Source organism: Ceratotherium simum, chromosome 1 (genome assembly GCF_057802395.1).
Source record: "Ceratotherium simum simum isolate JZ-2026a chromosome 1, ASM5780239v1, whole genome shotgun sequence".
NCBI classification, from domain to species: Eukaryota; Metazoa; Chordata; class Mammalia; order Perissodactyla; family Rhinocerotidae; genus Ceratotherium; species Ceratotherium simum.
Window position 1 is genome coordinate 110597955 of NC_141900.1, and position 144179 is coordinate 110742133.

General features: G+C 46.6%; 1 protein-coding gene across 5 annotated transcripts; it reads left to right on the forward strand.

The window, feature by feature from the left end:
• The first annotated feature begins 3112 nt into the window (after positions 1–3112).
• DYNC2I1 (dynein 2 intermediate chain 1) lies at positions 3113–69725 on the forward strand. Of its 5 annotated transcripts, XM_087433858.1 has the most exons (26): positions 3123–3443; positions 9234–9338; positions 11751–11804; positions 12363–12792; positions 15198–15289; positions 17652–17960; positions 21743–21798; positions 23175–23229; positions 25500–25565; positions 28505–28582; positions 29209–29428; positions 32209–32311; positions 40546–40675; positions 42147–42258; positions 43199–43287; positions 45479–45608; positions 48111–48283; positions 49218–49380; positions 53324–53437; positions 53534–53595; positions 54070–54121; positions 56925–56985; positions 60018–60117; positions 60311–60442; positions 62645–62868; positions 69336–69725. In XM_087433858.1, exons 2-26 carry the CDS (start codon positions 9336–9338, stop codon positions 69508–69510), a joined length of 3183 nt encoding a protein of 1060 aa, XP_087289984.1. In that variant the 5' UTR covers positions 3123–3443; positions 9234–9335; the 3' UTR covers positions 69511–69725. The 5 variants fall into 5 exon arrangements, with proteins under 5 accessions (XP_087289995.1, XP_087289975.1, XP_014643075.1 ...); XM_087433849.1 differs by lacking the exon at positions 9234–9338 and having other exon boundaries at positions 3121–3443; XM_087433863.1 differs by lacking the exons at positions 3123–3443; positions 9234–9338 and adding an exon at positions 11355–11455.
• Positions 69726–144179: the final 74454 nt, after the last annotated feature.

Genomic DNA, 144179 nt, shown 5'->3' on the forward strand with positions numbered 1-144179 from the left:
AATTAGATGAATTACCGAACAGAAAGTTAGTTTGGTGCCTCTTCTGGAGCAGTCCCTGAATAAATTGTAGCTATCACTGAAATTACCTTTCCTATCTTCTTTTTGTCTTATGTTCCTCCTAAGTGCTGATGAGTGGAAATGAAAAAGGTAGTAGTGATATGTCCCAAACCAGAGTATAATCAATTGTAAAAGGCTTATTGGATCTGTTAATAATTTCTCTAAGGCACAGAGCTGAGTAAATGGCCTTTGTATCTGGAGCAAAGTAGACAGATCCTTAAAATTGTAAACTGGTTCATAATAGTATGTGAATCAAAACTATGTCTGCAAAATAAATTTTGTATCTACAGAAAAACCATGATATCAAAAGCATAGACTAGGGCCGGCCCCATGGCTTAGCGGTTAAGTGCTTGTGCTCTGCTGCTGGCGGCCCGGGTTCGGATCCCGGGCGCGCACTGACGCACCGCTTCTCAGGCCATGCTAAGGCCGCGTCCCACATACAGCAACTAGAAGGATGTGCAACTACGACATACAACTATCTACTGGGGCTTTGGGGAAAAAGAAAGAAATAAATAAAATTATAAAAAAAAAAGCATAGACTATTAATAAGATGCTCACTGATGTACTCCTTAACATATGATTTGAGAGTCTATTCTTTTTTATTGTGAAAACATTAAGTGGACTCTTTTCTAAGTAACATTTGCATACTGAAACAAATGCAAAACAGTTGTGGAAACATAGCTAAATGTCTGTTATAATGTGCATCATTAGAATAGGACCTACACCTCTCCAGTCTTGTGTATTTAAGATTGGCTTTTATTTTAATCTCCAAATAAAATAATTTTGATAAAATAAATCTGAGATGCACAATATTTGTCTCTTGTCTTTTGTTTGGTATAAAAACAGTCATTCTTTCAACAACTACTTTTTCAAATACTTCTTGATTCCTACTAATCTTACAGGGTGGTGGTACTGCACAAAGATGGGGTTCTTTTGCCTGATACACATAAAGGGCCAATTATTATGGCATCAGCTTTTGAGAAAAAAGAAAAACTTTATTTTAAGGTTGACCTGCAAGGAGACCGGAGGCAAAAGCTCTCGAATCTATCTCCCCAGTCCAGGATTTGGGGTGGAATTTCAGAGGTTAGGGAGAAAAGGCTGGTACTCAGATATGCTGGCAGGGCAGGTTTTGATTGGAGGGCTTTAAACATTTATGGTAAGGTGTGGAAGGGGCTTTAACACCGGATCTTCCTAGACAGCGGGCCCCTTTGCCTCTGATGACAGTCCGACTTTCAAGTTCCAGGCATGTCCTGGTCCTCTGGTTCCTTGGTGGGGAGAATCTTTGGTTCTGGGGTCATTTCAGATTAAGATTTTCTCCTTTACGCATGCTCTGGCTACATGACTTGCAAATTTTTGGCTTGCCCCTGAGAAACCTTCTGTTGATAAGATAGGGTCAGTTTGAACTGGTCCTAGAGGGCCCGTGGTACAGACTGTTTTATCAAATGACAACATATGGGAAAATAATTTGTCAAGTGCAAAGCCTTATACAGATGAAAAGCTCTTTTCATTATTGACTGTGAACTTGCTAAGTTAAATTTTGGGGGCCTTAATTTTCTTGCTTTTAAAAGGTGGGATGTGAGGTTGCTTTCAGATGCTGTTTCAGCACCTGAACACGCTCCTTTTCCTGGACTTGTCAGCGGGTCTCTGAGGTTATGCTGTAGCTGGGTAAGGAGCAGTAGACTCAGTGCCTCAGTTTCCTCATTGTAGCTCTGGATATCTGGTGATGATGTCAGCTCGGTCCTGCTGCCTGCCCTGCAAGGTCAGCCCAGCCTTCTCTGCGCCTGGAGATCTGGGCCACTAGTGTCCCCCATGCCCCCAACCCAAACCTAACGCCAACAGGGCAGGGGACCCAGCGCCCCTGGAAATTAATAATCAGAAACCTCATTAAAATGAGGTCAGGAGGCCGAAGAGCCCAACAAGAAGAAGACAGACTTCCTCTGCCTGAGGCCAAGGGCTCAGCCGAGGAGACACGGTCACTACTCAGACGAGGAAAAGCCACTACATGTCCAACTCTCCAATCCTCCAATAAACTCTTTGTTTACAGTAGTCCCCCAACTTCCTCCTCCCTTCTCTAAGTTTTCTCCTCCCCTTCTCACTCACACTATTACGGCACAAAGGGCACCATCTGCTCTCTGGGAGACAAAAGCCAATCATCAAGAGGCAAGATGGTGGAAAAGAAAGGGCAGTTTATTACAGCTTGCTAGCGAGGGAGAAGATGGCCAACTAATGTCTCAGAGAATCATCTTAAGTGGGCACAAAATCTTACAGCAGTTATATAGGGTTACAGGGGAGGGGGTTAGGAATGTGGACCCTCTGGTGTTACAGACTGGGAGTGCCACACCAGATCTTTCAGTTTTCATTGATGATGGCTATCAGCATGACTCTCTGTTTGGGGGGGTCATCACATTCCGCAGGAACTCAAAAGAACCAAGTTATCATCTTATCACAGCTGGGAGGTACATGCACAAGCAGGAGTGGTGAATTCTACAGAGCAGTTAGATCTCCCAGAGGGTGCATATCCAGCTGGGTTAGTTTGTCAGAGGTCACTCAAAGTTACAATATGACTTCTTTTCCACGATATGGCTTCCCTCACATCAACCTTGTCTTGAACGGGTATCAACACTTGTGTTGGCTGCCATGGTTGCAGACCCCAAATTATAATTCTTTTTTGATCCCAAATAAATCCATTTTGCTGGAGAAATAACTGGCTATTTGTTTAAGGTCAACACCCCCAGGGTAGCCCCAACCCAAACCTAACAACACAGCTGGTGCGCAACCCCCTGCCCCCAACAGTGCTCCCAACCCAAACGAAAAGTCGCTGGTGGCGGCACAGCCAGGCTGCCAAGCCGCCTTCCACGTCCCCCTGCCTTTGGGCGAGAGCGCCCTAGGCCAGCGAGGGCTCGGCCCTCCGCTGCTCCCCCTGCCGGTTGCTAGGAGTTGGGAAGGCGCAGGCGCACTGGGCTTGGCTCGGGCACGCCGGCCCTGCGGTCGCTCAGTCCTCCGCTGCTCCCAGCGGCCGGTTGCTAGGAGTCGGCCGTAGGGCATGCCGGTCCAGCGATTGCTTGGCCCTCCACTGTTCCCCCTCCCGGTTGCTAGGAGTCAGGGGAGCGCAGGCGCGGGCTGCGGTCGGCCACGGGGCATGCCGGGCCTGCAGTCGCTCGGCCCTCCGCTGCTCCCTCCTGCCGGTTGCTAGGAGTCGGCCGCGGGGCATGCTGGTCCAGCGATCGCTCGGCCCTCTGCTGCTCCCCCCTGCCGGTTGCTAGGAGTCGGGTACGCCGGCCTGGCCGAGGGTGCGGGTGTCGCGGGCCGCCTCCTCCGGCCGCGCCTGGCCAGGCCGAGGCAAGCGGGGCCGCCCGGGCCTGCGAGCCGCGATGGAGCCCGGGAAGGTGGGTGCGGGGGTTCGGCGCTGGCCCAGTGTGCGGCGGCGTGGACGGCCATGTTGTGTGGACGGCGCGTCCTGCCCTCGGGGCCTGTGTCCGGCGGCGTCCTGAAGCCCCATCCCGGCTCCTGGGCCGGCAGCGGCGTGGGTGCGGGGCGGACACCGCGGGAAGCTGCTGAACTGAGTTAATTGGTCCCACTCGCCCAGTTCCGCTCACTGGGCGGCCGTGCGCCCCGCTGGATTCGCTGCCCACTCAGCGGAGGCTGCATGGCTGGCCAGGGAGACGGTGCCCCCGGAGCCGCGTTAGGGCGAGAGTAGGAAGTATTTGTATGATTTTAAAAGCCCAAATAATGTTGAATGGTACAGAATTTTAAAGTCTTCTTTTACATTGTAGGAGGTTAACGATTTTTATCTTTTATTTTTAGTTTTACTCGCGGTTACCACTGATATCCTAAATATTATGCTTATGCCTTTATTTCTGGACTTAGCAATTTTAGACGCATACATATACTGGAGAGAACGGAGTGCAGAGCGGAGTGTGGTCGTGCTGTGTGTTGATGGAGAGCTTCCACACCTGTGCTGCCAGAGCACTAGAGATGTGTCTGCTGTGACGAGAGCCAGACTTGAAGTTATATTCAATTTTAACTAATTTAAATAGTCACTTGTCACAGCTTCAGAGGTGGAGGTTGCACTCAGGTTGCTTGAGTTTGAATTCTGGCTTCTGTATTTACTTGTATGACCTTGGGGAAGTTACTTAACATATCTTATTTCCTGGTTCAAACAGTCCGGAGGATAATAGTAGGGTGTTTATGAGGATTAAATGATATTTTATATGTAAAAGTGCTTAAAAAAGTGCTTAGAACAGTGTTATTAACACTCAATAAATGTTAACTATTGTTATTCTTGTGGTCTATTGATTCCTCACTAAAAGATGAGGAATTTAGTTTGTATACATTTCTTCCTGCCTTCCCTTCTCTCTATTATTTTTGTTTTTTTTCTATCATTTACTTTTATAATGTTGAATAATATTCTTTATTTGTATTTTGTGTTATATCAACTTTGATAGTATCTTTTAACTTCCTGCTGGCTACAATTAGAAAGTTGGTGTCCTACACTACCTTCCATTTATCTTTAAGCCCACCAACTTCCTGACCTCTGTCATCTTCTATAACATTCCCTTACATTTTTTGTTATTCTGTAACTTAAGCTTTCTTTGATTTGATTTTTAAAATAGGTTGATTTTTAAAATTGAAAACCAGTAAACACTATAGTATCATGATTATATAAGCAGTATTCACTGCAGAACTAGGTGGTATGATTAGACCAAAGAGAAAAAGCAGTCCTGTGTCTCTCCACTAGCGCTGCTCAGAAAAGTGTTCCTGGCGTCAGGGTCAGAGATCATCTTTTCTTATAGTCAGTTAGTTGTACCACAATGTACTTTACTTCATATTTGGACCGTGTCTTTCTTAAATGGCCCTTTGATTTTCCTATATTTCTATTTGTCTTCTTTTTGGCAAAAAAGAACATATGATTTTTTTTAACCTTATCACTTGTATCTTTTAGCTTATTAATCAGTCCTGTTGTCTGTTTGATGAAATCTGCTTTAAAAACCTTCTACCCAGAGCTCACTGACTTTCTGTTCTAATCAGGGCTAATTGTTTTGTAGACGTTTGCAGAGGTGTCATTTGGGAATTTCTTTCTACTGCTGGCTTAGGTCTACTGTTTCTTGCATCCAGTGCCATCATCTTTTTTGAAATCCCCTCTTTTTTTCCCCCTGGAGTAAATCCTCAAATACCTTTTTCAACAAGGGTGTGTAGGAAGGAAATTTTACACTCTAGGAAAGTCTTTGTTATACTGACATACTTGTCTGAGAGTTGGTTCAGCATGGAATTCTAGGGTCAGGATAATTTCCCCAGGACTCTGAAGGCATTCTGCTTTTGTTGTCTAGCGGTCAGTTTGGCTGATGAGATATTCTGTAAGCAACATTTTCTTTCTCTCCAGATTTAGGCTCTTTTGGACATATATAGCAGTGTGTCTTTCGTGGGTCTTTTTCCATTCATTATTTTTGACATTTGATCATCCTTTTTGAAATGAAGACTCAAGTCTACTTACACTTCTAGGATACTTTCTTCTGTTCTGTATTTCTCTCTATTATTTTCTTCGTTCTTTCTTTTTGGAACTCTTGTTCAGTCTCCTGTTAGATGTTGACCTCATGGCTCATATTTTCCATCTCTGTCTTTTTTCCCTATATTCTGAGCGATTTCTCCAACTTCATTGTTAGCTTCATTTACTTAGTGTTTTGCTTTGTTCGTTTTAATTTTAACATCAAGAATTCTTTCTTGTTCTCATATTGCTCTTTTTTGTAGTGTATGTTTTAACTTGTGCGTATAATATTTTAAAAATCTTTTTGAGGGTATTATTTATGTGCCTTTTTTTTTAAAATAAAGATTTCTCTTTATTTTCTTGGATCATTTTTCTTTTAGGGTCATTTTCTCTATTTGTTTATCTTGATTTTTTTCTTCTTATGTTGGCTTTTTCTCAAATGCCTTATTGACCTTTCATATTTATGAATGAAGTACCAGATTAGTTACAGTAAGTGTTTTGAACAGCAAGAGTTTGCTCTGCTGTTGGGTAGCTCAGGTTCTCTCTCAGGTCTCTCCCTGAATTGTTTGCAAAGCCCTTGTTCTTAACTGCTAAGGGAGATTCCAGAGCAGGCACTGAAATTCCTCAGGGCTCTTCAGCCACCCCATCTTTTATCAATAATCAAATATCGCCATCAGATGTGTGTTTGTCTCTTAGATCCCACAGAGATCTTTTCTCTCTTGTGTTTTTCATACATTTTGCCTTAATTTGATTATCTTTGGGTTTTTTTCTCATACATTTTTTTTTTTTAAAGATTTTATTTATTTTATTTTTTCCCCCCAAAGCCACAGTAGTTAGTTGTATGTCATAGCTGCACATTCTTCTAGTTGCTGTATGTGGGATGCGGCCTCAGCATGGCCGGAGAAGTGGTGTGTCGGTGCGTGCCCGGGATCCGAACCCGGGCCGCCAGCAGCAGAGCGCAAGCACTTAACCATCAAGCCACGAGGCCGGCCCCCTCTCATACATTTTTATTACGTAAATATTTCAGAGTAGCAAAAGCAACGACCTCAGGGCTGGATATTTCCTGGCAGCTAATGAATACCTACCTATGTTAGGTGCTCAGTTGCAAATTGGTCATTAACTTTTTAGGAGTTTAACCTACTGGTCATTAGAACCTAATTATGTAATGATTATAGTGTTATAGAATTAATTAGTGTAGTTTGTTTCATAGAGTAAAGGGAAGGATAAAGGCTCCATGAGGGGATTGGAATAAAACTGTGCTGGACTTCCTGGTATTGTTTAATATAACGTTTGTGACGTACCAAGCTTTACCTTGGCTTGTGTCAGTATACTTCTTTGCTCATGTAACTGCCATCACTAATATAAGCAGTTTTGTGCTCTTTATTTGTAGTAAGATCATACCAAGATTCAGTATTACATAGCTATTCTTAGGCAACTAAAACTTAATGGTGTGTTTGCAGGCGTTACACCTGCTTGAGAAGAGTAGTGGCAGTGTTTCAATGGTAGTTCTTTAAAAACACTTTAGTTACCTTGCTTACGGTGTTTGACTTTTATTAATTTTTATGCTCCACAAAAATTTTAGAAATTTCTAAGTTTTCCTGTTACATACCAAATGATTGGTAATGTGTGAGTTTATTGTTATCATGAAATTTATTACTTATAGCTTGAAAGATGTAATACATATGTATATATGTTTGTATTTAGGTTATCTCTAGAAGAAAATACATTCCTACCCTTCTTTTTAAACGTTGCTGTGAAATACAAACTGTGCTGTAGCAGTTCACTGTGAACTAGTGTCGACTGTTTAGGTCGGTGCAGTGCTGTTCATTCTGTTTTTAGAAAGGCTGAATGTTCTCAGGTAAATCCAAGGGTTGGTTTTCACTAACCCACTTGTGGGGTTCTCTTGCACGAACCTTGACCAAGGTTTAGCTGGCTTCTGGCAGGCCAAGGTCACATCCTTGGGACGACCCAGCCATCTTTGAGTTCCCCTCTGGGAAAGCTTGGGGCTGTCAGAAGAATAACAGTTTGTTGGGCCAAAGCCTGGGTAGGCCTGCTCCCTTTTCTTAGGGCATTTGCAATTGCACATCCTTCCTCTGTCCCTTTGAGATATCTGTGTGTCTCTACAGCCCAAGAGTGTCTTTTTCAAGGACCCAAGAGCTGTCCTGGAAATGGAGTCTTCAGGAAGGATGGGGCCTCTGCCTCCCAGTCTTTGTGGGAGGGTGGGATCCTGACTGGACAGCTGCCAGCCGCAGACACGGCTGGCCTGGGTGCATTTACACTGACAACCCCTCTGTGATTTTCTCTTCCCTGGCTGCTCCCTTTGACCTGCCCAGTTGCCCCTGCACAGAGGAGGATGGGGCTCAGCTCTCCCCTGCTGTTGATAGTCAGCTAGTGTTGGGCTGTTGGTCTCTGACCCCTCCCCACACTGCTCATCTGCAGCCACGTCTAGAAGGGACTCAGTCCGAGGTCAGCCTCTCATCTGCACAGGAGACTCAGTGCTGTCAGAGCTGACGCAGCGTCCCCATAGTAGGACTCCTTTCTGCAGATACAGCACACCAAAACCCAGTGTTCGTTATCTGGAATATTAGAAACGAGCTACCTATTCTCAGCCAAATGGTGAGCAAACTGTGGTGTGTTAACGAGCAGTGATTGCAGGGAATAAGCAGTGGAGAAATCGGTAATCTCACTTAGTTTCCCTTTTCTTCCCCGGCAACCTCACTGCCAGGGAGCCATCAGTTACACAGTAACTGAATGAAGAGAATGAATAATAACGAGAATGAAGAGCAACCAAGAACCAGAATAGGCCAAATTTAATAATTTTTTCCTATTTTGAATTTGAATTGAATTTGATAATTAAAAAAATTCTAATATAATGGATAATTAAAAAAAATTAAGACAGGCAAAGGTAAAGTATGTCTCAGTCTTAAAGCTGTGTGTGAACCAGCCTCACCCTCTTTGGGTCTTTTAGCAAGTGTGCTCGTCTGTCACCCTCTAGGGTGGTGGGTCACACCCTCCTGTGGCCTGCAGTGGCCCTGTGCGCTCCCACCTGTGACTCTGGGAGTTGTTGCTGGTGTCTTGCCGGACACCATGTTTCAGATGTTAGGAGACACAGTTGGGAGACATGACTGCCAGTGCATGAACGTCTGGGCTGGGCTTGTGGCAGGGCCTGGACGGGAAGAATGGGTTTAGGAAAATGTGTTAAGAGAAGAAATAGTGGGACTTGGTGATGGATTGTATCTGATCCGAGAGTGGAGTGTGGATGCCCCTTCCACCAGGCCAGTCTTGGCAGCAGCCCAGCCGCGGATTCCAGCGTGCTGAGATGCAGGGAGACAAATCTTGAGGGAGAGGGTGCTTAGCCCGAGGTTTAAAACCCATGATAGCTGTTCTCAAACAGTTTATGGAAAACAAAACAACTTGACTCTTATGAGCGTTTGTTAACATGCAACTACCTGGTTACACTGAGATTTAGCTTTAGCTTTTGGCGAGTGAGCGGTTGCTCAGCTGTTGAAGGCAAGAGGGAATCACAGTGCTGCCAAGCCAGGACACCCAGAAGTGTCTTGCTTGAGTCCGTGCAGCTGGTGGGAGTTACGTCCACCCAGGGGTTTGGCGGCAGGTCCAGGTGGTTGAGCTGTTTGGTGGGACGTGATATTCCAGGGATCCGCATGCTTTGGGGAAACTGCTTTTCTCAAAATAGGGAAGCAGGACCAGAGGGGCTGCCTGGACACCCCCACCGCCAGCATGACCCCGAGAGTGAGGCTGTGCCTTTACTGCCTCTGAGTCTGGCTCAAGAATAAACATGGTGAGTAGTGTAAAGAGAGACTGACAAGATCGTCTCAAGTCTTCCACATAGTGATGTAGACGCCAAGATGAAAGAGCCGTGGCCTAGGAAGAGCGGGGCGCAAGGCGCATGCGGCCTGAGGGGCTCACTGGAGGCTGGGGCTGTGCCTGTGGTAACACCTCCTCTGTTAAGTCAGTTTAACCCACTTTATTCTGGAGGCAGAGGAAAGGGATTTAAAATTGTTTAGGGTTCTTTCTGTACAGTTCTCTGGAGAGTTTTGTCATGATAGGTATTAGTTCAGCTGATTTATGAGATCAGACGTGTGAGATGCTGGTTGGTACACCAGGTGCTCTCTCTGGGAGTTGCTGTCTCTCTTTTTCTGTCCATCTTACGCACAGTGGACACTTTGTCTGGGGTCTCTTAGTGTGGATGGTGAACTCCATGGAGTTTAATTCCCACATTTCCTTGAGTGTGAATTGAGTGATCCTACAGGTTGAAGGTTTGCTGTTTAGGCAGCTCTCTGGAGTTTTTGTCTGTTTTCAGGATGTGGTTTATTCCTCTCTGAAAATGAGGGAAAATGCTACCTTTCTACTTTGTGCTTGGAGAGTCCATTTTTTTTTTTTTTTGTGAGCCTGAGCTAACATCGGCCAATCCTCCTCTTTTTTTTTTTGCTGAGGAAGACTGACCCTGGGCTAACATCCATGCCCATCTTCCTCTACTTTATATGGGATGCCGCCACAGCATGGCTTGACAAGCAGTGCGTCGGTGCGCGCCTGGGATCCGAACCGGTGAACCCTGGGTCGCCTCAGCGGAGCGTGCGCACTTAACTGCTTGCGCCAGCGGGCCGGCCCTGGAGAGTCCATTTTAATTTAACTTGCCCACCTCCCCAGGGAAGGGGCTGAAATGTCGGTCGATTGGGTCTTTAAAAGACCTTGGCAGAGCAGAGGGTAAACAAGTTAGGCCCCTTATCTGAAGCGCTGTGTCCATGCACATGCCAGGTGTGCATAGTTTCTGGGAATACGTGTGATACTGGGGGCTGTGAGGGGGCAGGAAGGAGCTCTGTGTCATTTTATAACCTGAGAAATGTAAAAGAGAGAAAAAGGAAAGAAAGGAAAGCTTCAGGACTAAGCAGTGTTGGTGCCTGAATTTTAAGTGTCTGAAGCTCGGTTTCTGTTGGTGAAAACTAGAGAGGCAGAAGAGGGATCCCTGTGGTCTCTGTTGGAGGTTTGTTGCCTTCAGGGTTTTTACTTCATGAGTAATGTAATTACAACCATTAAGAAGCCCAGTCGGGTGGGTTTTCTGACATATTTACTCTTCGCATTCCTGGCTGCAGCCTTTGCAACCCTGCAGAGGGTTTCCGCTCTGTCATCGTCTCTTCCAGCAGCACAGGCTCTCTTGGTTGAGTTGCACCGTTCCGTTGTTATCCACTGTATGTGTGAAGGGTCCTGGAAGAGGGCAGCTGCCAGGCAGGAATGCTGCGGAGGCATCTGCTCATCAGGCAGCCAGAGACACTGTTGGGAGGAGGGACTGATACCCCACTGGGTGGGACGGGCATCCCTTGTGAGACCCAGCCCTTGGTGTGCGTTCTTGACCTGCGCAGAAAGAATTCAAGAGCGGGTCAGGAGAGATTATGCAAGTTTATTTGAGAGACAAAAGCCAGGCTGATTAGAAAGAAACTGAGGAAGGAAAGCAGGCCAGGCTGACCAGCCCCGAGTAGGGATCTGGGGTGCTGATTTATAGTAGTTGAAGTGGGCAGCTGGGACTGGTCAGTTTGAAGTCGAGAGTTGGGTTGGCAGGGGACTGGTGTCAGTCTCCGGGCCAGGTGGCCATTTCCTGTAGGCCAGGCACCAAGCTGGTGACCAGACCGCTGATTAGCTAGGCACGGGGAGGGTGGTGTTAGTCAAGGAGAGGGTGGTGTTAGGCAAGGGGAGGGGATGTTAGACAAGCGGGAGTATGTTCGTGGAGCATGGAGTTTCTGGAACTTGTGAGTCTCTGGCCGATGGTTAATCCCAGATGCTGGATGACAGCTGCATCCTGCCACTGCGCTGCCTGCTGCTCAAGAGACAGTTTTTTTTTTCCTGCCTTTTCCTGTCTCAGGAGCAGGTGCTGGCAGGCCGGCTGTGGGTGATGTGGGGAAGGTGAGGAGTGCGTTTTACCTAGGCTTAGCTGAGCCTTGAAGCAGCATGAAGGTTTACATGATGAAGTAGCCAAAGGCACACATTCCATAATCATTTATAGGAAATTTTAGACTAGTGGGTAATTTTTTAAAGTCTGCATTTCTATTGCCTTTTGTTATCGTCGATAGACAGTCATTTCTTGCATATCAAGCACCAATTGCCATCGACTTAAATAGCCTAATGAAAAAGCTCAGTAGAATGTACAAAATTAGATACGTTACACTTTAAAATTCTAACTTTATACTTTTTTTTCTAGAGAAGATCCAAAGATGATACTTGGAAAGCAGACGACCTCAGAAAACACCTTTGGGTATTGTATTTTAAAGGTTTGGGTTGGGCTCCGTTTGGACCCTGGATGGTCTTGGGCAGTTTGACCTGGTTCTCAGCACTGTCCGGCTCTGTGTCTGTGGGCTCCCTCAGAGTAAAGCCGTGTGGGTGATAGCTCCCAACCGCTGTGGGGTAGGGTTTCCTAGCCCTGCATGGCACCCACCAGCTCAATTGGGTTCTGTTGTAGTTCAGGGCTTGTGCAGGCTGTGTGTGTCTGTGGCGGTGTGTGTACATGCGTGTGGTGTGTGCAGTGTGTGTGTGGTCCGTGTGCCTGTGTGGAGGGGCTGGGAGTTGAGCTGGAGGCCTCCTGGGAGTTTCATAGTGAGGGTCCTTGTTCTTTGGGACCCAGGTGGTTAGTGTCTGAGAAGACAGGCATTTCTCAGCAGAAATGCTAAGTCTGACTCCACTTTCTGTGGGTTTGGAGACTCTTCGTCCAGGCCCATCTTGCTGGGATAGAAAGCAGTTGAAGCCAGTGTATTTTAAGATCCTTCAGTGAGTATGACCCTCACGTTCAGAAGCCTGCTTTCTTTTTCTTGTTTAGGCTGCACAATCAGCTAGTCCCAAGGAAGATAAGAAACACAGCGAGAAGCTGCCACCTAAGGAGTCAGAAATGGACGTCCTGGAATACAAGGAGCACAAACACAGGGAGCCCGACGGAGACACCAGACACAGAGAGAGGATGGCCGAGAGAGATGGCCACGCCTTCAGGGAGACGGCTCCAGGGGAGAGAGACAGAGAAAAGCCCCGGGAAAGGAAAAAGGACGCCAAAGACCGGGACAGAGGAAAGCTTAAGAAGTACCGAGAGCAGGATGCAGAGAAGTCCCACAGGAGAGGAAAAGACAGAGAAAAGGACCAAGACCGCAGAGCCAGGAGGGAGGAGCTGAGGCAGGCGGCTGCCTACCACAACCTGCTGGGCTGGGACATGCGAGGCCGGCAGCCCCTGCAGAGAGCTGAGCACAAGATGCCAGCAGGTGCGCGTGTGCCCGCCAGGCTGTCTTTGGTGTTGAGTCCCTTTGAGCTGGTGTGATTCCCACTCCCTCCTGAGTGTTGCTGAGCTGTTTGTTACATCTTGATGTCTCTGTTTCTCTTTAAAAGGGCTTACTGTTTGGGGGCATTCTCCTCTCTTGAAGTGTTCACTCATCCTTTTGTTTTCTCTCATGGCTTTTGTAAATGTCTTAGCTTTGGATTTGAAGTAAGAGGCCCGTGTTGTACTTGCATGTGTGCGTGTGTGTGTGTGTACTTTTCGTTGTTGTTTCCTTTTTGATATTTTAAAAACTCAGTGAATGAAAGGAGTAACAATTTTCTCATTGTTTGCTAGAATTTTGCTATTGAAACGTATTTTGGATTTATTATCTGAGTAAATCTCAATCCACATCATAAATAAAATAATGCTCTGTGATAAAAATAATTCCTCAAAAGTATCAGTTTTATTTTAAGCAATATTTAAATATTATTTATCCAAATTCCTAGGAATTCTAAGGTAATGGTAGATGCTTTTTACCTCCCAAAATGGAAGTATCATCACTATTTTTTATTATTCAAATACTATATGCCTCTTATAAAAAATTCAAACTAGCCAACATAAACAAAAAAGGAATATATTAGAAGAATATGTAATGACTCTTAGGATCATCAGAAGGCTTGAGGGCCTGGCTTGGAAACAACGGAAGCCACAGCCTTTTTCCGTGGTCCCTGTTACCCACCACTCCCGTCTGCTGCTGAGGGCCATTGCAGTGCCTGCAGACTTAGCGTACTGAATAAGGCTCTAGGAACAGGAGGTGCGTTTCTGTTGGACATGGTGTACTTAGGGGTAGGATTGTGGGTTAACCGGGATACCACTAATTAAGTTTAACAGTATCTTATTATCCATTGCCCCTTTTTAGGTTTGTTTTGCTGTTCATGGTATTTATTTCTTTTTTTCTTTTTTTGTGAGGAAGATCAGGCCTGAGCTAACATCCGTGTCAATCCTCCTCTTTTTTTTTTTTGCCGAGGAAGACCGGCCCTGAGCTAACATCTATTGCCAATCCTCCTCCTTTTTTTCCCCTTTTTCTCCCCAAAGCCCCAGTAGATAGTTGTATGTCATAGTTGCACATCCTTCTAGTTGCTGTAGGTGGGATGCTGCCTCAGCATGGCCGGACAAGCGGTGCGTCAGTGTGTGACCGGGATCCGAACCTGGGCCGCCAGTAGTGGAGTGCATGCACTTAACCGCTAAGCCACGGGGCTGGCCCCTCCGAGTTCCAAGTTTTTGCTCCCAAATTGGGCCGCATCCCTGAATTCTGGGCTGTATATCCTCCTGTACTTTGATAGTGCAGACTTAATGTGCCCACACAGAACTTCTGAGAGCCCCACAGAACCTCCTCTGTGCAGCTTTCCCCGTTTCACTGGACGGCAGCTGCGTCCTCCTGCCCTCAGTCGGGGAACCTGGGATCACCCTGACCCATTCTTTCTCATCCCGTCTGTTGGAACCTGGCCCTCCTCACCCCTCCACGCCTGTCTCCCCTGCTGAGGGTGAGCTCCGGGGGAACCCTCTACCCCATTGTTTTGATCTCTTACCTCAGGGTCCTAGAAAAGTGGTCAGTGCTCGGCGAATACTTTTTGAATGAATGAAGTTTGTTCTAGTGATATCTGAGTGTTTAATTTTGTCCTCATCTTTTAAAATATTGATTTTCTTAACAGTAAGCCTAATGACTTCTTTGACTGTACAGAAGTGAAAGTCTGGTGTTTCACTCTTGGCCGGTGCTGTAGGCGTCATCAGTGGTGGTGTGTGGCTCTGTTGGGCTCCCCTGGCAGGGAGAGATTGCAGGTTGGGGGTGGGGTAGGTGCCAGCTTCGTCCTCATTCCAGTGGTGTGGGCTGCAGGCGGTCTTCTTATTGCAGGGGCCTCCTGCGTCTGCTGTGCCCTCAGCAGCTGGGCTCCAGGAGGCAGTGGGGGCAGGCGCAGTTCCCCAGCTCATCCCTCTCGGGTACTGCCTTGCAGCTGAGCACTTGGTGGAAACATCTGCCTGCCTGGGCCGGTTTTTCTCAGTGGACCGGGTGTGTTTCCCTGAGCACGTCTCTCAGCAACACAGGCACTCTGAAGGCATGCAGGTGGGCTGATGCCCCTGTTGAGTTTCCAGGGTTAGTCTGACATTTTCCCGGTTGCCTCAGTAGCACTTGCCATTGTGCTCTCCTTCTTTATTGTGTTTTATGTTTAGATTCTAGAACTTTCCATTCTTGAGATTGGAGAATGTGTTTTAATTGAAGACTGTGTTTTCATGTGTGTTAATATGTAATTTGTAATAATGCAGTATATACAATAAAGACTGCAGCAAGATGTGAGGAGATCTTCTTGATGTGCTAAAGTTTGGGAATGTTAAACATATGTTTTATTTTTGTAGTAAGTAAAGTAAGAATTGAAGAAATGGAAAGGAGAGATGAAGACTCTGAACGAGGAGACGAAGAGAGAGAAAGAAGATACCGAGAAAGAAAGGTATTCAGAGCAGGCTGAGGAAGGGTTTTCCAAAGAGTGCAAAGAGAGGACACTTGAAGCATTATTTCAGGAGTGTTTCTGGAGAATTTTGTAACACATAATTCAAGGCCTGAGAAAGTTCTGGAGCACTAAGCACAGTTAGTTACTTTTCCACGCGTAGGCAAGTGTGTTTCTCCGATTCCAAGAGTAATACTTGGTTACTTTGGAAAATTCAGAAAATACAAATAAATAATAAGAAGAAAAATAAAAACGATTCCCCACTCAGAGATAATTATTGATAATGTTTAGGTATATATCCTACCAGGTTTATATGTATATATGTATGTATAGACTTTTTTTCCCTTAAATTGCATTTTTACTGTTTTATAAACTGTTGAAACCGAATACATTTTGGGCATTTTTCTAAGTTATCGTATTTCTCTATAATATTTTAATGGTTGCATAATATAATATTCAGTGATATGGATGTTTCATAATTTTCTTGACTTGTCTGCTTTTTTTGGACGCTTAGGTTGCTTCTAAATTTTTTTTATTATAAAGACACCCGGGGGTAAACTTTTTGCATCTATTCATTATTATTTCCTTCTGATTAATTTCTGGAAATGAACTTAGTAGATCAAAGTAAATGTAAACGTATCCCATTTGCTTTACATAAAAGCTGTAATTATTTATTTCATCAGAGTGTAATTCCCCATGACCTGAGCAGCAGTGGGCATTATCATGATTTGTAATCTTTGCTGATTTACTTCAGAAGAGAAGGGCACTTCTGAGTGTTTTATAGGCGAGTTTGCTTCTTGTGTGTGTTTGTGTCCTTTTCTGGTGAAGTGTAGTATTAATTTTAAGAGTACTTTCAAGATGAACTCTCTGCTACTCATTTATGTTGCTGCTTTCTGTTTGTTTTGAATTTTACTTGTGGAATCTTTATTTTTACAAGTGAGTTTAAAATTATGAAGTGGTCAAGTCTGTCTGTTCATTATTTCTGTTGTTGATGTTATGCTTAGAGAGCCCTCTCCCCACACCAGTGTTATGTAAGTAGTCCCCCTGTATTTTGTTCTGAGTTCTTATAACTTCTTAAAAGATTTTATTTATTTATTTTTTCCCCCAAAGCCCCAGTAGATAGTTGCATGTCATAGCTGCACATCCTTCTAGTTGCTGTATGTGGGACGCGGTCTCAGCATGGCCGGAGAAGCAGCACGTCGGTGCGAGCCCGGGATCCGAACCCGGGTCGCCAGCACTGGAGCGCGCTCACTTAACCACCAAGCCACGGGGCCGGCCCCTTATAACTTCTTTTAACACTTAAATCTCTAATCCCCATGGAATTTATTCTGATGAGTGTGGTGGTAATCTAACTTTACATTGAGGAGTTTGGTCAAATGGCTTGTCAGCGTGTATTTCATTAGGAAGCTCATCCTGGCAGTGATGAGTGGAGTGAGTGGGAGTTGGGTAGACTGGAGGAAGGGAGATGAGTTGGGGGACTGTTGCGTGGTCCACAGGAGGGATGAAGAGAGTGGGACCACAGGGACCTGAGACGAGGGGCTGTGAGAAGCAGCACTCCAACTGTAGAGCAAGAATGCATTGGTCACCAAGTGGGTGTGAGCAGAGGAGACCTCAAGTGAAAGGAAATGGACAGTTCATTTTGGGGCTCCGTTGAGGCGTGTTGATGATGCTCCCAGAACTGGGAGTCTGAGCCAAAAATATTACATACTAACAACCTGTTCTACAAATTATCAGCACGCCACTTTGTGACAGACATCCCCAGTTATTACTGAGTGTCTACAGTGGTTTGGGGGCTGCAGAGATGACTGTCTAAACGATGGTGCCCAGTTTTAAGAATCTACCTGGGTCGGAGGGAGCAGATAGGAGGGATAGACTGATGGGGACACGCTGTTGAGAGAGGTACAGTGGTGTGCTGCTCACAGAAGCTAATGTCTTCCTGGAGAAGTCACATACGTGTCACAGGAAGGGCTTACGTGTTGATGGAGCTCAGGATGTGTAGGAATTGGGGAGAGGGTGACAAGAATGACAAAGTCGAGGCTGGAGAGGAGAGTAGAGGCTGGACTGTGCAGGGCCGTGTTTGCCATGCTGAGGAGTTTGGATGTTGTTTCCCACATCAGGGTGAGGACACTTGGCTGCAGTGTCGCTGTTGTCCTGTTGTAGGGTCGGGTGGCTGAAGCATCTGAAGTGGATCAGAGGGTTTTCCCTTTCCGGAAGCTCGTCACCAGACTAAGTTTTTAGGAGGGTGCCTGCAGCAGGATAGAAGAGTGAGGGGCAGCGGTAGTTCTGTGGCTTCCCCCCTTTATCGTAACAGGTACAAGACAGTGTTTCATGTGCTCATGCCTTTTTCCATATGTCACGTTCAAAGTTGCAGTACGGTGACAGCAAAGACAATCCTCTTAAGTACTGGCTTTATAAAGAAGAAGGTGAAAGAAGACGCAGGAGGCATAAAGAACCAGATCGAGAAAAGAAACATCGAGAAAAAAGCAGCACAAGGGAGAAAAAAGAGAAGTATTCAAAAGAACCAAGGACTCCATCCTCTGACAAGGAAGGCGAGGAGAGACATAAGGAGAAACGACACAGCGAAGGCTTTTGTCTGGATGGTGAGAGATACTGGGGTGGCGTGGATAAAAAAGAGAGGTCGTCGAAGGAAGAGCCTAAGAAAAGGGAATGCAAGGTACCGTTTTCTGATGCCCCGTTGCCTCTCTAGTCACCCTAAGATCAGCCCTCTAGAGGGAAGTCCTGTCGAACGCAGCCAGATGGTAAGACTTGTTGCCTGAGAGTAGAAACCTTGGTAAAAATGTGATTCAGGTCTATGTCATGTGATCAGTAGAGAGATGACTGATCTTCTAGGAAATATGAAGCTGAATCTTCTGATTATGTCGTGAATGTACTTTTAGTATATATTAAGAAATCTATCATAACATTTTGAAATTTTACAGAAAAGGAAGCTGATATTTTTTAAAGTGGAAATTAAGTAAATAATTTAGCAAAATGTTTCAACCAGAATTGGTAGTATAAATTTGCAAAAAAAAGAAAAAAAATGAGAACAGAAAAATGCAACTATTGATTGCAAAGGATCTAATTTTCCTCCCCTGTATATTGATGTAATTAGGGTAAATGCTTAGTATTTTCCTACACTTGTTTTAGTATCTTTTGTTCTCACGTATACACTTTTTGCTGTGCTGTTTTTCCAGAATCTGAAGCAAATGTGATTCCGTTCTCCTATTTCTTGGTAGTGCTCCCTTTCAGGTGGAAGCAGAATCTCCTCGTGAGGGTCAGGCCTTCAGGGCCAGAGACTGGGGTGGTCAGCCAAAGCTTGGACCTCTGATCGGCTGGTGCTTGTCCACAAAAGTGTGCGTGTGTTTGCTGAGGGACGTTTGTGTTAAGGACATCCTGCACAATCTTTGTGGTTGCTGCCTGGCCTGAGGAAGGTCTCCGTTGGCTCTCTGTGCTGCCGCCTGTGATGAGTTAGCCCCTCGCTTGCAACCTCCTGGCCTTTGCCAACCCCTGTCCGCAGGGCGGGGCTGAAGCCCACCCTGTCATGTGCAGCCCACCCTGTTGTGTGCAGCCCACTGCCTGCCTTTCGGACCAGAGCATGGGTCGTGTTTATTAGCAGTTACAGGACAGTCCCAGTTCTCTTATACGTACATACACTTGTGGTGTCGTGGGCCCCTGGGTGTCCCTGAGATCAGCCACGTGTTTACAGTCCTAACCACGTATTTGTTGTCAACAATTGAGGGGACAGTAACTGAGAATGAGACCCTCATGGACAGGAGAAATATTCATTCCTCTTGACTTTTGAATTTCTTTCCCTAGATAAAACATTTTCAGTATTTTTTCCCAACATTTTATTATGAACATTTTTAAACATACAGCAAAGCTGACAGAGTTTCCACCCCCTGGATCCTACCACTAACATTGAATTTGCCTGTTTTATATTCCCTAGATCAGATTTAGTTACTAGAAATGACATTGTTAGTTCCCCACAGAAATGCCTTTCTGAGACATGTCATAAAATGTACATTTGGCTTTTAATAAGGGTGGATATAAGAAATGATCCCACGAAGAACATTGTTCTGCCTCTTTACAAAACCACTGCCTTCAACAATGCTCCTTCCATGAGGATTCACGTAATAATTAGTCCCAGGAAAGAGCTGCTTCTGACAGCTGACAGACTTCCTTTTTACACGATTTGTTCGTATTTAGAGTGGCTGTTGTGTGCCAGCCTCTGTTCTGGGTGCTGAGGACACAGCTGTGAACAAAACAGAAGGTTTTATGTTCATGGTGCTTATGTTCTGTTGGAGAAGCCATGGGATAAAGAAATAAACAGATGAGTATATAATATAAATCAGGAGTGATTAGTGATCATTAGATAATTAACTTTTTCTTTGCGTTGACTTTCAGGTATTCAAAATACACTTTTCAACTTAGTTACTCTGTTAGCTTGGTGATGATGTAATTATTGCTGAGGTGACTGTAAAGTGCAAGGGCTGTTAGTCACTAGGCCAGGACAGCAGGTATAAACTGGGACTGTTCCCAGGAGTGTGTGTTCTCCTTACTTCTCTCTCACTCTCTCTACATGATTTTTTTTCTGTATGCTATTTTTTATTTATTTATTATTATTTATTTTTTTCCGTTTTTTTTTTTATTGCGGTAACATTGGTTGTTTATCTACGTGATTTTTGATCCATTATTTTAATTGTCTGTTTTCTATCGTGTGCCTTCTCCAGTTTTGGATTAGAGATGGGGGTATGATTAAGCATAATAAATATAACAAAGTGTCTTCTAAAGGTTACTGACCAATAGTGACTTTAGTGGAAGAGTCCAGTGACCTCATGCCTCTGTTGCCTGCTGCACGTTCATCCTCTGAGTGCTGGATCCTGCTCCTTTCTGCTCCTGGGTGTAGTGACTTCACGTATCTCTGTGAACATCGGTTTCTAGCCCAGAACCCTCCTAACCAGCCCACGTGGCTTGGAAACAAGGCGCTGAACTCATGCTCTCGCTGTGCCAGACCCAGGGTTTCTGCCTCCCCAAGTCCTAGGAATTGCGATAATGGCCTCAAAATGTGATAAAGCACCGTGTGATGGCTGGCTCCCAGTGCAGCCTGTCCAGCCGGCACTACCGTGGGTCAAGGCCCCTCCAGTGCACGGTCTCCTCTTCTCCCTCAGGTTTAATTCTTATAATTAACTGGATTACTTTTTCTTCTTTTTTATATCTAGATAGCCATTAAATCATCATTTTTTCCTAGCTAGCACTACTGATTTCGTTCTTTTTCCATTCCAATCTATTTTATAGACCAATGTTAGACTTTTCTTCCTGTTAAATATGTAATTATACTTTTTCCTAATTAATTTTGGAAAGATTTTTAAATAGAGGAAGAATAAAAACATAAAACAAAAATTATCCATGATCCCAGATGCAGAGGGAATCCATTCTGTAGTATGTGGTACTGCAACATCCTCGCAGTCCTTTTTCCTGTACGTAAATGAGCTTTCTAAAAACACAACATTGGAATCATGCTACTTGTTTCTTTTCATTCTGGGAAATACTTTTTAATGCTAGTATATGTAACAGCCATCTGGTATTCTATCATGTGGTCATAACCTCATTTATTTAATATTGAACATTCAGGTTACTAATATGTTTTGATATTATAAATTATTCTGTGATGAACAGATTGAAAATATTAGTACATATCGTTGATTGTTTTCTAGGAATAATTTCCTAGGAGTAGAATTCATAGGTCACGGAAAGTGTTTGAATATTTTTAACTCTTGTTGAGGCTTTTGATCCATGGTGTGTTGCCCTCCAGGCTGACCTTTCCTAGTGGGTGGCTCAGTCCTGCTGTTCTTCTGCTCTGTGCTTTTTATGGATCAGTTCCCAGGTCTGTCATCTTCCTCTGCCCCAGGGAGGCACACTCCCCCGCCTCCCGGGTCTTCATCATCCAGGATTGGCCTCACGGTCCTCTTCCTGCCAGTGCTTTCTCAACAAATGTCTCTCCTTTTAAATAAACTACCTACATGTGTTGATTTACAGTCTAATGGTTTTAATTTTATTTTTAAAAATTCACTTGATTCAAGAGAAGATTGTTTAAATTTTTTTTCTGTAGTGCATACATTTGTGAAAGAGCCATATTCTATATGTTTGAAAGCTTATAATTTTAAACAGTGTAAGGAACTAGTCTGATTTATCTGAAAATAATGTGAAATTGATAAGTATAAATTTCTTTACTTACTGAGGTAATATATAATCACCTTTTAGTATACCTTTATTCATCTCCCTGATATTAATTACCTAATTTACTAAAGACAGCTAGTAAAGACAGTTATTTTAAAAGATACCTGTAGTGTAGATGCTGTTGTTAAATTTTGAGTCCATGCTTGTTTTACAGAGTTTACTAATTGAGGTTAATTCACAGTGGTTGATTAATGGTTGTGGAATTTTTTTGTTTGATAGAATGGTGAACACAGAAGTCGAGGTACAAGTTCAAAGAGAAATGGGCCTAGCAGCCAGTAAGAAATATCTCTTCTTTGGTTGATTATTATGTATAACCCGGTTCTCACAGAATGCTTTAAAATGAGTTTTTCTTATTGGGCCTAATTCTAGCCAGTAAATGAGAATAAATTACAGATGTACTGCCTTTATTCTAGATATAACCCTCCAAATTATATTTTGGATTTACTAGAGGAGCTTGGAAATTTGTTATAAATTATCAGCCTGATTTTGCCTTTTTTATATTTGCTCATACAAAATTAGAAAATCAGTACTCACTTTGGGGAACTTATTTGTGTGGGAGTCTCTGAATGTGTGAGACTCCCCTCTGCTGCAGACTCCACGAGCCTCAGAGGGTAGAGCATCTGCAGGTGGGCCGTTGGCACCTTTACCTTGTGGTTCACATCCCGCAAATCCCCCACTGCCTCATGTTTATGTCGGGACTACAAATGAAAGATGCTTCCTTAGTCAGTGAGGCTCCTGCCGCCGTAGTGAGAGCAAGGGCTTGGCGCCAGCCTGCTGGAGGGCTTGTCTGCCTCTTTCTTGGGATGTTGGGTGGCCCTGCAAGAGCCTTTTCTTCACTGGTGAAACTGATAATACCTATTTTGTGTGGGTTTTGTGGAGGTTACAGATTAGAGTTTGTGCGTAAACTCTCATTTTGTATATAAGCTCCAGATTTTAATGTGTTCTTTATGAGAAACATATTTGGTAATTCTTTTTCACAGATTAGCAAAACTCATGTTAAATGAGTGCTCTTACGAGTTTGAGCAAAGCCAGCACTTAAACCTGGGGATGCCGGTTTCTAGATGGTGCTGCAGTCTGCTGGAACACACAGGGAAGCTTCTGCTCAGTCTGTGTGTCCTTTAAACCACATGCTGTTGAATTGGTGTGAATACAAGTTCTAAAAATTGACAATCAATTTGAACTTTTGAAAGCCTTAATTTTAGGTCCCAACTAATGTATAAAATATGGTTAAAAAATAGAACATATTTAAAAATAAATCTTTCTTTTGAAAATACAAATATTATATTAAATAATATTATATATATAAAATATATATATATAAAATAATATTTGGGATTGACTCTTAAAATTACAGGAATTTTCTAGAACTCTTATAAGGATATAGATTTACACACACACACGTTTGTTAAAACACAGTTTTTTCTCTCTCCTGAAGATATTTTCTATTTTTGATTACTGCTGAAATAGCAAAGATATTAGGAAGTCTTTAGTATTCATAGTTCTAATAAAGCATGCTTTGGAAATTTGCCAAACTGGAGCAGTTCTTAATCATATCAAATATTGATAGGAGCCGTCACTGAGATGTAAAATATTTTATTTTTTAAGTCTTCATTTAAAATTAATTTTCATTTTGATCATATTTGCTTTCTAGGCATGCAGAGAATTTAGTAAGGAACAATGGAAAAGATAAAGGCTCAAGAATGAAGGTAAGACACTTAGACTGATTTTAATATGCAGTAAGATCAGCCGTGAGTCTGTTTGCATTTCCCCTTGAAAGCAGAACCTGAGACAAACCTTCTTTGCAGGTGGTTTATTTGAGTGGTGATTCCAGGAGGCACATAAGAGACACACTTTAGATTAAAAGACTCAAGCAGATTGAAAGTAAAAAGATGGATGAGATAAACCATCAAACAGCAGCTGTAACAGAGCTTGAGTAGCTATACTAGCGTCAGACAAATTGACTCTGAGACGGAAGGTATCGCTAGAGCTGGAGGGATGTTTCATAATGATAAAGTAATGAGCTTGGCAGGAAGATGTAACACTTACAAATGAACACGTGCCTAGCAAAAGAGCCCCAAAATATAAGAGGCAAAAACCGATGGAATTTAAGGGAGAAATAGAAAATTCAACAGTAATTGAGACTTTAGCATCCCACTTTCACTAATGGATAGAATGACAGCATTTCGTGCTAACAAATTAGACACTTGGATGAAAGGGAAGAATTCCTGGAAGACGTAAACTACTGGAACTGCCTCAAGAAGACATGGGAAGTCTGAGTAGACCTGTGGTGAGTATGGATATGGCAGTGGTATTAAAAATCTTCCCACAAAGCAGCCCAGGCTCGGGTGCACTCACTGGCCAATTCTGTCAAACATTTGTTGTTAAGTGCTAACGCACGCTCATACTCCCTGTCCTTACATAATTGTTTTGTGTTCCAGATTATCTGTGTGTTTGTGATAGTGAGAATCATAATATCTGCTGCCTTTTTCACTTAGTATTTCAGCATTTTTCCAGTCTTCATTTTTATACCATCTTCATAATTATCATCAGAATAGTCTTCATAGTGATTAATTAATAACTATAAAATGGTACACTGTGACATTATAATTATTATCAAACTATTTTCCTAGTTTTTTGTTTTGTTATTATTGATAATGTGACAAGCAGATTTTGGCTTCTATTATTTCTGAAGAATAATTTTTTTCTTTCTTTGGTAGTTACCTCAAACTCATGACTCTGAGACAATCATCTTTAACATTTTGTGCCATATTTTTTGTACCTCTTTATTCCATATATGTACACACAGACACATAATTTTATGTAAATTAGGCTGTATGATGTGTGTTTTGATATGGGTACATTTTATTCATTCAGTTTTGCCTGGTGGTTGGATCCTTACTATCTAGCTAGAGCCATATCAAAGGAAAAAACGTTACCCTTACAAATATTTGTTCCCATATAACCTTCTTTTCTTATATCATCTTTTACAGTCCTTTATTGATATATATGAGGGTTTTAGATGCCTTTTTTCTGTTTTACACATGCACGCCCCATGCAGCATACTGTCTTTCCTAATTCATTGTGGGAATCCCTCCAGTTTTAACAGCAGAGATCACCCTCATACTTTTTGTGAATAAATTTCTTGGAATGGAGTTATTGGATGAAAATATGCAGTTTTTTAATGTTTTCCTTTTGTTTCCCACTTTTTTGTAAGCTCTAGGTTACCATTGTTCACTAGAATTATAATGTGAGCCACATTTGTAATTTTAAATTTTCTCGTAGTCACATTAAAAAAGTAACACGGAAACATAACATTAATTTTAATAACATATATTGTATAATACAATATTTCTGAAACATTATCCTTTCAACATGTAACCCGTATAAAAAATTATCAAGACATTTTCTATTCTTTTCTTGGCAAAGGAGCAAAATATGTGATATATTTTTCCCCTGAAAGATTCCAGAAGTGATCTTGAAGATATTTGACAGCTTGTTTTGGCTTGTGGTTAGGTCGTTTATTTTATAGCATCAACACTGAATTTATCTTGGTGTAATTCTTCAGCGTTTATGGAGAACCTACAGTATCCCATAATAATCTTCTGGGCACATGGGAACTCCGTATTTTCTTTGTGGTTGACACGGTACTGTCCCATTTTATGCACAGAGTGGTTTTGGGCAGTGACGTCTGAGTTGTGCCTTCCTGGTACCAGTGCCCACAGCTTTTCCTGGCTGAGGCGCAGGGCTGGTTTTATTTGCTCCTCTCACTGGCGCTGGGAAGTAGGTCCCCTTTTCTCCCCATCTCTCAGGAGAAGACCCAGGCACAGAGGTTACGATACTTGCCCCAAGTCACCCCATTCCTACACCTCAGAGCCAGGACCCAAGTCTCTGACTGCTGAGGGCAGCACCTCCGTGAGAGGTGTGGGTGGGGTCTGATCCCTCTGCTGGCTGACCCTGACTGTGCTCTGTCCTCCAGCATGGCCGCAAAGAGGGCTCTTCAGTGTGGACGCAGGCTCGAAGGCAAGGAAGTGAGGACACTGTGGTAAGGAGAGCCGGTCTTTTTGTGTCTTGTCAGTTCTGTCCACACACAGGCTTCCTCTTGCATTTCCTTGTCGAGTAGGACCACTTTATTAGGGTATTTACTGTTCCTCTTAGGCAACAGAACATTGGCATGAAGGGAGGGAAGAGATTTTAGTTTTTTTTTTTTTTTTAAAGATTTTATTTATTTTTTGCCCCCAAAGCCCCAGTAGATAGTTGTATGTCACAGCTGCACACCCTTCTAGTTGCTGTATGTGGGACTCGGCCTCAGGATGGACAGAGAAGTGGTGCCTCGATGCGCACCCGGGATCCGAACCCGGGCCGCCAGCATCGCAGTGCGCGCACTTAACCACCAAGCCACAGGGCCGGCCCAGATTTTAGTTTTAATGTGATGTTTCTATTCACTCTTGTTTGAGACCCCTCGGTTGTGTTGAAGGCAGTCTTGGTGATGGGGCTGGAAGGAGGTGACTGGCTTGTCGTGCACGCTGTCAGGTGCCGCAGCCATCCTCTGCGTGGAAGACAGGGGAAGCGTTTGCAAAGAGCTTGCAGGGAAGAGGCTCAGGTCGAGTCAATAGCCAGCCTTCTCATCGTTGCTCTGCGTTTAAATTCAAGATGTGTGTGGAGAAATAGAGACATTACAAAAGACATGATTCAAACCATTGTCAGTGAGAAATATTCAAGGTAACAGATGATTTTCAGAAATATCTGTTATTCTGAGAGAGTTCAAGGAGATGGCACTATTCTCTTTTAAGAAAGGATCATTGATTCTCTGAGGACTTCTTTCCAAAACTGATTGGTAAGTCAGAAGGCCCTCTGCTTAATGCCGCTGAGGGAGGGACGGTTGAGCTTCTGCCAATAACACCTTCTTGTCATCATCCCCAGCTGCATTCTAGCTGTGTAAAGAGGTGATGTGCTGACCCTGTCCTCCCCTGGCGGAGAGCTGGCACACTACAGGCGCTGTGTTTGCTGAATGGATGGATTGTGTGGGATGTGGGGCAGAGTCACTGGGGTCTAGTGAGGTTGAACGTGAGTCAGCAGTGCGATGCTGGGAGTTTTGTTTAAAACTCCTGTACAACATTTGTTTTTGTTTCTTTTATCAATCAGCAGGTCTCCTATTTGTTGGTGCAATATATGTAGTATGTGTCATTCACTATAATGTACAGTGACTTTATATGATAGTGTGCCAAAAGGACCTTTTTTATGGGGCACTTTTTCCTGTAAAGTATTTGCTCAAAATAACTCTTCCCCAACCTGCAGGTGATGAAGTATGCTAAATAATCCTCTCAGTCCTGTGGGCAGACAGGAATTCGTTTGTATCTGGAAAGTCAGAACTGAATATCCACTTGTGAGGAGCAGCTGGATGTCTTTCTGGCATAAATCGTTGATTTTATAGTGCTGTTGACTGCATGGCAGTTCACCAGCTTCTGGAGATAGAAGATGACTCTTCCAGTTGGCAGATGCATCGCTGAGTGCTTCCCGACCTCTTTTCTGAGCTCCAAGTCTGTCAGTCCACCTTCTCCAGAATGTTCCACCCTTCCTCCTCACACTCACCACATCCAGCTGTGCTGACGTTTCCGCTTCCCGTCCCCAAGTTCACTGTCCCTCCCCCATCCCTATACTGATCGATGGCACTGACATCTGCCCAGTTTTTAGTCTGAAAACCTGGGAGTCTTCTCCTCCTTGTCCCGGAGCCCGGGTCACCGTCCCTCGTCAGGGTTCTCACAGTGGCCGGTTCACCAGCATCTCGAGTCTAGCCTCTTCTTGTCTGCACCCAAGTCCATCCTGCCTGCGGGCACCAGAGGATCTTGGGGACAGGCGCGTTTTGTTTCCCCTCCTTCGGGGTAGAAATTGAAGCCCCTTTGACGAACGTGCGATGTGTGAGAGGAGCTGCTTAGGTTTGAACACGGGTGTGGTATAATCAGAACTCCGAGAGGACGGGAGCGGACCTGGCAGGGACGGGGGTGGAGAGGAGGTCAGGCCTGGAGAGATGCTGGAGTTCTGCTCTCAGGTGGGGGTGAGTGTGGGGCCTGGAGGGCTCCCAATACGTGGGCTTCTGTGATACGGAGGTGCTGTATTGCCAGTGAATAGGGCATGGGAGAGCAGATATGGATAAGAGGAGGAGCAGCTTTTGGAGGAAAATATGAGATTTCCAAACATATATTTCGTTTCTGCTACCCTCTTAGCCTGGAAACCTGGAATGTGTTTCTACTTGGTTTTCCGGTAACCTCTTACTCATCCTTAAGACCCAGACGAGGATGGCCTTAGGGTGGTCTATGCAGCCTCCCCAGACCTCCAGAGCACAACTGAGCATGCCTCCCACTGCAAGACTTAGAGAATCCCTCTGTTTATCCCCAGATTATGGGTGATAAAATTCAGGCTTGGAGTGGTCAAGTGATGACCAAGGCACTCCAATACTAAGGGGAAACCAGGACCGGAGCAGCCTGTCTCCCCTAAATGAAAGGGGCAGGGCTGTGCTGAGTGAGAACTTCATAGCCTGAGACCTTGCAGTTGATATTTCAGCCATTGGAGCATGTGGCGGTTCAGACAGGACCTGGCTGGCGTGTACTCGAGCACACTTGTCTGTGCATCTGTTCTTAGTGGTGCACACGTGGGGATATGTTCATGGGTAAGGAGTGAAGTAGGGAGAGGCATTGCTGGAAGTTTGGAAGTGATTTGTATAACGCTTTTTTTCGTAAGCCATCAGAATTATAGCGGTTTCTCAAAAAGAATATGTCTCTTAACTGTTTTCTCTTTTTGGTCATACTTAAAAGATAGCAGCGTGTTTCTTAAAGAATTTGAAATTAGGTTATGTTGGTTTTGTAAATACTTACATTTTTAAATTACGACATCAAATGAATCTCAGAAAACATGTATTTTCCCACTCTATTTGCAAGATTCAGATTTATGATTGAATTTTTTTATGTGTTTGATTTTTACCTCTAGGAAATCGAAAAGGAAGACATTGGTTTAGAAAATGCTGGAGCTGATGAATATATAGCGAGTTTTGAAGATGATTGTGAAGTATGTATAAAAGTTAAAATTTTTCTCGGCTCAAAAATAATTTGTTTTTAACATCAGCTTAAGTGTAGTAACTTAATAGCTTTTTTCTCTTTTTTTTTTTATTACTTTTAATACTCGTTATCTGTTTGATTTAGATCTGTTACCTTTAAAAGATTTGCTGTACTTCTACCAATATGATATAATTAAATGATTTTACAATTTAACCCATTTTTAAGTGTACTGCATTCAAATGTATGTATATGCATGTGTATATGTATACATGTATGCGTGTACACGTGTATATGTATATGCATGTGTGTGTATGTATTAGAGTATATTAGAGTCCGTATATGTCTATACACATACACTTTCACATTCTCAGCACAGAAATGTTTGCACATTATTGTTATTAAGAGCTCTTAGTCTACGTAGTTCTATAAGTGTGGTTCATTTTTAGAGAAACAAATGCAGCAGTTTATACAAATTTATAATTCAATGACATTAAAATCAGCAAACTATGAAAATCTTTCTTAGACATAATGAGGAATTTGTCTATTTTAAATTGTGAATTGTATGTTTTGTTCTGTATGAATGTTCTTAAAGTCAGTTTGTCTTGAAGGTTCCAAAAAACATTATTTTGTTTGTAGGACTACGAAGATGACTTTGAGGTTTGTGATGGAGATGATGATGATAGCACTAATGAGCCAGAATCAAGAGAAAAAATCGAAGAGCTTCCTCTAGCCAGAAAAAGGGAGATACAAGAAATTCAAGAGGCCATCAATGCAGAAAATGAAAGGATTGGCGAGTTGTCTTTGAAACTGTTTCAGAAGCAGGGAAGAGTAGAATGTGAAAGGGCCTCCGGGCTGGGTATGTGAGTAAGTGCTGATGTGTCAACGCTCTCAGGACACTGGGCACTGAAGCCCCACAGATGTGTTATGGGTGGAATGGTTCTAATCAGGGGGCAGACAGGGAAGCATTTCACGCTCCCGTGATGATGCTTAGGCACTCAGAGACACTGATGACGTGTTAAGGATTCCCTCATGGAAAGAAGCTGCAGTAGCTTCTCTGCACAGCGCCTGGGCCAGGGTGGCTGTGAGCACATGTCATTCTGGAGACCCTCGAGCAGGAGTCACCAGGCCTGGGTGCAGCCATGTGCATTTGTCTTGTTGTCTGTCTGCCCCGTCCAAGGCACGTGCTCTTGTGTTTCTGACGCCACTGTCCTTGAGTTTCCACAAAGGAAAGTGACGCTGTCAGCAGGAGGCTCAGAAGTGTCAGCAGATGAGAGCCATCGTGCGGCGGCAGGCCCCGGGCCAGGCGGTGCTAGTTTCAGGCTTGTGGCCCATGGAGAGTGTTCTCAAGAGCAGGCCTAAGTGAGCCTTTCTTTCCAGGGCTTTTCTTTATGAGATTAGAAATGCATTTTGCTTAGAAATTCTTGGCGTCTGGATATGATAAAGTTACTTGTAAGAGTAGGAGTAAATATTATAAAAACACTTAAACGGAAAACTGATATGCTGATAAAAAATTGGCGCTAAAAGCACAAAAGGTCAAATAAGACAATATTAAAAATATTATTGGACGATATCAGCTGGGGAGTGCTGATATATAGAATATTCTCTAAATTTATAGCTAAAAAATTGTCTTTGAAGCCAGGGGTGGCTGTCCTGTGGTGGTGGTATCTAGCAAGAGCCCGCACTTGTGATTTTTCACCGTGGAGCGGAGGTGCACATGAGGAGGTTTTTGTCAGAGCTTCCACAGCTTGCCTGTTGTGGAGTTGCTGGGGAGTGTGCAAGATTTTATTCTGAAGCCTGGTTTTCTTAGCAGATTTTTGAATAACACTTTTTTTTTTGTTATTCGTGTCCTACATTGTGCTGAGCATTATATCCTTTAGTAGCCTGATTTATAAGATTAGAATTTACAACCCCCAATATTAGGCATTATTTTTTGTTATATTTTTTATTTGAAGGAATTATTCACTCGGATATACATCGCTATGCAGATAGTGTTAGAGTGGCCCTCTGGCCCCATTTAATGTGGAGCAAGCAGAGGCAGGCAGAGTATTAATGTCATCACTCTGTGGCTCTGTCACTTACTGGCTGTGTGACCTTGGGCAGTTACTTACCCTCTCTGTGCCTCTGTTTCCTTATCTGTAAAATAAGGATAAGGCATTCTTTAGGGTTGTTGTGAGGATTAATTAAATAAGCTAATACATGTGAAGTGCTTAAAAGAGTTTCAGGCACATACTAAGCGTAATGAATGTGAGTTATTAGTTAATCGCCATCGTCTAGTAGCTGGTAGAGAGCATTGTTTTTTTTGTATCCTATGTGGCCTGCCCCAGCCGTCATGGTATTATTTTTATGCAACACCCTGCTGCACCTTCTGGTGACTGGCCTATTTGGTTATAAACTGCACACCTCTCCTTTTTCAGGGCAAGAGGAAACCATTTGATAATAACTTTTTCCAGCGCACTAAGTTACGCCATGGTATTTGAAAGAGTTCATGTGCCTCCAAAAGGTAAATCATTTACTTGGTCAGTAAATAAGTATTTCCTGGGTGCTGACACCTGGCACATGCGAGCCCTGCTCTAGGGGTGTCTTTATTCTAGTCTTAATCCTGTGACTTTAAACACTGGCCAGTTTCCTCATTTTAAAGCTGGAACAATATTCGAAAGTTATCTCTTAGTATTTATATGGGGCTTTACAGCTGGCAGAATACTTCTCATGAACACGACCTGCTTTAATCCTCATAACAGCCCTGTGTGGTAGACGTTCTGACAAGTGAGGAAGTGGAGGTGCACAGATGGACAGCCTGCTCACAGTCACAGAGCAAGTAATGGCAGAACTGGGCCTTGAACTCGGGTCTTCCAGCCCAGATCTGGGTGTTCCTTCTGTCCTGCTGGCCTTGTGGATTTGATAAAACTGTAGGAAGGCTGGATTGCTCATGCTCTTTTGATGAGTTCAAACACATATCCAAAGGGAATGAGAAGATAGATCAAGGTACAATTAAATAAATACATACACAAATATGTGGGTAAATGCGTACAGGAAGCCACAGGAAGCCCCGCCTCCGGGGGGGAGGCGAAGTGAGGACCGTCCTGTCTGCAGGAGGGTGGTGAGTGGAGCTGTTCGTTGTGATAGAAGCCTTTTAAGCCAGTGCTGTAAGTGCTCACCAGTCTGCCCACATCTCTGCACACTGTAAAGTCTCTGATGAAACGCACGCCTGCATTGCCATTGTTTTCTGTCTTTGACATAGTGAATGACTGCTCCAGTATTAACTTGTGTCTGTTTCTGTGTTTTAGCTATTTTGTATATTCATGTCCCAATTCCCTTACTAGAGGATAAATTTTTTTGGAGGGGGGATGGGGAAAGTGAGGTGGGAGCGTAAGACTGTATCTTATATGAATTATTAAATATTTCTGAAAATTTTAATAGTGTGATTGGCACATATACAGTAAATTTTGCTTTGTTGCCTGAAGGTTTTAGATGAAATAAGCAGAAGCAGATCGTGGAAGACTATCATTGTTATCATTAGCTGTGTGTAAAGACCTTATTGAGTATCATTGTTATATATGCTTCTAATTGTTCTACTTTTGAGTTTTTTGCTTGAAAGAAATATTTCAGTTTCAGAAAAATAGATTTTTTTTTGTACAGATGCAAACAATTCCCCTTCCAGAGCCCCTGTTTGTGGAATTTTTGTGGATTTTGCAAGAGCCTCACACCGTCAAAGGAGTCGGACTCAGGCCTTTAAGCAAAAGTAGGTGTATTGGGAAATTTGTGAAAGGTATTATGGAGTTTTAATATACTTACCTTCAACATACTTTAAAAAAATAGCTTTGCATTTTATTTTCACTGCTGACTGTTTAGGCGCATTCTTTAATTTGTACTACATTTCTTGGTGTTCACCTATTCTGTTAATAGTGCAGTTGTGTGCGCTGCTGTTCACTAGATTCTGGAGTTACCCTGGGAGTCACACCCTGTTTGAGCTGAGGCAGAATCACGATCCCACATTCACAAAGCTGGTGGCCGGAAGCCCGCGTCAGCAGAGAGTGGCCTGGCCCACGCTGCGTCTGTGTGTCGCTCCTGCTCGAGGTGCAGTTAGCGTCACTCAGCGCTGGGACAGCCCTGCAGGCTGAGTGTTGCTGTCTGTTTTCAGATGAGGACGTGCTGGAGGAATTCTTAATGGTCAAGAGTGCTACAGTCAGTAACACGCGTGAAGTGCTTATTTTTCTTACGAGCCCTGGGCACTGTGCTTCCCAAGTGGAATTACCTCCGTAGGTCCTCACAGCCCCATTTATAGATGAGGAAGGGAGGCTCGAGGGCGACGTCTGGGGAATGTGGAGCTGAGTTTTGAACTCAGGGCTACCAGACGTCAAAGTCCGCCTTCCAGTTACCGTAAGTTTAGGAATTTATGCGAGTCAAAGATAGAGTCTCCAGTTAAGGGTGTACCATGTGAAACCCAAATAAGATTTAGGAGTAAGTGTAAACGTTAAACTTGTTTTTAACAAGTGGGTTTAAAATCCATCATATCATCTAGCTCAGTCCATGGCCTAGTAAGAACTCAGTAAATTTTGCTAAATGAACAGATAAATCATTAATAATAAAAGTAACAATTTTCACAGCATTTTTGTTGTCCTTATATTTTGGGCCTCCTGTTGAGATGGTAAAACCAGTTTCTGCCACTATGGCTAGGGTTTTTTTTTTTTAACCTAATTCAAGTCTCAGAAACTACGTATGGTTTAACACAATTTTTGTAAACTCAGAAACAATCAAAACCACGTAGTATGTTGTTTAAGCATGTATAATATGAGATAAAATTATATTTTAAAAAGCAAGAAAATGGTAATTACCAAATTCCGGGTAGTGCTTGTCGTGAAAGGGCCCTGAGTGGGTACGGGTTGTCGGTCTTTTTCTGGTTCTGGTCTTGGGCCCTGGGTCCCAGGATGTTAACTGTATTATGATATGTAAAGTGTAAGTATATTACATGAATTATTTTGAATCAAAAATTATATTAAAGGTTTTAAAAGAAAAATTTAAAAATTTAAAAGCTGAAACATGAATGGATTGATGATAAATGAGAATCAAAAGTTTTTGAGGAAAATATAGGAGTACTTTATAGGATCATGGGTGGGTCCTGTCATTTATATCTCTGTGTGTTGTAAGGAAATAAAGGTACAAAGAAGAAAAATGTAAACTGTTGAGCACTTGTGCTAGATGTAAATTTAGTAAATTAATTAGAAATTTGGGGGAAAATAGATACCTGCTTCACAGTATACCGAAGATAAATTCAGATGGAGTGAAAAGATAAATGAATAAAAGAGTACAGGTAATATAAGTAACTATTTCAGTGATAGGAAAGGACTTTCTAAGAATAAAAGCAAATAAAAAATAAAATATTAAATTTCTATAAGGTACAGTAGTCCATGAATTTGACAAAATTTAAAGGTAATTAACCACTTGAGAAAACATATTTGCAAAAATGATAGAGGTTTACTATCCCTAATGCATAAAATGTTTTTATAATTTAGTAAGCAAAGCTAAATATCCCTAGTTAAAAATGGGCAGAGGTCATGTAAGCCTGGAGATCCAGGCAGTGACACAGAAACTGAATGAGTGTTTAAACACAAGGCTGTGATGCCGGGGGTTATCACACAGGTGTTGGGAAGGCTGAGGAGCTAAGCAGGGGCAGGAGGCAGCCTGCTCCTCAGCCAGACAGGGAGTGGGGACCAGCCGCCCAAGCCAGGGAGGGAGAGAAACAGTGTGTTACTCTGTCTTACCTGCTTCCCTGGACCTTCCCCCAGAGGGACCCCGGGTGGTAAGACACACAGCTAATTCCCAGTAGAAGAAATTAGGCTGTCAGTGAATATGTGAAAATACGTCCTACTAAAAGCAACTGTAAAAGCTGGATTAAAAAAAAAAGCTGATCGAAGCCACTGAGAGAAACCAAGACAGCCAGGACTTGAGACCAAGGTACTGGAGAGACAGGACACGTCCAGATGATCCCCACATTCCACCCCCGGGACTTGCTGCTGTCTTTCCCAAGGCAGACCTTAAACAGAAAGTGGTGGCCTAGAACTTGTGACATTCTCACAGGGCTGGGGAGACAAACATTCCAGTTTCCCTGATAACAATCCCAGGCTGTAGTTGAGACCTCTGCTCTAGGAAAAGGGCGAATCAGAAGTGGACCAGATCTCACAAACCCCGAAACCGAGCCCTGCTTAGCTCAGTGTGATCTGCCTGTGCTCTGCCTCCCAGGAGAAAAGTAAATATTTTTTGGAGAAAAATGACAGTATTCAGAGTTTCTACAATTTTTCCTATCCAGTGCTTGATATTCAATAAATTACTAGGCATACTAGGAATTAGAATCAAATAACCAAAAACTAAGAGAAAAAACAAAGAGTAGTAATAGACCTGTATGTGATCTTGATAGTGCAGTTATCAGTTATGGATTTTGTAATAGTGATGAGTAATATGTTGAAGAAAACAGATGTAAAAAGATGAATTTCAACACAACACTGAAATCTATGAGAGAATCAAGGAAATTCTGGAACCCTCCCCACAAAATAAACTGAAATGAAGATTTCAGTAGGTAAGTTTAACAGCAAGTTACTAGAGATGATAAGATTGATGAACCAGAAGAGAGGACGGTAGAAGGTGTTCAGACTGAAGCACAGAGATAAAGAAGGGTGGAAGTATACAGAGAATACTGTAAGAGCTGTGTGAGAGTGAGAACAAAAATAACCTAACATACGTATAAGTAGCGTTGCAGAAAGAGAAGAGAAGGATTGGGGCAGAAGCAATGTTTGAACACATACTGCCTGGGAACTTTTCAGAAGTGATGAAAGCTGTCAAACTACAACTTAAAGAGACTCAAGAAGGATAAATACAAATACCAAAAATATAAACAAAGTTCATCTAGACACCATATACTCAAACTGCTGAAACCAGAGATAGAGAAAAAAATCTTAAAAACAGCTGGAGTGGGGTGGGGAAGACCCATTACCTTAAAAGGAGTTACAGTAAGACTTAAAGCTAAATGTTCAAAGGAAACAGTGTAAACCAGAGACAATGACAAATATGTTTAAAATGCTGAAAAAAAATTGCTGCTAAGAATTTGTACCTAGTAAATAATATTCTTTAAAATGAAAGCAAAAGGTAGCCATTTTCATACCCACAAAAGCCATGAGGACTCATTGCCAGCAGACCTACACTAAAAGAAACAGTTAAAGGAGTTTTTCAGGCAGAAGGAAATTGACCCCAGATGAAAACACAGAAACCTGAAGGAAACAGTGGCGAAGGGAAGGATCAGGGTGTGGTGAATAGGAATTAATGCTGACTGCAAAAAGCAGTAACAGTAACATCTTCTGGGATTTAAATGTATTTGAAATTAAATTACTTCACAATGTAGTACAGTCATGCACCCCATAACAACGTTTCAGTCAATGATGGACTGGATATACGATGTTGATCCCATAAGATTAGTACCATAGGTGTGTAGTGGGCTATACCATCTAGGTTTGTGTAAGTACACTCTATGATGTTTGCACAACCATGAAGTCGCTTAACAATGCATTTCTCAGAATGTGTCCTCCTTGTTAAGTGACACGTGACTGTATTAGAATTGGGGCAGAGGAAGGGGGGCTAATAAATTATGTAAGGTCCTGTCAGGAAGAGGTGAAAGTACTTAATGTAAGGTAGATTTTAAGAGATCAGGAATGCATGTTGAAATATCTAGGGTAACCATTAAGAGATAGTGCAAAAAATTTATATCTAAGAAGACAGTGGAGGAGTAAATGGAATAATAAAAAATACATGGTTAATCAAAAAGTAGGCAAGAAAGGTGAAACATAGGAACAAAGGACCTATGGAACAAATAGAAAACAGGAATATGGTGGATTAAACCAGAATCTATCAGTAATTACATTCTATGTTAACAGACTAAACAATTCAATTGAAAGAGAAAGATTGTACCACTGGAGAAAAAATAATTCAAGTATATGTTACTTTCAAGAGACAAACCTTATATATTAGGACATAGAAAGGCTGAAAATAAAAGGATGGAAAAAAATATACCAAGCAAATAGTAACCAAAATAATGCTGATGTCACTAATATCAGACGAAGAAAACTTGAAACCAAGAAGATTACTGGAAATTAAGTCACTTCATAATGATAAAAGGGTCAGTTCAACAGATCAATCTAACAGTCCTCCTCTGTATGAACCCAATACTAGAGTTACAAAATATGTAAAGCAAAACGTGACATAACTAAAAGGAGAAAGACATTTACAAACACAGATGGAGATTTTTAACATACCCCTCTTAGTAGCTGATAGAAATTTAGTGGGGACAAAAATTTAGTGGAGATATATAAGATTTGAACAATGTGGTTAACAAACTACACCTAACATACATTGAAAATTATGCCCAGCAACTGCAATATCCATATTCTTTTCAAGTACACATGGAACTTTTCTCAAAAAGATCATATGCTGTGGACATGGGATTGAAATGATAGAGTATGTTTTCTGACCACAGTGGAATTAAGCTAGAAATTAATAATACAAAGGTAATTAGAAAATTCCCAAAAGTTTGAAAATTAAGTAGTATATTTTTTAATAAACTGAGTCAAAGAAGAAATCACACGTAATTAGAACCTGTTTTTTAACAGTGATAATGAAAATCAGCATTTGAAAACCTGTGGGATGCAGCTAAAGCTATACTAAGGGACATATTAGAAAAGGAAAAGGCTGAAAATTGGTGGTCTAAACATCTATCTCAAGAGACCAGAAAAAGAAGAGTAAGTTAGAAATTAAAAGGAATGAAATAATAAAAGAGCAGAAATCTATAAAATTGAAGGAATTCACAATAAATTCAACAGAGCCAAAATTGATTCTTTGAAAACATTAATAAAATTTATATACCCCTAGGAAGTCTGACCAAGGGATAAAAAGAGAGAAAGCAAGACACAAGTAATAAATGGCAAGAATGAAAACAGGGACACTACTACAGATTTCACAAACATTAAAAAGATAATAAGATGGTATTATGAACAACTTTATGTCAATAAAAATTTAAATGAATCAGCTCTTGGGAAACACAGCTTATCACAGTAGATTCAAGAAGCAGTAGAAAAGTTGAATTGTTCTATATCGATTAAGTATATTTTAATACATAAATAACCTTCCCACAAATTAAACTACAGGTGTAGATGGTTTGTCCATTAAAGGCTTCGAAACGTTTGAGGAAGAAATAACTCCTGGCTTCACGAATTCCAGAGACTAGAATAAGAGGCCACACTTTCCAACCTTTTTTATGAGGCTAGCCAAACTTTGATACCAAAATTTAATAAGGACTTTAGAAGAGAGAATTATAGATCAATATTTCTTATAAATGTATACACAAATATCCTTAATAAAACATTAGCTAATTGAATCCAATGGTACCTAAAAAGAGTAATACCTAATAATTAGGAATGCAAGGTTGGTTTAACATTGAAAAGTTAATCCATGTTATTCATTACCTTAATAGAATAAAGGAGAAAAACTATATAGTCATCTTAATAGATGCAGAAAAAAAAAATTCAGTACTCATTCATGATAAAAATTCTTAGCAAACTAGGACTAAAGGGAACTTGCTTTATCTGATAAAGCATATCTACCAAAATTCTACAACTAACATTATACGTGCTGGTGAAAAGCTTTTCCTTTCAGATCTGGAATGAGCCATGGATGTCTACCATCATCACTTCTATACAACATAGTAAAAGATCCCAGCCAGTGCAATAAGGCAGGAAAAAGGAAAGTTGTAAGGATTAGAAAGAAAAAAACAAAACAATGATTTATTATTCAATGCAACATAAATATGTACATAGAAATTTTTAAAATCTACTGATAAGCTTTTAGAATTTATGAATAAATGTGAATAATGAATGAATTTATCAGAGATGCTAAATAAAAAGTCAATATACAATAATCAATTGTGTTTCTGTATACTAGCAACTAAAAAATATTAAAATGTCACCATTTACAATAGGATTAGGATGAATGTAATGCAAGATGTACAAGACCCCAACATAGAAAACTTATAAACATTATTGAAATTCAAGAAGACCTAAATAAATGGGTGGCATATCATGTTCGTGAATTGGAAGTCTTAATATAGCAAAAATATCAGTTTCTCTCAAAGAGACACAATGGTATTCCAATAAAAATCTCAGCAGGATGTGTGTGTGTGTGTGTGTGTGTGTGTGTGTGTGTGTAAATTAACATGCTGATTTTAAAACTTATGTGGAAATGCAAAGGGTCAAGAGTAGTGCAGACAGTCTTGAAGAAGAAAAGATTATAAGACTTAAGCTCAGATATCAAGATTTATTGTAAAGCTACAGTAATTAAAACTGTGTTCTTGTCACATGGATAGTCAGAGACACCAGTGTACAGAGTCGAGTCCAGAGGCAGGTTTGAATGTAGGCCACCTGATTGAGGCATTGCCACTGCAGTGTAGTGGAGAAAGGCTGATCTTTTGGTGAGTGATGCCGGAACAATCAGGTATGTATGGAAACAAGGACCCCTGAACCCCTACCTCACACCACCCACAATCAGTGAGTGACCATGGAAAGTGGTAGGGTTCATGTGTTGGAGGTGCCATGTGGTTGAAGAAATTTTGCAGATGTAGGACTGGAGGTAAAAAGTTGGGGCCCAGCCCTGGTGGCCTAGTGGTTGAGTTTGGTGCGCTCTGCTTCGGCTGCTTGGGTTTGGTTTCCAGGCGTGGACCTATACCACTTGTCTGTCAGTGGCCATGCTGTGGCGGTGGCTCACATACAAAATGAGGAAGATTGGCAACAGATGTTAGCTCAGGGCAAATCTTCCCCAGCAAAAAAAAAAAGTTGGAAAGATAGGCGATGGTGTTCAGAGAATATTATGGGAAGGTGGCAGTTATTGTAAAGACCCTGAGAGTGAGTGGAAAAGGAAGGGGAGAGCAAATCAATTTATCAAGATGCCTGAATGTTGGAAGGATCATTCACTCACTCATTCAACACATATTGCTTGAGCACCAGCTATGCGGAAATCATAGTAAATGAAAGACATAAAACTGGCTGCTCATGCAGGGCTGTGCAGGGCTTATATTCCAGTGGGGGGTGACACACAGGGAATACAGGGACTGATCCCTGGGTGTCTGGAAGAAAAGGAGAGACCAGTTCAGGCGATTTGTGAGGCCAGAGGAAAACCAAGGGCATGCAGTGTTTTGGAAGCCTCTTCGGGGAAGAGGGGCAGACAGTGGTGTCAGATGCTGCTGTGGTCAAGTCCTATGGGAAACAGGTCTCTCATAGCCTCAAGAAGAGTGGGCTGAAAAGGGAGGCACCCCTGACAAGCTGTGTTGTCTGGCTCCGGCCCAGGTGACGTCACAAAAATGGAATCCTTCTAGTCAAGACATCAATTCATGAGATAAAGTGAATTGCTTTCCATGAAAATTCTAGGCGTACATACATTATAGCTTTATTTTGTGTTAACCTCAGGTGCGCTGAATTAGAATAATCAAAAATTTGGTTCAAGGTACCCTGACATCGTTCGTCCATGGGTGACTGTCTTTTTTTTTGTGTGTGAGGAAGATCAGCCCTGAGCTAAGATCCATGCCAATCCTCCTCTTTTTGCTGAGGAAGACTGGCCCTGAGCTAACATCCGTGCCCATCTTTCTCCACTTTATGTGGGATGCTGCCACAGCATGGCCTGACAAGCAGTGTGTCAGTGCGCGCCCAGGATCCGAACCGAGGCCATCAGCAGTGGAGCGCGCACACTTGACCACTACGCTGTGGGGCTGGCACCAATGGGTGACTGTCTTATTTTTAACTGTTAAATGCCTCAGACTCACACCCAAACAGAAATTGGGTCCTTGATGACAACCTACATCTGATCATCAGGTTTCTACACTTTCCCTATATTTCCCTTGTATATTGTTCATTTTAACTTTTCTCTTGTTTCCAATTTATTTTGAAGGACTCGCAGCACAAAACTGCTTCGGCTTATTGACTTAGATTTTTCATACACTCTGTCTATCCTGGATCTACCACCAGTAAATGAATATGACATGTATATCAGAAACTTTGGGAAAAAAAATACCAAGCAGGTTAGTACAAGGAGTCTTAACTAAGTGACACAATGCAAGTAAAGTACAATGAGGTGAATTTATGCCATGTACCGTATCTTCTGGAAGATTAGTCCTTGGGACTGATGTGTGGAGGATATAGGCTTGAGGAAAAAGGGAACCCCTCACATGGTGCTGGTTGGGCTGGAGAAATTATGCACATGTTCACAGATGCTCCCAAGGCTCCTGAGCAGGGATGGATGGCCCATGTGGATGGAATGGGGCACACTGCCAGACTCTGAGGACAGCTTCTTGAAGAGCAGATGATTTATTGAAAGTCGAGCAGAAGGTCACATTTGGATCCCTTGCTTGGGATCCTGGTGAGGGTGCAGCAACCCTACACATCTGCATGAAATCCTACAATGCAAAGGTCTCCAAGCACTGCCCACACAGTGCTTCCTGGACTCCCTATGGTCTGGACTCACCTTTGTATCCATCAAATCTGCTCCATTCTACCCCCCGACCCACAGGTCCCTCAGTGTGCCAGGCCCTCCCTCATCCACCTGTGTTTCTCTGTTACCTTTTAGGCCCTCCCTCATCCACCTGTGTTTCTCTGTTACCTTCTAGGCCCTCCCTCATCCACTTGTGTTTCTCTGTTACCTTCTAGGCCCTCCCTCATCCACCTGTGTTTCTCTGTTACCTTCCATGTCCCTTCTGATCCACCTGTGTTTCTCTCTTACCTCGCTTATGTCCATCCTCCCCTTCTCTCATCTACGTGTCTGTTTCTCTATCCATGGCCTCTTCTCTAGGTGAAATCTTCCCAAATGACTCATACTGAATTCTCTCTTATCCCATAGTTGCTACAATCTATCCCATACAATTTTGTACTTCCCTGTAATATTTCCAGTCATTAATTTTGTGATAGTCCCAAACAAGACTAAAGTTTTTGAAGTCAGGGACCATCTCGCGTTTTGCTGGTGTCTCTAATAGTGGCATCAATCAACATACTCTTGGGTACATTCAATCCATAATACTCTTACAATAGGAAGAAGGTCACAGGGTGAAACTCAAGAAGCTGACAGATTAGTCCTGGCTTTGTAGTGACTCACTGTGACCTTGAGTAGATTATCTAACTTGTTTTCCTTATCTCAAAGCTCTTAGTGACAAAACTGTCTTTAGAAGCATGTACCTTTTTGAAATAAAAAAATTGTGTTTGGTTTTGCAAAGCCAGTATGTTCTAGGAGAACAGGATGTTGTTGGGCTAGGTGGTAGTATTTTCAAACCAAAGCTAAATAGTTTGACGTGACTTTTTAAAAACACTTTTGAAAATTAGGCTTATATATATCAAACACTTATGACACAAGCAGTCTTTGCATGATTGTCATTTATGCTATGATACTTATTTTTGTCAATAAAGTTATTAACTTTAAAGATTTTGTTTTTCTTTTCAGTAATGAGAAATTGCTCTAAAGTTGAGACCCAGTGCTAATTCTAGCACACCTTTGTTTTTAAGGCATATGTTCAGTATAATGAAGATAATGTTGAAAGAGATGTTCAGACTGAAGAGATAGAGACAAGGGAAGTGTGGACCCAGCATCCAGGAGAAGGCACGGCTGTGTCTGGGGGTAAATGGCTGTTTGCTCTTGACTACTGACAGTTGAATGTCTGTTTTATTTTTGGTGTCATGTTTATTACCTTTCTTGTTCTTTCCTGTTATATCTTTCTCTTGGGTGTGGATCTTAGTATGTGACTGTGGAAATACCCAGTATTCTTTACAGGAGCAAACTAGCTTTTATGAACCACTAACATTAGCGCTGAGCTAGAGGCCTGGTCACAGCCCTGACCAGGGTTTGTAACACTTTTATTCCAAAATGTAAGGAAAAGAGTCCACGTTCTAAGCAAGCACTTTACAAATGGGCTTCTGGAATGCTCTCTGCTATTAAGTTGAGGACAGTTTGTTTTCATTAATAGAGAATTTTCATATTTTAAGTACAGTTTCCGGACATGTTGCATCAGTGTAGACGGAAGGCCCCTGGAATACACAGTGTTCTGCTTACACTGGGTTCTCTCCAGTTATTTATAGGCTAAATATTACTTTACTAGCTGATTGTTTATTCTGAGAAATTGTCTCTGTGTGGCAGGGAATCCTTTTACTCCCTTTCCTCAGGGAAGCCTCACCCTAAGAAAGTAATATACCTAAACGTGTCACTTACGTAATAGTTAAATCGATGCCTTTAACTATTTTGCTTAATGCATTTAAATAGGATCCCATTTACAGACTTTCTATAAAACAAAATGTTATTGTTTTTGAAGAAATCGCAAGTAGATCTAGAGAATAAAATGTAAACTTTCTGACTTTCCTTCCAGGGCTCTTAAGAGTCTGTTTGTAACACCTCTGAACTCTAAGGTGTGTAATGTGTGACTGTTTTAGAGTCAACCTGTTTTTTTTTTTTTTTTATTGAGGTAACATTGATTTATAACATTATATAAATTTCAGGTGTACATCATTATATTTTGATTTCTGTGTAGACCTGGTTGTTTTATCTAACTTATTTTTTCTTTTAGGCAGTGAGAGTACAGATCTTTCTGATGCTGCAGTTGTACCAAAGGTTGACACGCCAAGACTGTCCAGCTTTCTTCGGGCAGCTTGCCAGGTACGCTCTGTGATGTGTGTCTGTCCACAATCATTAAGCTCTTGTGTGCAGTAACTGTGTGTAGCTACAAGTACTGTCTGTGTATTTGGATTATATACCTTAATATTAATCACTTACATTTTAAAATAAATATAGACTAAAAAAAGGCATATTAAGTTGGCAAGGCAAGCATACATATAGGGTATTTGAAAGTAATAAACTCATGATTTTAAAACTGGTTGTGGGGCCGGCCCCGTGGCTTAGCGGTTGAGTGCTCGCGCTCCGCTGCTGGCGGCCCGGGTTCGGATCCCGGGCGAGCACCGACGCACCGCTTCTCCGGCCATGCTGAGGCCGCGTCCCACATACAGCAACTAGAATGGATGTGCAACTACGACATACAACTATCTACTGGGGCTTTCGGGGAAAAATAAATAAATAAAATCTTTAAAACTGGTTGTGAAAATTTTCAAAATACATACAAAGATAAAGGGAACAGCATGGTGAACCCTGAGTATTTCAATAGTTATCAGTTTATGACTGATTTATCTCATCTGAGCACCCCACTCACCACCCCTCAATTATTTTGTAACAAATCACACCACCATACCGTTCCCTCCATGAATATTTCAGTAGGAATCTCTAAAAGAAAAGGATCAACATTAGTAACATTCCCCAGTATGATCAAGTATAAAGTGGAGGTTCGTATTTCTTCAGTTGTCTCATATGTTTTGTGTGTCAGCTCAGAATTTAAGGGTAACGCAGCAATAAGTACAGTAAACATTATTGAAACTGACCTGTGGATTTGGGATAAGCCTGTTTCTCAATCTTTATTCCGGGCAACTGGTGGTTACTTATTCTCGGGGCTACTGGTATGATGAGAGTGGGGTTTATGAAATACGACCGTGCTTCCACATAATTTTAATTTGATCAGCTTCACTTTTAGTTTAAGTTCATGGGGAGCTAAGAGGAGAGAGCACTTGGGGGTAGTGTGAGGGGAAGAAAAGATGGGCTGGAGTAGGAATGAAGTGAGGACAGAGGGGACCAGTCGGGGCTTACGTTGATCTCAACAGCCCCTTTATCTTAAACAGCCTGACCTCCCATACCCAGTCCTCTCAGTTCTGAGTGGACGTTCCCTTCCCACGCCCAGTCCCCTCGGTTCTGAGGTGTATGTTCCCTTTCCACATCCAGTCCCCTCCGTTCTGAGGTGGCTGTTCCCTTCCCACGCCCGGTCCCCTCAGTTCTGAGGTGGACGTTCCCTTCCCACGCCCGGTCCCCTCAGTTCTGAGGTGGACGTTCCCTTCCCACGCCCCGTCCCCTCAGTTCTGAGGTGGACGTTCCCTTCCCACGCCCCGTCCCCTCAGTTCTGAGGTGCACGTTCCCTTCCCACGCCCCGTCCCCTCAGTTCTCTGGTGGACGTTCCCTTCCCACGCCCGGTCCCCTCAGTTCTCTGGTGGACGTTCCCTTCCCACGCCCGGTCCCCTCAGTTCTGAGGTGGACGTGCCCTTCCCACGTCCACTCCTCTCAGTTCTGAGGTGGACGTTCCCTTCCCACGCCCAGTCCTCTCAGTTCTCTGGTGGACGTTCCCTTCCCACGTCCATTCCTCTCAGTTCTCTGGTGGACGTTCCCTTCCCGCGCCCGGTCCCCTCAGTTCTCTGGTGGACGTTCCCTTCCCACGCCCGGTCCCCTCGGTTCTCAGGTGGACGTTCCCTTCCTATGCCCAGTCCCCTCGGTTCTCTGATGGACGTTTCTCCTGAGTGTACCATGTCTTCCCCCTAACCTGTCATCATCCTAAACACTCCCTCTTAGAGCATTTACGGTGATGTACTGCTCTTTCTGGGTCCTCACCATAAACCAGTGAGGATGAATGTGGTGACGTGTCCATGATGTTTCTTTATACTCTCTCTATTCAAGAAAACGTGGATGGCCAGCCATTTTTCTTCTGTTTTTTAAGCAAATTATTTACTCTAGAAAACGACATGTAACATTACATAATGGCTCTCCTGTGGAGTTTATATTAATGGAACTTTACCTGTTGGTTTTCACCGTCGTGCTAAAAGAACAATATAATTGCATTCTCTTAGTTTTATGATGTCTTGGGGTTAAGCAGCTATTTTAAGAAATGGATAAGAGGAATAAATAATGAATTGTTTTTTTATTTGTAAAAGGGAATACATTTGAAAGTGTTCCTTGACTGCTCACTTGTCTTTGAAAGGTGATTGCGGTTTTGCTCGAAGAGGATCGAGTGGCCACTGAGCCCAGCTGGAACCCCAGGGCGCAGGACAACACCCTGCATTTCAGTGATAGTTCCTCTCAGTTGAACACTAGCCTGCCATTCCTTCAGAGTAAGAGGCCATCCTTGAATCTGTTTTTAAATCTAATACTAAACGTTTATGTTGAAATAATGATCTTTATATTATGTCCTATGTTAATGTGATGGGGTTTATTGAATATAGAACAGAGCGAGATTCAGCCTCTGCAGAACTTTCAAGTACAATGTTAGTTTTCTTAAATGTGCATGTTAAAATTATGAAGCACACTCTCATAAGATGATTAGAAGAGGGACATGTAGTAATTTAAATGAATGAGAATATATATATATATTTTTAAATTTTATTTATTTATTTTTTCTCCCAAAGCCCCAGTAGATAGTTGTACGTCATAGCTGCACATCCTTCTAGTTGCTGTATGTGGGACATGGCCTCAGCATGGCCGGAGAAGCGGTGCGTCCGTGGGTGCCCGGGATCCGAACCCAGGCCACCAGCAGCGGAGCGCGCGCACTTAACCGCTAAGCCACGGGGCTGGCCTAATGAATGAGAATATTTAAATGAATGCAAATTGAGGTTTTATATATATGTTTTAGTTCTGTTTCTTTTTCAGTTCAGTTATTCAGTTTCTTTTGATTTCTTGGAATAGAGAAACAGTGGGAGCAGCCTGAGAGGGTGTTTAGGTGAAGGTTGTATGATTAACTTAGTTATAGGGTGAGTAACAAGCTCAACTTTTCACTTAGATCTTCTTAGATTTTAAGTTAATCCATGGTTATAGAACACAAAATGCTGAACAAGTGAAGCCAGTGTTATCAGACATAAAGCGTGATTGCATGTAATCATTTAAATCAGTTTAAAGAAGCTGTATTTGCATGACCCAAATTTAAATTTCTTAAGCTGGGGACCTCTTTGCTTTAAAGAAAAGTGGTTGAGCCAGCCCTGGTGGCCTAGTGGTTAAAGTTTGGCGCTCTCTGCTTTGGTGGCTCGGGTTCAGTTCCCCAGGCTCAGAACCACACTCATCTGTCAGTAGCCATGCTGTGGCGGCAACTCACATAGAAGAACTAGAAGAACCTACAACTAGAATATACGGCTATATACTGGGGCTTTGGGGAGGGAAAAAAAAAAGAGGAGAAGGTTGGCAACAGATGTTAGCGCAGGGAAAATCTTTCCCAGGGCAAAAAGGAAAACCTTTAAAGTGGCTGGTGGGGTAGTGGGTTCATCTGTGGTCCTGATCTGTGTGAAGAAGGCGGAGGAACACGAGTGAGCCCTGTGGTTGACTTCGCCTGGTGTTCCCGGGCCTGTGCGAAGTCAAGGCATTGATGCCACTTGTGCTAGAAGTTTCTTCTGTCTTGACTGCTATATAGAGTTTTAGATTCATATACGTTACCCTGCATTTAACATTGAGAAAAATGGAATTGTTAATTTAAAAAAAATCTCATGTTCTTTGAGAGTATTTTCGTTTTTAAAGGACAAGAGTTATTTTATTAGAAAAATAGTAAATCATTGTATCGGTAGCATTCAAAACACAGACATCCACATTCCCACACCCACCCCACCTTGAGAAATGGGAATTAAAGACGTACTTTTTTCTCTAAGAGCTGGTGAGTGATGCTGCTTTACAGAACTGCAGGAAGTTGGATAATATACGTGTCTAGAATCTTTTATAAGAGACAAATGATGTGTGTGTGTTCCACATGTGAACAGAATGGAGGTTTTTCTTGTTTGTTTTTGTGTTTTAGTAAAATGAATTTTGAGGTCATAGAAGGAAAATGAGAGCAGACTGACAGGTGTCCGAGAGAGTGAGTGTTTCGTCTCACCTGGTGAACCTGAGTCTTAGTCCCATTACTCCCAATCTGTGCTCAGAAGGACTGACACTCCAGCCCTCGCAGAACCTACCCAATGCCGTCATCACTGTGAAAACAGACACAGCAGAACGATACAGCTAGCGCTGGCCTGCTCCCTCCTTCTTTGTTCCATTGTTCGACAAATACTCAGCGAGTGTCTGCTGTGTCCCAGGCACTGCTGGGATTCAGCAGTGGACAGACAGACAGACAGAAATCCTGCCCTTCTGGTGGGTCAAACAGACTAAAAACTGGCTACACAAGTGAAATGTACAGTGTGTCAGAAGGGGTAAGTTCTAAGGAGAAAAGTGAAGTGGAGAAGGAACAGGAAGTGTTGTGGCAGAGGATAAGGCCTTGCTGCATGAGAGCCTTGCGGCTGAAGGTCTCCACAAGGCACCTATGGACACGTCTGGATGTCGTGACTCCAGATCACGTTCAGGCAGCTTGGTGTTTGTGGGAGTAGCTAGTAGACGGGAGAGAAAGCCTGTTGTCCTGGCTGCATTGTACTAAATTTGAAGGATTGTTTTTTAGCAAAACTGTGAGGCCAACTTGGGCAGTCTTCAGGTAGAGCTGAGGCCATTTGTCGAAACCCAGATTTCAGGCATGTGCAGCTTTGAAAGGACCATGTTTGTTTCTTCATTAAGCTGAAATCCATTAGAATGTTCTAAAGTGTATTAATTTAACATGGATTGTGGCAGATCACTAAAATGCAGAAATATTTTTCTTATTTTATCCCTAGATCGAAAAGTGACCTGCCTGCATGCCTCCCAGGTTCAGAGGCAGACAGTGGTGTCTGTTCACGGTCTGCCTGGAAAGGCCTTTGCCCCCATGCTGGACAGCAGACATGTGCTCTGTGTGTGGGATATCTGGCAGCCTTCAGGGCCTCAGAAGGTCCTGATATGTGAGTCGAAGGTACAACTCGGGGACAGTCACAGGTGTGACGAGAGGAAGGGTGGGCGGTACGGGGGGCTCCGTGTCAGGGCCAGCGACGCAGGAGGATGGAAAGGTACGTGGTCATTTCTCTTCCCAGGCACCATCAGCCGTTTCTGTGCAGGTGTGACAAGGCACATGCATGTGTCTGTTTTGACTCTGGAAATTCTTAGTTCAAGGATCAGCTCAGACCGAGGAGCCCAGGGTTGTCACAGCCTCTTAGGTCCGTTGGGAGTTAGGTGTCAGTGTAGCTAGAGGCTTAATGAAAACGTTGGCCACCCTGGGCACGATCTGGGGTCCCAGAAGTATACCTTTTGGCTCGCACTGTTTGGGTCATGGATATTTAGAGGTTTAATGTGCTTGAGGTTTTCAGAGTCCTGAGTCTCATGCATTTTCCGGCCCCTGGTTCACGGGGCCGTGGTTTGATGTCCACAGAAATACAGTGTGGGGGCTGTCTTACTAGGTTTGCTTCATGTTTGTGTTTTCCTATGCATGTGCTCCTTGACCTCAAAACCATTGATCTCCACCAATTCTGTGGAGAAGAATAACTTTTACGGGTGTCAGCTTTTGGGGCTTTGAAATAATAACTTTTTGAGATATAGAACGTAAATAAAAGGAGAAAGGATGGCTTTGCCATTCTAGGCCTGGCTAGTCGGGTTAATGGAGGGCTTGTGGTGCACACTTCGTGTGCCCGGCTGTGTGCGAGGCGCTCGTGTTTGTGACCAGTGCTGCAGGGTCGGCTCATCATCCCTACTTTCCGCTTGAGGAAGCTGACACTCAGGCCCTTCTGACTGTGTCCCACAGCTTCCAGGTGGAAGGTCCCTGGGCCTGTGGGGAATGGAGAGGGCCACGCCTCTTGAACACGGCTCGTGTGTTTTCAGTCTCTAGCTTCCTCGAGAAATATGTGTCTTTCTAGGTCACGTGTTGCTGCTTTAGCCCTTTTAAAGCCTTTTTGCTGTTTGCTGGAACAATGCACGGCTCAGTCGTTGTGTGGGATCTGAGAGAAGACTCGAGGATACATCAGTACGTGAAGCTGAGTGATTGCTTCTGGACGTTCAGAACATCAACATTTTCCACCGGTCAGTGACAGCTGCCTGCCGATCAGGTGTCTTCTAGAAAAGCCGTGACAGGTTTCAGGAATGTCTGAAATTCCTTTGCATTTATTCATTCAGGTTACCCCAGAGGATAGAGTCTGATCTATGAGCACAGGAGCGATTGATAAATAGAAAAAACAAAATTCCATCCAGGTGATGCTTAGCCAGTGGCCAACAATGATTGGAATGTTCTGTCTTGTTAAATTTGTGGGTTCCAAATCCCAATGAAATAACTTGTAGTTTTAAATTAGCTTACGGCAGATTGGTATGGGTGCACTCCCGTGGCTTAGTTAACTTCACTAACGCGTGAAGTAGAAGGACCGTTAGTCTCCTCTTGGGGGATGAAAGGAACCAGAACAACTGGACCTGCCAGGATCCTTAGTTAGACTCACGTGAATGCTTCATGCCATGCAGCTGCAACCACAACCACCACAGCTACAACCACAACAACAATCACAACCGCAACCATAACCACCACGACATCCACAACCACAACAACCGCAGTCACAACCACCACAGCAGCAGTGACAACTACAACAGCAGTCCCAACCACCTCAACCACAACTGCAACAACCACACCACCGCAACCATAACCACAACCACTACCGCCGTGCTGCAGTCGCCACCACTGTAGCCGCCACCACCACAACAGGAATCACAACCACCACAGCCACCAGAACCACAATCACAAGTGCAACCACAACATCCACAGCTACAACTGCAACCTCAACAACCCCCGGCCCAACCCCTGCCCAGGTGGGCACTCAGTGTGCTGGGGCTTACTCCCAGCGTTTTGTGAACATACATCCCTGCTGCCCAGGGAGATGAGCGTCTTGTCCATGGCCTGCTCAGACCCGACTGTCCTCACTCCGTCTTTCTCTCTGTTCCACCCACGCTTGGTTGTGTGTCTCCCCTCTCCCACAGGCCAGGTTGGTTTTCTGTCTCTAGAGTTTTACTTTTTCCAGATGTCAAATAAGTGGAGTCACGCAGACCGTGGCGCCTCTGCGTCTGGCTTCTTTCACTCGCATCACGTGTTTGCAGCTCATCTGTGCTGTTGTGCGTGTCAGCGGTTCAGTCTTCCTCTGCTGTGCAGTATTCTACTGTACAGACCAGGTTTGTGTGTCCATCCACCGGGTGGTGGACACTGGTTATTTCCAGTGGTTGGCGATTATAAGCAGAGCCTGCCTCAAGGGCCTGTATCACATGCTGATACCACTTTGCACTCCCAGCCACTGTGAGCTCCCGGTGCTCTGCCTCCTCACCTGCACGTGTGCCACGTGCCAGCTGTTCGGCCGTTCTGACAGGCGTGTAGTGGTCTCTCGTGGTTTCAGTTTGCATCTCCCTGATGATATCTGATGTGGAGCATGTTTCCATACACTTATTTGCCATCTGTCTATCTTCTTTGGTGAGGTGTCTGTTCACATCTTTTGCACATTTTTAAATTGATTTGTTGCTTTCTTTTTTTTTTGTTTTTTTGTGAGGAAGATCAGCCCTGAGCTAACATCTGCCAATCCTCCTCTTTTTGCTGAGCAAGACTGGCCCTGTGCTAACGTCTGTGCCCATCTTCCTCCACTTTATATGGGACGCCACCACAGCATGGCTTGAGGCAGTGCTTCGGTGCACGCCTGGGATCTGAACCTGCGAACCCCGGGCTGCCGCAGCAGGGTGCGTGCACTTAACCGCTACGCCACCAGGCCGGCCCCAGATTTCTTGCTTTCTTATTGTTGAGTTTTTTTCCCCCCCCAAAGCCCCAGTAGATAGTTGTACGTCATAGTTGCACATCCTTCTAGTTGCTGTATGTGGGACACGGCCTCAGCGTGGCCGGAGAAGTGGTGCGTTGGTGTGCACCCAGGATCTGAACCTGGGCCGCCAGTAGCGGAGCGCGTGCACTTAACTGCTAAGCCACGGGGCCAGCCCATTATTGTTGAGTTTTAAGAGTTCTTTGTGTATTTTGGATAACAGTCCTTTATCAGATGTGTGTTTTGCATACTTTCTTCCCGTCTATGGCTTGTCTCTTCGTTCTCTTAACCAAGTAGCACTTTTTGTGTATGTGTGTGTGAGGAAGACTAGCCCTGAGCTAACATCTGATGCCAATCCTCCTCTTTTTGCTGAGGAAGATTGGCCCTCGGCTAATGTGTGTGCCCATCTTCCTCCACTTTATATGGGATGCTGCCACAGCATGGCTTGACAAGCGGTGTGTCTGTGCGCGCCCGGGATCTGAACCCTGGGCTGCCATAGTGGAGTGCACACTTAACTGCTTGCTCCACTGGGCCGGCCCGCCAAGTAGCACTTTTAAACTTTCTTTTCCTAATCACCCTTCTGTGAAATGTTAATATCACATATATATTGCCTGTCTCTTGAGTATTATATCTATATCTGTGTTTTATATATTAAAAGAACAAGTTTTTTTGTCCCCCAACAACCAACTTTTGCCCCTTTGGGGACGATATGGCTGCTATTGAGAATGTTTGAGTTTATAGGTACCCTATGGGTTTGATGGTATTAGAAAAGATATCTTTTAAAAATGTGCATTTTCTAACTGCTGCTGATGTTACTAATTAGCCTTTGAATTCTCCACCATGTTCAAGACACTAAAACTCTTAAGTTTTTAAACTGTATATACAAATAAATTACTCCATTAAAATATTTCCTTCATTTTCTTTTTTTTCTGAGGAAGACTCTCCCTGAGCTAACATCTGTCCCAAACTTCCTCTATTTTGTATGTGGGTCACTGCCACAGCATTGCCACTGATGAGTGGTGTAGGTCTGTGGCTGGGAACCAAACCCGGGCCGCTGAAGTGGAGCACACTGAACTTAATCACTAGGCCATGGGGCCTGCCCCCTTCCTTCATTTTCTTTTGCCATCTAAGTGTTATCACTAAAACCTACAATTTCAGTGAGCTCCCAGTAGTGAGAGAGCCGTGGAGCTTGTGATGCAAACCACTGAATCAGAAGAGCAGCCTCACACCCAGGGCGAGGCCCCGTCCTCAGTGGCCTCCCTCAGATTCATTGGGTCTGAACTCTGTCATATATTCTTCGTTTCTGAGATGGTTTTGTCTTTTTCTTCAGTTTCTTTGCTGAATTCAACCCCAGCTCTGATTTTATTTCTTGCTGTTTTTCTATCCACTTCTGTTCTGGGTTTCTGATTCCAGGTGTTTTTGTTTGCTTGCTTTAAGTACGTTTCTAGATGCGTTTGAAGGGATGGGAGGCAGTGTGAAGTGTTGAATTTTGGTCTTCTTTTTCGAGCTTGTCTTTTGAGGGGAGAATTTTCATCAGCTGAAATGCTTTGATTTGCATTTTTTGTTTTCTTCTTACAGTAACTTTGTGTGGAATTTGTCTGATTTTTTCTACTCCTGGACATTTTGTAGATGGATATTGTTCTACTAGTTTGTGAAGTATCGTTTCTTTAATGGGTCCTGTTGCTCTGGGTGGTGAGTGGTCGGGGGGCTGGTGAGTCTATCCCCTCCTGAGGCTCCCCTCACTCCCTACCCCTGCGCTGCTGTGTGTGTGCGGCCCCTCATCCTCCGGAAGCAGTGCTATTCTCAGGTTTTCCCTTCTGTCCTGCTTTGCTTTCCCACCCTGTGCATGCCCATAGCTGGTGAATTGCCCACCCGAGTCCTGCCCTGGGAGTTAGATTTTCTCTCTGAGGGTGCTTTGGTCTGGCTTCCGTTCTGTCTTTGCGACTCCCTCTGACCATGCAGAGTCCGGGCCTGTGGCCTCACGAGGATGCGGCAGCTCGTGCGAGTTGGTGCTTTGAGGTCTGTGGTCTCCGTTTCATGGTGATGCTGAGAGTGATGGTCACGGATCGTGCACTTGTGGCCGTGTTGGGAGGATATGTCCCAGGAGCACCCGTGCTTGTCCCTGCATAATGTTGATTGTATTTCTATGACTTGTACTCACATGTGGTGCTGTGTGCTTTAAATCCCAGATGGTATCCTTACGTCAGTAAACCACCGCAGTCCTCTTCAAGCAATAGAACCGGTCTCAACGTCTGTCTACAGAAAACAGAGTTTTGTACTTTCACCCTTTTCTGCTCAGGAAGGTACATGATCCCTCACTTTCTCAAAGTCCTTACATCAAGTTATGAACTGTGGTTTCCCTGTTTACAAGCCGTTTCTTCTTTTTCTGTTTTCCTTAGAAATGTCGGGTTTGTCATTCCACATTGCTTCCTTGGATGAGAGTGGGGTTCTCAACATGTGGGTGAGTAGGATGTGCCTGGGCTCACACAGGGCAGCGCTGTGAATGCATGGGCTCTCTGCTGTGCTGTGTATGCCTAGTCTGGGGCACAAAGACGAGGGACAACGATAGGCTTAGCGGAGACGGGAAAACCAAGAATAAGACTGGGTCTACTGGGGCTCTCCTGTGTGAATTCCTGTGGGCATGAGTAGTGACAACTGCAGCCGAGTCAGGGCCAGAGGACGGGTCGGGAGCCCATGTTTAGAGGATGCGCTGAGGCTGTTGATGCATCCCTGAGTGGAGAGAAATGAGATGTGACAAGAAAGCGATCTTTATTATTTAAAATATGGGCTCTGAAGTTAAGAATCAGTCTTGTTTCTGGAGCAGTGACATTCTTAGTGCCTAATATAGTGTGCAATCGCAGTTAGAGCTACACTTGGCTTAGGTTGTTTCATAATTATAAACTATTAATATTCATTTTCAATATTCTGTTTCTAGGTGGTTGTTGAATTACCAAAGGCAGACATTGCAGGTTCAATGAGTGATTTAGGTAACTATTAAATAAAAAATTAATTTTAGTCATTGTTTGCTAAAATGAATAGAGATTAAAGATACCAACAACAGCTTTAAAAATAAGTAATTAACTACCTGAAAAAAACATTACACTTGTCTATTTTATAACCTTATTGACTGTTGAACAGGCATCTCAGTCAGAGTGACTAAGTGCTGTTCTAGCTGACTGGGTGTTTTCATTTCAGTGAGATCGCATATGCTCTGTTTATATCTGTGTGTCTCCCGTAAGGGACGATGAGCTGGGGATGTGCCTTTTTTGGTGCGTCCTCCTGTCCCATAAGGGACGGTGAGCTCGGGATGTGCCTTTCCCGGGGTAAGGGACGATGAGCTCTGGACTTGCCTTTCCCAGGGCGTCCTCCTGTCCTGTAAGGGATGGTGAGCTTGGGACGTGCCTTTTCCGGTGTGTCCTCCTGTCCCGTAAGGGACGGTGAGCTCGGGACGTGCCTTTTCTGACGCACTCAGAGTCTAGGTCTTGGGCTGTGCTCAGGTGGGCTTTTTCCGTTGGGTTTTGGCACATTACTCACCCCATGTGACTCCCCAAAGATCTCGGATTAGTGTTGGCAAAGGGCACGAATGGTCTGGTGTCTGGGGAGCGGAAGTGACTGAGTTATCTGTCACAGTTTGCTGTGTTTGAGGCCACGCAATGTGATTTTCAGTTTCAGAAAGGACTCAGTGATCTTGGAACAGTCCAGTCTGTTGCATCATGAGGTCTGGGTTCACCTCGGTTGCTCCGACCACTCACGTTCTAGGACAGAACCTTCCCTTCACCCTGTTGTGTCGGGTGTGCTCTGGGTACGTCTGGCAAAAAATGTGATGGGAGCAACACTGACTTTGTTCCCAACTTCTCGTAATTCGAGAAGGGCTTTTTGTAGCAGTGGAGCGAACACTGTGTGTGCGGTGAAGTGTCGGTGACGTGACTTGGAAGTCACTGTGGACTCCAACCTCAATAACAGCAAGACGAATTGTTTCGCTGATTTCACGGGCAAACGGTTTTGAGGTGGAGTGACCATTTTTATCAGTGTTTTCTTCAAATAGCATCTGCTTATTTTGAAATGTTTGTACTGTGTGTGTCTGTTGGAGACTTTCAGGTTGCTCCTAGGATCTTGGAAGGTTAGAACAGGACAGGGCCTGGGAGGGTCTCAGTCCCCTCCTCGATGTGGGTTAATGATGGGGCAGGACGCACAGTCAGTCTTAGAGCTGACCCTGCCCTCACTCTGCTTATGCCCCAGACCCAAGAACACCGCAACTTTGAGAGTGCGTCCTGAGGCTGGCTGTGCTGCTCACTTGGGTGGTGACCAAGGCATTTTTTGGGAATTTTTTGGGATGGTGATAGGAATTAAAGAGTCTCTGCCCACAGTTGGTTCATAATCTGCCTGTGGAGACAAAGTCATTTTGCATAAAGATAGTTTGTAGTGTGTATGGGATAGTCACACAACAGAGGTTATAGGGCGGTGTGTATTTCATTGTTAAATGTTGCTGTATAAAAACTCCCTTTATTTGTGAACCACTTATCCAAACTCTGACCATGTTCCAACTTTGCTTTTAGGAAAAGGGGATGACATTCATGCCAGCAAGGAGTGCTGGAAAAGCTCTGGGTGTTAAATGCCCTCAGGAGAGCCTGGGGTGGTTCCAAGCCCTGTTGTGTGTGCCTTAGATTAGTGGCCGGTTGGAGAACTCAGATCGTGGTTAGAACTAATCAGCGTGGTCTTTCCTTCATTCGTTGGTGGAGTGTTCTCCGAATGTGTAGGTGTCATCCTAGGTGCCAGGGAAACAAGGGGAGTGTCGTCTCCTGGGGAGATAGACACGGCCACGTGTCAGGCCACGGCCATTGGTGATGTGATTGCTAGACCGGAAGAAGTGCTTCTCAAGGGCTGAGGGCCCAGTCAGGGGAGACATCCCAAGGAGGTGACAGTTGGGCTGAGACTGTCAGCACTGGAGTGACTCTGGGTGAGCAGTGTGCTGGGGGAGAGGGAGGGCGGCTTCAGATCTGTGAACAGAAGCACTGCACGTTCTCGCATCAGATTTATAACCGTGACGGAGTCCCATCCTGTGTAAGTTGAATTTGTTTATATACTTTTGATTCAGCTACTCCCAATGTTCTAGACAGTATCTTGCCCAGAATTTGGGTTTTAATATATGTAAATTTCTAGGTCCTTCCTTTGCAGTAATTACAAAAAAGGAGGTGATGTGGGCAAAGCCACTGAATGGCCCAGGGCTCAGAAATATGGCCGTAAACCCTCTGGGAAGTCCAGGGGAGGATTCGTAGCTCTGTGCTCAAGAGAAGGGGGAGACATGCTGAGGAGTGGTAAGAAGTGACCGTCCGCTGAGGAGTGCGTGCAACCAGCGTGCTTTCTGCTGCGAGCAGGCAGGTCTCTAGGCGCGACTCCGAGGTTGAGAGGAGGGAGGCCCTGAGTGTTTCTGAGGAGGTGAGACACCAGTGGATATTTACACACAGTGTTTCTGTTGGAACCTAGGGTGCGTTAAATACTGATGGTTTTGCTTAGTGTACTGCCCTTATTTTATCAAATCTGAAAAGGTAAAGGCTTCTGGATCTTGCTTCCACCAGTGCTTTTCCCGTAAGGTTCTGGACTGCAGACTCTTAATTCCTATCGTAAGGCAACAGCAGCCTCACTGCATTGGGAATACGCTTTGTTGATTTATGTTCAGATACTATTTCCTAACAGAGACTTAAGCAGTGAAAAATGATTCCCAGCAACTGTAAATGGATTTTGGTTTAACTTGTATTTAGGGGCATTTATTTCTGGTTTTTCTATTTTTAGGTTTAATACCTGGAGGGAGGATAAAATTAGTGCACAGCGCTGTGATTCAGCTGAGTGACAGGTGAGAGTGCGCCACCTTGAGCCACAGCAATTCCCCTTTCTCACAAAGGCCTTTGTCCCACAAGAGGAAGCCTCGTTGGCTCACTGCGTCTGCAGTGAGTGCCTGGTCAGGTTTGTGTGGAAGAGGTCCAGCTGCTCACGTTGTGTTTTGCTCAATAGTTTATTTGCTGGTTAGTTTATTGTTAATGAGTCGATGTAATACATACAATTGCCAGGTGTAGAGCTACGGTTTTTTCTTTAATTAAAATATTTTCTATCTTATAAATTGGTACTGTTTGACTGTTTTTCATCCAGTTTTAATACAACCCTGAAGTTAAACTTATACAGATAAATTTCAGGAACCAGAAACATTAATATGAAAGTTTTACTCAAAAATTTAGGTTTCTGCTTTTACTCATATAACTTAATATGACGTAAGAATTCTTGTTAAATGTACAAATACTGTTGGTGGTATATATGTTCCATGTTAATTTATTTCCTGAAGATATCTTTTCTTGTCATTTACTACAGTCAGGGGCTGTCAGCATGCGGTTTACCCTTGGAAAAATTTTGGTGTCAGCTTGATTCCTCGTCGTCAGACAGAATACTTCTGGGTTGTATTAATGAATTTGTACATGCTTTGAGATTATAAATCACCTTCAGTTGCTTTAAATATAATTATGGCAAGGAATCAGTTATGTTTAAACAAGTCATCTAATAACATTGCAGAGCAAACCGCAGGTGATTCCTAGGCTGGTCACAGACCCCCTGGTCCTTTGTGCACATGGGTGATTCCTGGGCGAGTGGCAGCCTCATGTAGCTGATGTCAAGTTTTTCCTCCAAATTCCTGGCATTGTCTTCTCTAGACTTATGTATACTAAATGTCCATTCAGACTTTAGTCAGCTGTGTTGAGAGTGTCCTCCATGCCAGGCTTTGCAGCACTGTGGCATGGCGTCCCTTCCCTCAGGGTCCCTGCATGTCAGAGGAATGGAGTTTAGTGGGAGGATGTTTTTAAGGTGATCCCTTGGGATCAGCACCTGGGGAAGGGGGCGAGGCAGCAGACCTGGACTTCGAGGAGGAGGTGAGCTGTGAGCTGTGACACAGGCCCCAGGACAGCCGCCCGGCCACAGGTGCTCTGAGCTGGAACAGCTTTCCAGAGGTGACCTTGCCACGCCTTTATGCCCTCTCTCCCATCAGTCATTGACCGTGGGCATCCCCGGAGAGCATGTGACTTGGATGAAGCACCCCTGGCAGCTGGGGCAACAAGCCCTCATTCACCGTGGTTATGACATGTGTGTGAGGTGCTCTGTTGGGGCATGCACATGGCGTCTGGGAGCTCAGAGGAGAGGATGGGTTGAGGGATAGAGTGAAATGGTGACTTCTTGGAGAGGTGACAGCTAAGATGGGAGCTAGACAAGGAGGGTCCTCCAGTCAGGGGAGCAGCGCACGGGAGGTCCAGAGGCATGAAGACTCGTGACACATTTAGGAAACTGCCAGTAGGTTTGCTGTTGAGAAAGACCAGAACGAGTCAGCGGCCAGACCCTAAAGAGTGTTTGCTGTGCTGGATGGGTTAGACAATTCTCCTGAAGGCAAGAGGGAGCCATTACAGGATTTTAAGGCAGGGAGTGGTGTGTCTTATATGTGGTTAGAAAGATCAACTTGGCCACAGTGTAAGGTTGGAACAGTGGAAGGGAGACTGGAGTCAGGGAGACTGGTTGGGAGGCCGTTGTAGGGATTGATGTGGAAGATGAGGGTGTGAGCCAAGGTGACCAGTGTGGGTTTTAGAGGGTGAGTTTCAGTTAGAGGATGGAATTGGAATAACCTGGAGACTGACTGGTTCTAGGGACAGTCAGAGGGAGGAGTCTGCCTCCAGTACTGGGTACCACGCACAAGATGAGAATAGGTGGGAAGGAGAGGGTTGTGAGGAGTGGGAGGGCCAAGATCTGCTCAGCCTAGGGCGGGCAAGCTTGTGGTGCTCGTGGAGATGACCAGGAGGCTGTTGGCTCCACAGCAGGGATCTCAGCTGGAGGCTCAGATGTGGGAGTCCTCTGCTGACGAGTGACATTTGCAGTCCTGAACGTGGGTGTGAGAAGAGAGTGGCCAGGTTCCTGACTTCTGACTAGGGTAGTGTGGCAGAAGGAGCAGCCGTGGGCCCTCTCCTGCTACAAATAATACACTGTGTAAGGTAAAAAACCAACAATAAAGTAAATAGAGTTTTTAAAGAGAAAGAGAGGAAAATACTAGAACAAGGCTGGAACTTGAAGTCAGCGTGCAAGCTTTTGCGTGGTGTGGGGCTGGGCTGTCGGGCTGTGCTGCTGTAGACCTCTGTGGCTGTGCTGGGCTCGAGCCTGTGCAGGACCAGTGATGCACTGGGCTTGCCTGAGGCAGGGAGCTAGAACTGAGACCTCTGCCAGGACTCTGGGATTTGCTGCCCCTTGGTGAGAGAGAAACTCAGAAAGCCACACCCAAGCCCACGGAAGACAGCGGGGTGTGGAAGACCAAAAATCCCAAACTCTGGGTGTTGTACTCTGGGATCTGCAAGGTGGGAAGTTAGCATCAGAGTCTGAGACCAGTGGCCCCACAGTGGGCTCACCATAAAAACATGGGGACAGCTACCTGGTGGGCAGAATACTTCCACAGGCTGGACTCACAGCGTTCCCACAGGAAGCAGCAGTTGACAAAGGAAAATTACAAAAACTATAAGCATGAGGAGACATCCACCATGATACAAGGAATAGGATCAGCACACCAACAAGTCGAGATAATTGTACAACCTAAAAGACATTTTTAGAAGTGAAACTGTTAGCTCTGAAATTTAAAAGTTAGCGAATGGTTAAATAGCAGATTAGACATAGCTGAAGAAGGAATTAGTGAATGGGAGGATAGAGCTGAAGAAATTATCAAGAGCTCAGTAACAGAGAACAAGAGATGGGACACCGAGTGGCCTATTGCATATCTAATGACACATGATAAGTGGTAAATGTGTTATGGGTCATCATTATCCTTACAGTTTCAAAACTATCCATTTGTTCATCTTTGTGATTTTTTTCCAGCCTTTCCCATAAAGGTTATGAATTTTGGGGGTTCACACAAACACTGAATGTTAAATTCCTGCCTTCGGATCCAAATCACTTTATTGTTGGCACAGATGTGGTGAGTGATATTTTAAATTTTGCTCTGTAACTCTTTCTTCTTTCTTGGAGTTGCTTGATAAATATCTTCATTAAAGATTAACTTACTGTTTACTTTTATTAGAATGTTGTTTAAATTATTTCAAGAATAATAGCTTTATCCAACCTTGTACCTAATACTTTTCTTTAGTCACCATTGGTCATCTTCTTACTAGGGTCTCATAAGCCATGGCACCAGACAAGATTTGAGAGTATCTCCCAGATTGTTCAAAGCCCACCAACATGGTATGAGACCAGTGAAAGTGAACGTGATTGATTTTTCACCGTTTGGAGAACCAATATTCTTGGTAAGAAGCACCGTTCCTTTAAAGCATGGTTTCTGTTTGGGCAGCAGGACACCTGCAGACATCCATTTGAGCTGGTCCCTTACTCGTGCACTTCTGTTCCATGACTCCCTCCTCAGCTTTCTGAAGGTCTGTCTGTGCAGTCAGCGCAGATCCTTCCACGGGGCTGTTGAATGGATCTTCTTAAAACTGTTTGTTTTGACATAATTTCGGGCTCATAGAAAAGTTACGAGAAGAGCACAGAGGATTCCTGCCTGCCGCATGGGTCCCCCACATGTCACACATTTAACATATGGCTCCGTGCTCGCTCTCCCTGTGTGGGGATTTTACATGCTTAAATGTCTGAGAGCAAGTTGCAGACCTGATACTCCATCCCTGAATAGTTGAATGTTGGTTTCATAAAGGCAGGACCATTCTCCTGTAGCCACAGTCCAGTCCTAATCGTCAGGAAGTGAGCACTGGAACAATCCTGTTACCTCATCTGTAGATCTGATTGAGATTTCACGATTGTCCCAATAGTGTCCTTTATAAGCAAAATAACAACCCAGGTCAGGCATCTCATTCAGTTATTGTGTCTCTTCAGTCTCTCTTGATCTGGGACAGTTCCTCCATCTCTCATGACCTTGACATTTTTCAGGGGCGTAGAACGCTCCTCAGTTTGGGTTTGTGTGAGGTTCTGGTTTTACATTCTGACCTGTGTCTGCTGCTCTCTCCACTGTGGGGTCACCGTGTTTCCCATTATGATTAATGAGCGTTTTGTGGGGAGACAAGTGGACGCTGTGAGAATCTCAGATTCTCCCTTGCTGGTCTTGGCATCCGTCATGATACCGGCCTGCCTCTGTTATTAGGTGATTGGCAAATGGTGGTTTTCTAGTCCCATTGTTCACTCTCTGTTTACTAGTTGGCTGTCCGCTGGTAGGAGGACTGCCTTCTCTGCTGTGTGGGCATGTATGCACCTAGTTCTTCTGTAGATGTGGACATGTGGCTTTTTACTCTGTCCACTCACTGCCTTGTGCATGCTGCTGCTCAGCTTGTCCCAGGGGCGTCCCTTGAGGGGTTCTTGTGTCCTTCTGACATCACTCTCTGAGCCCTTCTTTGCTTTCTGGTGCCATAAGCTTCAGAATCAGCCATTTCTCCAAGGAGTCCTGTCTCCTGTTAGGAGAAAAATATCTAGAAACCAAGATCTGGACAGTGAGAAGTGCTCATGTGGGACACAGCGTTGATACCCACTTCGATGTCTATCTGCGTGTCACGGACTGGGTTCTCACACCCATGTCTCTAATTGCAGGCTGACTCAGGGTTCCCTCTGCCCACCCTGATGGTGGGAATCCTGGCTCCCGTTTTCCACAATATGTTTGTTTATTTACTCAATCCTAGACTACCAGAACCTTTTGTGATTGCTAATTCATGCCTCTGCTTTTTTTGAGTATGTGAAATATAAAATATATTGAGTAAAAGGGAATAAAGCTTCTCTTTCTAAGCTAAAAATTTGGTCTTTTACTAAACCAGCAAAGTTTTGTTTTATGGAAATTTGAATCTCAGGGGAATATATAACCACCAATATTATTGGTGCAAATGTATATAAATTTTTTTTAAAGTGGCTTATTTAGGGCCGGCCCTGTGGCTTGGTGGTTAAGTGCGCGCGCTGCAATGCTGGTGGCCCGGGTTCGGATCCCGGGTGTGCATCGAGGCACCACTTCTCCGTCCATCCTGAGGCCGAGTCCCACATACAGCAACTAGAAGGATGTGCAGCTATGACATACAACTATCTACTGGGGCTTTGGGGGGAAAAAATAAAATAAATAAAATCTTTAAAGTGGCTTATTTATTTCTATGGAGCCAATCTTAATGGCCTATGCTTGAACCAGTAATATTCAACTTTGTTAAAAATAAATACCTATTTATATACTGACTGAATTCATCGATTATTAGCCATTTTGGGGAGGGGAAGGGGGTGCAAAGTGTATCAGAATCTCCAAGGTGAATGTTCACCTTTGTCATTTGTGAGGACAGATTTAATGTTATAATTTTGTGTCTGGAAAACATGTTACAATTTTATTTCTGCAAAACATTTCCATGTCTGGAAAACCAAATGTTGTTGCTGTACAAAGTGAAGAAAGCTAATGCTCTGAAAAATTTCCCTGGCTGCTGAGATTGAGTAAAAAAGAAAAAAGACCCATGATCAACAGTTTCTACTCCCTCCAGGCCGGCTGCTCTGATGGGAGCATCAGGTTATACCAGCTGACCTCCGAGTGCCCGCTCATGCAGTGGAACGACAGCACGCACGGCCACGCAGTCACCAGCCTGCAGTGGTCCTGGACGCGGCCTGCTGTGTTTCTGGTCCAGGATGACAAGTCCTGTGTTTATATCTGGGACCTCCTTGAAAGTGATTTGGGTCCCGTAGCCAAACAACCCATCTCTCCAGACAGGTAAGTCTGATGAAACCATGATGAGCTCTCACACGTAATTGTTTGCAGAAGCATCCTTGATGGTTGTTCTTACTTAATTTATGCATAAGGTTGCTACACTTTATTTTTTTTAATTTTTATTTTTTTTGTGTGTGAGGAAGATCGGCCCTGAGCTAACATCTGCCAGTCCTCCTCTTTTTGCTGAGGAAGACTGGCCCTGGGCTAACATCCATGCCCATCTTCCTCTACTGTATATGGGATGCTGCCACAGCATGACTTGACAAGCGGTGCATCGATGCATGCCTGGGATCCGAACCGGCAAACCCAGGGCCGCTGCAGTGGAGCACGTGCGCTTAACTGCTTGCGCCACCAGGCTGGCCCATTGCTACACTTTAACATGTTGTTATTTATATTTACATTTAAATATTATATATTTGTATATTTATATATTTTAGTAATATTTTAAAAACCACTTTAAGGGGCCGGCCCGGCAGCACAAGCGGTTAAGTGCGCGCGCTCCACTGCGGCGGCCCGGGGTTCGCCGGTTCGGATCCTGGGCGCGCACTGACGCACCGCTTGTCAAGCCATGCTGTGGAGGCGTCCCCTGTAAAGCAGAGGAAGATGGGCATGGATGTTAGCCCAGGGCCAGTCTTCCTCCGCAAAAAGAGGAGGATTGGCAGATGTTAGCTCAGGGCCGATCTTCCTCACACACACCCACAAAAAAACACTTTAAAATGTGTTTATTTCATATTTGGTCCAGAATAGTCTATGGATTAAAGTATTCATACTGAACTGTTTCCTCATCATTATCATTCTATAAATAAAAAAACTTTTGTGAGCTCCATAGTTATGTTCATTTACTAGTCTTATAAATTCAGAATATGTCTGAGGCGTAAAGTATTCCTTCTAGTTTCTAAAAAATGATACTACATGGGAGTTAGTAATTTGTATAATTTCACATTGATGTCATTCCTATGCCCCAAAGTGATGTCAGAGTCAGACCAAGTCCCGTGTGGCCTCTACAATGCTTAGTGTGAAACCCATTCATGTGAATGTAAGACATGGGGATTGTCATTGGTACGCTTTAGATCATTCCTTGTCCTTGTTTTATTTAATTGAAAGTTCAAATATTTATAAAAGCTTTCATTTTGAAGGATCTCTCTTGATGCCACTTTGTCTATTCATCTATCTCTTTTCTTGAGATTTTATTTTGTCAATAAATTCTCCTGCTGTGAAGGCTTGTTATAACCTGGGGAGGGCGGGGAACCACCAAGCTGTATTCCACATCCCTTCTGTAAAGGAAAGAGGAGGATAAAAAATGATCAAAAACAGAAAGTAGTTTGACAGAATGTTAGGGATATACTGATAAGACTTGAAAAAAATTAAGAATTGCATTTATGTATTTATGTAGTTCCAGTACTAGGTATACTTACATTATTTGAATTATTAAAAAAACACATCATCAAAATATAGACTGTGATTCACTTATAAACACATAATGCACATACAATTCATTCCAAAAAGTTTGTCAGTTATTTAATAAAACAAACATTTATGTATTTATTTTTATTGAGGTATAATTGACTAATTGACATGCAACGTTACATTAGTTTCAGGTGTACAACGTAATGATTCAATATTTGTATTGGGAAATGGTCACTACAATAAGTCTAGTTAACCTCTATCACCATATGAAGTTATGGAATTTTTTCCTCGTGGTGAGAACTTTTAAGATCTACTCTCTCAGCAACTTTCAAATATGCAATATAGTGTTAGTGACTATAGTCACCACGCTGTACATCACATCCTCGTGACTTATTTATTTTATAACTGGAAGTTTGTAGTTTTTGACCCCCTTCACCCATTTTATCCACCTCCAACCCCCTACCTCTAGCAGCTACCAATCTGTCCTCTGTGTGAGTTCTTTTTGTTTTTTTTAGATTCCACATCTAAGTGAAATTATACAGTATTTGTCTTTCTCTGACTTATTTCTCTACCATAATGGTCTTTTCTTATTTCTCTATCTCAAGGTCCATCCATGTTGTCATAAATGGCAGGATCCTTCTTTTTTAAGGCAGAATAATATTCCATTATATAATACATATGACATTTTCTTTGTCCATTCATCCATTGATGGACACTTAGGTTGTTTCCATATCTTAACTATTGTAAATACTGCTGCTATGAACATGGAGGTTCAGATATCTTTTCAAATTAGTGTTTTCATTTTCTTCAGATAAATACCCAGAAGTAGAATTGCTGAATCATATGGTAGTTCTATTTTTAATTTTTTGAAGAGCCTCCATATTGTTTTCCATAGTGGCTGCACCAGTTTACATTCCTACCTAACAGTGCAGAAAGGTTCCCTTATTCTTTTGACACTTGTTCTCTTGTCTTTTTGATAATAGCCATTCTAACAGGTGTAAGGTGATATCTCATTGTCGTTTTTAATTGTATTTCCCTGATGATTAGTGACGTTGAGCACCTTTTCATGTACCTGTTGGCCATCTGTATGTCTTCTTTGGAAAAATGTCTGTCTATTCAGGGCCTCTGCCCATTTTTTAATCAGATTTTTTTTTGCTGTTGAGTCGTATCAGTTTTTCATACAGTCATGCATCGCTTGATGATGGAGACACGTTCTGAGAAATGCATTGTTAGGCAATTTTGTCGTTGTGCGAACACGATAGAGTGTACTTACACAAACCTAGGTGGTATAGCCTACCACACACCTAGGCTATATGGTACTCATCTTATGAGACCACTGTCGTGTATGTGGTCTGTCATTGACTGTATATTCTGAATATTAACCTCCTATCAGATATATGATTTGCAAATATTTCCTCCATTCCATAGGTTGCCTTTTCATTTTCTTGATGGTCTCCTTTGCTGTGCAGCTTCTTAGTTTGGTGTGTTCCCACTTGTTTATTTTTGCTTTTGTTGCCTTTGCTTTTGGTGTCAGATCCAAAAAATCATCTCCAAGGCTGGTGTCAGAGAACTTACCACCTATGTTTTCTTGTAGGGGTTTTATGGTTTCAGGTGTTACGTTCAAGTCTTTAATCCATTCTGAGTTAATTTTTGTGAATGGTGTAAGGTACTGGTCCAGTTTCATTCTTTTACATGTGGCTGTCAAGTTTTCCCAACACCATTTGTTGAAGGGACTGTCCTTTCCTCATAGTGTGTTCTTGGCTCCTTTGTGATGAACTAATTGACGATAGATGAAAACAACTATTGATTGAGCGCCCACTATGTGCCTGGCACTGCTCCAGGCACTAGGGTTGCAATAGTGAACCAGTCAGTGGGCTCACATCCTCGTGGGGCAAGATGAGTCATAAACAAAATAAACTAAGTAGGCAAGTGGCACAGTGTGTGATGGGAGGGGTAAAACGAGGGGCACAGATGTGGGCAGGAGGTGCTGGGATTTTAAGTGGGGAGGGAAAGGAAGGCCTTCCTGAGAAGGGGATGTTTGGGCACAGACTTCGGAGTCGGGGGTCTCGGGCCGGGGGCGGGCACACTAGTCCTGGGGTGGCCTATGCCAGTGGGGGCCAGGTGGGGGTGGCCGAGAGAGGAGTAGGGAGTAGCAGGGGCCCTGGTGGTGGTCGGCCAGTGTGTCCGGGTCTCAGGAGAGGGCAGCTGGGCTGGAGCTGAGCACAGAGTGGAGCAGCGGAGAGGCTTCCGAAATGATCTAGAACATTCTTCTCCCTAGACACCTCTTGTCTCAGTGGTTAGCAGCAGTGTTTAAGTTGAAGTAATATTCACAGAAAGTGCTTAATTGTTCAGCGATAAAGAAAAACAGAACAAGAAGAAACTAATAGAGTTTAAAAGGCAACAGTTTTAGATAGAAGGAAGAATTAAAGTTAAGTTAAAATCCATAATGATAACTACCCTGCTTGCTCCTGGTCAGAAGCAGGTCCAGTGGCCAGTGCGTGGGGAGTGGGTGGTGAGTGCGTGGGGAGTGGGTGGCCAGTGCGTGGGGAGTGGGTGGTGAGCGCGTGGGGAGTGGGGTGCAGCTTTGGGCTGACAGGGAGGTGGTGGCAGCTGGGTGTTGAACCTGACTTAGGTTTTTGTGTTCTGCCCTCTGTCCTTGGATTCTGTCCAGCTCACAAATCTGAAGGACATTTAAAAAAATTGGCCAGTGATAGTACTGACTGGTGTTTCTACATCTATTTTAATGTTTTTTTAAATTTGGACACAGTTAAATCTGTCCGTCCCTTGCACACCAAGCTCAGTGTCACAGTCCCGATGCTGGGGAAGTGTTTCATGTTCATCATCCGTTACTGATGTTTCCAAGTTTGTGGCAGTTCAGCTTTGCTCTGTTCTACACTGGTAATTGAACAGCAGTGTTGTTACTGAGCAGTGGCCTCACGCTGCTCACCATGATCTGAGCCAGTTAATCACAATGAGTTAGGGATCGAGAAAGGAAGTTTTAATTTGATTAGCCAGCATAACTGGGAAGATGGCAGACTAATGTCTCAAAAAACCATCCTCAAGGATTACAGAATCTTGAGGCAGTTATATAGGGAAAATGGGCAGTGAGGAGGGGGTCCAGGGATGTTGGTCCTCAGGTGTGATGGGCTCTGGGCATCACATTGTTCCATTCTTCTGTCAGCTGTGAGGGCTACCTGGTAGGTGTGTTTCCTGCCTGTGGTCAGCCTGTTCCTGGAGAGACACTCATAGAACAAAGTTTTAATTTATCAAGCTATTGGGGAGTACATACATAAGCAGAGGCCATAAATCAGGAGAGCACGTGAATTTTTTAGAGTATGTGCAGAGCAGTGAGTAGTCACACAGAGGAGGGGCTGGGGCCATTTAGTGTAACAAGATGGCCTCACTTATGCTAACTTACAGTATTAAAGTATTAAGTAGTTAGTGAAAATTGTGATGACTTGTAATTTTTCATGGTCTGCTCCTTTTGTGGTCTCATGAAGGCTTAACTCTCCCCTTCCCCCTCCCCTAATAATGCTGTGGGTTCTCCAGAGCAGGGGCCTGCACTGCTCAGAGGGCTCGGTCTGGTCTCTGCCCAGGTATGTGCAGATGTGGAAGTACGTTGGTGGCCAGGTCCCCGTCAGGGTGTGCCTTGCTCCCGTCACAGGGGCCTGGGGGTTGGTGGGTTTTTGGGCTGTGGGCACAGGTTTATGGAATAGTAGTGGGCAGTCAGACCTCATGGGACCACACTGGGGAGTCTCAGGCACTCGAGAGGGGCTCATGCTCTGTCCTTCTCCGGTTGTGGATCCCGTCAGACCCCGTCTCCTGTGCCCCGGTCACTGCAGAGGACGGGGGCGCCGCACTGAGGTGGGTGTGGGTTAAGTGTGGTTTCTTTGTGGTTAAAGCTGTGACAAGTGTGTGATGGAGGTGTTCCCAGGATGCTGAGGGGTCCCTGACTGAACTAGGCACAGTCGGGGGGTCAGTAAGGCCTCTGGGTGACGGTGCTGAGTCGAGTCTTACAGGCTAAGGGGTGGAGACTATCCTGAGAGGCCAGAACCGCAGGTGCTGGTGTGGGACCTGGGATCTGGGGTGGCCTTGGGCAGCCAGGAGGCCTTGAGTGGATGTGGGATGTGCGTTGTTGAGTCTCTTGTCAGCTGGGGTTGCGGGAGGATGAGATTAGAGATGGGACCTGGTCGGAGAAATGGGATGATGAAGGGACACAGGGAGCAAGATCGGGCTGTCAGGATGGCTCCAGGTTTCTTGACGGCCATGTAAGGGACGGATGGCGTTGCCGTTCACCAGCTGGATGGAGAGCTTGGGGCATTAGTCTGGGCTGGAGACACAGGGTTGTGAGTTTTGTCCTTTAATCAAAGACCCAGTTGTGGATGAGATCGCTCAGGGAGGAGTGGGGAGGGCCAAGGATGAGGCACCAGGGACCCCAGTGTAGGGACCTCCACACTGAGGACCCCTGTGCTGAGGACCTTACACTAGGGACCCCCATGTGAGGGCCCCCACACAGGGACTTCCACACCAGAGACCCCCACACTGCAGACCCCATGTGAGGACCCCCACACTGAGGACCTTACATTGCAAACCCTGACAGAGGACTCCATAGTGGGGACGGACCCTCACATGGGGACCCCCACACCAGGGACCCTCACACAGGGACCCCCTAGCTCTAGGCTCTGGGGGTACGGGAAGGGCTTGTGGACTGCTGAGCTCAGCCTGAGAACCCACGAGGGAGGGCGTTTTCTCTTGAACTGAGGAGACGGGAGGCGGGAGGGTGCTAGTCCCACTGAAAGCGAGTTATCCTGCTGAAGTCAGGGGATGGTGGGGGATTCCAGCTCATCTTTAACAACCACCTTCACAGGCGGTCAGTCCAGCGAACTCTAAATGCAGAAATATGTTTTCAGAAAAGTTTCTGTAGATTTTTTTACGTTTATTTCCGGTCTAACCTTTTATTTTGACTATTACTGAAATTTTTAGAATTTCTCTTCCTTTTTACTCTTCCCTTGGGGATCATTTGGGAGACTCAGAATCACACAGTGTTTGCTTCTCACTTTCAGGCTGGTGGCCATGACCGTCGTAGGTGAACCAGAGAAGACCAGCGGCAGCTTCCTGGCCCTGGTGCTGGCCAAAGCCTCCGGCAGCATGGACGTCCAGTTCTTGAAGAAGGAGTGGGTGACCCCGGTGGAAGACGAGCAGAGGAAGCTGCGTCTGCTTTTGCAGGAAGCCTTGTAGAAATGAGGAGAGTGCAAAACAGCTGGTGTTGTCGAGAGGACGAGGCTACGTAGTGACCCAGACGGAAAAGACGTGATTGCTAAGGGGACGCTTTTACATCTGTGCATGTGTGTTTATGTAGATAGAATGCAGATATTCTGTACATAATTTGTTTTACAAGAATATTGCTTCAATATTCCCAGGAAATAAATCACTATTTTTGAATGAAAACAAAACATTTTAGTGTTTGTTCAACTAAACTTTAAAGGAAATAGAGAGTCGTGTTCAGTATGCTTTTTTCTGAGAATATTTCTACTTGTTTTTAGAACAGCTTTAAAATATTGTCACATTTATTACTAGATTTTAAAAATTCCACCACGAAAATGTATTTTTATGAACAATTTCCTTAGTCATGCATAAAGTGACACACAAGTCTAAATTACAAGGAGTTACTCCATTGAAATGCCCTCTGCCAACCCTGCCGTGGTTTCTTAAAACTTTCTTGAGCTTCTTCTGGCATTGTTTGAATGTCTAGTCAGACACATTTTGCATTATGCTTTAGTATTACAAATTGTCTTTGTATAAAAATAATACAAGTAAATAAATTCTCTTGAATTTTGTGCTCAGTTATAATAGGGATATAAGAGTAGGAGAATTCTGGGGCCTGCCTCGTGGCATAGTGGTTAAGTGCGCGCGTTCCGCTGCTGGGGCCCGGGGTTCGCTGGTTCGGATCCCGGGCGTGCACCGACGCACCACTTGTCAAGCAATGCTGTGGTGGCGTCTCATATAAAGTGGAGGAGGATGGGCACGGATGTTAGCCCAAGGCCAATCTTCCTCAGCAAAAAGAGGAGGATTGGCATTGGATGTTAGCCTAGGGCTGATCTTACACACACACACACACACACACACACACACAGCAAAAAGAGGAGGATTGGCATTGGATGTTAGCCTAGGGCTGATCTTACACACACACACACACACACACACACACACACACGCACACACACACAGCAAAAAGAGGAGGATTGGCATTGGATGTCAGCCTAGGGCTGATCTTACACACACACACACACACACACACACACAAACAGAATTCTGGGGTGAGATCCAGGAAAGCCCAGGAGGCCTTTGCCGGCACGGTGATGAGTGAGGGTCCAGAGGGGGCTTCAGAATTCCTCTGGGCCACACATAGCTTTCACTTAGCCAGCAACGAGAAGGTTTCACCCCACAAGTGGAGCGTCTTTTACCTGGAGGGGTTCTGGGAGGCCACCCGCCCCCGTCCCCTGATGCCCCGGGACACATCCCGTGTACCTCGCATCTCCCTGCACCTCCCCCTGTCTCCCTGCGTCCCCGCATCCCCCTGCCCCAGCGTGACATCGTGGTCCCAGGCAGAGCACTGTCCTGGGCAGCCAGGCCTGTGCTAATGCTGTCAGCAGAGACATTTCCTGTTATGGGTCAGATTGCCTTTCCTGGTGGTGAGAGTTCTGCCATGGGCTGCTTGACGCTGCAGGTCTACACCGCTCTGCGCACTGACCACCCACGGGGCCCCTCCAGACTGCGTGCCCTCACTTCTCCCATCCGTCTCCTTCAAGTACCTTGGCAGCCACCTGTTTTCTTACTCGTGATGGTTTAAAACTGTCCAAACCCTACCTGCTGGTTGTTAAGACAACTGAAGCAATAGTGTAAAAAGTGAGGTGACACCCCTCCCTCCCCAGAGGCTCAGAGCCCTGCTTCTGTCCAGACGTTCCCCGGGCGTGTACATGCATGCACATGCACACACACAGACACGAACACGCAGCATGCACACAGGCACATGCAGACATACCATGTGCACACACGTGGTACACACAGGGCACACTAGCATGCTCATACATGCTTGCTAGTTGGTCAAGATCCCTGTGAAAGAATAAGTTCTCCAGTGGTTGGCTGGTTTCTGTGTTGGTAATTTTGAATCTTTGCCCTGTCAGCAGGCTGTCCACCCCTCCCTGAGTTCCGTGAGAACAGGGACTGGTCTAGACCGGAGGCTTGTAGCTGCCTGTTTGTCTTTCAGTCCCGAGAGCACCTACTGCAGTGCTTGGTTTGTAAGTAGATGCTTAATATTTGTTAAACAAATGACTGGAATCTGGTTCCTGTTCCTTCTGCATCTTCATCACACTCACGATTTGCAGTCACATCGAAGCAGGGGTGAGGGGGTGCACTTGTTCTTCCTGGATCCATGCAGATCAGTCTTGGCTGCTTGTTCTCACTTGCAGCCTGCTTAATAATTGGTTTGGAATATTTAAGATTTTATTTATTTATTTTTCCCCCAAAGCCCCAGTAGATAGTTGTATGTTATAGTTGCACATCCTTCTAGTTGCTGTATGTGGGAGGCGGCCTCAGCATGGCCAGAGAAGCGGTGCGTCGGGGCGTGCCTGGGATCTGAACCCGGGCCGCCAGCATCGGAGCGCGCGCACTTAACTGCTAAGCCACGGGGCCGGCCCTGGTCTGGAATATTTAAAGGTTGATGTTATTTGTAGGTTTTTAACTTTCAGATTCCACTCTATTTAAAGTTAGTGTTCGTCCCTCCTCCATGTTTCGTATCCATGAATTCTCAAGTATTACCCACAGCACCTCCACAACCGCATTTGTTCCTTCTTCCGTGGACTCATTTGTTACCTGGAGGTAATCTGCTTGGGCTTAGGTCTTTGAAATGCTCCATAAGTAAGTACAAGGGAATCAGGTGTTCTCTTGCAGCTTGCCTGCGAATTCCTCGAGCTCCTGAGTTACGCCCCAGCCGCACTGACACATCATCAAGAATTGCTTTCAGGGGTCCATCGCCTGACAACTCGAGTACATCCTCCTCTGGTTTTGATTCAAAACTGGAAACCACTTGACTTCCAAATGCGTTGAGAAAATGCAGGCCAGTGTTTTGAATCAGCATCTGGTGAGGTGCCAGGTGGGGGTGCAGCACAGGAAGGTGTGATGTGAGCGAGTCTTGCTGGGGGTCCGGGGAGGGGGGGTGAGGGGCCCAGTGCCGGCCTGGTACCCTGAACCCTGCCCGTGAGACAGACAGCAGCCTCTTTGTGCTAAAGCATCAGGTGTGTGTGGTGACACGCAGCGTGTGCTGGGATGTAGACCGGAAGCCGTGAGCGTTGTTCTCCATGTTTGTCCCCCAGATGTTGCCGTCTGACAGGGCCTCTGCCTCTGTCACTTGCCCAGGCAGCCTCCACTTTGCAGTGTCATCAGAACGTTTCTGTCCTCAGTCTTAGAGTCCTATCGCTCAGGTGTTGTGAAAGAAATGTGAAGTCACAAAGCAAAATGCAGAGAGGCCAAGCAATCCCCCTCCGCCTCTTCCCCTAGAGGGCTCTGCCCACAATGCGCCCACCTTGGCAGTGAGCCCCCACACCTCACCCTTCTGGGGCTCTCCTCTCATGTTGGTGACACCTGCAGCCTCTTCGGAAAGTGAGTGAAACAGCAGGAGCATCCAGCATTTCTCAGCAGATTAGGACAGCAGACCCAGAAAGAAGAGGGCTCAGCACAAAAGGCCGGCTGTGTTGCTACTTTCTGGCTTTCCCTTTGCGAGTTTCCCTTCAAACTCACCCCACAGGGCAGATTTAGGTTGATGCAATTTCTGCAAAGCGTCCCACACGGGAGTCTCCCAGGGCTGGACACGGCGTGTTTGCTGCATGTCACGCTCTGCACCTAGAAAACACGAAGCTTATGCTCCCACAAACAGCAGCTGAGCGTTTTTTTCCAAGGGCGGGCAGCGGTAATTTAATTTTCTCTTTTTGTCATGTCCCTGTTATTTAGAAATCCCTTTTCTTTCAAGAGCAGTTGTCGCCTCTGTCTAAACATCCGTGTGGTGGTGTGTGGTGGGCGTGCTCTGCCTCCTTCACTGGACTGGAAGCCCTGGAGGACAGAGACGTGTCTTTTCCCACCATTGTGTCCCAGGGCTTTGTACTTGCCTCGAACACAGTAGGCGCTCAGCCAGTGGTGAAGGAAGGAATGCAGGTGTGGTGATTGAGTCAGGTGGCAGCGTAGCTTTTGTTAATACAGAGCAGAGTCATATCAGAATACCACATTACATAATGGGATGTGGAGATTTCAATTCTGGAAACCAGAGACTGGTTTCCCCTCTCCCCTCCTCTAGACGTCCCCCCAAGTCCTTATCTGTGAAATTCCATTTGACCTAAACTGGAGTCAGGAGAGGAGTCTAGTCCTGGCTCATGTATAAATGTTCACTGTACGCGACATACTAAAGTACAACTTGAAAACCAAATGTTTGGGGACCTCCAGAATAAGATGGCATAAGCTTAAGGCCTTATTAGTCTTCCAAATCCCACTAGAGGCTCAGGAAGACACAGAAGGGACAAAACATGGCCACCGAAGACTGTTCCATTGACCTAGGAGCAAGTTCTCCTAGAAGGAGATCGTTGGACCTGACTGGAAAGGAAGCCTAGGAACTGAGGGCCTCCCAGTGAAGGCCCGCATCTTGGACACAGGCTGTCTGCCTCCTGAGGAGCTGTGTCTCCCTTCAGTGGATGCTGCCATTTGCTTGACAAGCAGAGCCCACCTGGCCCGCCTCCATCAGCACCTCCTTCCTCCCATCCCCTTAGAGACCCCAACGCCAGGAAACACCCAGAGGCAGATAAATGCCTAAATATAATTTTGCCAAAAATAAGCTTCAAAGACACGTGTGGGGATTAAAAACATCCCGCTGGCAGTCCTTACTGGAGAAGCTTGTTGTTTTGTTTTTTGTGTTTTGAAGATTTTACTTGGAGTATCTGGAGACACTAAGGGTAGAAGATCCCATTAAAGTCCAGCGGATCTGCACTACAGAAACGTCTGCTTTGGGCTGGAAGTGAGCACAGCCCTTCCCCTGGTGTCCAGACGGAGAGGAGGGTCCACAGGACTTGCTTGTTGGCGACCACAGGGTCTGCAGATGACTGCTCTTGGAAGGATGAGCAAACTGAGATGATGAGCGTGGGCCTTGGAATGTATTGCACAGCACGTGAAAAAGAATATTGTGCTGAGGACCCAAGAAGGCAGCAGATCTCTGAAGAAGCTGACTGGAGGAAGAAAGATAGGCAGACAAACAACAACAAAATGGTAGGCTATCAGGAGATATGGCTGCTGTGAAAAGCAGTAGACAGCCACAGGAGCAAGCATTTAACGTGAAATGCTAGGGGGAATGGGTAAAATAGAAAAGAGTTAAAATCCACATTGGAGATGATGAATGCTATTTCCATAAGGAAGAATGGGTCAGCGATGTGCAGACCGACTTGAGGAGCTTTCTCAGGAGGCAGAGTGACAAGTCGATAAATAGTGAAAGACCAGAGGACCAACCCGTGGGTGTTGCTAAGGAAGAATGATTGGAAAAGAAGCAATAAAAAGGTGGTAGGAAAAACTTCCTGAGTTGATAAAAGACCTAAATATACATGTCGGAGAGCTTATATATCGTAGACAAACTCAGTAGAGATGATTGACGGTTAGACACAAATAAGATGAGCATTGCACAAATGTTTACCAGTATGCTTTCAGAGTTGAGGAAACATTTTATTTTTCCTCCTTTTGAGTAAATGGAGCATTTTTTATGATTCCATTTGTGTCCTCTATTGACTTATCACTTATACCTCTTTTAAGGAGTTAGTGATGCCTTACAGCTTATGACAAAATCTTTCTTTAATCAGAGTCTGTCTCTGAATGAAACCGAGGACGAAGAGGTTAAAAAATCTTCCCTGGGCTAGAAGAAGAGAGCAAAAACGTTGAGATAAGCTTTGCTAACTGCAGCCGTGCATATTCAGCATCATCAACTGTTGTTAAACTGACCAGGTCTGTCTGACCCTCCTTAGTGTGTGAGAGAGCTGTCTTTCCCGGGAGGTCAAGGTCCAGACGTCAAGATTCGGCCTCACAAGGCCAAACGCAGGCTGAAGATGAAAACTAACCAGAAAAGTCCAGACAGTCAAGGGAAAGAATGTCAGTCTTCAAGGCCAAATGCAGGCTGGGGGAAGGTGCCAGCCAGCACGCCCACATGCTCCCCCTCCCTTACCTAAAACCCCAGCACATGCTCTCCCTCGCAACCTTTAAAACCCCTTGCCTCCCATCTTTCGGGGAGATGGGACAAATTTGAGAGCTCTTGTCTCCTGGCTGACGTCACCCGAAATAAAAACTCTTTCCTTGCCATAAGCCTGGCGTTCCAGTTTTATTTGGCCCCTCTTGTGTGGCGGGTAAAGGACCGTGTATGTGTCTGGTGACATGAATGACACACTTCTCTGTGGGAGTGTAAGGAACTTACCACAGTTCTTCCGCGCCCTCCCTCCCATCCTGTGTGCGTTTGCATATATTTTACTTTATATATGCTGTAAACACTCATGTGTTGCTATTTTTGCTTTAGACAGTTGTCTTTTCAAGCAATTAAAAGTAGGAAAAAAGAATTCTATTTTACCCCCATTTATTCCACTTCCTGTGCTCTCCTTTTCCTTGAGTGGACCCGCATTGCTGCCTGGTATCCTAGTCCTTCTGCCTGAGGAGCTTCCTTTAACATTTCTTGTAGAATAGATATGCTGGCAATAGATTCCTACAGTTTTTGTTTGTCTAAGAAAGTCTTGATTTCACCTTCATTCTTGAAATACATTTTTACTGGATGTAGAAATCTCGGTTGAGAATTTTTCCTTCAGCACTTTAAAGGTGTCCCCCCTTGTCAGCTAGGTTTCTAAGAGAAGTCTCCTCTGTTGTCATCTTTGTTTCTGTGTACGTAATAAGTCTTCTTTCCTCTGGCTGCTTTTAGGATTTTCTCTGACTTTTGTTACCAGTAGTTTGAATATGATATGTGGGTTTCTTGTGTTCCTTTTTAAAGATTGTCATGCTTGGTGTTCTCTAAGTTTCTCAGATCTATGGTTTGGTGTCTATTATTATTATTATTTTTTTAAAGATTTTATTTATTTATTTTTTCCCCCCAAAGCCCCAGCAGATAGTTGTATGTCATAGCTGCACAACCTTCTAGTTGCTGTATGTGGGACACGGCCTCAGCATGGCCGGAGAAGCGGTGCGTCGGTGCACGCCCGGGATCCGAACCCGGGCCGCCAGCAGCGGAGCGCGCACACTTAACCGCTAAGCCACGGGGCCGGCCCTGGTGTCTATTATTAATTTTGGAAAATTCTCAGCCATTTCCTCAAACATTTCTCCCTCTGTTCTCTCTTTCTGGAATTCCAGTAATGCATGCATTTAATATTGTCTCACAGCTCTTGGATAATCTCTTCTGCCTTTTTCTTTTTCTTCTCTCTTTCTGTTTCAGTTGGGGTAATTTCTCTTCATCTGTCTTCAAGTTTGCTGATTCTTTCCTTGGCTGTATTGAGTCTGGGGATGAGCCCATTGAAGGCATTCTTTTTCTCTGCTACTATGTTTTTCTTTTCAAGCATTCACATTTAATTCTTTTTTTGTAGTTTTCATCTCTCTGCTGAAATTACCCATCTGATCCTATACGTTGTCCACCTTTCCCATGATAGCCTTTAACATATTAATCATAATTATTTTCAGTCGCCTGTCAACTAGTTGCAACATCAGTGCCATATCTGTGTCTGGTTCAGGTGGTTGTTTTGTCTCTTGGGAGCGTGTTGTTTTTTCCCTGTTTTTCTGTAGGCTTCGTGTTTTTTATTGAAAGCTGGACATCTGCTATAGGACAGTAAAGACTGAAGTAAATAGATTTTTCCTGGGGAGGGGCCTGGAAATGGCTGTCCCTTTTCTTCTGCCAGGCCTTCCATGCAGGGGCGTGAGTCAATCTAATCAGGTCTGGGTTTGGGATTTGCCATTGCTTCACGTTTCTCTCATGATCCCTTGGGTTCAGGGTGGGGCTCATTTCAGTGTCTGCTCCATCCTCAGCTTTGGGGCTCCCTCTGTGCTGTGCCTCAGAGAGGTCAGTCTCTGACCAGTGGCTTGTTACTTGATGCTTATTGGCTTTTTGGGGAGGTGGACTTTGGGGTTTCTGTTTTGATGAAGCCTGTCTTTGGAGCTTCTGGCCCCATATCTTGGGGGTGGTCCTGCCCCTTTCCCCACCAGGTCCCAAGCCCAGCACCTGTTCCTGCCTCTGGCCCCACCAGGGACCCTGTTTTTATCTTCTCTCCTAGCTACGAGGTTGTCACCGGTGTTCCGAGGGTGACAGGGCGCGTGCCTCCCCAGCAGGTTAGGTCTTGCTCTGTGTGGAGACGGGTGAAGGCCCCGGGGCAGCTCAGACAGCAGGCCTCTCAGGCGCCTGCTTCTGGAGGTGCCTGGGCGGGGGTCCAAGAGACAAGCCTGGAGAGGTGGGGCCCCCCATGCTCTGCCACTGACCCCTGCTGGCCAGCGCGTGCATGACCGTCCTGGCCCAGGGGTCTCCCCAGCCCTGCTGGGCCAAGGAACGCGTGAACTTGCTAGCTCCGCTGTGTGCGCCTAGGCCGCTGCCTGCCCGTCCTCGGTGGCTTGTCGGTGGCTGCCTAGAGCTCTCTGGAGCCAGGTGCACTCACGTCAGTGGGTGGGAAATATGGCATGGGAAATATGAGACAGTGACCACACGGGGGCGGCACACGTCCACTGTCCCTGGCTCCCGTGTCCTGGGGCTTCGCTGCGGGGCTCACATTTAGAATTCCAAAACCAGACACGGTTGCCAGAAGCAGTATGGCTAAAAGTTCTCTTCCAAGAAATGTTACTTTAGAAAGTATCCACCATAATCAGTCTTTTTCATGTTCAGGGTGAGGGATTCTCCACATTTGATCAAGGGGGATACTCACTTTTTTTTTTTTTTTGTGAGGAAGACAAGCCCTGAGCTGACATCTGATGCCTTTCCTCCTCTTTTTGCTGAGGAAGACTGGCCCTGGGGTAACATCTGTGCCCATCTTCCTCCACTTTATATGGGACGCCGCCACAGCATGGCCTGTCAAGTGGTTTGTAGGTCTGCACCCAGGATCTGAACCTGTGAACCCTGGGCCGCTGAAGCAGACAGTGCGAACTTAACCACTACACTACCTGGTGGGCCCCAAGGGGGATAATCACTTTTATTTTTTAAAAGATCAGATTTTCAGACAACACCCTAGGCATCTACCCTCTTATTACTCAGTAGACGCCCAGGGGGCAGAGGGTGAACAAGGAGACCACCGTGCACGTGTGGCGGGCCGGGGCTCCAGGAGAAGTCCTCGGTCGGGGGGCTTTTCCTTCACAGAGTGAGCCGGCCCTGCAGAGTCTGAGCCTCCCTCCCACAGTTTTACCTGCATCATTCAGTACAGAAATAGCTTAGAATAAACAGCGCCCTCTCTCCAGCTGCGGTGGCCATTTCCCCTCTCCAGGCCTGAGGATTTTTTTGCTCTTAAAGCAAAAAGCTACGGGTCTCTAGGGACCTGTCTCTGGGAGGGGTGATTCTGTGGTGCGCAAAGGGTGCAGTTGGGGAGGGAATTCCGTTCTTCCCCATGAGCTGTGATGATGTGGGAGCCTACACGCCAGGGAGCAGCCGTCCTGCCTTGCAGAGGGGGCAGCATTGTCGGAGCAAAAAAGCTATGAGAATGAGAAAGAAACACCAAACAAAAACAAGCCTTAGGCAATTACAAAGATACTGTTAGAAAGAGTTTGCCGGGTTTTTTGTTTTTTTGTGAGGAGATCAGCCTTGTGCTAACATCTGCCAATCCTCCTCTTTTTGCTGAGGAAGACGGCCCTGGGCTAACATCCATGCCCATCTTCCTCCACTTTATATGGGACGCTGCCACAGCATGGCCTGACAAGCTGTGCGTCCGTGCGCGCCTGGGATCCCAACTGGCGAACCCCGGGCTGCCCCAGCGGAGCGCGCGCACTTAACCGCTTGCGCTGCCGGGATGGCCCCCAAGAATTTGCAGTTTTGATGGTCACCTTCAAGCTGTGATTACTACCTTTATGAACCTACAACAACAAACATCTTCCCAAAGTATTGGAATGCACCACCTGGTCGTCCAAAGTGAGGCTTTTACTTAAAAGGCATCTTGTTTTTAACCTTTGTTCTTTATCTTTTATGCCTAAATTCCCGGGGCTGATTCCATGTCACACTATGATAGACAGCACTTCTGTGTAGATCAGGAAGTGTCCTCGTTGGCAGGTTTCGAGCCCGTGTGCACCACCCTGTGGAGAGGCCAGGAAGAGGACTGCAGACGCTTGTCCCCTCTCTCCTGCAGCAGAAAGATGCTCTGGCCCTGCACGGGCTCTGGGGGTCCTGGAGCAGAGGGATGAAGGGTGTGGAGAGGAGACAGGTTGTGCCGTCCAAGCACCTCCCCCGTGCTCTCCAACGGGTGCCTGACAGGACACAGCAAAGCCCCACAGCCAGAGTGCATTTTCCTCGCTGCCCAGAGGGCCTTTCTCATGCTCCATTTAAGCTGATCAGTTCCCCTCTGAAAAGTTAGGGTGAACTTGGGAACACGCTCAGCTTTCTGGGAGTGGGGCACAGGGACAGCTGTCTGTCTGGGTTTTGTGTGTTGCTCAGAGCCTGTGCATTGAGTCCCACCGTGCTGCAAGGATGTCAGGTGCGGGGCTCAGCAGGAACCGGACGAGCTATCCCCACCCCAGGAGACTGGGGCTGCTGCATTCTTCCCGTTGACACAGCTGACTCTGAAATGTTGTCCATAGATGTTTCCTCTACGCCCAGCTCAAACAGGCCTTCGGTGAGCGTTGTTCTGTGAGAGCGTGTCAGATGGGAGCTGATCCCCAAGGTCTGAGTCTAAACACTGTGTGATCTAGGTAAGAGCTTTCCTGCCTTTGTCTACTCTTCTGTCAAATGGGAATAAATAATAGTATCTACCTAATAGCTGTCGAGTTTTAGGGGACTGAAAAATAACCCCCTTGTCTTCCCTGCCGATGTTTGGAATCAGTTGAGTAAAAATAGACCAGACAGAAGGATTCAAATGTTCATTTTGAGCCAATGAAGCTGACGGGACAATGTGGCTTTTAACTCTGGCCCTGGGCTTGCTGGCACTTGAGCCCAGAATGAGAAAGATGGACGTCCTGGTGTGAGCAGCTGCCCTGGACAATCCCAGCCTCCCAGGAGCAGGCCCATGCACAGCTGGGAGAGCTGGACTGTGGCTCTCTGCTCACAGGTGCACCTGAGGAGGCAAGGACCGAGTGGTCTGCCTGCCCTGCTCCTTCTAACTCACCGACCACATGCAGCCCCTCGAGGCAGGGGCGAACTGGGGCCCAGGGGGATGGAGATTAAATAATGTGATCTATTTAGAGAGCTGCAAACACTCACAAATGTCCTCAGGGATGAGGGGTTTTGCCACACATAGGTATTTAGATGTCCCATATATACTTAGAGCTTGATTCTCAATCTCAGGATGCATATTAAAGTCCCCAGGAGCATTTACAAAACACCTATATCCAGGATCCCCCCAGACTGCTTGAATCAGTCTCTGGGGGTGGGACAGAATTGCCATCCTTGTTTTTAAGTGCTGCAAGCTCCTCTGATGAGCAGCCAAGGCTGTGAACCACTGTCTCTCTGCCTCTCATCTACCTACCCGTCTACCTACCCATCTATCATCTATCTACCTACCTATCTATCTATATCTATCATATCTATCTATCTACCTACCTCTATATCTATCATCTATTATCTATATCTAGCTATTTATGTATCTATCATCTATCTATCTATCTATCTATCCTCTGTCTATCATCTATCATATCTATCATCTATCTCTATATCTATCATTTATTATCTATATCTATTTATGTATCTATCTATTTATCATCTATCTATCTATGTATCTATCTATCCTCTATTGTGTCTATCTACCTATCTATCTATCTATCTATCTATCTATCTATCTATCATCATCATCATCAACTATCTATCTGAAATATTTCTATGTTTTGATGTCAGCATCTGCTCTTGGGAACCCCTGGTGGACATGTAAATGGGTTTTATATGGTGTGCATCTCTGCTCACAGCTAAGTCCTACAGCCACCATCCAAGGTTGACCTTGATGGGTCCCTGAGGGGGGTCATCCACTGCAGTGATGGGGTGTTCCACACACACAGTCTCGGTGTGGTCTCCCATCTCCTTAACCTGCTTTCTGACGTCAGAAAGAAGAGCACAGGAGCCAGCCCTGGTGGCCTAGTGGTTAAGCTCGGCGTGCTCTGCTTTGGTGGCCTGGATTCCGTTCCCCGTCACAGAACCACACCACTCATCTGTCAGTAGCCATGCTGTGGTGGTGGCTCACATAGAAGAACTGGAAGGACTTAGAGCTAGGATATACAACCATGCCCTGGGGCTTTGGGGAGGGAGAAAAAAAAAGAGGAAGATTGGCAACAGATGTTAGCTCAGGGTGAATCTTTCCCAGCAAAAAAAAAAAATCTTAAAAAAAAAGAAGAGGATGGATTAGACAGGATGCCGCTCAGCTTTGTAGTAAGGGAAGTGTGTCTTGGCTGTGGAGTCAGAGGTGTGGCTCCGTCTTTGTGAAGAAGAGAGTCTTGATGACAACTCCTCTGTTGACTCAGAGGAGTCTGCTCCTGCCTGGACCTGTGGTGACCGAGGAGACCCCAGTGTCCCCTTCCCCTGGGAACCTTTCCACTCTGTGGGAGTGTCAGGTCACCTCACTTCCCTGTTTTAGCCCTTGATGGTTTCTCACTTCGAGCGAAGCCTGTGGGGTCCGCCTACTCCACCCCTGGGCCGGCACTGCCTGGTGGGTCCCTGCCTGGGTGGCCCTGTAACTGAGCAAAGGGCTTGTTCTGCTCGCCGCAACCCAGTGTCAATCAATTGCAAACGAGCCAGTGGTTAAGAAAGGAAAGTTTAGGGGCTGGCCCCATGGCTTAGCGGTTAAGTGCGCACGCTCCGATGCTGGCGGCCCGGGTTCAGATCCCAGGCACGCACCGACGCACCGCTTCTCTGGCCATGCTGAGGCCGCGTCCCACATACAGCAACTAGAAGGATGTGCAACTATAACATACAACTATCTACTGGGGCTTTGGGGAGAAAAAGGAGGAGGATTGGCAATAGATGTTAGCTCAGGGCTGATCTTCCTCACAAAAAAAAAAAAAAAAAGGAAAGTTTATACGATTAGCTAGCACAATTGGAAGATGGTGGACCAGTGTCCTATAAAGCCATCTTAAGGCAGAATCTTGAGGCAGTTATATAAGGGAAATGGGCAGAGAAGGAGGGGGTTTAGGGACGTCTACCATCAGGTGTGACGAACTTCAAGGCACCATATTATCTCTTTCTTCTGTCACTCAGGATGGGTACCAACACAGAGTTTTCCTTCTGGAGGTCGTCATGTTCCTGGGGAACTCAGAAAACAAAATTATCATCTTATCTCAGCACGAGTCATAATACCAGCAGGTCATGTATTTTGCAAAAGCAAGGGGTGCTTAATCATCTAGGCTACACGCAAGCTAGAATGTATTCACGGAGACTCGTGAGTCAGAGTCAGAGTCAGAATATTGCTTCTTTTCCCTAAGATGGCTTCCCTCATGCTAACCTAAAATCTGGCTGTTACAGCCTCTCCCCGGACTCCCCTTGTCCATGGGTCCGCGGTCCGTGGAGCCCAAGTCTTTGGATCACCCCTCCTCCTTGACGGGTCCCACGTGTTGAATCCTGCCCTGCCCAGTGGATCCAAAGGAAAATCCACCTGTTTCCCCCGACTCAGGCTGGACATTCCACTAGGACCTTCAATTCAGAGGTCAGATAATGGGGGACAGGCCAGGTGGGGTTGGTGGTCTGGCCAGTCGCTCTGTGATTGAGCAGAGAACAGTCAGGTTCCAGGGGGTGAGGGCGCCCTCCTCAGTGCCAGCCCTTGGGTGCCATTCACCGACTTGCTCCAGCCTTTCTGATAAACCCACGAGGCTTCTAACATCCTCTTATAGAGGTGCTTCCTGCTTAAACTGGCCAGTGTGGGCTCTGCTGTCTGCAGCCAAGAACTGCCTGACCCAAGGCCACGTCCTCACTGAGGCCTTCCCAGTGGCTTTATTTCAAGTTGCCTTCTGGCTGCTTGTTAAGCATTGTCCTGGTTATTTATGTCATGGCATCGTCTCAACTTCACGGACTTTTATAGTTATTTATTGTCTCTCTCTGCTCACTTGAAAATAAGCCCCAGGACGCGGGGAGCTTGCTCATCTCATCACTGTCGGAGCCCCTAGAACTCAGTGGCGCTCGGTGAGCATTTCTTGAACGAGTGTCTGAATGATTCTTGTGTGAGGAGCTGCTTCAGTAACTCGACTTTGAAAGTGTTTGACCCTCCATACATCTTTTTTTCTTTTTCTTACTTAATGGACTAAAGTACCTGGCCACAATTTGGTTTTTATAACCAAGTATTTGTAATCTTCTGCTTTTTTTCAATCTTCTGTTTTTTACGTTTAACAGAAATTTGAGGAAAAACATCAAAAGATGGGAAAAATCATAAATTGTCATTTTTAAAGGGCATTGTGAGTGAGCACACAGCCCTGCCTCCTTTCCTGTTTACACTGCAAGGAAAACGGCTTCAGGATGGGACCCTCGAGACCCCGGGGCCCCCACTCAGGGAGGGGGCGCCGGTGCCCACGGTGCTGCAGACCTCGCCTCCCCTGGAGTGGCCCATGAAATGCTGTTTGTAAAGGCTTCCTTCTTCCCTGGGAGAAAGTCCGTTACACCCCCAGCTTTACTGCCTGCAGAATAGCATCCTGTCCTTTTGTGCAGCACTTACTCAACTCTGTCTAAACTTCATCAGCCGTGTGCATGTCTCTCTCTCCTTTTAGAGTGGTGAATCCCTCATGGGTGGAGATTATATTTAATAAGTCTTTGAAGCTCCCCCGTTAGCGCGCGCGCACACACACTATTCGCACGTTGTAGACGCTCAAACTGTGTTTGCAGAATTGATTATTAAGGCAATCTGATTTATTTTAACAGATTTCCATTTAATTCTGTGCCATATAGAAAATTGAATTAAGCAGAATATTTGATTTTCTGAGCGTTCTGCTTCTACAAAGTTTTGTTTTGCTATTCTGCAGACTGAAAGCTGGAAAATGCATCTTTTTGTGTCTTCACTTCCATCACGTTCTTTGTTCTTCTCTCTCCTAAGGACTGTGTGATGCACCTGGGGCAGGCCCAGACTCCGGGATGTTGGGGAACAGGATCCCCTCTGACTGATGCCTTGTGAAGACCTAGGATGCGCTGGTCTCTGTTCGAGGCACCAGCGTGAGATGTGAGTCTGTGCAGGGGAAGCACTGGAGTCACGACTGGGGCTCGGGCTGGGCTTGCTGACAGCGAGCAGAGAAGTGAACGCAGGCTCACTGGCTCCTCCGGGGAATATCTCTAACTGGCGGTGGGAACCCCGATGCTCTGAGCAGAGGAGCACGCAGCAGGGCTTACGGGTTCTTAGGTCCCCGACTCTGCCCCCACCCCAGTGAGCACCCCTTCCCTGTCTTCCCTCGGTGTCCCAATGACCAGCAGTCTTCACACGGGCCTTGCACTTCTGCAAAAGGGCTCGTGGGAGCAGGTGGCTTCAGGGCACACATTCCAAAGCCTCCGCTTCAAGTGTGCACAGTTAACTTTCCCAGCAACTCAGGTGCTCCTGCAGATCCTCGTCCCCCTGCCGCCCCCCACCCGTGCACTAAACAGAGGCCCACCTCCGCCTGCATTGAACCTCCCAGTGATGCATTCTCCAGGTATAGGATGCCCAGGACACAAAACAAGGACACTTGAAAGGTTGGGACGAAATCCCTCCTCAATCAGGGACAGAAAGACCTAGCCGGGCTCTGTCTTCCCAACCTACAGGTGCTTCTGATAAGCTAACGCAAGACTGTATAAATGGCAGGCTGGGGCACATGTCGGGGGTTCTAAATTCAGATCCATTGTAGCCTGGGGACCAGGGGTGAGGGGTGAGGACCGTTCTTGATTAATGACTTTCTTCCTCATTGTCGTCAGTGGGTGCGTTGTTTCTGAGGAGATTCCTGGCGAGTGAGCCATGTGCGTCTTGGCAGGAAATAGGAAGGGCCATGCCGTCCTGTACCTCGTGAGCCTCATCTTAGCAGTAAGCAACGCCAGCTGTGGAGCGTGGATTAGCTGGAAGGACACCATGCCACAGGCCTGGACTGCTGGTGTAATTCTTATCTCCAGGACCGGGGCGGCACAGGAGGCCACTGTGGCCATGGCTGGTGGTGGTCGGATGGCCTTTCTGAGCCGTGAGTCCTTGGTTTTCTGCCCCGTTGAAGCCCCCCTGGACTGCTTTACTTGCTAAGGTGGTGGTTTTGATGAGCTCTTTAAAAAACAGTCAATAGGGCCGGCCCCGTGGCTTGGCGGTTAGGTGCGTGCGCTCCGCTGCCGGTGGCCCGGGTTCGGATCCCGGGTGCGCACCGAGGCACCACTCCTCCAGCCATGCTGAGGCCGCGTCCCACATACAGCAACTAGAAGGATGTGCAGCTATGACAGACAACTGTGTACTGGGGCTTTGGGGGAAAAATAAATAAATAAAATCTTTAAAAAACAAAACAAAAAAAAAACAGTCAATAGATACTTCCTTTTATTTCCAAGGGAATTAAGAGAGTCTTAAACTTCCTAAAGGGAGAAAAGGAGAGAGTGTAGAGCAGAGGCCGTATTTTTTTTTAGAGCAGAGGCCGTATTTTAAAGATAAAATTTATGACACAAAGTGCTCGTTAAACAATCTCAGAGACTCCCCTGTGGCCTGCCAGGCCTTCCCCGGGAATTGGCCAGATCCGCAGAATGTCCAGCTGTCCCCACTCCCCTCCTGACCATCCCGAACCAAAGCTCCCAGGGCCCAGACGGCCTCACGCACGTCCACCATCTGCTGTGGCTCCTGCTCTGCCTCCAGGGGTCTCAGCTCAAGTCACACAGAGCACCTGATGGGGTGTGGTATTCCCGCCCGGCCCCTCTGGCAGCTCTGACCACCAGACAGGGTGTGGTGTTCCCACTCGGCCCCCTGGGGAGCTCTGACCACCAGACGGGGTGTGGGGTTCCCGCCTGACCTCCCGGGGAGCTCTGATGTCTCTGGGTTGCTAGTGTCCTACGAATGTCCCCGAGGGCCAGCTCAACGGGGCTTGTGAACTGAGTGCAACTGAACAGCCCTGAATCTCTAAATCCATCTGGATTATCTTATTATGGTGGTTAGGCTAAAACTCTTAAATATCAGCTTAAAACTCTAAAATGAGATCATATTACAAAGCTCTTGCTCACGTTTTTACTTGGATGAAAATATACCCTATCCAACCTATCATGTGCACAGTACTTATCAAGAGCGGGGTACTTTACATATATGCTTTTAAAAAATTGTTTATTTCTGAATTATAAAAAGTCATAATTGCATATTAAAGACAATTGAGAATTGTATGAAAATATAGATAAGAAAAAAATAATGTGTAGTCTCACCACCCAGAGAGAAATACTCTTCATACCACTGCGTTTATTTCCAGTGTCTTTATGTATATAATGAGGACGTGTATAGTGAACCTGTTCACGACGTGAAAATTCAACTCCCTGTTCCTTTTACTTGTTGAGGTTAAGGAGGTAGGGGTTTAGTTCATCCTTGGTGAAGGTAGTCACTCGCCAACACCGCCAACCTGGCCCAACCCCTTCTCCAAGGCCTAGAGAGCTCCTACCCACTTCTTATGTCTGTACACAGTCCTCTCTTTCCTCGAGAGAAAGTTGATAGTTTTGTGTTACTAACACCGAGGTCTACATTCTAATGGGACATTAAATTCTTCTAGACTGGCTGATATTTCGGTGTGATTTTAGAAGATAGAGGTGAGGATGGAAAGTAAGATTTAAAGATGTTTCCAAAGAATCCTGGTTTTTAAAGTATATATCACTCAAGGTACACCGAAGAGGCATATTGAAACGTCACTTCTCTTATTTTCTTAAGATGGAGACTATCAAATAATGTTAGGGGCAGCGTTACTTAGTGAAGCATAATTTTTCCTCAAATAAAACCCCTCGACATACCTGACTTTACTGCTGTGTCCCATATGCTCAACCCACTGCTTATGGAGGAAATCCCTGACCTGTCCTCTGCGGCATCTGCCCTCTGAGCTGTTCTTCAGACGTGTGGGTGGCATGCACAGATCTGTTTGCCCTGATCCAGCTGGTCCTATACTAAGATTTCAGTCTGTGTCTGAGGTCGTCAGCCCAGATGCAGGAAAATGTTCCTTAGTTCTCACAGGAGCACGTGTACTATTTTACACTTTTAGGGTCTGCCCTATAATCTGCTTCTATTCAGTTCCACAAACATTCTCTCAGTGTCCACTTATGCTACGGGTCAGGGAATCCAAGACGAGCTCAGCGCCGTCCTTGCCTCTCGGTGGCGGGGGTGCATACACCCCACTCTAACACGATCAGAGGTCCTGCCTGCAGATGTGTTTTGTTTCACCTTTGTAGTGTTTTATAAACATGTGAGTTTGAATATCTCCCATGGACTGGAGCCTTGAATTCCCCACCCGTATCCCCACACCCAGCTCGGTTCCCAAAGCCCTGAAGGGTGCCTCAATGGCAGCATAAACATTGTCCTCCTGGGCTGCACAGAGGGACTGTGGGCTGGACCCTGGAGAGGCAGCGGGAACAGGGAGACCAGAGCCCCAGATACTGGAAATGAAAGCGTTGTGTTCACCAGCCAAAAGTAGTATGGCGATGCCGCCTGGGGATCTGTGGGGCCTCCGGCAGATGTAACAACATTATCTTTCAACTGTCTTGGTAATAGTTCAATAATCTTGGAATAGACCGTACTTGGGCGTGTCAAATTTGGCCTGTATCATAGGCTTTGTGAAAGGATCTTGAGTCAATGGCTTAAACAAAGATATAATTTACTTTTTTCTCATTTAGAACAGGAGTGGCCGGCAGCCCACCTTTGTAAGTGAAGTTTTACTGGGGTACAGCCATGCTCCTGTGTTTACAAGGTCTTTCAGGCCACAGTGGTAGAGGTGAGGAGTTGTGACAGAGACTGTGTGGTCCACAAAGCTAAGATCTTTATAATCTGGCCCTTTACAGAAAAAGTTTCTCAACCCTGGTCTAGAACAACCTCGAATCCAGGACCCCAGCGCTGGCCTGGGGCTCCTTGGTGACAGGAGCTCAGGCTTTGTCCACCTCATCTAGGAGCCTCATCCTCCACCTTGGAGTCTGCTCCACGAGCCTGAACCTAAGGTGGCTTGTCATCACGGCACATTCGCCTCAGCAAGAGGAGACGGGGGAGGTGGGAGAGGCCAACAGCTTTTCCCGTAAGGGCAGCATCTCTTGGTCATGTGGCCATCATGGCTGCTGGGACGCTGGAAAGGTGTCCATCTGAAGGTCAGAGCCTGCTCCCCGGGAGGCTACCCTGGGGCTCTGCAGGCAAGCCAGGGTGAGCTCTCTCAGCACCCAGAGAGCCCCACTTCCCTTCTTTTTGCTCAGGCTCTGTGCCACGAAGCGGGTGAAGAGGTGGGAGGAAGAGAGGTCTGGAGGCAGGAGACCTGCGCTCCCAGCTTCGCGTGGAAGCTCTGTCTTTGGCAGGTCAACTCACTTCTTCAAGCCCCATTTCCTAACTTGTGAAAGGGGGGATATGTTTGCCCTGCTCCTTGTCCAGGGCGCTGCAGGAGGGAGTGAGATTGCACGAGTGAAAGCCCCACGGTGACCTGTGTGTGTTCGTGGACATCAGAGTGGTTCTTAGTTCAGGGGTGGCCGCTCCGTTCTCATTCTGCTCCAGCTAGTGGACTGACTTGTCTCAATCTGTGGGCTCGAGGCTCTACCTGGGACCATGCCTGGCTGGGGCCAGGAGGCAGACAGGTAAGGCACATCTGACGGCATGTCCCCAGTGTTGGGGCTCCTTCCCTGTGGCCAGGTCGTCTGTCCATCGCCTCTCTCCTCTCCAGACCCTGGCCTGGGTTCCAAACACCCTGCTATCTGCTTATTTATCTCTGTGCTGACACCAGTGTCTCCCGGTGCGAGGTCCGAGCTTTTCTGCTCCATTGCTGACTCCCGGAACACATCTGCTTCTTCCAGACTGGGGTCTCTGCCCCACACTTGTTGTCCGTGGTCCACATCAAGCCTACTTGATTGAAATTTTTGCTATCTTCTTTAAATCTAGGAAGTCTATGCTTTTATAAAATAGGCAATCCAAAATGCATATCATGCTTCTCTTTCTCATATCATCCATTCTTCTATCACACATGTCTTGGGAGAATAGCTTCCTCTTCTGATTCCATTTTGCGTGGTGCTGGGCTGAGGCTCAAGCTGGCGATGTTGGGGGATCCTGCCCACGTGTGTGCTGGCTCTTGCAGGGCCGTCTCAGCGCTTTCCTAGATCCGGGGATGACTGCTGTGCATCAGCAAGTTTTTATTTTTATTTTGTTTTGTTCCCACACGTTAGGAATATGGAACTTTATTGCTTGATTCCTCCAGCACAGAGTCAGGCCTGATCGGTGCAGCTGTCTAAGCGCGTTCCGTGGGCCAGGGGTCATCAGCTGTTCTTCCTCACCCTGGCCAGACTATGTCATAAGAGGACCGACGGGGCCCCCTGTAATCTTGGCCATGGCAGCCGGGCTTGAGACACCCCGAGCTCCTCTGCAAGTCTCTGACTACTTGCTGCAAACACTAGAGCCCAGAGTCACTCACCATCAAACAGTCAGGGGCACCAATGCCACATCCCCTCCACCCTACAGTCTGTGAGGTTCACAGCAATCTCATGCTGTCTTTTCCAGGGAAAAGGAAACTCACGATATACGAACGAACGTTGCTGTTTGTCCATATGTGGCAGCTCAGATGCAAGGCACACGTCCCCCCCCCAGGGGTCTTCAGGAGGATGGACTCACACCCCCCACCCCAGTCTTGACAGTCACTGCCTTCCAGTTCCTGTGCATCCTGAGGCCCCTCTGTCTCTTCTCCTATTTGTGTGGGAAATGCCTCAGTTTACTCAATGTCATCTGGGTCGAGAAACTCGGCCCTCTTACCAGCTGCCCCCGAATCCACCAGTGTCAGATGTTTAGTGATTCTAATAACATCCTGAAATTTTAGGGGCCCTTGGGAGGGAGCATACGGCTCTGCACCCAGCCTCTCTCCTCTTGCTCCCCCCACCTGCCCCCTCCCTCAGAGGTCAAGGCCTCCTCTTGTCTCCCTCTTCCAGAAGGCCTTGGCGACAGGAGGATTATTCCTTCCAGACACACCCAGTCCTCTCCTGAATCATTGTCCCCAGGGAGCGCTCTTCCTCGGTGCCACAGAGACGGTCTCCCCTCTCTGAGTCTCTGAAGCACCCTTGGCTGCTCTCTCCTTTCAGTCGTTCCTGAAAATCTCGACCTCCTTGGCACTTAGGATGGAAAGCATGATGCTGAGGAATGTCGATCTGCACTTGTCTGCTTCTCTTGCAGTTTCATGAGTTTCCGTAACTGGATTGGTGGAGAGTTACATACATCGTGTCAACGTCAGCGGCAGCTCTGACGGCTGCTCAGCGGGTGAAGTGTGGTCTTTGTGTTACAAGAATTTTTCATACCAGCCCTTTTCATTCTGAAAATTTTGTAAGATATTCTGAAATATTTGGAAATTTCGACCCTCTTTAACTCTATTGTCATGACAGGCAGTAAATTGCATACCCAATCACTTTTTATTTTAATGCATCAGACTGAAGATGTTTTGAAACTGTTTCAAGTCATAATTAGGGACTGAAATTGAAATTACACTTATACTGTGTGTGGTGTTACAGATGCAAATAACCTGAGCAGCCTGTGTGGGGCGCCCGCCTGGTCAGCAGTGAGATGTCCTGTGGGCTGGTTACGAGACGCATCTTGATTCCAGACATGTCAAAACATAACGAGAGCTGTGGCTTAGACGCAGGACCCACCTCTTCTGTCCTAGACTCGCTTCAGCATCATGTCATTTTGTCTTATTCCACCTGACCCCTGGCTTCTGGGCACTTGCTGACTGGAGATCCAAAAGCCAGGTACTCTTTGTTCCACACTTTGGCTACTTTCTGGCTCCAAGACTCCTGGTCAGAGTGCTGGTCTCTGCCGTGCCTGGCTGCTGGCATCCTCGGGAACACGGCCCCAGGGCTGCTGCTGAACAGGACCCGATTCCTGCCGAGGCGACCCTTGTTTGTCTCTTCTTGGCTTGTTCTGCTCCCACCAGCATCTTGGCTGCACATGTGTAGAAAGCTCAGGATAATTCAGGGATGGGTTTAAATATATCTAAATCCCACTTTCCTAAAAAAAACCTGTAATCAACCAGAATGGGGCTCTAACTTTCAATCCAAAGACTTCCCTTGCCTCTTGTAGAAATGTTTGCAAATTTCTTCCTATAACTTGCTCAGAATTTAACTCTTGCCGCAGTAAGAGCAAACTCCATCCCCTTCCTTTGGGCTTATCACCATGGTCACCAAGAACCTTTTCCTTTGCACCTGCCTGAATCCTACAGGGATCCGCTCCCTCAGCACCAGCTGGCACTCAGTAAGTGGCAATGCAGCTCCCTGCCCTCCAGCCGTGCAAAATCTGAGACAAAGAGAAGCCAAGGACATGTTAGAACCCACAGACCACTCTTCAGCAGACTAAATGTGTAAATATAGATAAGAGCAATTAGATGATTTTAAGCTTTTCTTTTGACTCTAAAAGTCTATGATTTACGACTATTTAGATCACGCATGAGATGAACGTCTGGCCAGCCTAGGAGAAGCCAGCACAAGCGCTGTATGAGACCTTGGAGCATAAAGAGGAGACACACTTCGTGTGAATTAAATCCTTTCCTCCGTGGAAGGTCCCTCCTGGCTCCTCCACACCAGACAAATCTGTGCGTTTACAGACCGGAGCACTTCCACGGGGAGAGGCAGAAAGCTTGCGCTGAGGGGGCCCGGGTCGCTCCGTGCTGAGTCTGCTGCCAAGGAGGCCTTTCCCGAAATGAACATGTTGCCTTGTTCTCGAACGGCGCCCTGAGGTTTTCAGGCTGCCCCCAACTGGACCTTCACATCGGGGCCCAGAAGGCGGCTCTTACCGTCCCCATTTTAGAAGAAGAGGAAGGGCTGCCTCAGGTGCCACACAACCACGCAGGGTGAGATTGCCCAGGCTCGGTCCTTTCAAACACAGTGCTCTGCCTCTCTGATGGAAACAAGTGAAAAACCGTTGCTCAGTGTATGCAAATGTGACTCACAGACTCTTCTCAGAATGTGTCCCTTCAGCGCTGGGAGCAGCAGGGCGTTTTCCCAGGGCCCACCTCTGTGCCAGCCTCCTGGGGTGCGACCCTGACTCTCCCTGCAGCAAGGGAAGGCCCCTCTGAGTGTTCCCACATGGGGGCGTTTGTCTCAATAACCCTGGAGACCTGAGAAAAGCCGTGTATATGAGGAGATGCCACTTGTAAGACCTTAAACTTGGGGACAGTTTTATAAACACCCTGAAGAGGGCCCTGGAGGAAACGTACAACAGAGAAAGGCGGAGAAGAAAAGTACATGGCAGAAATCTGACATGTAGGTTCTTTTATAAACCTCTCCCATTCACCTCACAGCAGGCTGAACCATTTGTATTTCTTTTGCTTGCAGTTCATATGCAAAGTAGGCAGCGATGAATTCATTGCAGTTTTATTAGTAGAATCTCTACAAAGATCTCTTAATATGGGTGGTCGTTAAAGCTGAACACTATTTAAGTGTGGGAAGTGGGTGATGAAGGATATGCAAGATCAGATTGATTTCCGCCATTTGCATAGCAATGATGGAATTAAATGATTGGTTGGTATCTGTATTTAATGTCATAATTTTTTCTGGTTAACCATCATCCCTGTTCAGCTATCTTGCAACTAATTGTGGAAATGGATTCTTTTTCCCTGCAGAGTTTACAGAGGCCCTGTTCTATAATCTGCGGGTTCTTAGACAGCTGTAATGGTAATTCCCAAAGTTCTGAGTAAAGATTTCTGCATGAAAGGTGCTCACTGAGAATGAACCTCTAAGATTACTTGGCTCTATTAATAATTGTTTATTAAAGACCTGTTTTCCTCATTATCATTCTGTTTTGTAGCAATATCCTGCTGAATCTAAATAGGGAGCTTGACTCATTTTTTGTGTCTTTAAAAAGGTTCTTTTGTCTGCCCAATGCCAAATAATTGGATGACTGAAGTTTTAACTTTTTATGTGTTTTTTTCTTAACCTATCTCGAATAGAGGCTCTTCTCTTCTGAATTAATTGTGCATTTATTTATATGCAGATGATCCTGGATTTATGAGTGGATATTATTCCAAACCTTCCTTAAGTTTGTTCTTTGGGATTTCAGATCCATTTCCTCAACACAGTAATTGGTGACCACACTGTAATTATTCATTTTCGACTCAGCCCCGCTCCACTGTATTATGTGAGAGGGTGGAGAAGCTCACCACCGTTTATCCTATGACTTCGGAGAAAGAATTCCCATAGTTGGGCAGTGGCTGTCTCTGTGTCTATCTCCGTCTGTCTCTCTATCTCTGTCTTTCCCTGTCTCTGTTTCTCTTTCTCTCTGACTCTCTGTCTCTCTCTCTGTGTCTATCTCTCTATGTCTCTGTTTCTCTCTCTCTGTATCTCTGTCTCTCTGTTACTGTCTCTCTCTTTGTCTCTGTTTCTCTACCTCTCTGACTCTCTCTATCTCTGTCTCTGTCACTCTGTCTCTCTCTCTCTCTCTGTCCCTGTTTCTCTGTCTCTCTGTCTGTCTGTCTCTCTCTCTCGTGGGAACGTCCCTGGCACAGCCTTCCCTGATTCAGCCATGTGCCTTTACCCCATCCAGCCCAGCTGCCCCTCAAGTCATCACGTGGTCTCCCTGCCCAGCAGAGACCTTTCCATTCAAGTCCCTCCAGGAAAGCTCTGGTTGCCCATAGCCAGCCTGGAAGAGGCCTGGATGTCGGTGGTTCACTGGGGCTGCGCCGGGGCCCTGGCAGAGTGGGGAGGTAATTCCAGGAGGCGCGAGAGCAGAGCAGAGCGCCTTGTCTGGGTGGGAGCCGGAAGAGACAGAACATCCCACTTGCCTACCTTCCCAATGTATTGTCTTCCCTCCTGCTTGTCTCCCTGATCCCGCCTCCCTGGCCCGGGCTGTGAGCAGAGCACAGCTGGGTCACCCCACCAGAAACTCGCTGCCCTCGGAGCCTCTTCTGCCACCTGAGGCAGTGCCAGCGGCTCCTGCTTAAAGAGAACAAGGACACGGGTGCCCCCAGCTCTGGTGGACACACAGCACCCGTGCCTGGGACTTCAGGCCACGGGCACAGGCTGGGGCCACACGTGACCTTGCAGAGAGCTCGTGGGTGGTGTCCACCCGGGTCACGGTCGCCCTCTGAGGTGTTCAGCTCTGACGAGTCTCCTCAGATGACCCTTGGGCTGGAAGGTGTAGGGAGAGTTCTGGAAAGGAGGCTGGTCACCCCATGAATGTGAGGGGCCCGGCACCTCTTGCACCAGCCCTGGGGCTCAGCACCAGTTCTAGACGAAGGGAAAGGCCAGTTACCAACTGGCCACACGGTTGCTCAGCCCTTGGCCCTCTGTGCCTCAGCTGCCACGCTCACCTCAGAGCCTGACTTGGTGTTTTCCGAGCAATGTCTCTACCTTCTTCTCGTCTGTTCTCCCTCAGTGAAGCCAGTGTGGCTTTGCTACCACCCAGTGGACCTTGGTTTTGTCAAGTCAGCAATAATCTATGCAACAATCCATCCTCCTCCTTCAGACGACTGTGAATCCAGACCGACTGTGACTGGTGTTCCACGTGGCCAACGCTCTTCCTGTTCAGAACCCTCTCCCTTCTCTGATTCCAGAACACACTCTCCTGGTCTCCTGGTCCTGGCCCACTTCGTCGGCCACCTCCTCTCAGGCCCGCTCCCCAGCTGGTCTCCTTCGCCGGGCTGATAGATGCTGGCCCTCGGCACTTGTTCCGGGCTGTGCTCTCCCTGCGGGCTCTCCAGGACCACAGCTCAGATCCCACTTGGTGTTGATGACCTGTGACTCTGCATCTCACCCCTGGAGTCCCGGGCTCCAGACCCCATGTCCCCTGCCCCTGTGACGTCCCCTCGGGTGCTCAGACGATGCAATCCCAACGGATCCCAGTCTCAGCTCCAATTTCTCCTGAAAACCTTTGCTTTGCTGTCTTCTCTGTCAGAAATATTAGAACCCAGTTATTACTGATTCCTCCTCACCTCTCTAATACATTATCCACGTCTAAATTGATCTCAAATCCACTTCTTTTTTCCATCCCCACTGCTACCAGATGCGTTTGGGCCGTGGTCTGTCATCTGAGCAGCCAGGAAGAGCTTAAAACATGTTAACCGACATGTCTCTCGCTTGCACGATGCCCTTGGTAACTTCCCAGTGCACCTGGGCTGAGACCCCGTCCCCCCATCTGTGTCTCCAGCCTGACCTCATGCCGCCCACGGGGCCCTCATGGCTGGAACATGCCCAGCACGTTCTGGTCCAAGAATCTCCCCTTAGGAGGAAAACGGGGCCTGGGGAGAAGCGGGGTGCAGAGCGGGGAACGCGCAGCGAGACCCAGGCGGTGATCTGCAGGCGCCTCTCAGATCTGGGCTCCTTCCCACTCCCCGGCTCTGGAACAGTCCTTCAACATCTTAGGCGGGGTGAGGACTCTGTGGGATGAGGGGTGTAGCACCCGGCCTTAGCTGACCTGTACAGCCGGGAGCCTGGGGCTCTCCTCCCGTCCCCAGCAGCTTCATGCCATCCCTGGGCTGTTTTAACGTGTCTATACCTATGAGCAGACAAACCTTCCCAACGCTCCTTGTCTTTGTGCTTCGGTCTGATCCTGTAGTTGCCTATTGACTTTGTGAACAAAACCTGGGACCCCTCTCCCTGGTCTTACAGGAAAATGTAACAAACAAACTGCACGGGCTTAAGTCAGCACAGGAATCCATGTTGTGCAGGCCACTCGAAGCCTGTGTGAGAAGGTGTTTCACACCCTACCTCGTGGCTGAAGATGGCAGCTGGAGACCCAGCGACAGGGAAAGGTAGAGGGTACCTGTCTCCTACGTCCCCAGCTGCATTTCTCAAAGACCGAGGGGATAGTTAACCCTGGTCCTTGCCTCCCTCCACACATGGGTGACAATAGCATCCCAAGTCCTGTTGATGCGTAACTGCAAAGGCTTGTTTGTGTTGTCTTGAGTGCATGGCCTAGAGAAAAAGCAGATGTGTCCTGCCCCCTTTGAGGTGTATGAAATCCAGCTGTAAGGTTTTTCCTGCACGTACGCTGTTTGTAAAATATCCATCAGCTGTCCTTAAACCCACACATCTCGGAGCAGTGCCGTCAGAGCACTCTGTTGAACCACTTCCCGGGGCTCGATTCCCTCACTTTGATTACTGAATAAACTCCTTCACTAGTATCACCTAGACTCTTTCAGTTGACAACTTGGTAACCTGCTTGTATTTCGATAGCTACTTTCTGGCCCGTTTTTGTGTATGTTCTAGCTATCTGTTTTAAAGGAAACGTTCCTGCTTCTCTGTGGTTACTTTGTAACAGGGCACAATTCATACATTCTGTCACCAACCAGAAATGGTTTAGAAAAATAAGATCTCTCCTCTCTTTTTCTTCACACTACGTTCAAAGAATCACCCAAGCTTATTTGATGAAGCTCATCTCTGGGGGCTGGAGAAGAGAGGTTTTGTTCTGTAAATTCTAAGTCAGTTCTGTAATTCTGCTCCAAACCACACAGGAAGGGCCTGAGTTTTATCCTTCACAGTATCAACCCAGATGCCTTAGTTGTGATCCACAATTGTGTCTCCTTGAGGACGGGCACCACAGCTTAGTCCCGGGGGATGCACGAGTGTTCTCGTAAATTCTTGCAGTTTCAGCTCAACAGCAAGCGCAAGCAAATGCTTAGCCTTAAGTATGGTGTGTGCAAAATTGATGGGCCTTGAAATAAATGGCAGGCTGGCTTTATCCTAACAAACCAAGCAATTTCTCCAGGAAAAGGTTTATTTACAAAAGGGTGAGATCAACTGGAATTAGCAGAGGTGAACGCTGGGCAAAGACAGATGAAGCTGGTGCTCGACGAGCCCTGCTGCGTGTCAGGCCAAATTAACTCTCAGGTCCTGGCATCACAAAATCTCGTTGTTGTGGTCACTCTGGGTCCTAAAAGAGGCCACATTCATATTCTGTCCAGATCAGGGGTTGACCAAAGGGACATCGAAGCAGTGATTCTGAGGGCTGCCGGGCAGTGTGGTATAATTAGCAAATGCTTGAAGTATCTGCAGGGTGAGTGGTGGACTTCCCACGGGGATGGTGGCAGGCTCTTCCTGGGGTCACTGAGAAACCCCGCTTGGTCACGCTGCTGAGTGTGCCACAGTGTCCACAGCCACGCTAGAGCCAGTTCCCAATTCCCTGCCCAGAAGGTGTGGACAATGCTGTGCATGTGTGTGCACACGTGTGTGTGCATGCACCCACACGTGTGTGCCTTTTTGGGGTTTTCTGAAGCCTGTTGTCTCCTGCTTGTGGGCAGAGCTGGGGTCTATGTGCTCCAATGTGGTGACCATTGCATTCCTGTCAGTTTTCGTGAATAAACGTCCCCCTTAGGTGATCCGGCCCTTTAGCAGATCCTCCTTCATTTTTTTTTTTTTTTTTGTGAGGAAGATCAGCCCTGAGCTAACATCTGTGCTAATCCTCCTCTTTTTGCTGAGGAAGACCGGCTCTGAGCTAACATCTATTGTCAATCCTCCTCCTTTTTTCCCCAAAGCCCCAGTAGATAGTTGTGTGTCATAGTTGCACATCCTTCTAGTTGCTATATGTGGGACGCGGCCTCAGCATGGCCGGAGAAGCGGTGCGTCGGTGCACGCCTGGGATCCGAACCCGGGCCGCCAGTAGCGGAGCGTGAGCACTTAACCACTAAGGCACAGGGCCGGCCCGAGCAGATCCTCCTTCTAGGCAGCGTTGGGGAAAGCCACTCACCTCCCACGTGCGTCAGCTGCTGTTCTCGTGTTGGAGGCCTGCTCGGGTCCAGAGACTGTCATTGTATCTCCTTTCGTGTGGGTTTATATACGTAGACATGTATGTATGTGTGCACGCACAAGCGCATCTTACTCAAGGCTGGCTGTGGGGAAGGCCTGCGTTTTACGTTTGTCATATAGCACCTGGCAAGTGCTCCTCCTTACGGGGCATCCCGCACAGGGGCTATGATGAGCCCCTCCCCACCCACCATGTTTCTTTCTTTCTGATGTCAAGGGGAAGGTAAACTGCTCGTCTTGTTATCGTTCCTAAAATGTTAACAGACATTCATTTCTACTGGATTCGACAAGGAAAATGGCACTTAGGGATTTAGCAATACATCGGTTTCTTTCGGCCTGTTTTCTGTCTTGCTCCAGCATTCTGTGGTTCTATAAGTGATGGTTAAATGGCGTGTAGACATCACAGTGGGTAAGGGTGTAGAGTCTGCCCTCAGGTGAGGTTGGGCTCAAACCACGCTCCGCCCAGTCGGCTGTGCCATGTGGGCAAGGTACCACTCTCTCTGTGCTGTGTCCTTCTCTGCCACAGGATTCCTTAAGGAATCAGGGTAGTAAGGCACCTCCCTCATGCACTTGTGATGCAGGTAAAATGAAATAATCCACGTAAAGTGTTTAGCATGATTCCTGGAACGTGGTAAGAAATAAATGCATGTAAGCCTGAGTCTATGTTAATTCTAAAGAACAGTTAAGTACGTGGTTAAATTATGGTTAAGTAAGGTTAATTTGAAAAAATAAGGCTAAATCCATTAGTGTGCTGTGGTTCACTGTCAGGCATAAGAAATCTACTTATTAATCAAAAGGAATTGGAGTTCTGGTGTTTCCACAGCAACAGAACAACAAACACTGACCCGGAAATGGGGGAAAGTCTAAAATAAAATTGTCCTTTACAGGCATGTCTGATGGCCTCCTACAGGGCAGGGCAGTGCCACCTCCTCGCGAGGCTGCCCCCCCAGTCGGTGCAGTCGCGCCGTGTCCCTCTCTCCTCCCCTAGCGCTCTCCCCTCTGCAGTTCACCTGCGGTTCCTGGGGCTGGCGGGTCTGGTTGACGGTCCGCCTCCTTGCCCGCCTAGAACAGCACCTGGCACGCAGTAGGCGCTTGGGAAATAAAAGAATGAAGGTGGTTGGTAGGTTCGGTGGTAGGCCTGTGGTGGTGGTCCTTCAAATGCCCGGCTGATGTGCTCAGACTTCCTGTCGACACAGCATATTCTAACGTTAGCACAAGAAAACGTAAGAGAAAAATTAGAACTGGAAGCAAGTTCTCTCGTTTCAGTGTGACTCGTGAGGGGATAAATTGTAATTAAACTTCTCTTGGCCCCATAGAAGTGTCTCATTATTTAGTGTAAGAATTAGCAGTTTGTCAGGAATCCAGATTTTCCCCTAAATTAAAATGATAAAATACACTACTTTTGGGTTAAAAAGATAGCTATTTGTCCTCAGAGGAAAGCCTGAATTTCTAGATAGCTTCTGTGTGGGATTCCTACAGGAATTACTTTGTAAAAATTGGGATCTGCCCCGTAATTTGGTACATTTGAGAGTTTCCTGGAGCACAGGACTGTGCCGATGTCTCCAGGAGAAGCGGCTGTGTGCGGGCGCTGCCTGTATCCCGCCCTGGGCTGGTGTCTCTGCGGCCTGTGGTTACAGCGGTCCTGTGGACCGCTGTCTGTGGAGGAAGCCGAGGTCGGGAATGCTGGAGCCTTGTCCACAGCCGCAGACCCGAGGGCAGCAGCGCGCGGTGTCTGCTGGGCCTGTTCTCCCTCCACCACCTGTGAGGCCGAGACGCCCTCAGACGCCCACTGCTCACTGCCCCTTCCCCTGGAACAGGCTGTCGGGAGTGCCACCGTCTTACCCAGGCCAGCGATCTTGTCCCATCGACACCTCCGACGTGGGTGTCGTCCTGCGGGAACAGGGCGGTGTCCGAGGGACCTGTGGTTGGTGATTGCTCCCTGGGGCTTGTGAACATGCGAAGCCCCGAGCTCTGAGTGAAGATCTCCACGGCCCCGCAGACGAGTTACTCCTTCCTCCCGCGTCCTCCACAGACGCCTGGAAAAGCGCTGGGCGTTGATGAGAACAGGCCAGATGCAAGAGTGCTCCTGGGCTTGGTTTTTCTTTTCTTTTCTATCTTATTTTCTGCTTTTATTTCCTCAAGACATTTTTTAAGCATTTGTTATTGGAAATAGAGTGTTCTCTAAGGTGGGGACGACCGGTTGTGGACACTGATTTGGGGGTGAAACACCCGTGCAACTTGAATATAATTTAAGAGTCTGAGCTGTGGACACTCTAAAGATCTCCTGTGGACTCACCTGTGCTCTTTTCAAAGCTGAAGCATGATCACATTTCTTTGGAGTTTTAAAATAAAAAGGTCATTCCCAAAGGACATTTTCCACTAACATTTCCTGGAGCTAACACTGGGACCAGACAGGCAGGGGTGCCTGCATCCTCCATGGCTGGTGTGGACTCACCGGGCACTGCCATGTGCTCGGCTCGGGCCAGATCTCATCCCTTCCCGTGAGCGGCCTCCCTTCTCCCGGGGGTACGCTGCACTACCGGTGCGCACGTGTGGGCGACACGCACACGCTGTGTGTAGTCTGGGGGTAGAGGCTGCATGTCTGAGATGATCTTATGTTGCTTTCCTTTTTAGAAGGGACTTGCTCTCTCTATAAAACTCTGGATTGACGTCTTTTCCTTTCTCCACTTTACAGATGTTGTTGCGTTGTCTTCTGGCTTCCATTGTTTCTGACATGAAGCCATTGTCATTCTTACCATTCTTTCCCTCCGTGTAATATGCTTTCCCTCCGCTGGCTAATTGCAGGGTTTTGTTTTTCTTTGTGTTTGATGTTCAGTGTTTGCCTGTGATGTGATTAGGTGTTTTATTGACTTATCCCTCTTGGTTTTCTGGATCTGTGGATTGCTACATTTGATCAAATTTGAAAATATTTTGGACATTATTTTGACAGAGATTCTTTGCCTGACCAGACTTTAGTCAGTCTCCTGAAGCTTATTCTAGGCCCATCTGTGCATTTCCTTGTAAAATTCAGTTTTAGCAAGAACCTGCTAAGTGAGTTTATCCAGAATCTCCCTGCCCTCAATATCTGAGGAGGTTCCTCATCCCTCTCCATCCCCCAGTGAGGTCTGATCACACTGGCCTGTCTTCAGACAGATCCTGTTAGGTCGGTTTAGCCAGAATCCCCCCTCACTCCTGACATTTCCTCTTAGTAATCCACTGACCCCTCCTGTTCCTCGGCTATAAGTTCCCACTTCCCATGCTGTATTCCGAGTTGAGCCCAATTTCTCTCTTCTACTGCAAAGTCCATACGGTCCTTATACCTATTGCCATGTCCCTGAATAAAGTTTGCCTTGCCGTCTTTAACAAGTGTCATTGAATATTCTTTTCTTCAACAATTTCTTTCAATATTTTTAAATTCACCAGCTCCTCTCTATCTCACTCTCAATCTCTTTCACTCTCTCTGTCTCTATCGTTCTCTCTGTCTCTGTGTCTCCTCTCTGTCTGGGACTCTAACTATACATTTGTAGACCATCTGACAATGTTCAGAGGTCATTTAGTGTTCTGTTCATTTTTTTTTTTGGTAAGAAAGATTAGCCCTGAGCTAACATCTGTTGCCAATCCTCCTCTTTTTGCTGAAGGAAGATTAGCCCTGGAGTAACATCCATGCCCATCTTCCTCTACTTTGTGTGGGATGCCTGCCACAGCATGGCCTGATAAGCAGCACGTAGGTCCATGCTCTGGATCTGAGCTTTCGAACCCCGGGCTGTAGAAGCAGAGCGAGAGAACTTAACCACTATGCCACCGGGCCGGCCCCATAGGGTTCTGTTTATTTTTAAAAATATTTCTCTCTCTGTGTTTCAATAATTTGATGTTGACCCCAATCAATGAATTTTTGATCTTAGATACTATGTTTTTAATGTCTAGAATACCCTTTTTTTTTGTTTCTAAATCTCTTCTGAAATATCCTACTCATTATATCTATCTTCTCCCTGTAGAATCTTTAGCACATTTATCATAGTTATTTTAAAGCCCTTTTTACTAATTAGAACCTCTGGGTCATTGGTGGGTTTCTTCCCATGGACGGGCTTTTCTCTTAACCAGAAGTCACACTTCGTTTCCTCTGGAACTCTTTAGCTGTGTACTTGATATTGTGATGGATACGTTGTGCAGACTCTGGATTCTTGGAACTTCCTCTGAAGAGTGTTGAGCTGTGTTCTGGAGGCAGTTAAATTATTGGCGGATCGTCTTGAACTTGTGGAGGCTTGGTTTCACAGTTTGTTAGGACAGGTCTATTTTAGTTTTTCCCTTAGTTTAGAATAAATTCCTTAGCACTGGCTTGTAATCTTGACTCCTAAGGCACACTTCCTCTGGGTTTCAGTGGAAAGTGGGTTATCCGAAGCCTCTGAACTTGCTTCTCCTCTGTGGTCTGCAGCAGATGAGCCTCTGCCCAGCTCTTGCAGTGTCAGCTGCTCTTTCTGCCCTGAGCTCCGTGGGACCACCCACTCATGTGCAGTTCAGGGCTCAGCCAAGGATCTGAGGGAGTTGAAACCCAGATTTTGGGGCTCCTCATGCTTCTGCCCCTTCCAGAATTTCCCCCTCAATTTCCAGCTTCCCTGGAAGCCCTTGTAGAGAAGGTGCCTCCATCCTTTTTCCCTCCAGGGCGTCCTACCCAGCGTAGTTCCCTCTCTCAAAGGCCGAATCCCCAAAACCTTTCTGCCTTTGGTCACTCTGCAGAGCCTTCCAACATTTGTATTCATATTTGTCTCTGTATTTAATTCAGAGGAAGACTAGGAGAGACGAAACACTCAGCTACCATCCGACCTGGAACTCAGGGGTATGAACTGTGGATCCCTGGTTTGAGCCCAGGTGTGACTTCACATTGCCCAGGGGGCTTGGCTCAGACTGGACACAGGGAGGGTCACTTGCGGGTGCTCCCTCTGTTTTCTCACGTCGGCCAGGGGACCCCACCCCTGTGCTCTGACACTCGCCCAGCCTACTCTGTTTTCCACTCTCCAGTCTTTTAGTCTCACCATGTTCCTTGGCCCTGGAGGCATGAAACACTTTCCTGCCCACATGCAGCCACAGTGGCTTCTGAGATGGACTCTTCACAGAGCGGTCACTTCCCTGCCCAGTTCACCTGCTGTCCTCCCTCTTGACCCAGCAATCATATCTCCCCTGTGCCGTGGTCTCTCTTTGGCCTCAGACGTCGGGCCCCTACCACCTGGCATCACAGTCTGGGTGGTTTGGAGATCTTCCCCTTTCTCTAGTCTGCCTTTCTAATGGATGTCTTTAATTCTTACACACCACAGATGTCCTTCCTGGGGATGAGTTAGCCTATTTATATAAAAACACTTTGATGCTAAAGAACAAGAAGCTCATGTTTCTAAGGCTTGACCTCATCTGGAGCCCCCCTCCAATCTGATGCCCCCTCACACTTTACCTCCAAGGTTCAGGGCTTGATATCTGCTCTATATCTTACAGAGTAATATATACATGTGTTAAAGCAAACTATTTCATGGTTTGTTTTTTAGGTTGTTTTTAATATGTTGCTGGCATCAAAAAGTCAAGTACACATTAAAGGAAACTTTCTCTTGATTCTAAATATCACCAGGGCTATTTTAAACAGAAAGGGGATTTATAATGAAGATTCGGGTAGCTTACAGAGTCAATGAGAATGCTGGAGAGCAAGAGCGGGCAGACAGGAGCACAGGGAGTCTGGTGGCAGGGACAGTTTTACTAGGGCATTGCAGCTACCATCATGTCGTTGGACATCTATTTCTGCCTCTGGACACTGCACACTGCCCATGTCACTGGATTCCGGACACCAACAGTGTAAGTGGAAGCTTACCACCTCTCTCCTGCCTCTGTGCAACTTCTCAACTGTCCCCACAGAAGCATGAAACTGGCCAAGCCCAACTCACGTGACTACCCCCTGGCAGCCAGAGGATAGAGAGAGGGGCTGGGTGGCCCCTCCACTTAACCTAGCCCTGTGGCATGGGCTAGGACTTCAACACACAGTCTTCTTGATGGGGAGGCAATCTGCCACATCCTGAGAGTCTTTGCATGTTTTTGGTGGGTGTGCCAAGGATTCAAGGCTCTGACTGATCTTTTCTTGGACCATTTCTCAGGGTTGTGTTTGCAGGAAACAACCCCCAGGAATGAGTTAATGTCTCCCTCTGGATAAAGAACAGGCCTGCTTACTGCTCACTATAAAAGCAGTAGATTCCCCAAACTTGCTGTTCTCAGCTGCAATGCAAACCCGTGGCATGTGTGGCATCCACTGGCACCCCTCCATATCACACCTGTGGGACTTGGGGGCATGGGGAGCCAGCGTCAGTGTGGTGCTCATGCTGCTTGCTTTGCGATGAAGAGTAACGTTCTTTGTCTCTGACGCAGGAGTCTCGTGTCTTCTACCAGTCTCCACGACACAGTAACAGGTTAGGTTGTTAGCTTGTAAGTATGGTGAAACTGAAGACCCTGCCATCTCTTTGGCAGATGGCATCAACTGTTAACAGAGTCCCAAATACATACCTGTCTCATCTGTTTGTCAGTACTGTAGATTCAGTTGTTCTCCCAGAGATTTTTCTAAATTATAATGTATAAGTTGTTAAGACCCATCTTATGGGGAAAAAAAGATTCAAGTGTGGAAAGATGACAGCAATAATTCCTCCCATACGTAAGCTTGTCTTTTTCAGTGTGACTGTGCTGCTCTTCCCATCAAGAGGTAACGTTTGTTTCTTCGCCCCTAAGTATAGTGTGGCTATACAGTTTGCTTAGGCTAATGTGATATTAGCAAATATAACTAACCAAAGCAGAGGCCTGAAAATGCTAGCACACTGAGGCTTCCCCTCTCCTGGCTGTGTTTGGAACTCTGAGGCCATGTTGTGAACAGCCATGGGCTAGTCTTCTGGAGAGGCTGCGTAGAGCCTGCCAAGGCTCACCCAGCAGACGTGTGAGGATGAGTGTCTTTGACCAGCCATCCCCATCTGAGATGCAGGTGTCTGCAGCTGTGGGGAGGGCCTAGGATAGAGAACATGGGAACCACCCAGCTGAGCCCAAGACCCACAGAATTATGAGAAAATAAATGGATTGTTTTAGGCCACTTACTTTTGGTATGATGAGCTTTGCAGCAATAGATAACTGATACACATGGTAAACGAACATATTTCAGTAGGTTCTAAGATGCTCGATTGAACATCTTAACATTTTAAAAGTCATAATGTGTCTTATAATTCCATACGTCATAGTTTACTTAGCAGTGATTATTTGTTCTTTCTTACTTAGTACACAAAATAGTCATACATTTTCAATCAATAGCTTCTTTGATTCAATGGAATTTAGTGAGTTTTGGAAATACTGGACTAGAGATAGTAAAGAGCCTATTGTATTGCAGAGATGTTAGTAGGTTAATGTGGAGTGTGACTCCCCAAAAGGAAACAGAGTAATAAAATAATAAAAGTAATATGTAAATTACACATACAAATACATGTACACTTACTATATGTATGTAATAAATTAATGGGTAATAGAGTAAATTAAAATTCCTCAAGCCACAGGGCCCATCACTCTCCCCCTCGTATTACCTACTGATCTCCCAGAGGGGGCGCTGTTTTGAGGACTCCAGTTCAGGAAGTTGGGACCTAATGTGCATTTTCTGGAGTCAGACCAATCAGTTACATGACTTTCTTCACTTAGATGGCCTGACTGCCGGAGAAGGTCTTCTGAAAACAGCAGTGTGGGAGAAAAGACAAGAAATGACATGCAATTTGAAACGGGAAGGCAATACCTTGTTTAGAACAAAGACAACAATGCACAAATCTAAAAGGGAAAATGCAAAAGGCTGGCCATTTTGTTGTAAATGTTTTTAAATATGTTTCCTTCTACTAACAATAATTGAAGCTTCTGTATGAAAAATGGCACCAAAACCCTTACATTATCTCGAGTTCATCATGGTTCTGAGATGAAGCCTTTCCTGTTGATTGGTAATAAATATAAACTCTCTCCTAAGGGAAATGTTCATTTGCTCAGTGGGAGAAAATTAAGATTAGCTGCTGGAAGAGACATTGCACATTAAAGGCATTTGTATTCCAGATTAATGAAAATAACATACATTAAAAAATGACAGTCCCAGGGGCCGGCCCAGTGGCGCAAGCGGTTAAGTGCGTGCGCTCCGCTGCGGCGGCCCGGGGTTCGCTGGTTCGGATCCCGGGCGCGCACCGACGCACTGCTTGGCACGCCATGCTGTGGCGGCGTCCCATATAAAGTGGAGGAAGATGGGCACAGATGTTAGCCCAGGGCCGTCTTCCTCAGCAGAAAAAGAGGAGGATTGGCGGATGTTAGCACAGGGCTGATCTCCTCACAAAAAAAAAAAAAAAAAAAAAATGACGGTCCCAGTTAATTTTTCCATGGCCCAGCAAAGGTATTCCTAATTTACATAGTAGTATGTTTTTAAGCATTGAAGATTCTTCTGATAATGGAAAATAAAGTATATTAAAATTTCAGAATGTTAGCATTGGAAGGCGCCTCACAGTCAGCAGGGACGCTTCTACGGAATCCCCGAATGACTTTCCTTGAACCCTCTGTGGTGAGAAACACTCCAGTTCATTATACAACAAGCCTTCTTTATTCGGTTGATTTTTTCCTTTATAATTTCAACTTATTTTTAAAATGGCTTACAATTTGTTTTTCCATTATAAAAATAATTCACGATCATAAAACATAGAAGGTTTAGAATGGCAGCAAGAAGAGAAAAGGCTGCAGGTAGACTGCTCCCCTGGCGGCGTGCGCGTTCAGTTTGGGGTGTGGTTTACAGCTCGCTGTGCTTCCGAGCACAGTCACTCCGGCGTCTCATGACGGCACCCGGTGTATGATGACGTGCACTGATTTGTTTTTACACTTAGCACCACAACTTAAACATTTCCTCGTTAGAACAAGCTTCTTCTAAAATTTCTCTTAACAGCTCCACACATTTGATGGTGCTATAGACTGAATGTTTTTGTCCCCCCAAATTGGTATGTTTTTGTAACCCCCAAGGTGATGGTTTCAGGAGGAGGGACCTTTGGGAGGTGATTGGGTCATGAAGGTGGAGTGGTCATGACGGGATTAGTGCCCTTGTAGGAAGAGACATGAGAGCTTGCTCCCTCTCGCGTGCGCTCTCTCTCTCTGCCATGTGAGGACACAGGGAGAAGACGGCTGTCTGTGAACAGGACGTGGGCTTCACCAGACACCCAATCTACTCTCGCCTTGACCTCGGCCTTCCAGCCTCCAGAACTGTGAGAAATGAGTTCTGTTGTGTATAAGCCCCCGGGCTGTGGGTTTCTGTGGCAGCAGCCTGCACAGACTGGGACAGATGGGTTCCTAAGAAGCTGGGAAGTTTGCAACCTCAGTCTCTAGACAGGTCGATCATTTCCTTCCAGCCACGGGACATTTATTTTGTGCACATTTAAGTGTGATGATTGTGGTTCTTTCACAAGTTTAAAACCACACTCTTGTCACTGCAGCGCCTTTTATCTTTTCCTCTGCAGCATCTCCGTATTGAAGTGTCCATGGTGGGGATAGAGTTGATGCTCACCAGGCCCCTGCCACACGCCGGCACTGGTACCCTCGGCCTGGTCCTCACCATCCCACAGAGGAGGGTGGTCCCTATCTGCTGTGACTCGGGAAGGCTGCATGATGTGCCCAGAGTGGAACCACCTCTGAGTGGGAGCCGGGGTTCCAGTCTAGTTCTGCCTGGCTTCTGATCTCCTGCTCTGTCCACCCCGCTCTCTCGGCCCACAGGACAGTTAGGTCCTCTCGTGGTGGCTCCCCTGGCCTCTCTGCTCCCCCTCTTGGCAAGAGCACACTTGCTGCCATTGTCAGCTCAAGGTCCTGATGCCCCTCCTGAGCTCCACGTCTGCCTTCACACCTTCGCATCTCCGGTGCTCCATACGTGGTGGGGACCCAACACCTACTTGTTGGAGGAGCTGACAATGTAAGCTCTGCCTTTCGTATTCCTGGAAATTTATTCATTTGTGTAATAAATATTTATGGAATACCTAGGACATGCAAGGCACCAGGTGGGCCGGCAGTCTGGAGACCCAGGGGAGAGTTGATGCTGCAGGTCATGTGCAAAGGCCATCTACAGGCAGAGTTCTGTCTTCCACAGGGAGGTCAGTCTATCTCTTAAGGCCTTCAACTGTTTGGACGGGGCCCACCCACATGAGGGAGGGCAATCTGCTTTACTCAGAGTCCACTGATTTAAATGTTAACCCCACCCAAAACACATCTCCATAGAAACATCCAGAATAGTGTTTGACCAAATGTCTGGGAACCAAGCTGACACGTGAAATGCACCCTTACAGTGGCTCAGGGAGCCACCCTGGTGGAGACTGAAAAGCAGGTGTGGGACTGAGCAATAAGGAGGCCGGTGGAGGATGGTTTATGACAGAGGGTGGAATCCGCAGAAATGCAAGCCCTGGCTGCTCTTTCAAGACGCTCTGTCGTGTCAGGGAGAAAGGAGACAGAGAGAGGCCTCAGGGAGAGGGGAGCAGGCAGGGGGAGGCTAAAGGTAGGAGAACGGGGGCTGGTTCCAGGGGCAGGGAATGGAGAAAGATGTAACAGCTAAAAGAAATGGAGAGTCTGTGCATCAGGCTGATGTCAGAGAATTTACACGCACCACTGCCTGTGGTCCTAAATCTCACCGGGCAGAAAGCGATGATTTTCTCCTTTTTACGGATAAGGAAAGGGAGGTTTGGAGCGGCTAGACCCCAGAACTGTCTGACACCATGTCCTCAACCATTACACCCTGCTTCCTGGAAAGCACGTGTGAAAAGTTCAACCTCAGAAAGGAGAAAGGCCACTTCCTTTCCGTGGAAAGAGAAGACGCCGGGAAGGGCTCGGAGAACGCAGTTGAAAACCAGGGTCCTGGCGGTGCTCGCACCTGGCAGGGAAGCCATTGCTCAGAGCAGGGCTGGGGGCGGTTCTGAGCAGGGAGCTCAGTTCTGAACAGCTGGAATGTGGGGAGGAGCTGGGCCGGGGGTTCCTGTAGTGGCTGGAGCAGGGTGTGGGGCCTGCACCCGGGAAGTGGACACTGAGGAAACGCTCATGGGTGTCAGTAAACGCTGCCAGTCGAGGCGGATGGCAAGAGGCAGGAGCTGCAGAGACAGGCCACAGCAAGCCGTCCAAAGTGGCTTTGGGGCCCTTCCTGTCTCCTCAGGGGGCACACGGCTCCCCCGAAGGTGGTCTCAGGGAAATGGAAGAGCCGCGGGGCAGGGGCCTGGCTCCCGCTCCCGTAGTCGAGGACGTGGGGTCTTCGTTGAGTGTGGAGAAGCATCTCAGGGGATTAATGACCGGCCAGTGAACAACCCAGGCTGCGGCTTTACTCTGAACCCCTAGGTTTTGGGGCAGTGTCTTTTAGTTACACCCAATGTCCAGACACACCCAGCTTCCCCAGGACAGTGCTCTTCGGAACCTGTGTTGGGGTGGCATTGCGCTCACCTGGTTATGACGGGTGCCTTGTGGTGACCCGAGGGGCACAGCTCATGTCTTCAGAGCCTCCTGGAGGACCGCCTCAAGGAGCAAAGCATCTTTATCAGGTGTGACAGCAGCTTGCAGAGTAAGAGGACCCAGCATAGTCCTCCTTACGATATTTTATGCTTAATAGAGCGAGGGGACCCCAGAGGGAGGGTCCTGCAGGTGGACTTCACCTGATGAACAGCAGGAGCCCTTTTGGAGCCCCAGGGCCGCGTGTGAGGAGGTGGTGGCGCCTGCAGGAGGCGCCTGGGAACGCTGCACTTTCAGAGGGAGTGGGCACCACTCATGTGTTTAATTGCTGATGTGTTGTGAAGGACCAGCTGGCTGCGGCAGTGCGCTGCTGTGTCGAGACAAAGTGGGGACGGGGTTTGGTCCCTGGGAAGCCCGGCGATGGTCAGAGCTTCCCCTGGGGCTTGGTTTCCTGGCAGACACTCTCGGGATCAATCAGTGCGGTTCAGCCCCTCGTGGCTGGCCTCTGGTGAGCCCTGTCCTGTCTTCACGGGGACACTCCACCTGAGCCGGGGGCCTGGGGCTGCGGCTGCAGTTTCCGCAGAACGAAGTGTCGTCTGCTGTTGAGTGGATCATTTGTCATACGTGAGTACGAGAGAATAAGGCCCTCGTGCAGAAGCCCGCTCCGTCACAGTTCACCCTTGCCTCGCTGCCCTTTCCTACGCGCTTCCGAGCCCCTCCCTTTCTCCCGCTCAGGAGGATTTGAAATCTTTGCTCCATGGAGTGGTGTGTCTGTGTGGACAGTTGTCCAGCGGCAGCTCCTGGACCTGTTTGTGAGCCTTCCAATCACGGGTGCTCACCCCCGAGATGGACGTGGGGGCAGCGAGTCAGCAGGTCAGCCTGGCCTCGCCCGCTCCATCACTGCAGCTGTCCCTCCTGTCTGTGCCTCAGGTTTGTTTCTGCATCTCGTGAAGTAGGGATGGTGTTGCTTCTTATTTCACAGGTTGTTGCGAGGGAGTCGACGTGGGGAAGCCCTTAGTGGGGCCCCTGGCTCATGGCAAGGCCAATGGAGGCGAGGCCTGAGGTGAGGGACTCAGGGAGGCGGGGGACTCAGTGCTTCAACACCAAGTGCATTCCCGGGTTTGGGTTGGGGGCTGAGCTGCACGTGGTGGTGACGTGTCTCGGCGTATTCAGTGCCCGTCGGCTCACATCCGTGACCTCACTTATTCCTCTCTTAATTCTCCTAATCTCGCTCAATGGGAGCCTGTTACACCCGTTTAGCAATAGGCTGTGATGTAGGCATGATTATTACTCCTCTGATCAACGGAGAGACTGAGGCTGGGGGTGAACAGGTCGTCCCAGGGTGACAGCCTGCCTGGACTGGCTGCTTCCCAGTCTGGTTCTGTCCCCACCAGGGTGCCCGGTCCTGTCCCCTCTACCTTCACAAGCAAGCCTGGTGCCAAGACAAATACACAGTAAAAACTCAATTCGCGGAGAAGCATGTTGACTGAAATAAAGAGTCTGGGTGAAGGTTAAATGAAGGAGTTTATTTGATAATCAAGGTGAGGAATTCGAATCCTGGGAAACAGTCTCACAGAGTGTTCTGAGGAACTGCTCCGAGGTCTACAGATTGTTCAGTTTATATACCTTCTAACAAAGCAGCGTCTGTGAGGAAAGGCTTACATGTCTACTAGTCATCTACTTCAAGGAAAAGAGCTTTTCGGTTCTACGTCAAACAAGGCTTGGAGCGTTGGTGTTGTCTACGTGTGGAGGGAGGTGAGGACCAGGGTCGTCACTTTTCCCTCAGTCTCTAAGAAGTGCAGCTGGGAAATGGGAGGGCCAGGTGCCCATTATCTCTTCCTGCTGCTGATCCATCCTGCTGCTGTCCTCCATGACCAGACGAGGGGCTGCAGGGTCATTCTAACACAGGCTCATGTGGCCTGCACGGCTGCTCCACAGCACGGCATGGATTTTTACTGTCCTGACTTGAAGCCTGTGCCCCTCGCTGCTAGATCTGCCTGTTAGAGCAGGGGGAGGGGTCTCAGTTTTGTTCACAAGCAGGACCCTTTGCTGGGGTCTTGGGCAGGCAGTGACCCCAGTGTAAGTGAAGCAAGGGCCAGGCCTCAGCACAGCTGTGCGGTGGAAGCATGCTCCTCTGAGACAGCCCCTGCCTGGAACTTTCTGCCGCCAGGCAGCCTTTGGGACCCTGGGCTCTGCCGCCTGGGGGCATCCTTTTCTCCCAGGTTGGTCTGAGAGTCCGTATCGTCAGGAATGCACTGTAGCTGTTACTGAATCGAGGTGTTAGCCTTTTCTGGCAATATATTTTCATCTAAGTGGGAGCCTGCGCTTGTAGATGAGAGGAGCTGCATGGTGTTGCCTGTGCTAACTTCAGGCAGTGTGTAGGCTGCAGGTGAGGGTGGTTGAGGGCAAAGGAAGACCACAGGCAGTCTCTCCGAGACGCGTTCCTCCACTGCTAAAACGGAAACACCACCCCCAACAAAAACTGAGGCTGTCGTGAGGACTACAGCATGTGTTTGGTGCTGGCAGAGGGGCTGGTGCACGGAAGACCCTGTGGGGTGTGCTGAGTGCACTGTGCCAGACGACGGCTCCAATGTCACATTTGTCTCATCACTCCCTTGCCTTGACCAGCTTCCCACGGTCTTTAGAGGAAAATCCACTCTTTAGTCACGTGGGCCTTCTTCCCATTCCTTGAACATACCGAGTTTGTCCACAAATGCTGTTCTCTCTGCTTGGAGCCCCCTCCCCACCCCCACGCATGCACACGTGTACATACACATTCATGCATGCACACACATGCACACGCACGCATGGGCACACAAACACACATGCGCACACACACATTCACACATGCACATGTGGGCACACAAACACGTGCATAAACACACATCTACACACGCACATGTGCACACATGTGCACACACAATTCACACACGCATGCATGGGCACACAAACACATGTGCACACACATTTACACATGCACATGAGGGCCCACAGACACACATGTGCATACACACACAATTCACGTACGCACACGTGGGCACACACATGTGCATACACACATTCACACATGCACACTTGGGCACACAAACACACATGTGTATGCACACACGTTCACACATGCATGCATGGGCACACAAACACACACGTGCATACACACATTCACACATGCACATGTGGACACACAAACACATGTGCGTGCCCACACATTCACATGTGGGCACACAAACACACATGCGGGCGCACACATTCACACATGCACACGTGGGCACACAAACACACATGTGCACACACACATTCACACATGCACGTGTGGGCACACAAACACATGTGCATAAACACATTTAAACACACACATGCGCACACATGTGCACACACAATTCACGGGCACACAAACACATGTGCATAAACACACATCTACACACGCACATGTGCACACACAATTCACACACACATGCATGGGCACACAAACACATGTGCACACACATTTACACATGCACATGAGGGCCCACAGACACACATGTGCACACACACAATTCACGTATGCACGCGTGGGCACACACATGTGCATACACACATTCACACACGCACGTGTGGGCACACAAACACACATGTGTATGCACACACGTTCACACACGCATGCATGGGCACACAAACACACATGTGCACACACGTGTTCACACATGCACGCACGGGCACACAAACACACATACATTCACACACGCACATGTGGACACACCAACACATGTGCATGCCCACGCATTCACATGTGAGCACACAAACACACATGTGCGCACACACATCCATACATGCACACGTGGGCACACAAACACACATGTGCACACACATTCACATCTGCATGCATGGGCACACAAACACACATGTGCACACACACATTCACACCCGCATGCGTGGGCACACAAACACACATGTGCACACACATTTACACTTGCACACACACCTTTTTTTGCACGGCTGGTTCCTTTGCCTCCTTCACCTCTCAGCTCGTCACCTCCTCCGAGAGGCGCTGTCTGGCCACCCTCCTGTTTGCTCTCGACCTCTGCTCTGCACCTTCCTGGCACTCACCACGACGTGTGATTTAGATGTAGCTCACCGTTCACCACTGCTGTTCCCTGTCGTGGGCAGCAAGCTCTGACAGGGCGGCAAAGGTCTGTTCCTGCCACTAGTGACCAGCACCTGGATGCATCTGCACACGGAGGCTCTCAGTCCGCATTTGCGGAGGACAGCCAGGCCCACAGTGGACACATGACTAAACCAACAACATGAAAAATCACGAACCGTGTTGCAGTTACACTTCTGTTTTCAGAAAATGGATCCTAGAAACAGCTAGAAAATGCAATTTCGTTTGTTAGCCGCCCGTGATCTGCAGACAGAATTCTGCCCTTTGCGAGTGGAGTTGATCATCTCTGAGCAGGGCCAGGCCGTGCTGAAGGACTTGCCAATCCCCCAGCTGAGTGTTCTTCCTGACCGTCACTGGCAGCTTGGCGCCAGCTAGGCTCTTTACACAGGCATCTGATCTCCTTATTATAAATATCTTTTGTGTCTGTGTCCTTTAAAACTTTAGATTAGTTGGAAATGCAAAACTTGGCCATGTAAGTCTGAAGAACCCCTACAAAGTGACACGGAATGGAGTTTGAAGTGTTATAAGGCTTTTCGCCATGGGACGACACACTCCCCACCAGGTGAGTCTGAGTGACCGTGAGCCACCTGGGGCCTGACCGTAAGTCCAGAACCCGAGTCCGTGCCGTCTGCTGGCGCTCCTTTGGGTCATTTGCAGGCCCTTGTGTGTTTTACTCTTTGAGGGGAAACGAAGTTTATTTTGGGAATAAAACCCTTTTTTCCTGGCTCCTGGTTTATTCTGCCTCACACGTTATTGCCACAGTTTATGTTGGTCTGGTCCAAATGTCTCAGGTCTACCCAGCTGGAGACTTCCTGTTCTTCCCACCCCCCCCCAGGGCCCTGGCTGCCCCCTGTGCACCCCACTCCAACTGGGGGCTCCCCTGCACCGTGGGTGTCAGGAGTGCTCACCCCGCACATCAGGAGAACTCAGTGCTCCCACAAAGGCCTGTACCCCAAAAGCTGGGTGGCTGGTGGCAGGGTGAGGGAGGGACCAGCCTCCCCCATTTTTGCTCCACGCCAGGTCACTGGGCCCAGCAACTCTTCTTGTGTCCAGAGATTCAGAGTCTCTTGAATAGTTCCGGCAACTTCCATCTCTGTGCAACATGATCCCCACCTCTGACTCGCCTATGGACTCGCCGGTAACTTCCGTGCTGCTCACAGAGGTTCTACGTGAGTGTCATTCTGTGGAAGTCGGAGAAGATGCTGGGTGTTGGGCCCAGGGGCAGAATCAGGATGGGGAGGGGCAGCTGGCATTGGGGTGCGTGGAAAAGCCCCGACCCTGCTTCTTCATCCCTCTTATTTCCTCCCCATTCTGTCCCGATGTCCTCTGATCTTGGAGCCCGGATTGTCTGAGTTGAAGCAGCACAGAGAGCAAAGAGAGTGGCTCACCCAACTCTCTCAGCAGTTACTGTGGTCACCTAGTGCGTCTGCGTCCCTGGTCCTGGGTCTTTACGACAGTGAGGGTCAGAGCAAGGAGACAGTCAGCCTCGGCGAATGTGGAGGGGAGGTTTATTGGAAATGGCTTTTTCTCTAAGCTTCTCTCCTCAAACTCTTTGCTAATCTGTGTAATATCGGCCCCTGGTAATATGTTTATGAAATGCAAACACTACGTGAACAGGCGACATTATTTAATAGGTCAGGTTCCCAACAGGACAGCTGGCACCCTCAGCTGGGGAATTGGGGAAGGGATGAATGAGGGGTCATTTGGAGGGTGGGGTGAGGCGTGGGGGCCTGTGGGAGGGTGGCCTCGCGAGGGCTGCAGCTTCGCTTGAGGGGCACTGCGAGCCTGAGGCCGTCTCCAGGGCCTCAGCACCCCACTTCCCTTTCCCCTGCCCTGAATGCAGCTGTGGCAGAGGGCCACACGGGTCACCCAGGCAGACAGCATGGGGAAAGGTCAGCAGGCCTGGGCCGGCAGCTCAGCACTTGTGTGTTCTCCACGCCGTCTTTATGTTTCCGTAAGTCTAGAGAAGTTCCTTGTAGAATAAGCCACATAAAAGTAATGGAGATCACACTTTCCAATCCAGAAATTGGGACTCTTTTGCAAATATCTTCAACCCTGTCGCGTGTAGGATGCGCACATCTCCATGGCTCCGAGTACTTTCTTGTGGAGGAAGGAGGCCACAGAGCCGCTGAGTGCGGGTGTTCTCGACCTGAAGCCAAGACGTGGGGCAGTGGGCGAGCAGAGAGTGGATTAGGAGAAGAAAGAGAGGACGCCATGAGCGGAGACACGGAAGACATCTTCCAGCTGGAGACAGGAAACACCGCTCCTGGGGGAGACGCTCTCCCTGGGCTCACGGAGCTGCCGAGCTGAAGGAGCGAGGCCAGCCAGACGGAGGGTGGAGAAAAGAGGAGTGGGCAGAGGAGGAGGACTCGTCCCTCCTTGCCGCTCCTGCTGCTGGGCCTCCTCGCACAGCTCCCGGCTTCCTCCCTGCTGCTTCCCCTCCTGAGTCCCATCCACAGGCGCCTCCAGGCGGTGTCCTGAGCTCTCTGACCAGGCTTGCTCGACACCTGGACTTCCACGTACCAGGGCTGCGTCTCTGCCGATCGCACCCTTTTCAGGTTTGTGGAATATCTGTCTCCTCTCTGTGTTTAACAGTGCAGCCCGAGAGGGAAAGGGCCGTGTCCTGCTCCCTCACACCCTCAGAAATACCCAGAGCTGTGGATATTGTGGGCGCTGACACGTGCTGGTGGATCAAACTTCCCTGAGGACTGCGAGGGCCTGGGCTTAGAACTGGGTCAGGAGGGGGGTTTCGGGTGCAGGCACCGGGCCTCGCCGGCAGAGGGACAGGCACAGGAGAGCATCTGGCAGTGGCAGCTCTTAGCCCTGGCGCTTGGGCTCCTCCTGACTCAGGAGGGGGGTCACCCGAGAAGAGGGTCCTGGAGGCACAGCCACTCCGGGACGTGGGGGCGGGGGGCTCTGACTTGTCTGCTGAATTCCATGGTGTAAATTCTCCCCCCTCCTCAGGTTTCAAGCCGCCAGCGTCCTGTCACCAACTGCTTGTTGGGCAGAGAGGAGCACAACCGGCTCCATTATTGACATTTGGAACTGAGTGTTGATACAGTTCTGTTATTTTATCTAAACGCGTAGCATTCCGTTTTTCATCTCTTTTGTCTTCTTCAAACTGGAAAGTTTCTCGGTTTTCATGCATTTATCTCCCAGAAGCACTTTAGGTTTGTTTTGTCCAGTCCCCCGGGTGGGAGTGGAATCCCTTTTGCCTTCTGTTTGGATCGCGTTAAGTTAGTAGATTTATTAGGTTCTGTTTGACATTTTAAAATGTAGAGTCTGCCCAACTGTGAATGTTGTATTTCTTTTTTATGATGTTCAGTTAAGTTGCATCGTTTTTCACCAACGTGTCCATGGCCAGAAGAACCAAAGCAGAAGTCGAGGCGCCTGCTGCAGGCAAAGGGCAGAGCTACAGGGACGGCCAGAACGTGATGGACGGATCACCGCTGACCCCCGGGACACGTCCTCAGGGTTTTCCTTCCTGCCCAGCCAGGCGGCGGCTGCGTGCTGCCCGCTGTCCCCGGGGTCACCCACCCTGGGCCCCTCCAGGGCCCCAGGACTCTCGAGTTAGAAAGGCAGACAGAGGGAGGAAGTGGAGGAAATCAGGTGGAAATGCGAATCTAACGAGGAAGAGCCCTGCCTTTGTTCTGCCTTTGGGGTGGCTTCCCACTGCTGTTTCCCAGTCCTGCGGAGGAGGGCAGGGCTGGCTCTGCCTTCGTGATGGGCCTCCCTCCTGTTTGTCTCCAACTGGGCGACATCTGCTCGTCCCGAGCTGGTGATGAAGGCTCTTTTTTTATTGTGGTAAAATACATAACATAAAATTTACCATCTTCACCATTTTTCAGTGCACAGTTCAGTGGCATTAAGTACATTCACACTGTTGTGCAGCCCTCACCACCACCATCTCTAGGACTTTTTCATCTTCCTGAACTGAAGCTCTGTCCCCATCAAACACTAACTCCCCATCCCTCTTCTGCCAGCTTCCCATTCTACTCTTTGTCTCTGTCATATAAGTGGCACCCACCATTCTACTCTCCGTCTCTGTCATATAAGTGGAATCACACAGTATTTGTCCTTTTGTTACTGGCTCATTTCACTCAGCATAATGTCCTCAAGGTTCACCCATGTCATAGCATGTATCAGAATTTCCTTCCTTTTCAAGGCTGAATGATATTCCATTGTATGTATGTATGGACCACATTTTGCTTATCCATTTTATCTGTCGATGGACACTTGGGTTGCTTCTACATTTTAACTATTATGAATAATGCTGTTATGAAAATGGGTGTACAAATATCTCTTTGAGTCCCTGCTTTCAATTCTTTTGGTGTTTACCCAGAAGTGTTATTGCTGGGTCGTATGGTAGTTCTGCTTTTGATTTTTTGAGAAACGTCCATACTGTTTTCCAAAGTGGCTGCACCATTTTACATTTCCGCCAACAGTGCACAGGGTTCCAACGTCTCCACCTCCTCATCAACACTTGTTGTTTTCTGTTTTTTGGGTAAGAACCATCTGATGGGTGTGAGGGGGCATCTCATTGTGGTTTTGATTTGCATTTTCCTGATTATTAGTGAGGTTGAGCATCTTTTCATGTGCCTGTTGTCCATTTGTATGTCTTCTTTGGAGAAATGTGTATTCGAGTCCTTTGCCCGATTTTGAATTGGGTTGTTGGTTTTTGTTGAGTTGTAGGAGTTCCTTATATATTACCGAAGGCTTATTTCTATAGTCTGTTTATAGTGCTGGGAACTAACTAACCTGATGCTGCCATTATTTCTGGTCATAGTTACTGGTAAGGGTAAAGCATGTCCTCATTTGATGGCTTAAACAACGTTTCTACGTTCATTAACTTGAATTCATCTTTAAAATGATGGAAAATTTATTTTGCTTTTTATAACAGAAGGTTAAAAAGAGTTCAGTGAAATCTCTGGCTTTCGTGTTTCCAGGGCCCGGTGTTATCCTGGAGTGAAATGTTAAAGCTCGGTAAGAAATCCCAGGATATACAGAGGTTACCTTTCAGAGGCCTAAGCCCAAGTGATGCTGGAATAAAACTGTCATAATGGCAACATTGTATCATCTAGTTGATAAATCCGGTAAATATTTGCCAGAAGCCAGGAAAAACCCACAGCAATAAGGACAGATGATATCCATCAAAATGGCAGCTGTTTACCCAAGAGTGACACAGTGTGAGCAAAGACATGGACATTTGGACGTGCTCTCAGGACAATGGCCTGGCAAAGAAAGCTGAGAGCAGGTGGGAGCTGGGAAGGTCAGGCTGCCCCTGGAATCTGTGGGAAAATCAAGCTCTCGGTGCTCAGGGCCCTCACCCGCATCAGGTGGGGTCTCTACACCCCAAGCACGAGTGTCTGTAAAAGTGCACACTCTCCGGCCTGTTTCAGCACCTACGGCACCAGACCTTTCCTTCCTGCTCCAACAGGTCAACACAGACAACTTTCCATGAGATTTTCCGAGAGACGGAATGTTCCCTAGATGGTCACATGCAAGGAGCTGCCCTCCCTTCTGCAGCCGGGCCTCCTGCCTCCAGCTCTCACAGGGGAGTTCTGGCCTCCGCCCCGTCCGTCAGGGTGCTAGTGTGCAGGGGGGAACAACACAGGCTGATTCCTCTTTTTACATGCCTGTCAACAGCTTATTAAACATGCCTCATTGAACCACCTGGCAGGTGGGCAGTGGAGGAGAAGGGAACTTTAGATGATGCTTCAGAGACACCCCACTGAATCTCCTTTGTTCTTCTGGAAAATTTTGAGAGGTTCCCTTATGAATGGGGGTTCTATGACGACTTTTCTCCAGCCACCTGGGTCTCAGGGTTCTCTTGATTTCTCTGCTGCTCACTCTGCCTTCTTTCATCAAAGAAAAGAAAGCAGAAGCCAGCACACACTTTTCCCCAATGACGCCGGGACGGCCTTGCCGATGTGTTCTCTGTGAGAGCCTCTTCAGGATCTGAAACGATTTGCATGGCGCCCAAATCCCACCTTCAACCCTACGATCAACTTTGTGGCTCTCTTAGACCAAACTCTGACTTATTTTTCTAAAAAGGACTGCTGCCCAAAAACAGAGAAGACCTTTATAATTAGTCCAATTATCTCTAACATTCTTATTTGAATGTCACCCTGGGATGACACCACAGAGGGTTATGTACATTCAAATGGAAATCATACGTGAGTATTTTAATAAGACCTTCCTTCCAGAATCCTCATCCCAGTTCTAAGAGAAAACATGAGAAGAGACACGAAAATAGGGAAATACATGAGCCCAAAAGGGAGCACCCATGAGCTGACAGGGACCCCTAAGCCCTCTGGCACCTGTGCAGTTGGAGCATAGATTCCAGCCCGGCAAGGGTGTTGAAGTGGGACCTACTGAGGTGGCCCCCAGGATGATGGCGGGGGGTGGGGAGTGAGGGGTTCGTCAGGCAAAGGGAGCAGGGACCATACTTGGAATGTGAAGGGGCTGTGAGATCCGGGGGCTGCGAGCACATTGTGAGGTGGGCAGGGGCCGGCCGGAGGAGGCCGATGTGCAAGGCTGAGGGGCTGGGTGCCCCCCATTGAGGACGGGAGCCACAGGAGACATTTGACCAAGATGCTGTGGTCAGAGTGGAATTCCTTGAGCTTTTTCTGGGTGGAGGTGGGACGGGCACACCCCAGTCCTGGTGGAAACCACTGGGGGAGGAGATTCTGGAACTTGCTTGTTTGGGGGAGTAACTCTCCTCTGGGGACCTGCAGACTGAGTGACACCTCTCTCCCCTGTCGGCAGCCCCACCCAGCCCGACACGGGGAACCTCAGAATGTTTGCCGATGATTATTTGACAATATTTAATGCCCTCATAGCACTGGGCACGCTGGTTGCGCCCTGGGGGCCCGGGGTCCAGGGAGAAGTCACAGTGGGTGTTCTGGGGGGCGTTGAGGGAAGAGGCTGGTTCAGTGTTCGTACAGCCAAGGTGGCCTTCTTGGTATCTGAAGCTCCTCTTGCTCCCCAAGCTCCATCTAGACCTGAAGGATGACCCAAAGACAGCCCCCAGGGTCACACGGGTGACCATCTGTGCAGAGTTCACACACAGATATTCTGGGTTGGCCGACTGGCTCATGAGGTTTCTGCAAGGAATTTCCCTGGAAAATTTGGCAGATCTAAGGCTGAATATAGCCTGTTCACTAAAACCCTTTCCAGAACTATCAACTCCGGACTGTGTGGAGGAATTAGAAAAGGTGTTGCAGAGCCCTGACCACAGAATGACAGCTTGAGAGAGCATTTAGAGATTCAGTCTAACTTCCTGGTTTTTCCTGTGAGGACACCGAGGTGGGACTGTGGGTAACTCTGAGGCTGCCCAGCAGTGGGTCCCACTGCACCAGCTGTCCATCAGCAGTCAGCTTCCCTGAATGCAGGCTAATTTCTGGTTCCAAAGTTCTTCTACACCAAGATATTGATAGCTTTCTTGCTTATTCTAATAAAAATTCGGGTAGAATCTGAGGGTCCTGTAGTGAGGAGAGAGTGAAAAAAATTCTAGCGTGATCTTTCCAAAGGACACGAGGCAGGCCCTAAAGTCGATGCTAAGTCTTCCAGATGAAGGTCCTCTTGTTAGTTTGTCTGTTTGTAGACAAATCCTACGTGCCTGACACGGGATTGGGCACTTGAGAGTGCTCAATAGTATTTATTTCAGATAATGCTGGGAGAAAGTCTGTGTGGAGACTCTCTTCAAGAACCCAAAGCTTGAAGTGGCAAGAATAAAAGGGACTGATGTGTGGACCAAGCCCCCCACATCAGGACCCCCAGGTTGCACAGCCTCCTTCCCTGAACTATCACCACCGCCCTCCTGGAAGGAGCTGAGGGGGCCCTCAGGGGCTGCCATCCCTCCCTGGAGGGAGAGCTGGTTTCCTCACTCAGAGCTTGTCCCTTGAACGCTCGTGCTGCTCCTGCTCCCAGGCCGCACGACTCACCCACACCCACCTCAGAGCACACGGGCCCAGCCAGCTGCAGGGGTCAGAGCCTGAGGTCTTCCTGGATTCAGGCGCTGGAACATACGCTGTGCCTTCAGCTTCAGCCGACATCATCCCTGCATCCCCCCAGGAGGACACGGGGTCACTGCTCAGCACGACCAGCAGCGTTTCCCTCTCCTCACCTGCTCTGGGCTGCCTGGGCATCTTCTGCGGCATATTTTCTGCTGTAAAGTAGCTCTTGGTGGCAATTTTAACTCGATTTCATCAAGGTGCTAATGTTGGAGGTAGAAGGCATGAGCACAGTGGTCAGCCCCGAAGAGAAGATGGGTTTGTTCAGAAAACTGCGAGGGACCGGCCCCACTGGGAACCTCTCTCAAGGCAGAAAATGGCTCTAGCCAGACACAGAATGTTCTTGGTTCCCTGTGAGCCAGTGTCCCTCTCAGGACCGTCTGCCCCATCCTGTCCATTAGAGCAGCGCTCAGGTCACATGTGTCCTCTAAAATGAAGCCTGGATTTTAATTACTCAGGGGAGATATTCACACTAATGCCTAGGCAGCCGAAACCCTAATGTGCTCCTCTAATTAAAAATTAATGTTGCAAGTTTAATTAAGTGTTCATAATGAATATGCAATTAGAAAAGCTCTTGCAGCATTTAGGGACCCATTGCTCAAAATTTTGTGCTCTGGTACATTTGGTTTTCCCTCCAAGAGATGTAAAGCAGGTTATTCAGAATTTAGGGCCACATTTAACATTCTTCTATTTGCCAGCCAACTGCTCCAGTGGCTTCAGAGATGACATCTTGCTATTTATTCGACAAATATTTATTGAGTTTTCTCAAGAAGAAATATAATTATACTTTAGTGATGGTCTTTGTTCAGTGGTTTAACTAGGCTTAAACTCAGAAGATGGCAATTCAAAACTGTTTGACTGCTAGTAATATTCTAAGGAATTATTTGGATTGTGATTGGGGAAAGACCTCACCTTTGGTATAAAAGGCAGCTTAAAAATGTACATGATTGGGGGCTGGCCCCATGGCCTAGTGGTTAAGGTCAGCATGCTCCATTTTGGCGGCCTGGTTTCAGTTCCCAGGTGCAGACATATGCCACTCATCAGCGGCCTTGCTTGGCAGCGACCCACAAACAAAATAGAGGAAGATTGGCATAGATGTTAGCTCAGGGAGAAACTTCCTCAGGAAAAAAAAAATGTACATGATCGACTTTCATAGAGTGGAGGAACAAGAGGATTATTCCATCTATCCATTATCCATCCATCATCCGTCTGTCCATCGTCCATTCATCCATCCATCCATCATTCACCATCCATCTATCCATCCGTCATCCACCCATCATCCATCAATCCCTCATCTATCCATCATCCATCATCCCTCCATCCATTATCCATCCATCATCTATCTATCATCCATCCTCTCCACTCCCCTCCCTTTCTCTTTCTCTCCTAAGCTCCAGACCTAAATTTTCTGTTGCTTGCTGGACAATTTCATTGAACGTTCTAAAGGCTCTCAAACTCAACATGCCCAGGAACCCATTATCTTCTCCTCTAATGGATTCCTGCTCTGAAATCCCCAGCTGTGGTGAATGACACCACCATCCACCCAGCTGTCCAAATTCAAACGTCAGGAATCATCCTAGATGACTTCTTCTCACTTATCTACACCAAATTGTGTTGATTCCACCTTCTCATACTCACCTTCACTGACACTGAGTTGGAGCCCTCCTCATTGGTCCTACAGATTCCTATAGCAGCATTAGGTTATGTTATTTTCCTTGCTTAAAATATCCAATGGTTCTCAGCATAAAATACAGACTCCTTGGCATGAAAAATAAGTTGCTTCATGAACTGATCATATGTGTATTTATAGCTTCATTTTTTACCATCTGCCACAGGCATCCTCTGATCCATTCATTCAACATTTAGCAAATATGTTTTGAGCTTCTGCTATGAGCGAGGTACTCTACCATGAACAACAGTGAACAAGACATTCCCTGCCCTCAAAGATGTCATGGTCCAAAGATTGAATTATTTGTAGTTCCAAAACCTTCCTTCAAGTTTTCTGCTGTGTGGTCAGCCTGAAACGTGCTCCTGGGTCCCTTTTCCCTCCTCCTTCATCTGGACAGCCCCTTCTTGTCTTTTAACACTTATTCTCACGTTGCCCTCTCTGGAACCTTCCCTCTCACATCTGTGGTTCCTCTGGGCTCCTGCAGCCCCTTGCACATTCATGTCCCATAGCACACACATCTCAAGTATTGACTTTGTGAGTATGTGTTTATTAGATCATATTGGGACAGGCTTCCCTTGAAAGGGAATTTGCTGGCCCTCTGAGAATTAACTGGAAACCTTAGTGTGGATCAGAGCAAAGACGTGCCAAGTGACCTTACAGAGAAAATGTCCCAGGCAAAGGTTTGTGTGTAACTTGATTAAAGTTGCATATAAACAAAGAGGGCTCACCCATCAGGAAGGGAAAGACAGGGGCTCATCAGCCATGAAAACCAAGAGAAAGGAAGGAGCCCACAGTGAGGGCGCACTCCAAGGAGAGGGGCCAAGTCACTAACCTAACGCCTGGCTCTCGGACCCAATATGTGCCTCGAGAGGGTCGGCTTCGGCCGGCACCGCCATCCCATTCATCCCCTGACTCCTGGCTTAGGTCCTTGTCCACCGATCCCCAGACACCACCTCAGTGTGCCTTCCTGTGGGTTAGCCTATATGGACAGAATGCAACACGGTCTCTGCCCTGCTCTGATTGTCAATTAATTCACCAGCAATCTGGTTTGTGTACCTCAGTCCTTGTGAATCTGATTTGGCAACTTCATGAGGAGGGTGAGGACCTGGACTGGAGTTCCAAATGGAAATTCCAAGTTGGGTACTGCCCACCCCATGCACTCTCCACTCACACGCACACTCCGTTCTTCTCAGGGTCCTGCTCTGAGCTCAGGGAAGTGCCCCACAGAGACAGGGGTCAGGTCAGAAGGCAGGTATGTCACTCACGCTCCAGGTTTTCCTAAGACTCACCCAAATGTTAAAAGTTTCTCCTTGGCTCTTTTTTTATAGCACCTGACAACTTCAGAATCATCTGTAACGTGCAGAATTCCTTCAGCCCTCGACAGCCCTTTCTGGCTCTGTCACAAGTCTCTGGTGTGACTCTCTCTTACAGGGTCTTCGAGAGCCTCTTTATGGGGAACAGCATCCAGTGTGCCTTGATCAACACAAGATATTTGTTTCCCCACATTTTTCTTAAGTTCTCATGAAAAATTTAAGCCCTAAAACTTGGCTTTCTGCTAATAACAGAAAAAACAAATTCCCCAGGTATTTTAAGGCACAGTCAAAATTGCTTGCTGCTTGCTAGTCTGGAATTCTGTCAAAATAGAAACACGAAGAAGAAATTCCTCCTTGACCAGAATCTCAGAACAAGTGAGTTAGCCTATGTTGTGAACTGCCAGTCCAATGTGAAGCAGTCTTCTGCATCTGACCGTGGCCCTGCTCTCTCATTCCTGTGGAGCTGTCGATGGGCCTCCTGGTTGCTCATCCATGGCACCGCGTGTGGACATCGTGAGGTGTCGCGGTACAAAGTCTGCCTTCGAGGTCTTGTGACCTATTTCCAGGTGTCGCCTATTCCTGGTAAAGTGGAAACATCAGAGGGACAGTGGCATGGTGCTGGGAGCGCAGGCTCCTGACTGCTGCCTGGACTCACCTCATCTCTCCTTCCTTAAAACTGGCAAAATAATGGTCCCCACCCGTGGGGTCGTGGGAGGAGTCAGCGAGATGATGGCTCTGGTAATATTTCTGTTGAGAGCGCCAGAATCGCCTGCACCGGCTTCCTTATGGGAGCAGAAAACCCACGACTGGGACATTCTAGTCCAGCCGGCTCTCCTGGTGGTTTTCATTACCATCGAAACCGTCTGTCCCGAGGTGGGCTTGTTGGGACAGGTTCCAGTCATTTCACGTGTTTGGACAACTCTTGAGAGACACCCTCCCTCCACCCCGCAGTCCCGTGGGCCACATCTTCACGTAGACTCTGGAGTACGCGAGTCCTGGGAGGACGCAGCTCCAGCTGACCGCAGCTGGTCTCAAATGTCTCACTTGGATTCTTGTTCGTATCGATTTCCAATTTTTGGAGGTAGTGCTTTCTGATTTTTCCTTCATATTATTCATTCTTAAAGAATATCTAAATACAGATATTTGAGAGTTTTCCCATGTGACCAACACTGTATAACACCGTGTAAGGAAATTGGGGAGCAGGATGGAATCTCCAATATCTGGGGGCTGTGAGGACAGAGTTCACTTGCTGACCAGGGCACTGTCTGTGGTCTGGTCTGTGTGGGACGGGTTCAAGGGGGCTGGGCCTCTGAGCATCGCAGGTGACGAGAGTCCACAGCCCTCAGCTGATGGGGGAGTAGGCGGGACCAGCCGCTTCCTCTGAGACCAGGCCGAATCTCCCACTGCCCTGGGGGTGTGTGCCCAGACAGCCAGCGTCTGACCGTGAGGCGTGGTTTCTCTTTGCCATCTTTTCCGTTGTAGCGCTTGAGGCTGCAGTGTTGCAGGGTGTCAGAGGCTCACCAGCAGAGGTAAAGGAGCATCATCTGGGGAATCTGGCATCCTGTGGCCCCTTCTGATCTTTTGTGTTGCAATAGGACCGGGGTCAGAGTGAATATGGCAGGGAGCTGCTAAAATGATTTCTTTTCTTTGAAAGTGTTTCCAGGTAATTTGATGTAAAAGGTAAAAGGTTAAAAAGAAGTCCATTAGAGGTTTTCAATCGCCTTTCATATAAAGAAACAAAACCCGAACCTCAGAGCCCCCAGTGCCCACTTGCTCCTCCTCACTCCGGAGGAGCCGGGCCTGGGGCCTGGCCCAGGGCTCGTAAGAGCAGCGGAGGCAGGTCCTCAAACCCCGTGTGTGCCTTGTCTGTGAAGTGTTATCCACACACAGGTTCATCCTGAGAAGTACGTGACATCATGTCTTGCGTGCACCCCTGGCAAATTTTAGGCACTCAACAGACTCCACTTTCCTTCGTGGCTCAGGTCTCCTGTCTGCTTCTGAAAGGGGCTGTCCTTCTTACCATATCCAAATAAGACACGTCGTAGTTCCTTCCAAACACTGCTGCTTCACCTTGGGAAATGTTGTGTTCCTAGTTTGGAGCAGACAGATCTTTGGCATGAGGACAATGAGATATTTTCTGGCCTGCTCTGGGAGGTGGCCTGCCCTCGACGGCTGACAGTGCTTCACGGGAGAGAGTGGTTTCCAGCGTCCACTGGACACTGAACTGGCAGCTTTCATCCAGCTGGAGGCTCAGCAGACGCCCTTTCCCTTCCTCATTTCCGTTGGTGTCTCTCTGTTGCTGTCCCAAACAACCTTCCCAATTTTATTTGTGGAATATGATCAGAGTTAATTTCTCCAGATAATGCTCCATCCTCTGAGCAGACTCTGGGGTCTGCTTACTGAGTGACTGTCTGAAGGCCGTGCCCTTTGTGATTTTTACTGTGCAGAGTGCCCCAGGAGCCCTGTCTCCTCTGTCCTGCTGCCTCCCCCACACTGTCAAGAAGAGAAGCTTGTGAAAGAGGCCACATGGCCTGGGGCCTCTCCTCCTCGGTGCAAGAAGCGGCTGAGCTAGGACATCCTTAGTCTTCTCCAGTCGACACATCGGCGGTCCCACGACCTCAGCTCCCGACCTTTTGAATTCTGACCCTTTCACAGTCTCAGGTGCACCTCTTGACCCTGGGTCCCCTTCTCTACGGCACCACAGTTCCAAATTTCCATTTCAGGAAAACGAGAGGTTCCGTTATCCAACATTGGTTTGGGTATGATGTTTAAGGATTCTAAGTGTTACTCCAGAGGCTGCCGAATCAGAACAGATTATTAGTTAAACCAGCTATTTTAAAAAATTTAATGGTGTGTAATGATAATGTATTGCATTGTCATTGGAGGGTACATACTTTGCATAGGTAAATGATAATTTTCATAAACGCAAATGGCTACATTTACCACATGCCTCAATTCTGGCCGTATTTTCCCGGGAGCCACCTCCGTGGCACAGAGGTGACAGAACTCTGCCTTCCTGAGAGGATGGACAAGATACTTGGCCAGACGCATAGATGGAGCAAGGGCTTATCACTTGCCCAGACCGCCCTGAGTGTTGGGGTATACTATTCTAGCTTCTCTTCGTTCTCCAAAGTGCCTCTTCATTCTCCATTTACCATCTTGTATTTGTTTAAAACTCATCACTCACGTTGACATACCACCTGTGGAGGTGACTTGATTTCCTCCTACAGCCGGGAGCTGAGAGGCAGTTTCCCCCTGTGTCTGCGGCTGGTGATGTGTCTGCCTTGATGTTCTGCGAGGCGCTATTCGCTCGGTGCCTGGGTCACTGACCCGACAAATGGTCAGCAGTAATGTGTGTGTGCAAGGCACCTTGCTGCACTCAGGCTTTTCAGACAGAACCCGTCGAACCCCCCCCACCCCGAGAGATGCCTGGAGATGGATGAAACGTTGTCAGGAAGAAGGCCCCCCAGGGTGCAGGCGAGAGAAGAGCTGGGCCCCCCTCCTTCCAAAGCCCTGTCACAGTTCCTGCCTTTGACCCCGTGTCACCCGCAGGTCTGTGCTCAGGGCTCTGTAGGCGCCAGGTCAGCTAACTCACAGCATGAGGTGGGCACAGTGGCCACTCGTGTCCTGTGGAGAAGATGGCACAGCCCACAGCACCTGATCATCACACACCAGCACGCTGATCCACTATTTCACGCCCCGCCCGCCCTGCCAAACCCACGTCTGCAATTCCAGATGCCTCACATCCAGCCCCTGGAGGGGACGGGCAGGGACATCAGTGGAAAATCCTGGGGATCCTCCCCAGTGGCTGCGGGGAGGTGGGACATGTGTGAGCTTGAGAATGGTTTTTGTTTTACACAGACTTCCACGTGAAGGCTACTGTTCTGATGCTACAAAAACATCAAAGTGGGGCCCAAAAGGCAACATATGTATTTACACAAATATATCATGTGCTTTCAGCTTCTCTTCGGAGGTGTGGAAAGAGCCTGCCCTGGAAGTTCCGAAATCTGGGTCATCCCCCTTCTCACTCACAGCTGTGTGGCTTGGGGCAAGTCGCTCACCAGGTTCCATCCGGAATACGGACATGTCCTGCTTGCTTGGAGGCAGGGTGTCGGGGGAGAAAGCTGCCTAATAAATTTCAATCCTAAGATCTATGATTGTGAGTCGTTTTCAAAGAGCCGAGGAAAAGTGCTTAAGCTGCAGCCCCTGGATTTATTCAACGTGATGGAGAGAGGCCTTGTTACTGACCAAGGTGGGGGGGGGGTGTCGTCTGCCCGCTGCAAGACGTGCCAATAGTCAAGAGGTGAGGAGGTAGGAAAGAAAGGACTATTTATTACAGCTTGCTAGCAAGAGCGAAGATGGCCGACTAATGTCCGAAAAAATTCATCTTACCAAAACAGAGATTACTCAGGCCAGTTATATAGGGGCTGGTCTCTGGGTGGAGGAGGCATCTGGTCTCAGGTTGGGGCATCCATCTGATCTCCAGGTGGAGGCAGACATCTTGTCTTAGCTCCTGATAGTCTTTTGTTTTACTGGATGTGCATCAGAGACCGGAGCAACGCCCTATACCCTCATCTTTCAGTTGTCATTGATGTTGGCTGTCGGCATAGACTCTCTGCCTGGGGTTCATCACATTCCTAAGGAACTCAAAGGAACAAAGTTATGACTTATTGCAGCTGGGAGGGGCCATTCCATCCACAGAGACTCACAGTTAATCAGAGGTCATTCAAAGTTACAATATGGTTTCTTTTCTACAATATGGCTTCCCTTATGTCAGCCTGACATGAGTTTCCTGCTCGCTGGAACTGGTGACGCAGATGAGGAGGGCTGGATGGGCCTCCTCCCTCTCAACAGGCTGGTGGCAGAGACCACGAGGGAGGGAAGTGAAACTCTTCTCTTCAAGAAAAGCAAATATCCAGCCAGGTCTCCTCATGCTTGGGCAGCTCTTCCCCCTAGTCTCTGCTCCAAAGTTTGAGGATATTGTTGGAAGAGTTGATTGCTTGGTGACTATGTTTTAGATGGATTTTAATTGTTGTTTCTGCTTTTGCCTAGTGGGTCTTTTCTAGTAAAGGGCACAGCTTTAGAAATCTGAAGCAAAATCAACATAATGGGAAGTTTATGCAGTAAACAAACATGCAGGGAGGGGAGGAAGGAGGAGGGGGGAAGTGGGAGGGAAGGAGAGGTGGGAGTGGGGAGGGAAGTGTGGAGGCTGAAATCACCGTCTACCATGATTTATTGAAGGCAGTTCTGGGCCAGGTGTTCCCCGGGGTTTTCCCCCCAGTATTTTCAAAGTCCAGTGGAGATGACCTTTAAGATAGTCAGCATGAGTTAACTAAAACAGTTTCTTTGCTTGAATTAAAATGACATCAATTGATGGTGCTAAGATGTGATCTCGTGCCGACTAGAATCTGGATAGCAATCTTGACTAAATGGAGCTTAGACCTCTGTGTGCACATTCCTCCATGCGGGTGGCAGCCACGTGAGTGTCGCACCCATGTATGGCACACACCTGTGGTTGCAAATTCCTGAGGCCAGCGAGCTCCCCTGTGGCCTCTGCATGCGGTGCAGACTCCCTTCTGCTCTTCCTCTGTGAGGCCGTTCCGGCCCAGATATGTTGGGTTCTCTGTCCACCTTCCCTCTCGCCAGGCCCAGGTCCCATCTTTCGCTCATGTGTGTCCCTCAGAATATCAGCACTCACCACACTGTTTACGTTCAGGTGGAGAGAGCTGTAATTTCACATCCTCGTCTAAGAGTTGTAACGAACTTGCAGTGTTTTCTGTTCTGCTCATATGTGACTAGGATCTTTGATGGGCTGAGCCTGTTATTTGCTTGGTCTTCAGAAATCAGGCAGACTCAGAAAATGTCAAATCTGCGAGTGTTGATGGGTGAAGAGTCAGGCATCACGTGTTTGATGTCTCAGGACATTCGCTCACTTCACTTGAAAGGTTAGGCGTCACAGGAACATAATGAAAAAGTCCCAAAGGGCCAGGGGTGTCTTCAGAAGACACCATCTACTGCTTAAAAACATCAAACCGATGTTTCAGAAATCACCGTGACAGAGCCAGACCTGATTACTTCCTGGCCAAGAAGGCGAAGCCTGGAAGCTTGAGAGGTGGTGAGAGATGAAGGGCATCTCCTGTTACCCCCAGCCTTACAGCTTGTCTTCTAGCCTAATGTGGACGTCGTCCCACTTGATTACAGAGAAAGCCGACATCTTCGTTAGAAAGCTGTTAGAAAGATCTTAGTCTGCTCATCAGTCTTCTGATTATTATATGCATCCCTGTTATATGCATTAATAACTCATTGATCTGGGCAGACAGTCACAGCTTTCCTTAAAGAGGCTTTCTTTAAAAATTCATTGGATTTTCAGGAGAGGAATTACTCTTCTCTCTGATTCAGCTCCAAGCTTTCATAAAACGAATTCAAGGTTAGTTCTTAAAAACTGTGCCTAACACATAGGAGCTCAGCAAATATTATATGAACAAAATAATCTTTGTGTTGTTGACCTGCTTGGATGCTTACTAACTGAACTGTTATTTGAATTTCCATGCCTGCCTTGCCTCCCCAGGGAGACTGTGATCTTGCCGTGGCTGGGAAGCTCTCTCCCTCGATGCTGACTACTCCTAGGCCAGATCCTAAATGAACGTCTAATAACTTGATAAAGAAAACCTCTTTTGTGGGTTAGATGGGTCAATGATGAGTCGAGGTGGTCAGTCAGACCACAATGAGATGTACACCAGAAAAATGAACTAGTAAAGCAGACCTTTGATGAGCCCAAATGATGGAACATCTGGAGTTGGTGCCTGATTAGGAACAACTCCCTCCAGGTGATGAGCTAGACTATGAGAAGTGGGGGAGATGTCAGAAGGGCGTCGTGGGTTCACAGGATCATACGGGAAAGGTGTGGAGAAAGGAATGTGTATGTGCGTGATTGTAGGTGCACACGCGTGTGTGAAAGAGAGATGCAGAATAGAGCAGAAATAACAAATTGGTTGTAGAGATGTAAGAGGTTACTTAAAACGGAGGTCAGACCCAAAAGTTTGAATTGTTGTAAACCCTTTTTAGGAAGCAGATTGTGAAATTTTGTTGTGAACATTGTTTTGGCAGGTCTGTAGAAGACAGAATGAATGGTTAAGAAATTGGAGCGTATTTTAGAGGTCCAGGTACTCAGTGAAAAGGGTCTAGGTCAGGAGGACTGGAAAATGAAAGGGCGGATCTGAGACAGGCTGCAGGAGGACACTGCAGGCTGGGCGTGGATGTGGAAAGATTATGGATAATAAATGAAGGGAGGAGGTGAAGGCTAAGCCTATGTAGCCCTGGCGGAAAGCGCAGACCCCAGAGGGACACCCCACTTACCTACACAACTCTGGAGGAGAAGCATCCTTAGCGGAGGAGACACAGAAAGTGGAGGAGACACAGACAGATGAGAAATAAAAGTGAAATCAGGAAATCAGGCAAGAACAATATCAGGAGGTACAATGAGAGAGCTTCAAAGAAGGAGGCTGATTTTTAAGTAGTTTAGAACACAATTTCTTGTCTTGATGGTCTTCTATCCAACAAGAGATCTGGTACTCGTCAAAGACAAAAGGCAGACCACCTGTGATATAGGAAGCTCATTTTTGAAATTGTTTTTAAAAGAAAAGTGACAGAATATGCTGTGTGTGTTCAATGATGGTGGTTTGTCAATACACTTACGAATCGTAAGCATCAGGATGTCAGGCACTTGTTCTGCCCCACAAAACTTGAGGCTGGTTAATAAAACAGGCATCTTTAACAATATCTCCAGCAATCACCCACAGTCATGGTATTTAACTGAAGATGAGAGTCCTAAGTCACTTTCTTAAGTGTCAGGTGATTATGTTGAAAACCAAGGCCACCGTCTGGGAATGGGACCCTTACAGGAGCTGTGCTCATTGCTTGTCCCCATCAGAAAGACATCGAGTGTTTGCTTAGTCACACATCCTTGACGACAGGGACATGTCCTGAGAAATGTGTTTTCAGGCGATGTCGTTGTTGTACAAACATTGGACTATACTCACACACACCTGGATGGTGTAGCCTACTACACACCTCGGCTCTATGGTCTAGCCTATTGCTCCCAGGCTACAAATCTGTACAGCATGTTACTTTACTGAATACTGTAGGCAATTGTAACACAATGGTAAGTACTTGTGTATCTAAACATGTCTAAACATAGAAAAGGTACAGTAAAAATACAGCATAAAAGATAACAAGTGCAGGGGCTGGCCCCGTGGCGCAGCGGTTAAGTGCTCACGCTCCGCTGCTGGCGCCCTGGTTCAGATCCCGCGCGCACACCGATGCACAGCTTGTCAGGCCATGCTGTGGTGGTGTCTCATATAAAGTGGAGGAAGATGGGCACAGATGTTACCCCAGGGCCAGTCTTCCTCCGCAAAAAGAGGAGGATTGGCATGGATGTTAGCTCAGGGCTGATCTTCCTCACACACACACACACAAAAGATAACAAAATGCACCATAAACATTCCTCTCTATTAATGAAAATCTTTCTGTGTTGGGGGCCATGTTTTCAAACTTTCTAAGGAGCTTGTTGAGGTCTGCAAAATCTTCTGCTAAACCCTTCACTGTGAATATTCTTGGGAGTTCTTTTTCTTTTTCTTCTGCAGTTTTTTTCTCTTGCCTCTTCTTCAGCTATGCATTCCTGTTCCAGGTCCAACAACTCCTCATTAGTTAATTCCTCAGGAACCACCTCTAGGAGCTCCTCTCTTGTCCACACCCAGGTTAAAGTTGTTTGCTGTCTCAACTATAGCTTTACTGAATTTTGCAACCTCCTCATCCTTGGCAAATCCTTTGAAGTCATGGACAAACCTCTTGAGTGTCTTCTTCCAGATGCCATTCATACACTTCTTGGTAACATCACCCCAAGCCCAAGCAGGGCGCTTGATGCAGTCACAGATGTTGTACTCCTTCCAGAATTTCCTCAGTGTCTTCTCAGTGTCTTCCTCAGTTGCAGCAATAGCCTGGGCAAAGGTCCTCCTCAGGTAGTAGGCCTTAGAAGCTGCTATAATTCCTTCATCCATTGGTTGGATCAAAGAGGTGGTGTTTGGAGGGAGACATAACATTGTTATTAGGGTGAAGATCATCAATAAAAGGAAGATGTCCAGGAGTATTATCAACCATAAGCAAAATCTTGAAAGGTATGTTATTCTGCAAATAGTACTTCTCTATTTCGCTGGCATAGCAATTCAGGAGGGCATCTTGGAAGAGGAGCTGGGTCATCCCTGACTTCTTACTGCTCCTGTGGACACTGGCAGTGTGTGCTTATTAACGTGCTTCAAGGCCTTGGGGTTCTCACTGTGCCAGATCACAAAGAGTTGCAATTTGTAGCCTGCAACATTGCCCCCAAGCAAGACTGTTATCCTGTCCTTAAAAGCCTTGAAGCCTGTCATTGACTTGGCCTCCTTATGGATGAAAGTCCTTTCAGGCATCCATTTCCAGAATAGGGAGGTTTCATCCATGTTGATTATTTGCCCTGGCAAGTAATCTTCCTCCACAATCAGCTCATCTAGATTTTCCAAAAGTTCTTCAGCTGCCTTCACATCAGCACTCAGAGACTCACCACTCTCACATTACATAATGAATAATGATTCTTGAATAATGATTCTTGAATCATTTAAACCACCTAGAGCTAGCAGTAAATTCAACATCATAGCTGGATCCATCCTTTTCTTTTGACATTGCAAACAAACTTTTTTGCCTCAGCCGAGACCATCATAGTGCTGAGAGAGATACACCTCTGTGTCTGGTCTTCGATCCAGGTCATTAGAAGTTTCTCCATGTCTGATATAGACCCTTCTCAAATTTTTGTTAGTCTCGTTGCCTTCAAACTGCCTTGTTGAAGCTGATCCTCTAACAGCTTCTGTCACTTTGTTCTTGTTCTTCAAGATCGTAGCCATGGTGGAATGGGACAGGCCTGACTGGCGAGCAATAACCATCACTACTTTTCCACCTGCATAGTCCTCAATCACTTTTAATTTAGTTTCCAGGTCAATCACTTGACATGGCCTCTTACTGGCAACATTAGCGGTGGACTTTGTATGCTTAGGAGCCATGATGCACAAAAAAACACAAGATTAAATCAAGCACAAGAGAAACTGATGCAGTGGAGAGACATGGCAAACACAGGCCGTTATGCCCGCTACGATGTCACTAGGCAATAGGAATTTTTCAGCTCCATTGTAATCTTCTGGGACCACCGTCGTACACGCGATCCGTCATTGACTGAAATGTCGTTATGCAGCATATGACTATGCTTAGAGGGGTCTAGTATGAAATAAAGAAGAATCTGAGTTACCAACTGTTAAGCAATGCACTTCCGTTACTTTCGGTTTCATGTAGAAATAAGCCTGTTTCAGCAAATTCCTCACGATGGCGTCTTAACTCGTCTATCGTTTCAGGGCACTGGCCTCCTGCCCTCAGAGCCCACTCAATCCTTGGACACTAAGGCCTGCTGCCCTTGAGGGACACCAGACAGACACAGCATCACAATGAGTGGCGCCTCTGTCCTTCCTCAGGGAATGACTTAGCAGTATTACGTGTTTACCTCCAAGATTGGTGTATTTTGACGATTAGTTTATGACTTTGGCATAAACTTTCTGAAGACAAAATCTTCAGACTGTCTGGGCCATTGTAATTTTCTCCCTCGTCCCTTTTTTCTCCATCTCTACACAAAGGAGGACGACGTGGTGGCTATTTTCATGATAAAATTTGCCTCCTTGAGAGACCAGTAAGAGGCAGAACGGGCATCGTGGGCCCTTGGAGGACCCCCTGACTTGTGTTTCCTGGGCCAGAGTGTGGGGAGGGGATCCCTGACTCCCTCAGTCGGGCCAACAGAACTTGGTGCGACCCCTCTTGTGGTCAGTATTGACATGCTGTGAACAGAGCCCTGTATTAGGAACTGGGGGTGGGGTGGTGGGGGCAAGAACAGCCATATCTGGAAGAGTCAGGGCATGGGTGGGGCAGACCCTCTGCAGTTTCTCTCCTGGGAAGGAAGGAACCCAGAGGCCCACAAGTTTGGTTCCAGGGCCACGGGTCTGGCCGGGAGCAGGACCCCAGCACAGCACAATGTCGGTCACTCAGGTTAGGCGTCTGCCTGAGCCTTGGGTGGGAAGGGGTGCCAGTGAGCCACCGAGTTAAAATGAAGAGTGGGTTTATGGTTCGGTGTTCTGATTATCTATTGCTGTGTTACAGATCACCCCAAAAGTTAGCGTCCTAAATCATCCACAATCATTTTGTTTTGTCTTGTGGTTCCTTGGGTGAGGGGAGTCTCATGCAGTTGTAGGCAGATGGTGGCTGGAGCCAGGAAGGGGTGCAGAAGCAGCAGTGGCCTGGCCAGGTTCCTCTGTCTCTCTCTCCCCCTGTGTAGTTTAGGGTCTCTCCCTCTGGCCTCTCCATGTGGCCTCTGCCTGTGGTCTCTCCTTGTAGCTTCTCCCTATGGTCTCTCCCTGTGACCTCTCTCTGTGGTCTCTCTCTACGTGGGCTAGTTGGGCTGTCTCTCAGCATGGTGGCTTCAGAGACATATGAGGGCTTTAATAGGGAACATTCTGGAAGAATAAGAGGAAGTGACATCACTTTTGCCATCTAACCTCAGGAGGCACAGGGCATCACTTCCCCCACATTGTCTTTGTTACCAACACATCACAAGCTCCTCAGAGTCAAGGGCAGGGAACTGGACTCCACGTCTTGGGTGATGGAGTTCTAGAAGCGGCATGTGGAGACACTGGAAAATACTGTCTGCTCTGAGAGTGACCAGTGGGCCACACGGGCATCAGCAGACCTGTGGCTGGGGTCTGCGTGGGGATGTTGACAGTGCTGCCTGCGGGCCCCAACCCCCACCAAATGCACCCCATCTTATGGGTGAGGAAACTAAAATTAGAGAGGTTGGTGACTCATCACAAGCTAAGCTGGTTAAATCATCTGTCAGGAAATGGTTGAGCTGGACTCTGGCCCCTTTCCTTTCTAAATGCCTTTCAGGGACGGCATGGAGGAATTTCTGGTCATTGGTCCAGTTTCCTCAGCTCCAGTAACAGCCTGCAGTCACCATGCATTTCAGATACTGTGGACTAAAACAGCTGAGCTCTGGGAGTAAAAGAGGCTATTTGTGAAGATCATCAGACACATTTTGTAAATGACATACAGCTCAAGTAGAGCAGGTAAGGGAGTGAAATGTGAAGTCAGACTCTCTGGGTCACACGACAGCTCTGACATATGATTGGGTGGGCTTTTACAAATCACTTAACTTTCCAGGGCCTCAGCATATCATCTATAAATGGCAGTCTCCAGGTTACTGATGGGGACTGAAAAACAATGCCTGTGAAGCACTTAGTACTGTGACAAGCACATGGTAAGTTCTCAATAATATTAATTTTTAAAAAGATATTAAAGAACTAACATCTTCACGTAAACTTCCAAAACTTAAATTATTTCTTTTCATAAATGTAAAACAGAGTTTCATGAGGAAATAGAGCTTTACAATCAACAAGAGATTTTTTAACAGCTTTATTGAGGTATAACCAATATACAGAGAAATGTACACACTGTGTACAATTTGATGAATTTGGACACATGCAAACACCTGTGATACCATCACCACAATCAAGGGAATAGACATTTCCATCACCTCCCAAAGTTTCTTTGTGCCCTTTTTTGTGTGTGGTAAGAACACCTAACGCGAGATTTACCCTTGTAATAAAATTTTAAGTGCACAGTACAGTATTGTTAACTACAGGCACAATACAGGCACTAACTACATTGTACAGCAGATCTCCAGAACTTATTCATCTTGTATAACTGAAACATGATAGCTGCTGAACAACCACTCTTCATTTCTCCTCCCCCCAGCCCCTGGCAACCTCCATTCTGCTCTCTGCTTTTATGAGTTTGACTATTTTAGATATCTCATATAAGTGGAATCATGTAGTATTTGTCCAACTTATTTCAATTAGCATAGGTCTTCCAAGTTCATCCATGTTGTTGCAAATGGAAGAATTTCCTTATTTTTAAGGCTGGATAATACCCCAGTGTAAGTTCGTACAACATTTTCTTTTTCCGTTCATCTGTTGACGGACACTCAGGTTGTTTCCATATCTTGGCTGTTGTGAATAATGCTGTGATGAACGTGGTGGTGTAGATATCTCTTTGAGATCCTGATTTCAATTCTTTTGGATAAATACCCATAAGTGGGATGTTGGATCATATGGTAGTTCTATTTTTAATTTATTGAGGGACCTCCATCCTGTTTTCCATACTGGCTGCACCATTTTACATTTCCATCAACAGTGCACAAGGTTCCAATTTCTCCACATCCTCACTGACACTTATCTTTTATGTTTTTAATAATAGCCATCCTAACAGGTGTGAGGTGATATCTCACTGTAGTTTAGATTTGCATTTCCCTGGTGATTAGTGATGTTGAGCATTTTTTCATGTACCTGTGGATTATTTGTATTGCTATTGAGTTGTAGAGGTTTCTTATATATTTTGGGAATTAACCCTTTATCAGATATGTGGTTTGCAAATATTTTCTTCCATTCAGTAGGTTGCCTTTTCATTCTGTTGATTGTTTCCTTTGGTGTGCAGAAGTTTCTTGACCAAAGTCGAGAAACTTTACCCACATATTTCCTTCTAGGAGTTCTACTTTCAGGTCTTACATTTAAGTATTTAATGCATTTTGAGTTGATTTTCGTGTATGATGTAAGGTAAGGGTCCAATTTCATTCCTTTGTATGTGGATATTCAGTTTTTCCAGCACCAGTTATTGAAGAAACTATCCTTTTCCCCATTTATCAATTAACTGTATATGCAAGCGTTTATTTCTGGGTGCTCTATTCTGTTCCATTGGTCTATATGTCTATCTTTATGCCACTACCAAACTTGTTTTATGAGGCCAGTATTATCCTGATACGAAAGTCAGACAAAGACACTGCAAGAAAAGGAAACTATAGGCCAACATCCCTGAGAAACACAGATGCAAAAATCCTCAACAAAATACTAGCAAACCAAATTCAATGGCACATTAAAAGAATCACACACCATGGTCAAGTGGGATTTATCCCAGGGATGAAAGGATGGTTCAACAGATGCAAATCAATCAATGTGATACAGCACACTAGCAAAATGAAGGGTAAAAATCATATGATCATCTCAATAGATGCAGAAAAGGCATTCGACCAAACTTAGCACTCTTTCATGACAAAAATGATCAACAAACTAGGTACAGAGGGAATGTACCTCAACCTTATATAACAAGCCCACAGCTAACGTCATACTCAACAGTGAAAAATCAAAGCTTTTCCTCTAAGATCAGGAACAAGACAAGAGTGTCCACTGTCACCATTTCTATTCAGTCTAGTACTGGAAGACCTAGCCAGAGAAATTAGGCAAGAAAAAAATAAAGGCATCCAAATTGGAAGTGAAGAAGTAAAATTTTCTGTTGACAGACAACATGATCTGTAAGTAGAAAACCCTAAAGACTCCACAAAAACACTATTATAACTAGTAAATGAATTCAGTAAGGTTGCAGGATGCAAAATCAACATACAAGAATTAGTTGCATTTCTATACACTAACAACGAACCATCTGAAAAGGAAATTAAGAAAACGATCCCATTTACAATAGCATTGAAAAGAATAAAATATTTAGGAATTAATTTCACCAAGGAGGTAAAAACTTGTATACTGCAAACTAAAAAAAGTGAATGAAAGAAATTAAAGAAGATACAAATAAATGAAAAGACGTCTGTGTTCATGGATTGAAAGACTTAATATTGTTAAAATGTCCGTACTACCCAAAATGATCTACAGATTCAGTGCTATCCCCATCGAAATCTCAATGGCATTTTTTATAGAAATAGAAAAAACAATCCTAAAATTCGTATGGAACAACAGAAGACCCAGAATAGCCAAAGTGGTCTTGAGAAAGAAGAACAAAGCTGGAGGCATTGCACTTCTTGATCTCAAAATATATTACAAAGCCATGGTGATGGACAAGGGTTTAATTGAATGAGCTTCCAAACTATGCGGGAAGTGCCCCTTGTCTGGAAGGAAGTTAGCATCCCCGTGCATACATCACCCATGTGTGCAATATGACTGCCATGCTATTTTCTCTATGCCCCAAATCCTCCTAATGCTTGATTCAGGGACTGCTAATCTTTTGGATTTCCAAGAGTTTACATGTTTGTGAGTTATTATAACCTCTTGCAAGGGATGAAGGATGGAAGCACATGCTGATAAACCCTCTCCTTTATAGCCAAGCCAGCACTTAAGGGAAAGACTCTGAGGACACTCTGTTGTTCAGGCCACCCACAGTTCGATGCTGGACAAAGGAAAGTCACATTCCTCCCCATGAGAGGTTGACGAGGCTGCTGGTCTGCCCTTAAGAGCCCTTGCTGTCCACATGCTCCCCACAGGCCACCCACATCCAGACAGCTCATTCTGCTCCTGGGTCTGCAGCTCTGAGCTCCTCGAGGCTTGTGTCTCATGGAGGTTTAGGGGTCAGAACTGATCATTTCTACATATCTCTAAATCTACTAAAGGCCTCCGTGTTCCAGAACAAGAGAGTTCACTGGGACCAAAGTGGCTAGAGAGGGGGAGAGGATACCTGGGTTAGTCCCAGGTGGTCAGATTCCCGTCCTGAGATGTTCTTGTCTAACAAGGTGGGATGATCCAGGAGGCCAACTGACATCTGCCTTTAAGCTGTGGAAACAATTCTTAACAATGGAGGCTGTGCCACTCTAGAACATTCTACCCTATCTGGCACCATAGGAACCTATCCATGCAATGCAGGACCACCACAGGGCCACACTTAACTTCTGATTACTTTTCGAGTCCTACCAGCTTGGGTCAGAGCCACCACTTTCTAAATTTGAATTTGATTTCTGGACTCCTGACCTAGGGCCGTGTTCCCATGCATGGGTCCCTGGGAGGTGTGAGCTGGTGAATTTGCCCAGATTTGACGGCCTTTTTGCTCAAACGGTTTCAAGTACCTGAGAAACATGAGAGCTGGCACCAGTCTCACCTGCGGTCCTGTCTGATCTCGTGTCCCTGACTGGGGTTGACTTGTCCCGCAGTGTCTGGTGGGCAGAGCAGACCCTCTGACGTGGTCGTTTGTTGGGCATTTCTGCCCGGGAGCTTTGGCTTCTTCTCTGTGGGAGACAGAGTTTTATCAGAGATGCTCTAATTCTGATCAGCAGAAATGTTTTCAACAGAGTGTCCTTGAATTTTTAAATTTTAAATCCTTTGAAATGTTAATGATAAAAGACAGTCATTTGTATTTTGAGTCCTCACTGGCCAAAATTAAAAATGGGCAAGCCTTTGATGTCCCCCAAATTCATTTGGGATTTTACTTTTTTGTGCGGTTCAGATGTCTGGGACCAGAAGGCTGGCTCTGCCCAGGGTAGACCTCCATGAACAGGAGGGTCCCCAAGCTGGATCCCTCAAAGTGAGACGCAACTGGCGACGTCTGCACTGAGCGTCACATGTTTCCACGAGTGAGGGCCCTCTTGAACATTCTGTGCTTCAGCAAACAGCCCAACTTGTGCATGCACATGCAGAATATGTAATATACACGATTGAAATGTCACATTGCTTATGTTAAAAGCAGGGATGAGTGTTAGACATTTTTTTATAGCAGCAGCCATTGGGAGTTGACCGAGATACGTATAAACAATGCCCTCCGTCTGTAGGAGCCTTTGCCCGCCAAACTCTCAGACTGAAAATTCGGGGGGATAGGGTGGCAGCAGCCGTTCACACACTCTTCTTGCAGTAAGTAGCCAGTAAAAGCAGAGCAGATGACTCTGCTGTGACGACACAATGACAATGTCCTTCAAAGAGTCTACAGGCCTCAGAGAGGGTCCCAGTGGCAACAGAAACCAGAACTCCCGGAGAGCGGAGGCAGTGCTCTGAAGTCGCATTGACCCTTTAGGCTCTCAGGCCAGAGGCCTGCATGGCCATCGTGCTCTGACAGAGTGCGTCTGACGACAGGCTAAGCCAGTTCAAGACCTTAAGATTTATTTTACAGAGAATATTTCTTGAGAACTCTCCATTTCAGATTTCTTCACCCACAGAAGCGGTTAAGGGGTGATGACATCATGCCATCCCTCTGTCTGGGGACTGGCCCCGAGGAAGACCAGAGTGATGGGGTGGCGGGCGGGGGGTGCTGCCCCCTGCAGAGCCAGGCAATGGACACGGGTGTTCAAGTCCAGAGTCCCTCCAGAGCTCAGAATTTCCTTGTGAGTCCATCTGTGGATGAATGAGAGATCTGTTTCACGGTAAGGCCTGTCTGAGGTTTCCCAGCAGACGGAGGCCCCTCGGAGCTGCCTCCTGGCCTCCCCAGGTCTGCATCTGACCATTACACCTTGCTCCTGTCTGACTCCCAGTCCAGAGCTGACTCTGGGATTCATCCTTGCAGCCCAGCCCGGCTGACAGCAGGGCATCTGTTACACGGTTATGTGACCCCCTTTGTTATGCGCCTCGCTACCCTTATGGTGCAATGTGGATAAAACTTGAATTTAAAGAATGACTTCTGTCTTTCAGCGTGTTCTCTCGTATGTTCCAGTTCGACTAAGTGAGAAGGGAAGTTGACAGTGTTCCCATTTAACGGATTGTTAAACCGGGTCAGGTATCGATGATTTGCTCAGCTCACACATGAGATCCTTGTCAAGGCCAGAGCGTTAGCTATAGTCACCAAACTTCCCAACCAAATGACAGGACCGCATGGTCTGAAAGGAACATATTTTCCTGTTCTTTACTTTTTGAAAAAGTTCACTGTGTTTACAGACTAAATCTCACTTGGTCGTGTATTTCACGAATTACCTTAACAAAAACAGCTCGAGGTGTCTGACTTTTAGTCCAGCATTTCTTCTGCCCTACTCAGGAGTTTGCAAAATGTGAGTTTTATTAGCAATTCCCCAGCTCCCTGGGAGTGGGGACAGTAGGATGTCAAGGTGACCAGGAGGGGCATCACTGGCAGGTCTTTCTTTCTGAGAAGATGTGGTATCAAGCTTGACCATTGCTTTGGAGCCTGAGAGAAGAGTTTGTACCCACCTCTCCCTTCCTGGGAGGTGCTCACGGTAGCAGTGTCTCCTGTGACTTCTCTGGCCACCTCTCTTCCAAACATGGGGTCCCAATCACAGGAGCATGAGGTTATTTCATCTACTAATTGACGAGGGGGGCGACTTTCACTTTTTCAGGTTTTCCTGGGCGTTTTTGACAGCTGAGGGCTCCATGATTTGCCTCCTCCACCTCCCTCCTGTGGCTCCTTCCATAAACGCTGTCTTCTAGGGACTCGAACCCTGCTCCTTCCCGGGGGGAGTCTCCCCAGAAGGTGCCGTGAGTAGACTGCAGGATGGAGGCAGGAGTTGTTCTCTCCTTAGCTGAGCCCTCCTGCCTTCACGTCCCAGAGAGCCAACTTTTCATGTGGAAGATGCCTTAACATCTTGTAAGATTAACAAAACAATTAGCCACGACAGCAAATTTACAAAGCCGTCTGCACAAAGCTGACTCTCTCATTCTAAGCTTTTCCCATTTTCTTCTATCTGCCCCTTTGTAGCTGCTGAAATATCTTGGGGATGGTTTTTTGGTTTTATTTGAAGTGATTTTGCAGTTGCAAATTACTGGCCTAGAACTTCCAATGTTCACTTCCGCTGAGTGAAGAACTGCCTTTTGATTTAATTATAGACGGCTTCTTTCTTAGAAAATTGAGGAGATCATTCATCTCAAACCCCAGCCCTGCAGGAACTGACAAGAAGGCCAGCTGGACACCTGCAGAGGGCTGACCGAGGGAACCGGGCAGAGCACCATGGATGCCAGCTCCCCAGGGACGGGAGCTGTGGACAGATAGCCAGACTGGGGTCTGGGAAAACCGTTGTTGCCGCCTCGTCCAAAGGCTCATCATGGCCCCAGAGGTGAGCAGGTGCTGCCGAAACCACAAATCCTGTAAAAAAAAATGCCCTTCGTGTACTTGTCTCTCTTGATGAGAAAATTCAGAACAAGGTTGCTGCCACTCCCTTCAAGTTGGGTGTCCACGAAGTCTGAAGCACTGTCTGGCTGTGCACTGAAGTCACAGCCCTGGGAGGCCCTGAGGAACTGGACCGAGGATGAGAGAGGCTGGCATCCACTCTCAGCCACTCATCAGGAGGGATTGGTCGGTGTGTGGTCTGAAACACAATTTGGGTCCTGGATGCGTTATGCAGTCACTTACTAGGACAAATGGGAGC

Coding starts and splice junctions, on each gene's coding strand:
- DYNC2I1 (XM_087433849.1), top strand. Junction 11,805..12,362: donor ACCTCAGAAAACACCTTTGG/GTATTGTATTTT, acceptor TTTCTTGTTTAG/GCTGCACAATCAGCTAGTCC. Junction 28,583..29,208: donor GTTTTGAAGATGATTGTGAA/GTATGTATAAAA, acceptor TTTTGTTTGTAG/GACTACGAAGATGACTTTGA.